Source organism: Ochotona princeps, chromosome 17 (genome assembly GCF_030435755.1).
Source record: "Ochotona princeps isolate mOchPri1 chromosome 17, mOchPri1.hap1, whole genome shotgun sequence".
In the NCBI taxonomy this organism is placed as follows: domain Eukaryota; kingdom Metazoa; phylum Chordata; class Mammalia; order Lagomorpha; family Ochotonidae; genus Ochotona; species Ochotona princeps.
In genome coordinates this window covers 2,880,949-3,016,764 of record NC_080848.1, presented here as the reverse complement: position 1 = coordinate 3,016,764, position 135,816 = coordinate 2,880,949, and the positions used below count along the sequence as shown (strand labels likewise).

Below are 135,816 nucleotides of genomic sequence, written 5' to 3'. Positions count from 1 at the left end.
ATCGAGCGTTGTGGTCACTTGGGGAGTGAATCATCGGACGGAAGATCTTCCTCTCTGTCTCTCCTCCTCTCTGTATATCTGACTTTGTAATAAAAATAAATAAATCTTTTTTTTTTTTAAAGAGTGATGGGCTGACACTGTGCCATAGTGGATAAAACTGCCACCTGCCGGGACCACAATCCCCACACAGCAAGCCAAGCCTCTGCCTGCAGTGTTGGCATCCTATCTGGGGGCTCTTTTGAGTCCTGGCTGCTCCATTTCTGAGCCAATTACCTGCTTGTGACCAAGCAGCAGAGGATGGCCCAAAGCCTCGAACCCCTGCACCCAGAAGCTGCTGGCTCCGGCCTTTGGACCAGCCATTGTAGCCATCTGGGGAGTAGACCAGAGGATAGATCTCTCTTTCTCTCTTCCTAACTCTTTCAAGTAAAATATATAAATCTTCTTTAAAAAAATGGATCTTCTGCCATCAACAGAGGCTTTTTTTCTAATTTATCTATTTGAAAGGTACAGGAACAGAGTAAGGGAGGTTGGGGGGCGAGCAAGGAGGAAGGAGGGAGGGAGGTCGGAGAGAAAGAGGGGTCCTTCCGCTGTTTCACTCCCCAGATGGCCACAACCACTGTGGCTGGGCCAGGCTGAGGCCAGCAGTCCTGAACCCCATGCTGGTCTCCCACATGTCAGCAGAGGCCCAAACACCCAGGTCATCTTCCACCGCCTTCTCAGCTGCATGAGCAGGGAGCTGGAACAGAAGTGGAGCAGCTGGGACTCGAACCAGCATTGTGATGTTGGATGCAGGCATTGTTAGTGGGCTGCAGAATTTTCAAGGCTCGTCCTGGCCAGGCTGCACGGCAGGGAGCCCCACGTCACTGCCTTCATCCACAAACAGGGTACTGCACAACCCTACAGCTCCACGCCGCGCCTGTCACTCTGCAAGGGCCCAGTCCTGGTGTAGGCTGGGCTGCGGCTTCACTGTCAGCAGGGTTGCCACTGTTAACCCCTCCCAGAAGCCTCAGGCTAAAAACCCCAGCCCCGCTCCTGGTGGAGGTGCGGGCACTGATCCCCACCCAGGAAACCTGGCACTTATCAGGTACTCTTGGGGTCACTGCAGTGGCTTCTCAGGCACAGAGACGGTATCATGCCCCCAGCAGGCTGGGCACCTGAGGTTGAGCGGAAGTGTTCCCACCAAGGGTCCGATGTTCCTGAAGGTGCAGGGACTCGGGCTGCTTCTGAAAGGCAGCTCAGAGCCCGAGCGCTAAGGCCGTGGAGGAGACCCAGAGTGGCCACAGCCAGGACCTGTCACCAGCCTCGCAGGCTATAGTTTCACCCTCACCCAGCCCGGGCTCCCGGTCAAACGGGCCACTGCTGAGCCTGCTGCTGCCTCGGCACAGCCACCTGTGACGCTCGCCCCCGTCCAGTGCACTGTGCCCATGCCCCACGCGGGGAGCCCTGTGATGCCTCAGCTTCTATACCTCCTTATATTATGATGACCATACAAGCCAGTCCCAGAGTCATTCCCAAAAGACCCAGCTTGGGAAATGAATTACACGGTCGAGCTATCCAGCATGTGTGCCAGGAGTGGAGCTCAGCAGGGTCCACACAGCTCCAGCGCAAACAGAGGTGTCTGGAAGGTGACAGGCAGGGACTCTCACAGGTGAGGGAGGAATGAACTCTGCTCAGTCCCTCCAACAGTCCCTAAGACTCTGCATGTCCACTCACATGGAGCGGCAGAGAACAGTGCAGGTTGAGCTGGGGACACGCAGGGAGATGGGCTGGATGTCAGCTCCCAAGGCAGGATACACTGGAGACATGGCGGGAGGGTAGGAGAGGGGCCCTGGGTGATACCCTCAGGCAGGACGGACAGGGGCCTGGGAGGTCAGCCCAAGGCACTAAACTGAGCTAGGGGAGACTGGAGGCCTTGTGGAAAAGAAATCCAGGCACACAGAGGCCAGAGACGGTCAACTCCAAACCAATCCAGTTTCAAAAGATGCCAAGAAGCTGTGGCACAACGGGCCAACCCATCACTCGCACTGCCGGTGTGCCATCAGAGCACCCGTCCCAGCCTGCTCCCTACTAGCAATGCCCCAGGAAAAGCGGCAGAAGATGGCCCAGGCTACTGGGCCCCTGCCACCCACGTGCAAGACTAGCCTGGAGCGCCTGGTGCAGCCCCAGCAGCTGCAGCCACCTGGGAGTGAACCAGCAGATGGAGACACTCCTCCCCATGTGTGCCGCTGCCTTCCAAATAAATAAATTTTTTTTAAGTGCACACCACTTTGGCGTGAACCATCACCACACCTACTCCTGCCTTACCAACAGCTTGGGGAAACGCATTTTCACACACGCAGAGATAAGGCCCGCATGGCAGAGTGTTAGCAACTGCTGACTCATCACAGCTGGCAATTAGAGATCATTGGCCCAGTCTTTCAACATTTCTGTATGTCTAAACATTTGTCACACTAAAACCTCGGAGGAAAACAGTCTTAAAAATTCCACACACTGGGGGGGCGGGGATGTGACACCAGGACGGCTGAGGTCAGGGCGGCAGGACGGAGCTGGCCAGCAGGCCCCCAGGGAGGGTGGTGCAGACAGGAAGCCACATCAAGGGGTGGGGAGAGGACGGCTGGGAGGGCACAGGACCGGGGGACAGCCTCACACACGGTGGTACAGGGGACAAGAGAAGAGGAAAAACGAGGGGCGTGCCAGGACTGTCTGATCTAAGGGAAGGCCACGGAAGGCCAACAAATGGACAAGGCCAGAGGAAAGGTCAGAGCTGGTGCCCTGTGACCTTCACAGGAGTCACCCACCACCCAGCGAAGGTGGGATGCAGGCTGACAGGCAGGAGGCAGCCTCCACCAGCGGGGTGGGAGCAGGGCCCCCCAGAGCAGAGCTGGGCAAATGTCTGTCCCCCCCACCCCGAGGAGGAAGTCCTCAGCCCTCAGGACCACCTAAGCAATTCCACAGGAGACACACGGGTGCCTCACAGCGGCGGGCATGTGCGTGCTGGTGCGCCTTCCCCCACTGGGATGCCTGTCCAGCAGCAGCTCCCGAACCGCAACACGAAGGAAGGATGCTCTCTGAGGGAGCTCTCCAGCTGTGCTGGCTTCGCGACTGGCTGGTGGGTAGGCCGGCCTGCCTTTTCGTTTTCCAAGCATGACTCAGTACCTTCATTTTTTTTTTCCAAAGCTTTAAATTGCCACAGACTGTGTCCCAAATATAGCTCTGTTATCAATCTAAACCAAAAAGTGACCAAGCAAGTGTCTCACTCTTTGACCAAGCTGCCAAATAGTGTTTCTTCAGTCCTTCAAAATATGCAAACACACTGAAATTGCCCAAATAGCCAACCAGACTTAGCCCAGAAAGGACATTCATTTCCACACTTGCCAGCGGAACACTTCAGATGGGCGGATCACTCAGGGGCATATAGATGTGCTTTTCACAATACTGCCGCAGAAGAATACAACGTTTGGGGGGGCAGGTTGGGGGGCTCTGGGTGACCCAAGAATTCACTCAACACAGCCTGGGTCGAGGGCGACAAACGACAAACCAAGGTCAAGCAACCTTGAAGCAGAGATTCAGAAAACTAGCCATGAACGTGACCCTATTTTATCCTCGGCTACAGGAAAACAAAAATGCCAGTTAGCACTTGCAGCTCCCTTGTGACCATACACACGTGAGGTGGCTCCCAACAGACCACTGAGGCTGGCCGCCACGCCACGCCACGCCATGCCATGCACACGGCAGTAGCCCTGCACTGGTCGAGCGGAGCCTTAGGAAGCAGCTATGGTTAAACAGCACAGTCCCATTCAGCACACAAGGCCAGAGCCTCCTGCAAACTGCGGGGCACTTCACAAACGCTCCCCGCTGGCTTCACCCCTCCCCTGGGGTCATCCACTTCCGGCAGCATGTGCCAGGTCTACCCCACCCCTGGGAGGGGGGACCGCGAAGGCTGCAGCCTGCACCACAGAGCACAGAGCAGGCCCCCAGCCTGGGGTGGGTGAAGAGCTGCAGAGGGACCTCAAGGCAGCTGATGCGGATAGCAACGTGTGCCCTTTTTCAAGAGTCCCAGCCTGGAGCAGGTGCCATGGTATTCCATGAAGCTCAATAGTGGGTCAAATAATTAAAAAAAAAAAAAAATCCTCTTGACAAAATAGCAAAGTGAAAGAGAAAAGCAGAAGCAGGGCCTAGCGGCTAAAGTCCTCGCTTTGAACACTCTGGGATCCCATATGGGCGCCAGTTCTAATCCCGGCAGCCCCACTTCCCATCCAGCTCCCTGCTTGTGGCCTGGGAAAGCAGTCGAGGACGGCCCAAAGCCTTGGGATCCTGCACCCATGTGGGAGATCCTAGTTTCGGATCGGCTCAGCTCCAGCTGTTGCAGCCACTTGGGGAGTGAACCCATCGGACAGATCTTCCTCTCTGTCTTTCCTCTCTCTGTATATCTGACTTTGCAGTTAAACAAAAAAAAAAAATTCTTAAAAAAAAACCAAAAACCGAGAAAAGCAGAAGTAACCATGAGTGGGGTGACTCAGAGGCCCGTAATGTCCACCTGGAGAACTCCAGTGTGCAGAGCAGGACAGGAGGCTGCCTCCTGAGCCTGTCTCATGACTCAGCACCCAGCAGGAGGTGGGCAGCAGCAGCACAGGGGTCAGGTCAAGGTGGAGCCCCACACACTGGTCCTGGCTAAGATAGCACTAAGTGAGTCAGACAATGGAGGCATACCCCAGAGACATGCCGAGGGGTGTCCCAAGGCTCTCTAGAGATGTGCCCTAACAGGGATTTTGAGAGTGACTGGGGGTGGCCAAAGGGCAGGTGGCTAAAGACAGAAGCACACCGCTGGGTACAAGGGGCGTCTCTCCCTTCCTGGCCACCTCCTCTTCCAGGAAGACCTCCAACTGCAGGCTCCTCAAACATCCTCAGGTGAGAAACGCCTTCCTGGGCTCTAAGGGCTCAGGTTCCTCCACTTAGCAGCAGTGTGACCTTTACCCTCTCAGTTCCTCAATTTCCTCCTCTGAACCAAGCAGCTAATAATAGCACCTAATTGTGTGATTATGTAAAACACGCAATGCCCAGCGTGCCACGCTAAGCAGTGCCCGCGCTCTCTGCTTTCCTTGTTACCTGACAATACATGGGCCGCAGACCACCAGCCTTTCTTGCATAAACCCAACACCTACCTTCTGGGAACTTCAAGGACTCCTTGGGCCCTGGAAAGCCTCCCCACCACACTTCTTTCCACACCAGCCACAGTACCCATGTGCTCTACTGGACTCTCCACGAGTGGACAGAGGGCCCTGCACGAGTGTCGCTGGGCTTTATCCGGTAGGAAATCCACCTGGTCACCTGGTGGCACCATCAACTAGGAATCCCCAACCCTCTTTGTTGGCTTGGGCTTTCCCTGTGTCTTTTTTTTTTTTTTAAAGATTTCTTCATTTTATTACAGCCAGATATACACAGAGGAGGAGAGACAGAGAGGAAGATCTTCCTTCTGTCCGATGTTTCACTCCCCAAGTGAGCCGCAACGGGCCGATGCGCGCCGAACCAAAGCCGGGAACCTGGAACCTCTTCCGGGTCTCCCACGTGTGGTGCAGTGTCCCAATGTCCTCAACTGCTTTCCCAGGCCACAAGCAGGGAGCTGGATGGGAAGTGGAGCTGCCGGGATTAGAACTGGCGCCCATATGGGATCCCGGGGCTTTCAAGGCGAGGACTTCAGCTGCTAGGCCATGCCGCCGGGCCCTGTGTCTTTTTTTTTTTTAGATTTCTATCTTTGTTTACTGGAAAGTCAGATCCACAGGGAGGAGAGACAGTAAGAAAGACCTTCCATTCGCTGGTTCACTCAAGTGGCCGCAGTGGCCACAGCCAAGCTGATCTGAAGCCAGGAGCCAGCTTCTTCTGCGTCTCCCATATGGGTGCAGGGTCCCAAGGCTTTGGGCCTCCTCTGCTGCTTCCCCAGGCCACAGGCAGGGAGCTGGATGGGAAGTGGGACCATTGGGACATGAGCTGGAGCCCACATGGCATCCCGACGAGCAAGGCAAGGACTTCAGGCACTAGGCTATCATGCCAGCATCTCCTTTCCCCCACAGTGTCTGCCTTTATCCCAACACCACACTGTGATCCCAGAGGGGGACAGGATGCTATGAATAACCACAGGGCCACCACGCTACCCTTCTGGCTACCTGCATCTGTGTGGGTTCCTTTCAGGACCAGACAGCCTGCCTTGTCCTGCACTGCAGAGAGGAACATGAGGCAATGGCTCGGCAGAGGTGACATGATGACGAGCTAGGTGCAGCCAAAGAAGACTTACAATCACACTGTGAAACACAACCTCATCTGGCCAAAACGCCCCAGCGCCCTGCCACAGGCACAGAGGGCACTGCGGGCACTGAGGCCCAAATGCTGGCATTCTACATGCACGCAGAACGCACGGAGTCCCGCCTCTCGGGTCACCTTACGTAACTTCTTCCTATGACATCACCAGGGCCCAGCACCTGGACAAGTGAGTCAAACTTCATGTGCTGGGATGCTATGCCTTCACGGCCTTCCCCTGGGAAAAGCTGGCCTAAGGAAGAGCCAAAAATAAACTCAAAAACCAATTCCCGAGGGACCTGCCAGCGCAGCTGCTGCTCACACAGGGTGACCATGACAGCTCAGCTGTGGAAGCTCTGCGTCTGCCACGGGGACAGGCTGAGTGTCGGGGCTGATGCACTGGAGCCGGGAGAAGCAGGGAAGGGGACACGGTCAGACGCTTCCAAGGCAACACTACAGCAGGGATGCTGCAGCAGAACGGATGGGCTGGCGGGTGGGTGGCAGGCCCCTGTCCAAACCGGGCTGGGGAGACCAGAAAAACCCACCAGCTTTGGCTGGTGCTCACGAAGATGAGGGGGTTACAGGCCTCTGGCTTTACTCCAGAACTTTACGCAAAGAAGGACCTGTGGTAGGGAGGGGCGACAGGCAGTGTGAGGTTAGCAGGGCCGGAGCTGCAGGGACCAGGAGGCCACGGAGACAAGGGGCTGTGTTCTAGGCAAAGTCCCCCACTTCCACCCAGTCCCAAAGAAACTCAGTCCCGGCGGCTCTCAGTGCAAGTCTTCACGGAAGAACTCTGCCTCAGCTGCTCATTTTCACAGAGGTAACGAGAAGGGCAGGACTTGCTGCCCAGTCTCTTAGCTCTCCTGGTCAACTTGCTCATGAACAACGCAAATCGCAGGCCTTGACCCACCACCCTCCGCAAGCGAACGTGCAAAGTACAAAACACGCTCCACACTCAATGGACACTATTGAAAAACAGTCCCTGGACTCATGTCAAATGCTGGGCTCGGTCCGAGGGTCTCTGCTGCACACCAGCAGGAGACGAGCAGCCAGGGTCAGCCTGTTCACACTGGTGCAAGGTCCTCCCACCCTGGGGGCAGCCGCACGCTCAGGGAACCAAGGTCATCTGCGCCAAGAGCCACACCTACCCTCAAGCCCTGAGAGAACTGGGTCTTGCCCACTCACCTCTCGGGATGCCTGTGACCTTGGCTTCTGCTAAGCTGGAAGCCACAACAGCCTAAGGAACCCGAACCCCTGCCACTGGGCCGGCAAAACAGTTGAGCAAGTCCCACCTGCAAGGGCAGTTCTTAAATCTAGCTGGTGTCTTCAAATTCAGGTGGCAGTCAGCTCCAAGAAATGGGTCTTTGGAATCCACGGGGCTCCTCATGGCGGATGGAGCAGAACCATCAACATTGCCAACCACCCAAGTCACACTGGACAGCAAGGACAACCGAGGAGCCCGGCAGCACCCAGAGGCTGCGTCCCTGAGGCCCAGGGCGGGAGCACGTTCCGAAAGCCACCAGCCTCCAGAGGCGGCGGCCCTGGCTACACAGGGGAACTCCCAGAGAGACACCGGTCAGCACCTGCTGGGGAGACAATGAGGGCGTGCCCCCACAGCAGCTTCTTTCCCTGACACAAGCAGTCCATTGCTGAAAGGAGTATTCTACAAACACTCCTCCTGCCAATGGACTGATACCCAGCCAGTGGAACTGGCTGCCTGATTTCCGCTTCTGAGGGATGTCCAGTGCATGCACTGCTGTATGTGGGTGCAGGCTTATTAGCAAGAGAAAGACCCTGCTGGTGCCACAGGGCTCTTCTCTGCAGTGGGGTCTTGTCCCGGCCCAGCCATCCTCAGACAACCTCCCCACCACCACTCCCCCATGGAGTGATGCCCGGTTCCTGCACCGCCTTTGTCTCCCAGGGTGAGGGAAGCCCCGAGAACCCCTCTGAAATCAAACCTCTCAACCTCCTGGGACCTCACACCACACCGGGCAGGTCTGACTCTGCACCTGCACCCGAGCTGTTCTGCAGGAGCCCAGGAAGGAGGGGTGTGAGGTGTAGTGGTGTGTGTGTGTGAGATTCACTGACAGGAATTCACACTCGGGAAAACAAGCCACCCAACCCGCCAGCCTCGGGGCACAAGATCTGAGGTCTCTGATGACAAACTTCTTTGTTTTGTAAAACTGAGAGGCACCCCAATACCATATGGAAATCCGATGTTTACTTTGCAGGCTTTAGGCTTTGCAAATCGGGGACCCTCCTCCATCCACAGTCCTGTAACATAAATCTGTTGTCCCCAGAAGTCCGAAAGCACCTGAGCAGCCGTCAACCCCAGAGGCGGCTAGCCCTGTCCACCCCAGTACCATTTGAGACCTTGGGTCCTGACCGGAGAACAGGACAAAGTTCTCTGCAGCCATGAAAATAAGGCTACAAGATAAAACACAAAGGCGCTGTTCACCCACATCTTCCCAACTTCCCGGGCCCTCGGAGCACACTGGGTTCTCAGCCCTGGCTTGCTGCGACCCCTCCCTGCCCGGGGCGGGAGCACAATGCCGCAGCAGGCAGCTGCTCCTGGGGGGGTGGGACAGCCTAGCGCTGCACTGGAGGCCCCCCACCCCACCCTCGGGGAGTCGGTGCACGCCCAGTAGCTGCAGGACGATGGCCGTGCAAGTCCCCTCCCCCTCGAGCCGGGAAGCCCAGGGCCCGGTCCCAGGCCGGCTGGCGTGTGCGCCCTGAGCTGGTACAATGACTTTGCAATGGAGCGCAGCCTCCGCGGCCACTGCAGTGGCACGGCACGGGGCAGGGCCACCCCGAGGTCAGGGCTCTGCTGCCCCCCACACCTCCCCTGGCGCCCCGACCGCGCCCGGCCGCACCTTGGTCTCCTTCACGTGCTGCTTGACGCCCTCCGGGTACCACTGGACGCGCACGTAGCCGCGGCGCAGCGGGCTGGACCGGCCCTCCTCGTGGCCGGCGCCGCCCGCCTCGGAGCAGCCCGAGCTGCCGCGGCCATCGTCCTCGCCCTCCGAGTCCGAGTCCTCGCCGTGGATGAGGCGCACCAGCCCGAAGTGCACCGAGCCGCGGTAACGGCCCGACACCAGGTCGTGAGAGAACAGCAAGCGCTGCGAGCCGGCTTCGGGGCCGGAGTCTGAGGAGGGCCCGGAGGTCGAGTCCGGGCCGGACGTCGGCGCCGTCTCCGGGGCGGGAGCGGGAGCCGGGGCCTGGGCGGGCGCGGCGGGCGCGGCGGGCGCGGGGGCTGCGGGATCCGCCATAACTGCTCTGCGTGAGTCTCGGGCGGCGGCGGCGGACGAGGCGCGGGGAGGCGGGACCTGCGGCGCGGGGGCGGGGCCGCGGCGCGCTGACGTGACCCTGCGTGCGTCCGTCGTCAGGGAGCCGGGATGCGGTTGCTAGGAGCCAGCGCCTCGTCGCTAGGGGACGCTCGAGATGCTGCCGAGGGAGCGGCGTCCGGCGGAGAGGGACGGACGCTGGACAACGCCGAGGCCGAGCCAGGCCCGAGGGGCTCCAGGTCCAGGAGGAGGAAGTTCAGGGTTGCCCCGGGGTCAAGGGGACAGGCCGACGGGGCGGAGGAGACTCAACAACTTTTAATGAGTTGTCCCAGTCTCGGCTTAGGCCATACGAGGTTATACCTGCCTTTCCAGGTGTGTAATTTATGTAGGGAGGCAAATAACACCTTAAATAGCTCCAAAGCAACTCGGAGGTTGCTGCTGAGCCAGGCTGTAATGGGCAAGTGTAGGGCGTTAGGAAGGAAGTGACTCCGTGTGGACTGGTCCACGAGGTGCTGAAGCAGAGTCAAAACAAAACAAAAAGGCAGGAAGAAAGAAAAGCAAACATCATGGCTCCAGGGACTCGGGCCCTGCCTTGTCGTGCATCCAGTAAAGCTGACGCCTGCGGTGCCAGCAGCCCCCATGAGGGACACAAGTCCCCTGACTTTCCATCCAGCTCCCTGCTGCAGCGCCTGGGAAAGCCGTGGAAGGTAGCCTGCGTCTGGGGCCACTGCCACCATCGTGGCTGTTTGGGGAGTGACCCAGTGAATGGAAGATCCTGCTTGCTCTGATCCTCTCTCCCTCAGCCTTTCAAGCAAATAAATGAACCTTTGAAAAAAATTATGTTTACTGGAAAGGCATTCACAGAAAGGAGAACCAAGTCTTCCATCTGCCGGTTCAGTTCCCAAGCGGCTGCAACCACTGGAGCTGAGCTGATCCGAAGCCAGGAGCCAGCAGTTTCTTCTAGGTCTCCCATGTAGATGTAGGGACCCAAGCACTTGAGCCAGTCTCTGCTGTTTTCCCAGACCATTTGGCAGGGAGCCGGGTAGGAAATGGAGCTGCTAGCTCTCCAACCTGTGCCCATAAGGGGTTCCATTGCTGCAGGCAGAGGGTTACCTGTTACACCACTGTGCCAGCCCCAGAATGAGGGACATCTAAACAGTGAGGCTAAATGCCTGACCCTCACCTTGGTTCTCTCACCTGTAAAACTCAGGTGACAACAGCACTACCTGTGGGCCCGGCCCTCTGGCTTAGTGGCTAAATCCTCACTTTGCATGCGCTGAGATCCCATATGGATGCCAGTTGGATACATTTTTTTAAAAAAGGGAAAGAAGGGCCCGGCGGCGTGGCCTAGCGGCTAAAGTCCTTGCCTTGAAAGCCCCGGGATCCCATATGGGCGCCGGTTCTAATCCCGGCAGCTCCACTTCCCATCCAGCTCCCTGCTTGTGGCCTGGGAAAGCAGGAGAGGACGGCCCAAAGCTTTGGGACCCTGTACCCGCGTGGGAGACCCGGAAGAGGTTCCTGGTCCCGGCATCGGATTGGCGCACATCGGCCCGTTGTGGCGCACTTGGGGAGTGAAACATCGGATGGAAGATCTTCCTCTCTGTCTCTCCTCCTCTCTGTATATCCGGCTTTCTAATAATAATTTTTAAAAAATCTAAAAAAAAAAAGAAATCTAAAAAAAAAAAGGGAAAGAAAAGAAAATAGAGAGACAGGCCCAGTGCAGTAGCCTTGCAGCTGAAGTCCTCACTTTGCAAGCTTCGTGACCCCATATGGACGCCAGTTCATATTGCGACTGCTCCACTTCCCATCCAGCTCCCTGCTTGTGGTCTGGGAAAGCAGTAAAGGATGGCCCCAAGCCTTGGGACCCTGCACCTGCATGGGAGATGCAGAGGAAATTCCTGGCTCCTGGCTTCAGATTGGCTCAGCTCCAGCCGTTGCAACAACTTGGGGAGTGAACCAGCCGATGGCATATTTTTTTCTCTCTGCCTCTCCTTCTCTCTGTAAATCTGCCTTTGCAGAAAAAAAAAATAAATAAATCTTTAAAAAAGAAAAAAAAGAGAGAGAGTGAGAGCACTTTCTGTGTCATTTTCAGCAGGGGGCTTAGAGGAAGTGGAACCATGCCTGGCCTAAACTCCCCTGAATGAGCTGGACCGTTATTGTAATATTTCAAAAAGCCCTGCCTGCACTCAACTCCAGATAGCAAGACTGTGGTTGGGCTGGTCTGTTCCACCTTGTCATTTCACAGTATAAAAGGAAATTCTACCAATGCAATGTGTCACCTAGGTTTCAAAAGCTTTAGATGGGTTTTCAGAGGATGGACTCCTAGCTGGAAAGAAAGACTAGCAAAGGGCTAGCTTTTCACTTGCTCGGTCAAATCTGTTCTTCTGCAAGATCATCACTAACAGCTTAGCAAGAAGGTTTGATAATGCAGCACTCAGGAACCTGTGCCTGGACAGTAGGCTAAGCCTCTACCCGCAGTACCAGCAGCCCATGTGGGCACCGGTTCAAATCCAAGCGGCTCTGTAGGAGGACATTGTGACCGTAGAAGGTCAGTGAGCACAGGATTACAGTTGGTTGGATAATATTTGGAGGAGAATAACCAAATGGCTACCTTTTGTGTACCTTATTGGATATCATTTGCATAAGAACAGTGGAGTGGACAGTATGTATATGAGAACACCTGGTGGAATACACAAGACAAAAGAGTTCCAAACAAAAGCATTGATGGTTTGTTGATGAGCTCAATACTTCCTCCCTTATCCTGTATGGCCCTCAGTGTATAAAGTTTGATGCCACTAATAAACTACGGCTTTTGACCATCAGTCAGGGTCCACATGTTATTATCGGCTCCATGCACCAAGTCCATCGCTGCGGGACAGCTACACGGCTCCACTTCTGATCCAATTCCCTGTTAAGAGCTTGGGAAGGCAGCGGAGCATGGTACAGTCCTTGGAACCCTGAACTCACGTGGGAGACCTGGAAGAAGCTCTTGGTTCCTGGTTTGGATTGGCTCAACTCTAGCCCCATTGCAGCCATTCAGGGAGTGAACCATCAGATGGAAGGTCTTTCTCTCCTTTCTATAACTCTGCCTTTCAAATAAAAAATAAAATCTTTTTTAAAAAGAAAATAAGGCCGGGAACAGGAGCCTAGTGGCTAAAATTCTCACCTTGCACACACCGGGATCCCATGTGGGCGCCGGTTCTAATCTTGGCAGCCCTGCTTCCCATCCAGCTCCCTGCTTGTGGTCTGGGAAAGCAGTTGAGGACGGCCCAAAACCTTGGGACCCTGCACCCATGTGGGAGACCCGGATGAAGCTCCTGGCTTTAGATCAGCTCAGTTCCAGCCATTGTGACCGCTTGGGGAGTGAACCAGAGGATGGAAGATCTTTCTCTGTCTTTCCTTCTCTCTTTAGATCTGACTTTCCAATAAAAATAAATCCTTTTTAAGATACGTTTTCTATCTTAGGCCCGTGCTTGTCACTTTGAATTCATTAAATAAATAAGAAGGAAATGTCCTTTCATGCCTAAGCCCTGAGTGAAGTGCTGAGCCTGCGGCTTCTTGTCAGCAGAGCTAACACTAGCCATCCTCCTTGGGCTGGGACATCCTGCCGGCACCAGTTGCTGTGCACAGGTGATGAGGAACCAGCCAGGAAGCCTGATGGCAGAGGCCCCCTCAGCATGGCAGGGGCGGGTTTGCATGTGACCCTTCGCCTGGGACTGTGGCTGCTGCACTGTTGGAACTCACACAGCTGGAGGTCAAAGGTCTGGGGTTCCTCTACCCGACCCCCATTGCCCTGCTGAGGGAGGAAGCAACAGGCCGGCCAGCGCACATGCCCAGATACACTGCTTAGGTCTCAGGGAGAAGTCTTCAGTCCCTCTCCTGCGCCCTCACCCCCCTGTGGCTTGGCTGTGGGCAACAGACTGTTTACAGATGTGCGTGTCAGGCAGCCAGCCAGGCAGCCACTCCCCTGGCTGTATGGGGTGGGCACAGTGCAGGCAGTGGAGCTGATCTAGGGGAAGCAGGCCTGACTCGCCCCTATCTGAGGCACCCAGCGTCACCGCTGCAGCTCCAGCCCAGCCTCCCTGGGCCAGCAAGTCCAGGCTGACCAGCAGAACCCTTTCTGCCCTGGAGTAGGTGTTTGGGGACCCTGTGGTGTTGCCAAAGATGCTAGAGTGACAAAGTCCTGAGCCCTCCTATGGCCTGGTGGGCCAGTGGGATGCTGGAGTAGCAGGTGTTTCTACAGCTAAGAGGCCCCTTCCACTCAGGTGGGATTGGCCCAAGGATGCTGGGGAGCAGTGGTGCTTAGCCATTGAAACTGCTGCTATAGCAGGGGGTCCTAGTCCCTGGGGCCAGACAGGTGGTACCTGGGACCACAGTGCAAGGACTGAGCCATGACTGCTGCCTATTTCCTGTTGCCCAACTCATGGAGATCCAAGGGCGAGGCACCCTGAATACCACCCTCTCGTACCCACTCCCAGGCAGGTCTCCCCAGCACCAACTCCTAGGCACTTCCAGGATGTGACAGCCACGGGAATATTGTTTCTGTGCCCTAAGGTCTCCTGCTGACTGATGGCAGTGTGACCTGCCCTCCCCTACCCTGAGCTTGCTGCCTGTCAGCAGTAACCCTGAGGTAGTCCAAACCCAGATGGTGGCCCGCCCCATCCCTGAGCTCCTTGGCCGCTCTGCTGGTGGCTGTGTGCCCTTCTCCTCCCCGCACCGGCTCTGCCACTTCTGAGGCTTTCCTTTTAGTGGGACTAGTCACGACGCTGCCTTTGTGGGGAATGGCTTCTCATGGCACTTGCCTGGAAGCATTGACTGGGGCACCTGTCCATCAGTCCCTAGCCCCCTAATTTTTTTTTAAGATTTGTTTATTTTTATTGGAAAGTCAGACATACAGAGAGAAAGATCTTCCATCCATTGGTTCACTCTCCAAGCAGCTGCAACGGCCAGAGCTGAGCCAATCTGAAGCCAGAAGCTGGGAGCTTCTTTCATGTCTCCCACGCGGGTGCAGGGTCCCAAGGCTTTGGGCCGTCCTCTCCTGCTTTCTCAGGCCACAAACAGGGAGCTGGATGGGAAGTGGGGACACCGGGATTAGAACTGGAGCCCATATGGGATCCCAGAGTGTGCAAGGCAAGGACCTTAGCCACTAGGCTATTGTGCTGGGACTCTGACCCCTTCCTTCACAGGGACTGGGTGGGCCACCTGATCTACCTGCTACATTGTTTCAGGAATAAATGAAAAAAAAAAACACACAAATGTTCATCAGACATGGGGGTCAGCTGGCTGTGTGGGTCTCTGGGCTCCCCCAGAGAATGGCCCTTTGTGGCCCAATTCCCTCGCCTTCCCGCCTGTTCTTTCTCCATGCAGTAGGCGTGCACCATGCTCTGGCCTCAGGCGCCCGCCGGCACTGGAAGCATCTTCATCCTCCACTTCACCCCTGCATCTGTCCAAACCACTTTTCACTGCAGCAGATCCAGCTCGGGCAGGCCTTCGCATCTGAGCATCCCCCTCCATCCCTGCCAGCGAACCACGTCGTCTTCATCTTGGTAGCCTAGCAGCTAGCACACAGTAGGTACTCAGAACTCTCCCAGAGTCACTGTGGGTCCACTGTGGGCAACGTGTTCCAGTGGAGCCAAGAGTGTAGGCACTCGGACCTGGAGGACTCCGGACATAGTGGTCAGGTGGGAAACCTGGAGAAGGAGAGCTGGTCAATGCGGGAACATTTTCCACATTGCAGGGCTCCAGGGTCCTCCAGGAAGCCTGGAGAAGGCTTCCTGCTTGGGGGGCAGCACTGCAGGGGGTTGAGCCGTTACTGAGGCACTGGCATCCCACAGGGGAGTGCTGGCTGGAGTCCTGGCTGCTCTGTTTCCTGTCCAGCTCCCTGCTCATGCTCCTGGGAAGATAGCAGATGACTTACATGCTAGGGCGTCTGTCACTCAGGTGGGACACCTGGATGGAGCCCCTGGCTCCTGGCTTCAGCCTGGCCCAGTCCTGGCTGTTGTGGCCATCTGGAGAGTGAAGTGGCAGAGGAAGATGTAGCACTCTGTCTTTTTCTCTCCTTCTCTCTGCCTTTCAAATAAAATAAATAGCCGTGCAAGTTTCCACCGGCAGGTGGAGCGGGCACAAGCCACGCCAGGAATGTGACCAGCAAAAGGAGGCAGAGATGGAGGCCTTCAGATGGGGTCTTGTGGGGCCCACATCACCCCTTGCCCTGTGCCTGACAGGTCCCCTGGTGTAACTGAGGGAGTTTTGACTAGTCTTCGCTTGATCTGACATGTGAGGCAAAGATTCCAATTGCAGAAAGTTGCCTGGGTCAAAAAGGCTGTGAATCCCCCCGCGCCCACAGTGGCCAAGGCCCTCTTGGCCCAGGAGAGACAAGGGGGATGGGATGTGCCCCTCCTTTTGGGAGAACAGCAGGGTCACCTGTGGCTTACCTGGGGAACTTCTACACCCCCGGATTCTACCCTAGGACTTGAGGTCTGGATCTCGGGATGGGGAGCAGGGGGCCTGGGTGTTGGCCCCGAAGCAGGAAGGGCTGTGGGACAGATGGGAGGTCCAGGGGCCCAGGCCCCACCCACACTCACAGGTCCCCTCACAGCATGCTAGCCCTCCTGGCTCCCTTCCTGCCCCGTGAGGCCAGTCTATGCTGGCCACTCCCTCTCTGACTGTACAGATAGGGCCGCCAGGCAGCCCCGTGCGACTGGACCCTTGAGTAAACACCGTCCCAGTGAGCTCCAGCTAGTGCACGGGCATGCTGCTATCTTAAGTTGTTTGTTGTTTATTTGAAACACAAATTTCACTGGGTGTCTTCTACATTCGTTTGCTAAATTTGGCAAGACTACTCACTCACACAAGACATCTAAGATTAATTTATTTCTTGAAAAGGCAGAGTTACAACAAGAAGGAGCTCTGCTATCCTCTGGCAGTTAGCTGCAAAGACTGGGCCTGCGTTTGGCTGAAGCCAGGAGCCAGGAGCTTCACCTGGGTCTCCCACGTGGGGGGCAGGGGGCCAGCTGCCCCTGTTTTTACCAGGCACATTACCAGGGAGCTGGATGGGAAGTGGAGCAGCACCCGTATGGGATGCCAGCATCACAGCCAGCAGCTTTACTCACTAGTGCACAGTGTGGCCCCCATCAGAGGCCATTTCCTGAGGCCGCTGTGTTGGGCAGATTTATTTATTTATTTATTTATTTATTTATTTATTTATTTATTTTATTACAAAGTCAGATATACTGAGAGGAGGAGAGATAGAGAGGAAGTGGAGCTGCCGGGATTAGAACCAGCAGCCATATGGGATCAAGGAGAGGACCTTAGCCACTAGGCCACACTGCCGAGCCCGGGCAGATTGATTTGTTTGCAGCTGTCTGAGGGGGAGGATTGCACGAGCTGGGGCAGGTACTCACAGTGCGCTGTCTGTCAGCAGACATGGTCTAGAGACAGATGCTACCAGTCTTACAACACAAAACCCACCACAGACAGGGCTTGCATTGTTGCCCAGTGGGTGAAGCCACCACCTGTGATGCCAGCATTCCAGCAGGCACCAGTTCACGTCCCAGCTGCTTCGTGTCCAATCCTGCTTCCTGCTAATGCCCTGAGAGAAGCAGTGGAAGGTGGTGGCCCCCCATGCCTCTTTCTCTCTCCCCGCCCCCCATAGCTTTTTCAAATAAATTATATTTATTTTTTTAAAGGTTTATTTATTTTATTGGAAAGGCAGATGTACAGCGAGGAGGAGAGACAGAGAGGAAGATCTTCCGTCCAATGGTTCACTCCCCAAGCTACCACAACGGCTGGAGCTGAGCCAATCCAAAGCCAGGAGCCTCTTGCAGGTCTCCCACACGGGTACAGGGTCCCAAGGTTTTGGACTGTCCTCCACTGCCTTCCCAGGCCACAAGCAGGGAGCTGGATGGGAAGTGGAACTGCCAGGACACGAACTAGCGCCCATATGGGATCCCGGTGTGTTCAAGGCGAGGACTTTAACCACTACGCCAGGAGCCAGGAACTCTGCTTCTGCTGGGGGAGGGGCGGGCAGGGGCCAGGAGCATTTAAGCTGCCCCCTAGGGCGCACACCAACGGGAAGCTGGGGGAGGCACCGCAGCCAGGACTTGAGCCGAATTCCAAGATGGCATGGGGGCATCTGAACCCATTGTGCCACCACGCCAGCCCTCCTCTTTCTGCTTCTTACCAGTATTTCTTATTTGAGAGACACAGAGTGAGACAGAGTGAGCCCTCCCACCAGGTCACGTCCCGGATGCCCACAGTGGCAGGGGCTGCGGCTGGGAGCTCTGGTCATTTCTCCCCCATGAGTGGCAGGAATCCAAGTACTGGGGCTGTGTCCCCTGTGCTTCCCAGAGGCCACGCTCGCTGGAAGCTGGCACCGGGAGCCGGGAGGCCAAGCCAGGCACTCCGGGGTGGAACGCAGTCCATCTGCCTGGTCCTGGTCATGAACGTCCTGTCCTGAGTGCCCTGTCTCTGTGCTGTCCTATGTGTCAGTGGGGTATCTGTTACCCTCCCCATCCCCATCCCCTGCTCCGTCCACCAGGAGAGGCGTTCCTTCCATCCCCCACTGAGGACTGGATCTCCAGCCCTGCTCAAGCCTCCGCCTTCCCATGTCCAGCCATGTTTTCCAGGAATATTAGGTCCACTCTGAGTTAGTGACAACAGCTGTCCGAACACAGCGACTGGGCTGGACCACCAGGGGGTGCTCAGGAGCCAGACTGCAAGAAGGGACAGAAGAGGCCTTGCAGGGACCCTGGAAGTTGGAAAAAAGTTCCAGAGGGCCTGGCCTGGTAGCCTCGTGGCTAAAGTCCTCACCTTGCACGCACTGGGATCCCATATGGGTACTGGTTTGTGTCCCAGCAGCCCCACTTCCCATCCAGCTCCCTGCTTGTGGCCTGGGTGCCACAGTTGAGGACAGTCCAAAACCTTGGGACCCTGCACCCATGTGGGAGACCTGGAAGAAATTCCTGGCTCCTGGTCACCTCAGCTCCGGCTGTTGCGGCCTCTTGGAGGAATGAATAAGCAGATGGATCTTTCTCTCTGTCTCTCCTCCTGTCTGTATATCTCCAGTATAAATAAATAAATCTTAAAAAAAAGAGAGAGAGAGAGAGAGGGAGAAGTTCTGGAATACCAACCATTCCCCCTCACCCCACTCCAGGCCCCAACCAGGAGCCGAGGAGCTCCAGTCTCGGGTTTGCATAGGGGCAGAACTGGGACGCGCTGAGTGGCAGGCGAGTGAGGCAGTAGCTGAGCCCAGGGCTTCCGTCTAAGGGTCCTGAAGGCGGAGAAGAAAGGGTGCCTGCAGGGATCATGGGTCAGCCCAAGGTCAGCTACGTAGTCTGTGCTGGCCTCAGCCGAGGGCCAAGGGCAAGAGCGGCGCGCCCTCTGCTGGCGGCTCTCAAGAGTGCGCCTGCAGGGCCAGGGGATCAGGGACTAGGGAGTGGTTAGGGTCTCTGTGCTGGGGCGTGGAGTCAGATGCCTGCATCCTGGAGAAGGCAGGACCAGGCAAGGAGGACAGGGAAGGTCTGTGTGCAAGAGGAGACAGAGAGGCTGAGCTTCCGGAGGGAATGGATAGACAACCTTGGAAATGGCTTGGGAGAGCAATGCTGTGGGGGTATTTAAGCTTAAAGGAGACAACAGCTGAAGTGAATGGTCAGCCAGCTGCGTGCATATCCCCTTCCTCCCCCACTCACAGGGAAGCTGAATGTCCTGTAACCCATGAAGCCCCATCCTGGCCCCGTAGGTGTGAATCGGACCCTCACGGCTGCTCTGGCTTTCTGTCCCCTCACCTGCAAAGTGCAGAGGCTGTTCTGTGGCAGGTCAGTGACATCCTGGTTGTTCCCTGCTTACACGCAGTCCCGGTCTCCTGTGCTCCATTAGGCACAGGGAGCATTGAACTTGTGGCCTGCAGGGTGTGGTGAGCTCCAGTTTCAGGGGGTAGTGCACACTGTCCAGATTGTCTGAGCTGGCAGCCATGCCCTAGAGATCCAGGGGGCTGGGGCTGCAGGCCAGGCGGGTGGGATGGGAGCACATGGCCCCAAGAAGGCTTCCTGGCCGTGCTGGGGTTTGCAGCTGCTAGGACAGTGGCCAGCTGAGCCCCGTGTGATCGTCTCTAACTCCAGGGCCTCAGCTGCTGCTGTGAAATCTGTCTCCTCCCCAAGCTGCCTGGGGCGGGGCGGGGCTGGGTGTCCTGCTAACCTGCTTGGTGCAGCTCGGGATGCAGGGTGCGGGGGAGATTAGACATTGCACAGAACATCACGTGTTGCCAGAGACACCTGCCACCGTCCTGCCAGGCAGCAGGGCTCCCGCACTTGTCACAGCCTCCAGGTGACTGCCTGGCTCTGCGGAGGAAGACAGCCAGGGCTGCTGCTTCCCACGGTCTTGGTAAGTGGGACTCCGCAGCCTTGGTCCCCAGCCTTTAGGACTGAGCTTCTAGACCAGGGGAACAGGCAGAAGCCATGGGGTAAAGTCTGCAGCGGAGGGCAGGGTGACCTTGTTAAGAACTGTGCATCTGGGGTGCCATGGGAGTCTGTGAGGTGCTTGGTGTGCGCCCCGTTCCCTGCCCTCCCACCCCACCCCAGCCAAGTCCTGCGTGTGTGTGTTGTGCATAAATGGGGGGAATTCATGGCCACCCTGATTAAAGGGCTTTTCCCAGCATCTTCCAGCCATAGCATCTGGCACCCCAGGGCAGGGCAGGCTCCTTCCAGAGTCACAACCCCAGGAATGGTGGCATGGGGCCAGGGTATCACAGTTGAATTAGAAGTGGGCCAAGGGAGTTCAGGCGCCTTCCCTCCTTGGGGCAAGCAGCTGCACTGGGGGTTACTCGACTCTGTTGAGCCCCGCCCATCTCCCCCCACTGGCCCCTAGGGCTCACCCAGAAGGGCTGTCCCACACTCCCATCCCTCCAGGATGCAAAGTAGGTGAGGGAGTCTAGGGTTTGCAACTTCCGGTAGCCTCCCTGGGGCACAAGCACCTGGGAAGGACCCCCTACCAGCTCCAACTCTCAGAGACTGGATGATGCACTGCTTCATCAGAAATGGGAACTGGACCGCTGACCCTGGCTGCTCCGACAGGTACAGGAGGTCGGTGCCTCAGCCAGAGTACCCCAGGGAGGCAGCAGCCACCAGGATGTCCACATTCAGCATCTACCCCCCGAGACCCGAGGCCCTGCGCTCGCCCTCCCGGGCCACCCCCGAATCCCCAGGCTGCCAGCGACGCCACACCCTCCCTGCCAGTGAGTTCCGCTGCCTCAGCCCTGAAGACGCGGTCAGCGTGTTCGAGATCGAACGCGAAGGTGGGCAGCCCTGCTCTGGCCCAGTGCTCCCTGGGAGGAGACCCTCGAGGGCCCCAGGGGCTCAGCCCCCAAGTGTGGATTCAGGAAGGCGGGGAGCAGCAGCCCTGATTGCTGGGGACAGGGGGCTTTGCAGGTGAACATTTGGTGGGCACGGGCAGCCCAGTGACCACCCACGCCTGCCCCCTCCCCCCTGCAGCCTTCATCTCTGTGTCAGGCAGCTGCCCCCTGTTCCTGGACGAGATCCGGCACTTCCTGACCCTGTGTCCAGAACTGTCTCTGGGCTGGTTCCAGGAGGGCCGCCTGGTGGCCTTCATCATTGGCTCGCTCTGGGACAAGGAGAGACTCACGCAGGTGAGGGGCAGGGTTCCACAGGAAACAAACTGAACCAGGGAAGGGGTGGGATCTTCTTCCCTTGGAACTGGGGAAGGGGTGGTGGTGGTGTGTTCCTCCCTTGGAATGGAGGAGAGGAGTTCCAGTCCCAGGCCTCTCTCGACCCAGCCTCTTTGGGAGCCCCCACCGGAGGCAGCCTGGCCATCTGCTCTTGGCCGGGCTGAGTGGCCTGGGGGAGCAGGTGCCAGCAGAGGCCCACCCCTGCAGGAGTCACTGACGCTGCACAGGCCTGGCGGCCGCATGGCACACCTGCACGTGCTGGCCGTGCACCGCACCTGCCGGCAGCAGGGCAAGGGCTCGGTGCTGCTGTGGCGCTACCTGCAGCACCTGGGCCGCCAGCCAGCTGTGCGCCGGGCTGTGCTCATGTGTGAGGACGGCCTGGTGCCCTTCTACGAGAGGTTTGGTTTCTGCACCGTGGGCCCGTGTGCGGTCACCGTGGGCTCCCTCGCCTTTACCGAGCTCCAGTGCTCCGTGCGGGGTCATGCCCGCCTGCGCAGGAATAGTGGCTGCTGAGCAGGCAGGTGCCCTGCCCTGCCCCAGCCTGGCTGAGTGTGACAGCACTCCCCAGCCCCAGGAGAGGGGAAGGAGTCCCTAACCAAAGCGGGGCTCCCCCCCTGCTGGCCTGCCTCCTCCTTGCCCTCAGTCAGGCTACCCGTCTCCTGCCAGCCTCATGACCACTCCGCCCTCATTGCCCTTGGCCCTGGTCTCAGGGTGCAGGACTAGGGGTAGCAAGTGTTTGGTTGGGCACCTACTCGTAGCCCACAGCGCCCCACATGTGCCCCAACTCCTGTCTCTCCCAGCAGTCCCTTTGGCCCTGCCCTGGCTCCTCAGAAATAAAACAGCTTTGTCCTCAGTAGCTCCTCAGTGTGATGGGGTGAGGAGGGCTGCAGGTGAGGTGGGGGGCAGCTGGCGGGCAGGCTCCACCTTTGCCCCCCCAGTGTTTGAGCGAAGGTGGGAGCAGGTGCAAGTGGGAGAACTGGCTGGGGGCAGGGAGAGGAGGAAGGACTCAACTCATCCCTCTCAAAGGAGCCCGGGCTCTTCCACGTGACCCAGGCTGGTCTCTGAGAACTCCTGCTTGGTTCCTGCTGTCCCGCGGGCTCCGCTACTTCCACCCCGGAAGTCCCCAGCTTCTGGTTCTAGCCTGAGGTCTCAGGTTAAAAGACATCACTTCCAGAAAGCTCATGTCATACATTAGAGACGTGATCCATACAAAGTCAGTGTTATTCTTACAAATTAGGACTGTGACAGAAACTGGAACAGTAGGCCTGCTCAGGTCTCAGCCACGCCCCAGTGGAAGCAGGTGTTGGGGTGGCTCCTGCCTGGGCCAGGGTGAGGCCGTGGGGGTGGTGGGAGTGGGGAGGTTCACACTGGAGCCGATTCCTGAGTCAGAAAACCCTGTGCTCAACAAGGCGAGGGGAAGGTGGTGAAGCCCCCAGCCTCCGTCCACCCAGGACTGGCCGAGGCCCCAGGGCCCTAGCCCAGCAGGGCCCTGCCCTCCTCTGACCCTGGTCTGTAGCCATGGCCTGCCCTGCCCGAGAGCCTCGACGGGTAAGCTCATGAGTCCGTGCAGGGGTGCAGGGTGGGCTCACAGAGCACGGGAGGAAGGCGGCCAGAAAAGAGGGCTGCCATGGAACTGGTCCTAGGGGCAGCTGAGGGGCAGCCGCAGCCCAAGCAAGGGCCTCTCCCAGTGATGACCTCGAGGAGGCACGGGCAGGGGCAGCTGCTGGGCGCCCTGGGAAGAAAAGCAGCCCACTCCCCCGTCTGCGGGGGTCACAGCTGGGTCATCGAGCCTTGGACGCCTGGGTACCGCCCTCTGGGGGACCCCTGGGTGTCCTTGTCTGCAGCGTGGGGCTCAGAGGGACGGTCAGTGCAGCACCTGGTCCAGCTCATACTTCTCACAGAAGCGGCTGGTGAAGGGCAGGCAGGTGAGGTGCTCAATCCAGGGCCAGTGGATGGGGTAGATGTAGAGCCACAGGACCAGCGAGGAGAAGAGGCCGGCGAAGACCAGCAGCGACACCAGGATGAGTGCCCGCTTGCGGTACTTGTCGCTCGTGCCGAAGGTGATGTAGGGCAGGAAGGCGAAGGCCAGCAGCAGGCCGCTGAGGAAGCCGAAGATGTGCGCGATATTGTCCATCCAGGGCAGCAGGCCGCACACGAACAGGAACAGCACGATGGCCGAGAGGTTGAGGAAGGCCTTCCATGGCCGCTCCAGCAGCTGCCAGCTCTGGAAGAGCTCCACGAAGAGGCAGGCCAGCAGGCCAAACTGCGAGCCGGCAGGGCCCACCTGCAGACACGCGGGTCACCGCCAGGGCCGAAGGGGCCATAGCCCCGCCCCACCTGCCCCATGCAGAGGTGGGATCCCTGCAGCTCCGCAGCTGCTGGACTACAGCCAGCAGCCTCCCAACTCCCACAGCTGGCTCTGTGTCTGTACCCCACACAGGCACCGTGGTGCCTGTCACATCACACGAGAGCTTGCTCCCGGCCACACATGGTGGGGAGGGTGGGCACAGGACTGAGGGCCGGTGGGTGGAATCCCTGTGATGGACAATGTCACAGACAGGTGACAGGTAGGGAGGGTCACAAAGCAGAGGAGGGGAGTGAAGGCTTCCCTTGGGGCTTCCCTGGGGGTGACATCTGAGCAGGGGGGGCGGGGGATGGGGCCTCTGGTGACTCAACAGCCCCTGACAATGGCAGGGGATTAAGGGCTGGGCAATAAGCCGGGGCTTAGCCGCCCACCCGCTGCTGATCCTGGCTCAGAAGGGGCCCCGTGGCCCCTATTCCCAGATGGAGGTGGGGCTGGGATGGAGGTTGGGGAGGGGAGGGCAGCGGAGCTGGCTGCCCCCTGTACACCAGGTGCCACATGGAGTTTTAGGCCTCGAGGGTCCTACCTCTGCCCGGTACGGGAGGAAGATGGCACTGGCGAGGTTGCCCGTGATGCCACTGAGGATGAAGATGATGCAGATGCGGTGCCAGCCAGCCAACTTCTCCAGGTCGCGCAGGATGGTCATTTGGAAGACCACAGACACCAGGCAGTGCACCACGCTGGGGGCAGGACACACCGGGCGTCAGGCTTCCCACACCTGCTCCTGGCCGCCAGGAGAGCTGGGGTCTGACAGGCGGTGGGATGGGGTGGCCCCCAGCCAGAGCCTCACCCAGCATGCAGGAACAGTGACAGCCAGAGCCGGTAGAACTGATCAGGGACTTCGGGGTTCAGGAAGGGCAGCAGCCCGCACACCTTGTCCAGGCAGTGCACCTGTGGGCGGTGGGGTGGGTTGGTCAGGCTATGGGAGGGAGGTGTGGGTGGGTTGTGTGCACACTGCCCGTCGTCCTTGCCCAGCCTCTCCTTACCTGGGAGCAGAGTGTCGCCTCCTCGTGGAAGTAGCCGTGCATGAACTCACAGTATTCCCGGGTGGTGATCTCACAGCTGGGTGGGGTGGGGGAAGGGGAGGTGAGAGGCCACGGCAAGGCCCAAGGCATCCCTCAGCCACCTTGCCTACAACTCAGAGCCTGGATGCTGAGGCAGGGAGGCAGAGCGGGGGATGGACGGGAGTGGGGAGGGGCCTGGCCAGCACACCTGCCCTTGGTGCCGATGCAGCAGGGGCGGCCCTTGATCTCACAGTCCATGTGTGGGAAGCTGGTGTGGTTGCTCTGGGCCTGCTCTGTGCAGATCTGCAGGGGACAGGCAGTGATGGGTGAGGAAGAACCTGAGAGGGGCCGCGCTTCAGCTGTCACAGACGCCCCCTGCCCTGCCCAAGGGTGTTCCCTCACCGGCCACTTGGTGATGTCATCAGGCCAGATGTGGGCACCACTGGAGGCTGGTTCCTCACAGGTTCTGCAGGCAGAGGCCAGAGTGGGCAAGATGAGGTGCCATAGTACCCACAGCCTGCTATGTCCCGCCCTGCCCTGTCTCACTACCCTGGGGGACTGGGGCCACGTGAGCCCCATGCCAAGCAGCTCCACCTGGGGTCCTGGTGGCACACAGCGCCCGATGTCCGCTTCTGGCCCGGGTCAGACTCATCCAGGGCGGGCCCTGCATCTTCTGGCCACTTGATAAAAGTGGCTAAGGTCTCCTGGAGGGAGGGTGGGGGGAGCTGGTCACACGGGGGCAAGGCAGTGGTCTCGGTGACTGGATATCTGCAGGTCTGGTTAGCATGTGCGCCACCACAGTAAAGGGGGCTGGGGAAGACCCAGCCCCCAAGGCCCACCGAGCAGTCCTTCCGCACGGTCTGGATGCAGCCGGAGCGGTCATTCTGGACACAGCAGCCCGAGTCCCGCTCCAGGTCGCGCTCTCGCCGCACCAGCTGCTCGATCTGCTGGTCCTTCCGGATGCAGGGCGAGAACTTGGCGCCCAGGTGGATGAGGTCAATCTGGGCAGAGAAGCCAGAGCACAAGGGTACCGTACCCACCTTGCTCCCCAGGGGAGATGAGCAGTGCTGTGAGCTCAGGCTCCAGACTGCGGGGGCGGGGGGAACCCTATTCCACCTCTCTCCCAGGGCAGAGGACGACCAGGTACAGTGGCTCCCCCAGGCCAACCCTCACCGAGCTGGGGCCGATCCAGAAGTTCTCCTGCTGGATGTACTTGACGCTCTCGTACACACCCTTGTTCCGCAGCACCTGCGCATGGGTGGGGCAAGGGTGGGGTCAGAGGCTCAGGCCACGGGCATGGGGGGCATGGGGGGTGGGGGGCTGGTGAGCCCGTAGTCCCTCCTGCCTGGGGCCAGGTTGCTGTGGCCCTCCGGCTGGTAGCCTCCTGGTGGGGAGTGCCCCACTCACCAGCTGGGTGGTGACATGCTGGGCGAAGCCCACGGGCGCAATGCCGTACGTGCAGATCACCAGCAGCGTGATGATGATGTGGACGAAGGTCAGCCAGTAGGTGAAGTAGGGCCTGCGATGGAGCCAGGGTGGCTCAGCGCTGGCCTGGGCTCCCTGCCCCACCCAGCCACCCCAGGGGGCGCCTCCCACTGCCATTTAAGACCTGGGGATGAAGGCCCAAGTCTCCTTCCTCTCGCTGGCCGCACTGGGCTGTCTCACCCCCTCTGGCCTCTTTGCCCCTTCTCTTGTGGTTCGTGGCCTGCATCTGCAGTCCCAGGACATTGCACCCATCACAGGGGGCTTCCCCTTTCCTCCTGACTTCCTCCCACTCTATTCCTGCCTGCAGATGCTCAAGACACCTGCCACACTGCTTGTGTTGTTTTGTGGTGTGGGTCTGATGTCTACGGAGGTGGCACCAGTGGTGAGACCCACCCCTCCTCAGAGGCCCAGCTTCCAGTAATGTGCTTTAGAGGCAGCGAGACAAGAAAGACAGACAGACAACTCCTCCCCTTGGTTCCTTCTTCAAATGCCCACTGTAGCTGGGCCAAGACCAAATCAGGAGCCAGGGACCCACCGTGGGGAAGTAACAGAGCCCGTGGCCTGTTACTTCGCAGGCACGTACTGGCCAGCAGCTGGGATCAAGCATGTTAAGCCAGGACTCGACCCCAGACACTGACACGGCCACCCCATCCGGCCTTTCAAACAGTCTTAGGTCCGTCTCTCACAGCCCCAGCTTCTGTCTCCCACACTGTCCTCCTGGCTCCCTTTTCCAGGGGCCCCGCTCATGACAGCACTCTGGGCTTTGTGGACAGACAGCCATTAGGGGCCTGGCCAAGGACACAGCAGTAGGCATAGCAATCACCCGAACCCCTTCTTGGTCACAGGTGTGCATCTGAGGACAGGCTACACCTGCATGCTTTTCACAACACCCCTGGCCCATGAGGCCCTCCAGGAGGAGCCGGGGGAGGCCCAGGGTCCCCGCCCCTCACCGGTGGCTGTCGAAGCTCTCCAGTTGCCGTTGCACTGTGCTGCTGATGCTGCGGCGGTAGCTGCGATTCAGCCAGTTGCCCACCACGCCCAGCCCATAGTGCCGCTTCTTGCGGTCAAAGGCAAAGTGTTTCACCGTGGATGCAATACGCCGGCCACGCTTGGTCCCGGGAGCTGACGTTCGGCACGAGTCCCTCCTGATGGGGACAGTGGCTCTCAGCCCCCACACTGGCCAGCTCAAGGCATGGGTTAAGACACAGGGAGGACCCCCACCCAGCACTGGGCCGGGGGCTGGGGGAAGCCGGCCTAGCACTCACAGTGGGATCTGCACCCTGTCTGGGGACACTGGTGAGGCTGAGTGTGGGATGGCGCGGAAGTAGTTGGCAGAGAGTGGTGGAGATTCGAAGACATCATCAGGCATGGAGCTCATTTCTTCCTGGGTGGGGTATACAGGACAGCATGAGGAGGTCACTGCCCCAGACGGTCTCCCCAGGACGCCACCACAGCGTAGGACAAGGCTGAAGGGGGGATCCCAAGCCTAGCAGGCGCCATCCCCACCCTGGGTCCTTGCTCTGCTCGACACAAACACGGGGGGGGGGGGCAGAGTTCCATGCAGGGACACCCCCATGCCACCCATGGGACCCTGGCAGAGTGTGACCGAGGCCAAGGTGCCACCACCCTGGCCCCCCACCCCATGCTTGCCTTACTAAAAAAAGAGGAATCGAAGGTGTCTGCCCCATCCACGGCGTCCTCCTCCAGGGAGCTGGGGTAGGCAAAGCTGCGCTTGACCACCCGGCACCGCTGGCCGGCAGCTTCCAGCACCGAGCGCCCCTGTGCAGGGGCAGAGGCGCGGGCATCAGGACCAGGCTCCAGTAACCAGGTCTCCAGCCCCCCAACACCAATGTCTGAGAGAGGTACAGGGAGAGGCGTCCCAGACCCCTGGGAGCAGAGGGCCAGGTTGTGGGGCTCTGGCTGGCCATGAACATGTTTGACCTTGGGGTCAGCTCCTCGCGGGCAACTTCTAGGCCTTTAGATGTGGGTAGCCGGCCCGAGGCCTGAAGCAGCCCACATCTGCATGCTCTGTGCGGTGGCCTGGGCTGCGGCCTCCTATCTCACGCTCCAGGCCCCTGCCCACCCTCCTGACACCATGACCAGCCCTTACTGAAGCCCTCCACTGCTGCACTCCCCATCTGGGCTTCACACAGGCCATTCCCTCTGCGAGCATGCTGCTCCTGGCTGTCCCTGGGCCCCTGGACCCTCCTCTGCACCTTCCCTGAACTTGGTAGGTGCCCTGACTGCGGACACCTGAAGCTCAAGTTCCGCAGCCACCCACTCCTCCCCAGCACAGAGCAGGGCCCAGTGCACAGGGGCATGGTGGCCAGCACACGGCTCACCCCCTGCTCCCCAGCATGGGAACCAGAGCAGAGAGGTGATGAGGGCCCTCGTGGGGGAACAGGGGCTTGGAAGAATGCGGCCTAGGCTCCCAGCAATGCACTGTGCCTGGGGACTGCTCTGGGCCCAGGCATGGAGTGGCCTGTGGGGTGGGACTCACTTTGAGGAGCGCAGCGGCAGCCTGGAAGCTCATGTGGGCCACGGACATCCTCTTGCGGCGGGATAGGTGGGAGAGGCCGGAGCGGACGCTGGTGAAGGAGGTGAGGGACAGCATGCCCGGGGTGAGCGGTGGGTGCGGGGCGTGCGGCCGGTCCACCTCATCCGGGTGGCGGAAGGCCCGGCCGCGGGCCAGTGGATCCACGATCTGGATGGGAGGGAGGCGGTGAGCAGAGCCGGGAGCCCCTCGGGGCAACTGCTCTCTGCGGCCTCCGCCTGCCCCTCCTGGAACCTACCTTGGGCAACTTGCAGGGCTTGGGGGACTCGGTGCCTTGGAAGGACGGCACCTCCTGGCTGGGCAGCTCCAGGTCCCTGTGGCACGAGGCCTTGAGGCGGCCATAGCGCACGCTGCAGTGGTGCAGGCTGCGGCGCTGCCAGTGCTGCCGCTTGCCCTCCCAGTCGCCGCTCACCCCAAACCACTGGGCAGTGCCCCTGTGGGAGCAGAGACAGTGTTAAAAAGGAGACAGTGTGTGAGGTGCCACGGTGCCGCTGTGAGCGGCGCTCTGTGTGCACCCATGGCCCCTTGGCAGAGATGGGGCGCAGGCCAGCCTTTCACCCCCCGCTGGGACCCAATGGCCCCTGAGGGCAGAGATGGGTGAGATGGCTGGGAAGACCCCTGGGAGCCACTCCTGGGGCCCCTCAGCCACCATCACGGATGCAGGCTGTACCAGGCAGGGGGCTGGCAAGTGCACTGGGCAGGGAGGGGGTGCACTGGGTAGGGAATAGGGGTGCACTGGGCAGGGGATCCAGGGGCGGCAGTGAGGGCAAGCCTTTACTTGCGGATGCTCTGAGACAGGGAGGCCTGGCGGCGGAAGCCGGGTCGCTTCTCCACGCTCTCCTGCCATCGTGCCCGCGGCTCCTGGAGGCTGACACTCTTCAGGTAGGCTGGGTTCTTGGGCCTCTGCAGGCAGGAGGAGGTGGGTGGGGGTGCTGTGTGGAGCCCAAAGTCTGAACTGCCTCCGTATTGGCTCCCAAGCCCCTGGGTGGCTCTCCCTCCCTGCTGCCCAGCTCCCCACCCACAGCCTGTGGCCTTGTGGCTGTGCCCTCTGAGGGACCCCCGGGTAAGTGGGCAGTGTTCACACAGCTCCTCTTTATGTGGCGTACAGCATGGGCAACCCACGCCAGGCCAGGAGCCAGCCTTCAATGGGCTCTCTGTGCGACCCAGGGCTGCAGGATGGACATGAAAACGCTGTTGTCCTCCTGGGGGAGCAGGTGCTGCCTGAGTGACACTGTCCCTGCTCTCCCAGGCCACAGACAACCCAGCCCTCAGCAAGCTGGGAGATGACAGGAAACAGCTCCAGGCTCACCAGCACTTCCTGTCTCCCGCTGCCACAGCTGCCACCACCACCACCGTGACCCAGCTCACAGTTTGGGCCTGGCTCTCTGCCCTATTTTGGGCCCCGGAAGTGGGGACAATGAGGCCTGAGTCTTCCAGGAATGGCACATGGGGTGAGAACCCCTGGGGGAAGTGAAACCACCCACGTGGGGTCACATGTCAGCCCTGTGGCCATGCCCACACCTCGGGGAGCATGCTGTCCTGTTCGCCGGGCAGCTGTGCATCAGGCGGCGGGATGGTGATGGAGAGGTTGGGCGGCTTCCGGCTCTGCAGGCGGCTGCTGGACATGGAGGAGAGGCTTGCCCCATTCTTATCAGCCGACGCCATGCTGGGCAGGGGCTGGAACGAAACAGGGGGAGGGTGGGGGCGTGGGTGGCTCTAGCACAGTCTAAAGTTGCTTTACACCTAACTCCGGGGCTGGGCTAGGCCACCTGGGTCAGATGGAGTGTGGGGAGGGTTATTTCTGTCCTGCGATTTGCATCCTGTCCCTTCCTGCTATCTTGCTTTGTGCAAGGACCAGATCACAAAGGGAACATGAAGGGGCCAACGTTGTGGAACTACAGGCTAAGCCACTGTCTGTAGTGCTGGCATCACAAATGGGTGTCGGTTTGTGTCCTGGCTGCTCCACTTCCTATCCAGCTCCCTGCTGTGGCCTGGGAAGGCAGTGAGGACGACCCAAGCCTTGGGACCCTGCACCCGTGTGGCAGACCCAAGGGCCCCTGCTAATGGCACCAGAGTCACTTTATTCACCCCCCCTTTGGCTAGGCCCTGGGAGTGTCCTTGCCCACACCCTCAGCTGTCTTCTCTCCTCCACTTCCCAAGGTCCCTGGGCAGGTGGCGCTTCTCCCCTTCTTCAAGGCCGGGGACCCATCTTCCTTCGTGCGTGCTGACCCCAGGGTTACAGAGATGGAGGCCGGGGTCAGCCAGAAGTCCTGCCCTGGGGGGGAGGCAAGGGGCAGATGCTGGGGTGGACAGCAGGGCAGGGCAGCAGTCACATTCACTCCATGTCTGTCTGTCAACTGCCTCTCTCTCCTGAGGGACCACACTGACCTCCTGACCCTTCAACCCGCTGGCCTCTGACACTATGGGGCATTCTCATTTTTTTTAAGATTTACTATTTTACTTGAAAGTCAGAGTTACAGAGAAGAGAAAGTAAGGGAAAGAGACAGATCTTCCATCCGCTGGTCACTCCCCAAGAATGGCCACAACAAGCAGAGCTGGGCCAGTCCAAAGCCAGGAGTTTCCTCCAGGTCTCCCATACAGATGCAGCAAACCAAGGCTTTGAGCCATCCTCTGCTTTCTCAGAGCAGGGGGCTGGACTGGAAGAGGAGCAGCTGGGACATGAACCTAGCTGTTCCCTGTGCTCTTGACACTGACCCATTCCGTCCATCACTGAACTCCCCCATCTGTCCATTATTCTCTGCCTGACCCGCTGCTGGACATGCCCCAGAAGTAAGCTGGCCCTGCAGCAGGCACCCGAGGGGCGGGCCTGACCATCCACTGGCCACCTGCAGATCCTAACCCAGTACCGGACACGCACTGGAAGTCAGCTGGCCCTGCAGCAGGCACCTGAGAGGCGGGCCTGGTCACCTGCTGGCCACCTGCAGAGTCGGCTCGCTGTGCCGTTTCCTGGGTCTTGCCTCCCACCAGGTCCCTAAGGCTTGTTCTGTCTGCTGACCGGGTGCAGCTGCCCTGGCGTGGGTTGAACTTCAGCTTGGGGCTGTTGGCACCAGGTCAGCAGGGTGGCCTCCTCGGCGCTCTGCCTGCAACAGAGGAGTGACCCCTACGTCTTCCCACCTCCGTGAGCTCTGTCTCTCCCTTTGTAACCTGTAGCCATCCCACCTCAGAAAGGGGCACTCAAGACTCCCAGGGGCGCTGAGCAGAACACCCCGGGGTGCTGGGCAGCCAGAGGCACTGATCTTGGGGCATTTCCAGTCAATCACTGAAGAATCTGCTCCTGAGGTGGGCACTGGCCTAGCAGCTAAGACCCGCCCCTTGCCCCGTGTCTGTGTTACAGTGCCTCGGCTAGGGCTGCAGCTCTGTCCTCACGCCAGCGCCCTCTGGATGCTGACCCTGGGAGGCAGCGGACATGGCTCAGGACACTGCCACCTATGCGGGGGACCTAGATGGCATTCTTGGCTCAGGCCTGGGGCAGCCCTGTCCACTGGGTGCACCTGAGGAGTGAACCAGCAGACGCAAGCTCGTCTCTCTAGCAAAACAAAGCAATTCAAACTGCCTCTGGGGTCTGGGACCCTGGACAGGGACGGAACACTGAAGTCACGTGCCCCTATTTTGTTTGCTTGTTTCAATATTACTCAACGGAAACATCTAAGAATCCAGAAATTGCTGGCTGTTTTAAGGAGAGGCAGAGAGAGAAAGATCTTCCATCCATTGGTTCAATCCCCAGAGAGTCACAATGGCCAGAGCTGAGCCAGGAGAGTCCTCGGGTCTTCCATGTGGGGGCAGGGCCCCCAAGAACTTGAGCCATCCTCTGCTGCTTTCACAAGCCATTAGCAAGGAGCTGGACTGGAAGTGGAGCCGCCGGGACTCAAACCAGTGCCCGTATGAAATGTTGGGGACACTTGGAATGCCACAACACTGGACCCCTGGTTATCTTCCGATTAACATTTGTTATCGAGAGTCAGTGGCTTGAGGTGATGGCTTTACCCACTACAACATGGCATCTGTTCCAGGTAAGGAATACTGACCCACACCCCAAGGAGACTGTCCAGCCAAGTGCAACAAGTCCCATCAGGATCACAGACCGATGGCTCCTGGTACTGGGCCCGCCTGGCTCCGTGGAGGGTGCCACATGGGGCAGCTCCAAGACGACAGCCTCACCTGGGCCTCTGCTCACCAAGCTCCCTGGCTTAGCCTCCTCGGGGACCGAGCTGCAGAAGAGGGTATCAGGAGGGCATTGCCCTGGGAAACTGTCCCTGTGCGGGTGGAGGGTGGGGGAGTGACAGGAAGCGGGTGGGGACGGCACTGGGCAGACAGGATCCTCCCAGGATGTGCAGCTGACCACAGCCACCTGGAGTGGCGTGGTCGGGTCTGTCCGGCTCACATCACGGCTCCTTCAGGAAGCCTGCCTGTTGTTAACCAACAGTCACTTTGTTCCCGGTTCTTTCTAAGACCCCACTTGACTTTGGGCAGCCCGAGGCTGAGTGTGTGGACAGCCTCCATGGGAGGCCTAGGGGTGTGACAGTGTGTGAGCCAGACAGAGCCATCACCCCTAACCCTGCAGCCAGTCTGGGAAGCAGCCCCCACAGAGGGCTCTGCCCCTGTGCCCACTACAGGGCCTGGGTGGAGGATAATGGGTGCCATCCCGGATGAGCACCCCTGGGTAGCCCAAGCTCCCCACCCAGCTCTTGGACACCCCTTCTGGTCCTGGGGAGCTGCTGGCCAGCCCTCCTCATCCTGAGGCCACATCTCTGAAGCTGGGGCCCCGGAGGACCTGTTGCTGGCATCTGTGCCCATCCCCTGGTGGAAGGGGCAGCAGACAGAGGACACAGAGCAGCCCCAGGCAATCTCGGAGGGGGGGCTCCCAAAGAGGAGCTGGCTGACTCCAGAGGGCCAGAGGCAGGGCTAGGTGGTGGAGTGCCCAAGAAAGCTGGCTGACTCCAGGGAGCCAGAGGCAGGGCTAGGTGGTGGAGTGCCCAAGAGAGTTGGCTGACTCCAGGGGGCCAGAGGCAGGGCTAGGTGGTGCAGTGCCCAGGAGAGTTGGCTGACTCCATGGGGCCAGAGGCAGGGCTAGGTGGTGCAGTGCCCAGGAGAGTTGGCTGACTCCAGGGGGCCAGAGGCAGGGCTAGGTGGTGCAGTGCCCAGGAGAGTTGGCTGACTCCAGGGAGCCAGAGGCAGGGCTAGGTGGTGCAGTGCCCAGGAGAGTTGGCTGACTCCAGGGGGCCAGAGGCAGGGCTAGGTGGTGCAGTGCCCGGGAGAACAGCCTTCACCCCCTTTTAGGGCAGCACAGTCTTGGTGATGGTTTGCAAGCTCCACCCCTCAGGCCTCTTCCCTGCCAACGGAGGTGTCAGACTCATGAAACCACACGCTGAATACAGGGCAGTTCCCCCTCAGCCCTTCTGCCCAGCAGGTGCACAGTGGGCAGGCCAGAAGCCCAGCCCCTTCCTCGGCGCTCAAGGAGAGAAGGGCAGAGCTGGCAGGTGCTCAGAGCACTGGCACACCCACTCTGGGCCCCAGTGCCACCCATGTTCATGGAGTGGCAAAGCACTGTGAGCTCAGGCTGGCAGGAGGTGCCCTGGTTCAGTGTCTGCTCACTGTGGGGGAAATTGTGACATCCTGGCCCCAGCCTTCCTCCCAGCTGGCTGCAGTGGCAGCCAGAGTGGGGGTGGGAGGTCTGGGGGTTGCCCTTGAAGGCACCTGTTTGGCCGGATCCTGGCCTTGGGGGGTCCCATGCCCAGGGTGGCTGCAGCCTCAGCGTGGAGAGGGGCAAGGCTCAGGGTGGGCATTGACTTCACTTCCTCCTCTGGGGGCGGCAGATCCTGGGACACAGTGCAGAGTCAGATGGCCCGAGGTGCCCCCAGCTTTGTCTGCACTCCACTCTGTCCCGCTCTGGCTAGGACGGCATAGCCCAGGCAGTTACATCCAGGGCCCAGCCACAGAATGGATGGAGAATGGTGTGGAACCACAGCACAGCACTGCTGTCGAGAGGATCCAGGAGCTCCTCAGAGCGTGCGGCCAAACACTCCCTGGGTCTGTGAGAGCAACCCAAGGAGGTCCCTGCCCCTCCATGACAGCTGCTTGTGGCCAGCCCAGGTGGTTGCTCGCAACACACAGGTGCAGTTGAACCTGCATCGGGGAGTCTGGCTTGGGGCCCCCAGACAATCTGTCTTCCCAGGGCTCCCACACTGCAGCTCCCAGGAGAGCCTGTGGTCTCACAGAGTGGGGGTGTGGGCTCTGGGGGGGGGAGCCCTCATCCCCAGCTCTGCAGACCTGAACGGCAGGGCAGGGGAACAGCTTAACGTGAGAGCCAGGAGCAGGGCCAGTAAGGACCCCTGTAGGAGGAAGGAGGGAGCCCACCACCAACTGCTGGGTGTGATCAGGAAGACGGGGCCTCCCGCAGGGTGGAGCCGGACACCTGAACGGCGGAGGGAGAAGACCCTGCCACCTGGTCCATGCCTCTCCAGTCTGGTGCGGCTGGCAGCTGTGGGCGTCCAGAGTGGGCAGTGAGCAGGGAAACGGTTGGCTGAATCACAGGACACCAGGGCGAGGGCCGAGGGCAAGGAAACGGCTGTGGCCACCCAAACCGAAACTCACTCTCCCTCCCTGCCGGGGCCTTGCTGGGAACTGGGGCCTTCTGAAAAAGCTGCAAAGCGGAATCTGGGCCCAATGCCCACTGCGCAACCCCTGGCCTGACTCTGGGCTCTGTGACCCAAGGATGAAGGTGAGGACAGCTTGCAGTCAGAGCCCAGGCTCCCTGCATAGCCCCCTGCCAGGGCCTAAGGTGGGAGCATGGGAGCAGAGCTCCAAGGGGCAGTACAGGGAATGACGGCTTGCCCAAAGTGGGGGTCACAGCCATCTGAATGAGCCCAGGGAGGGGGCAGGGCCTCTGATGGTGGAGAAACAGGCTCTACCAAGTCAGCCCCAGAACCCAAAGGGGAGTGGGCTCCTGACCCCCAGTCTCCAAAGCAGGCAGGAGTTTGGGGAGCCCCCATCACCGGCACACAAGCTGCAGCTGACAGGTGCCAAAGAGCAAGCCACTGCCAGCGCTGTCCGGCGTGCCTGGACCCAGAAATCTCCTTGATCTCCTTCAGATCCCCATCGGATAAGACAGCCCCACTGGAAGCAGGGTGGGGGCCTGGCCACTCAGGGGCTCCAGGAAGCCACCCAAGCCAGGGGTGAGGGCATAAGGAGGAGCACAGACCCCAGCAGCCCTCAGTCCGTTTCTTTCCAAGGACTACTCCACAGCAGGGCTGGCTGAGATGTGAGCAGCCCGTTCTAGAATTTCGGGATGCAGCAGCTGCTGGCAGCACACAGCAGTGGGTGCCACAGAAGTCGGGGGTGCAGCCAGCTCACTCCCCTATCCCTGTCACCAGGCACAGAACTGGGTCCCCCCCCGCCGGCACCTGTGACCTCCAGCCAGTAGAGACAGAACTCTGGGTAGCCGTGAGGCAGGCGGCAGGTGCTGGGGACAGAGCCTGGACATTCCAGGCAGGAAAAGGCAGTTCCGAAAGAGAGCAAAGGAAACTAAGTGTCCACAGGGCCTCCGAGGCAAATCCCGGCCGGCACTGCTCAGCGGCTGGGGCAGAACAGGTTCACAGAAGGGCTCTGCCTCAGGCCTGCAGCCAGAGCTCACCCAGTCCCCACCCCTCTCTCTTCCCACAGTCTGGCTCCAGATGCATGCTGCCGACATTGCCTGGCATGGAAGACAAGTCTCAGGGCCAGCCTGGCCGCCACTGTGCACCCCAGGCAGGCCGCTCGGTCTCCGCACCTCGGCTTGTTTCTACCTATGCTGTGTGGAGAGCCTGGTAGCACCACACACCAGGGCTGCTTCCAGCAAGCGCACTCAGGTAAGGGACAAAGTCTTACCCTATCTCCTGGAGCACACGAACCCTGCCCAGCCCCACCCAGACACATACCCGAGACTGGGGAGCTGCCCCTCATGTAGGTAAGCTCACACCGGGGTCAGCTCAGCCGCCCGGCGTCTGCGGAAACCCCTTGGCAGACAGGCCGGAGGAAAAGCCAGGCAGACACTCTTTGGCTTGTAAAGACTCATTAAGGAGCCAATAAACCTGATTTCCCAGAACCCTGCCCTAGGGCCCTGGGCTGCCTAGGAAGAGGCTGGCTGCAGCCCCAGTCGCTGCCAGTACTTCACAGTGCTTGGGCATGGCCCACCCAAGATGCTCATGCCAGCTGGGCTTGCCAAGTCACCTGCTCAGAGATCCCGCCTTCCTGGTACCAGGAATCCAGCAAAGATGGCACGAGGTGGCAAATGTCCAGGGCCTGGCACACAACCTACTTCTGGCTCCTTCCTGGCTGAGTCCTACCACCACCACTGGCTTGCCTGGTGTCTGAGCCACCAGACCAACAGAGGTTCATTTTAATCACCTGTCCATGGCCTCATGGTTAGGGAGGGGGACACTGGCCCCCATCAGGTCCTGAGCTCCATCCAGCTCCCTTCTGCAGTCTCATGACATTCAGGGACCAGACTGGGCAGTGCTGGGCAGCCAAGCTGGGAGTGGTGCAGGTGCACAGGCCTTCGCTCGAGACCTCCCCACCCCCACGCAGACGCGAGCACACCAAGTCTGGGAGCACTTCCCAGCTGATCTCAGGCCTACCAATGCCATCCTACCGGGCTGGCGCTGAGGGCAACAGGTGGCTGCCACCATGTTCCACAAGGGTTCAGGCCCGGGGCTTCCCTCCATGCCCCAAGTTGGACCCCTAGCCTTCTCTCCCAGGCCACACCATCAAACCCCAGTACGAAGAGGAGGGAGGCAGTTCCTACCAGGGACCCACGCCAGGATGCCCTCCCTGAACCACCTTCAGCACTGATGCACAGGCCAGACCGGAGCTGGAGGGCAGAGAAAAAAATCTGAGGCCACCAAAGCCACAGACTAAGGGCCCCTGCCACCTGAATGCCCCTGCCCCAGCATCAACGCCACATGCTGGCTGCCTGGGAAGGCCCTGGGTGGGAGGCATAGTATACGCCTGAGAGGATGCCCACCCTCACCGCTCTTGGCCACCTAGGGACTGGGGACACAGGGCCACTCCATTCACGACAGCCTCCAAGGAGGGGTCCCTGCCTAGGCAGCTTCCTAACCACCCTGCTGGCTGTCTACTGCTGCCCCACAGAGCTGCTGGGGAAACTGAGGTATGGGCCACTGCAGAGACCCCATCCCACCAAGCACTGTAGCACAAACCCCATGCTTGCCACCCTGAGCCTGACACCAGCCCCCCTCGCTCTGGGCCAGTGGCTCTGACTGCACTGGCCACCTGCCTGTGCCACCTGCCCAGAGGGGCTTGGGTAGCAGTGGGGTGGTACTGGACTCACAGCTGGCTCATGTCTGGGCATGGGCCATGGCGCTTGCCTGGAAGAGACGAGACAAGCCTTTCTCCGCCTCCCAGGAGGCAGCCAGGGCGCCCTGACACAGCTGGGGAAGTCCCCATGCTTCCCAGAGACTGTGAGGCAGCGGCCCGTCCCTGTCCGGCCACTATGCAAGGTCAGCCTGCACCAGCTGGGCTCCCCGCCCCAGGCAGGACAGGAAACTGGAGCTGCTTCCAGGACACGGGGCAGACACAGACGTGACGTGTGAGCTCACCCTGGAAACCCCCGCCGGCCTGCCGCACACTGTGGCAGATACCCCGGGGGGCTTCCAGGGGGAGGCACAGCCCGTCTCCCCCCCAGTGCAGGGTTCACTGCATGTACATGTGTGCCCATACAGCCTGACCCCACAAATCCTGTGATAAGCAAGACAGGGCAAGACAGAGAGGCCCGAGCAGGCCCAGAAAAACACCAGCCTGGCCCCCAGCATCCCTGACAAGTGGTGTATCCCTCCTCCTTCAGAAACACAAGTCCCCTCGCTGGACGGGACACTGAGTGTGTGTGTCACCCCAAGGAAGGCCACCTGGGCAGTCAGGGATGGACTTGAGGGTAGACAGCCAAGGTTCAAAACCAGGCGCCATCTCTCACTTCTCAACGACCTTGAGTGAACAGACCCACACACTCTGCCTGTGCCTGGGGACAATGGCCACCAGGGCTGCTGCAGCTGCTGTGTTCAGCTCAGTCTCACTCTAGCCTCTCACAACAAAGCCAGCCAAATTGCCATCCAGAAACTTCCAACTGCCTCCTGCTGCACCTGTCCCTTATCAGAACACCTGTACAGTCCTGGCTGCCCTACTTCCTATCAAGCTCTGGGCTAACACGCCTGGGAAGGCAGCAGCAGATGGCCCCTGCACCCACATGGGAGACCTGGATGAGGCTCCTGGCTCCCGGCTCAGGTGTATCCCAGCTCCAGCCATCAGGAGAGGAAATTAGCAGACGCGGATCCAGCGCGATGGCCTAGCGGCTAAAGTCCTCGCCTTGAATGTGCCGGGATCCCATATGGGTGCCAGTTCTAACCCATGGGGACTCACTTCCCATCCAGCTCCCTGCTTGTGGCCTGAGAAAGCAGTCAATGATGGCCCAAAGCCTTGGGACCCTGCACCCGCGTGGGAGACCTGGAGGAAGTTCTTGGCTCTTGGCTTCGGATCGGCACAGCACCCGCCATTGCACTCACTTGGGGAGTGAATTATTGGACAGAAGGGCTTTCTGTCTCTCCTCTCTGTATATCTGACTTTCATATAAAAAGAAATAAAACAAATCTTTTTTTAAAAAAATTAGCAGATGGATCCACGTTTCCTTATGTCACTGTGTTCCAAATAGACAAAAGCTTTCAAAAGTGACACAGGGACCCAGTGTGACAGTGTAATGGTTAAGGTCCTCGCCTTGCACACACCAGGATCCCATATAGTCGCCGGCAGCTCTAATCCCGGCAGCTCCACTTCCCATCCAGCTCCCTGCTTGTGGCCTGGGAAAACAGTTGGGTATGGCCCAAAGCCTTGGGACCCTGCACCTGCGTGGGAGACCCAGAAGATGTTCCTGGCTCCTGGCTTCGGATTGGCGCAGCACCGGCCGTTGCGGTCACTTGAGGAGTAAATCATCAAACAGAAGATCTTCCTCTCTGTCTCTCCTCCTCTCTGTACATCTGCCTTTCCAATGGAATAATGAAATCTTAAAAAAAGTGACACAGGATGGAGGTAACAGATCCAATAAGGCATAGGGGAGAGCAGGGAAGTGCCATCCCCCCACTCCCTGCGGCTTCCTTGCACCCAGAAAACAGTGGCACATTCCTCAGGCTCAGCTGGCATGACTGTGGGTGATGCCCACGGGGGCCCACCTGGCTTGTGCCTCAGGGTGTGCCCCATAAGCCACCTTCACTCAGCTGAGCCTGGGGCTAGGGGAACCTCACTCCTCCAGCAACTGCCCCTGGCCCCCGGCTACCCCAGGGTCCCCACAGTTATCTCTGTCACTTCTGGACATTGCTTTCCTGGTGTCTGTAGCTGGCACGGCTCAGTGTGAGATCAGAAGGAATGCCCCAGCAGGTCACACGGCCTTGGGTATCCACGCTGGGCTCTGCTGCCTGGCTTTGGGGGGCCAGTCTAGGGGAACAGAGCTGATCCCCGGCCCTCCTCAAACCCCAGGCCGCCCCTGCATGGACAGCTGGCCTTGGAGCCAAGGACTCCCTCCCCCTACTGCACCCAGACCCGCGTCCTGCAGGGATCAGCCTGACCGGGCCTGCAGCGGGGTGGAGGACACGCTGGGGCAGCATCCATCCTCACACATACGCAAGGCTATGCTCTTTGGGGTTGATTCTTAAGTGTCTCCCCAGCTCCTGGGGAGTCCAAGGTAGGGAGGAGCCACGGTGGGAAATTACTTGGTGGCCTGGTTGCTGAGCTAACACATCCGGCTCCGTGGGCTGGCTATTCCCTGGGGGCCTGCCCAGTGCACCTGCTGGGTACGTAGACGTTGCCAAAAACCCTCCCTCTGCACCAACCACTGCTCCAGATTGCCCCACCAAGAGTGACAGTAATTTGGCACAACGTCACCCAGTAAACGCTGGGGAAACCACAGCCGGGGATGGCATGGGGAGCTCTCTTCACACTGCACCCGCCACCTGCTCCCTCTCCGGTTCCCCTGGTTGGCGGCAGGGACCCTGATTTGTAACCCAGTGCCAAGCAGGTCCAGGCCAGCCCCGCGGTCCGGCAGGCAGGGCTTCCGGACCCAGCCCCACAGCGGGGGCCGCTCCCCAACACCCGCACCTGTCGCACCTCCTCCAGGTGCAAGGCTCCCACTTCGGGCCCGACTCTCTGGAGCGCACCGGGGCTCCCAGCACTGGGGGGACGAGGGCGCGCAGGGCGGACCCCCCTCCTCCTCCCGGCACTGGAGCTTCGGTCGTGCCCCACACAGGGCGACCCTGGCCCAAGGGCCCCGACAGCCCCGCTCCAGGGGCCCCGCCGGCGCCGGCTGAGGGCGGCCAGCCCCGGGCTCTGCCCCGGCCCACGTGGGCCCTGGGCGCTCGCAGGGCGGGCACCCTTCCCGGCCGCGCCCCGCGTCCCGGGCGGCCTGGGCCCTCTGCCCCGCGACCCCGCGGCCGCCCGCCGCCCCGCCCCGCCGCCGCCCCGCGCTCACCTCCCGGCGGCCCCACGTCCCGGGACGCCGCTCCGAGCCGCGAGCTCAGCCGGGCGGCGGCTGCTGGGGGCGGGACGCCGGCGCGCCGCCTCTTCCCTACCTGCGCCGCGGGCGCCGGGGCGGGGCCCAACGACGGGGGCGGGGCCGGGGCGGGGCCTGTGGATGCAGGCGGGCCTGGGGGCGGGACCTGGAGGGTGAGGCGGGGCCTGTGGATGGAGGCGGGACCTGCTGGTGGAGGCGGGGCCTGTGGGCGGGACCTCCGGAGGGTGAGGCGGGCCAGGGCGTGGCCAAGTCGCGGGGCGGACCCTGCGGCGGGGAGGGCCCTCTGTGTGAGGCGGGGCCGAGGCGTGATCAGGTCGCGAGGCGGGGCCTGTGGGTAGAGGCGGTCCTGTGGGGCGGCCCCTGTGTGTGAGGCAGGGCCGGGGCGTGGCCAGCTCGCGGGGCGGGGCCGTGGGTGGGACCTCCTGGAGGGCGGGGCGGGGCTCCCGGCGCGCGGCCCCGCCCTCCGCGGGTCCCCGCCCGGCCAGGCCGCGTCTTTCCGCCTCTGTGCTGTGTCCGGGCCGCTTCCTGGCTTCCCGGTTCCGGGCGCGCGAGCTGGGTCCCCGCGGCCGTCAGCACTGTCACTGTCCCCCTCCTGGCGGCCCTCGGCGCGCCCCTGGCTGCTCCTGGGTTACGGCCAGGTGGGATCCGCCCACCCTCATGTGCCCAGCTGCAGGGTTCAGCGTTGCTGCCCTGTGCCCTGCTGCCCAGCTGCTGTGCCCTGGGTGGGGCCCGTGGCAGGACTGCCCTCACACCCGCCCCCGCAGGGCAGAAAGAAGGAGTCCAGCGTGTGACCGGAAGGGTGAAGGCAGCTGGCGTTCCAGCTCCTTCCACGCTGTTTTCATCTGTTGCGCCATTGAATCCCTGGCGTGATTCCAGGACGTGATGCCATTGCTTCCCTATTTTAGGGATGGGAAAATTGAGGCACCCGGTTCCAGCCCGGCTCTGAGCTCCCCCCCACACTGCTGCTGGGCCAGAGCCAGTGCCTCAGCTGTGGAGAGCCAAGGCGAGGACTCCCTGCCCCCAGCCCTGTGGAGGGGTGGAGAAGTGTCCTTGTCCCCTGGGAATGTGGCTGCCCGCCCAGGCGAGCAGGTGCAACGATGCTGATCCCAGCCTTGGGGGCCAGAGGGGCAGCCTGAAGGCTCTGAGGCCACTCTGCTCCGATGGGGGTGACCCCAAGGCCTGCTCAGTAGTGCCATCCCAGCTGCCTGCCTCACACAGCGCATGGGCTCAGCACCTGTTGGTATGTCCACACTTTGGAAGGAGAGAGGTGTATGGGGAGACAGGGGGAGGAGCGTGTGTCTGCTTGCAGGCCGTGTGTGTGTGTGTGTGTGTGTGTGTGGTGTTAGGGCTCCCAGGGGTCTGGGTGGAGGTGCAGTGGGTTAAGCCTCCCTTGCAATGCTAGCATCCCATATCGGAATGGCAGATGAAGTTCTAATTGCTCCACTTTCAATCCAGCTTCCTGTTCATGTGGCTGAAGCCAGGAGCCAGGCGCTTCTTCCGGGTCTCCCACGCGGGTGCAGGGTCCCAAGGCTTTGGGCCATCATTGACTGCTTTCCCGAGGCCACAAGCAGGGAGCTGGATGGGAAGCAGGGCTACTGGGATTAGAACCGACTCCCATATGGGATCCCAGCAATGTACAAGGTGAGGACTTTAGTCACTAGGCTACCACGCCGGTCGCCCCCTTTCCCCTGCCTAGTTTTTAACCTTCACAACAGTCCTGCCCAGTAGGTGACACGGATAAAGAAACCAAGCAGCCACAGTGCTGTGACAGCACGGCCTGGTGGGCAGGTGTCAGGAGGTCTCCCAAGCAAGAACCCCGACACCCACACTCCCTGGGGCCTGGGACCATTGTGAACAAGCATCACCTGCAGCGGGGCCCATATCCCCCACGGGAGACCATGACGGGCCTCTGTACTTGCTCATCTGTCCCTTATGAGCACTGTTCCCGAATGGGAAGGCCCACGCTCGCAGCTGTCACCGCGACCCCACTCCTGGTTCTGCGGGGTCCGTGCCTGGCACGGACTGGATGGGCCCGCAGTGGGGAGGTGGTGGGACCCCAGGGGTCTCGGCCCCCCGCTGCCCGTGTTGATGGAGCAGCGTCTCCCTCTCGTGGCCATAGCTGGGTACTGCATCCAGGAGCCACACCTGCTCAGGGGAACCCCTGAAAGCTGCAACCTTGCTCTCCCACATGCCACAGAAACTGGCAGGGCTGCCTCAGCTCAGGGTCTGAGGGCATGGTGGCTGGTAAGACGCCAAGGCCCACGCAGCTGTTGCCTGCCCCTCTGCCCGCCTTTCGGCACAGGAAAGGCGGTCAGGGACCCTGACAGGCTCCTGCTGATAGCCAGGCCCGTTTTCAGGGAACTGGATCGGAGACAGAGCAGCAGGGACTTAAACCAGTGCTCTGATATGAGACGTGGGCATCCCAAGTGGCAAGCTGCCCCACTGCAGGGCAATGCCCACCTCTTGGCTTTAAGCTACACATCGTAGTTACACTGCTGCATCTTCTCTTCATCTATTAAACGCACGTTGCCTTTTTAAAACTGACAAGCAAGGTTGTAGGAGGTGAAACTGCCGTCTGGGTTACCGGCTTGAGGCCCAGCTGCTCCACTTGCAATCCAGCTCCCTGCTCATGCCCTGGGAAGGCAGCAGAGGACAGTGCTGCACTAGGGCCCCTGCATCCTTGTGGGGGACCTGGAGTAAGCCCCTGGCTTTGGCCTTGCTGGCCTAGGACTGACTGGTGCAGGTACCTGAGTGAGCCAGTGGGTGAAAGATATATCTCTCCCCATCTCTCCCTCTCTCTGTATCTGTTTGTCTTTCAAATAAAAGTTTAAACTTGTATTTAAAAAAAAAAAAAAACAAAAAAACAAAGCCAGCTATCTTTAAGGTTGCATAGCCAGTAACCCTAAAACTTTCCTGCTGGAAGCGAGTCGGGTCTCATCTCACAGATTCTGAGGGGCAGGGGTCCAGGCTGGGCCTAGCTGGGCCCTGGGGCTCTTGGTCACCTGCTTGGATGGCAGTCCAGGAGTTGGCGGAGCCTGGGGCCCCTCAGGGCTTCCGGAGGTAGAGGGGGGCAGTGTGATGCAGGCCCAGCCTCTCCCGTGTAGGGTTGGAACTCAGGCTCTGTGTCCAGACCCAGCGCGTGTGCCCCAAGCAGCAGCTCAGCACCCTGCTGGACTAATGCTTTGCTGTCACGCTCTTGATTTTATCTTTGAACTTGAAGTTGCTGGAGGGCCGTGAGGCGTCCCTGTGGGCAGCAGAGATACATGGACAGCCTCCGCGATCCCTGTGCAGCTCCCGGGAGCCCTCGCGAACGCTGGCTGGGGAATGCCTCCCTCCTCTGCGGAGGTCTGGCCAGAGGGAAGGAGAATGTGAAGCAAGCGGGGTGGAAGGCCGTGGACTTTGGGGCAAAGTGAGCAGAATGCAGAAGGGAAAACAGACCGGTTGAGTTAGGCCGGGGCTGTGTGTTTGCAGTCCTGGTCAGGATGACGCATGCTACTGAGGCACATAGATTGGGTAACTGTGCCGACTGCGCCCGAGGGACACGCCCTTGCACAGGCATGGGGAAACCGGCCTTGCACAACACACAGATGAGCAGTGAAATGTGTGCTGATAGCTTAAACATTTATTACAACACAGAGCATGTGGGGTGCGCCTGGTGGCACAGCACGTTAAATGGTGGCTTGGGATGTCCGTGTCCATAGCAGAGGGCCTGTGTCCAGGAGCTTTCTCCTCCCTCTGCCCTTCTTGCCCAGCTCCCTGCTAGAGCACCGGGGGAGGCAGGCAGCAGGGGATGGCCCAAGTGTTTGGGTACCTGCTGCCCGGAGTGGGAGCCCTGGCTTTGGCACAGCCCAGTCCCAGCTGTTGCAGGCATCTGCGGAGTAAACCAGCAGGTGGAAGCTCTGCTTTTCATGTAAATAGCACTGAATGAAGCCCTGTAGAGCATCCCACACACTGTGTGACTGCGTGCTTGGAGGCATGCCCCCAGAAACGGGTGGCAGAGTGGGGAGTCACTGGTAAGGGAGCAGGTGCTGGCAAGGGGAGGACCCGCCACAGGGTCTGGAGTCCCTTGGCTGTGGACACACACAATGGTGCTGGCCGTGGATCAGCCAGGTGCCACTGAGCGACCCCTTCTGTGACTTCAGCTCCATCGAGGAAACACTGCGGGTCCCCAGCAGCGCCAGGGGCATGTGCCAGGGCTGGAGTTCCCCTTCCCAGATCTCAGGCGCAGATATTTCTTGGAAGTGGAGTCAGCTCAGAGGGAATGAGCTAAGATGAGGTCATCCTGGAACGGGGCGGCTCCCTGTCGTCATCCAAAAGGGAAATGTGGACATGTTGGGTGGGCGGGTGGGCATCCTGGGAGCCCCAGAAGGCTGGGCTGTCGTGGCCACTAAGAGCCCTGAGCAAGGGAGCCCTGCTAGGTCCCCCAGGCACGGATGGGAGGGGAGGTACCAGAAGCAGAGATCTCCAGGGACTGCCTTAGCCGCAACCCCCACCTATCCCAACTGTGGACCGAGGCCGGGGGATGGGGGTCAGGGTTGGGGGAAGCCAGGGAAACAGCATCCGGCTTGGGCCACAGCTATCACAGGTTTGAATCTCAGGGAGCTGTGGGAAGGAGAAGTGGCGAGTCACCGAGTAGTAGGGCAGTCACTGGAGTTTCCACCTGGGTGTTTGCTGGGTGCCCGGGGCAGCCTTGGCGCTCTCAGCTATATTCACAGGGACGCTGGCGGGAACAGGGTGGGAAGTGAGGGTGTGCTGCTGTGGTCCCAGGCGGGTTCACAGAGCCACGATGGCTTCTCCTCACTGCTTCCTGGAACCTGGAGGGGCCAGCCACTCGGCACCCTGCTGCTTTACCTCCACCTGATTATCTCCAGTCGTCGGCGGAAGCTGCCCGGGGCCAGGGCATTGTCCCTGGGGCCTGCGGTCCCTGGGCACTGAGGACAATGGGGTGGCCAATAGATGAGTGTTGAATTAAAACAATTTTTTGTCAGCATCCCATGTGGGCACCGATTTGAGTCCCGGCTGTCCCACTTCCCATTCAGCTCCTTGCCTGTGGCCTGGGAAAGCAGTCGGGGACAGCCCAAAGCCTTGGGACCCTGCACCCGTGTGGGAGACCCGGGAGAAGCTCCTGGTTCCTGGCTTCGGATCAGCTCAGCTCTGGCTATTGCAGCCACTTGGGGAGTGGACCAGTGGACAGAAGATCTTTCTATCTGTCTCTCCTCCTCTCTGTAAATCTTACTTTCCCATAAAAATAAATAAATATTCAAAAAAAAACAAAACCCAGATTGGGGCGGAGGTGCACGGTATGGCCAGTTGGTGGCCAGGATAGTGAGGGTGTCCCTGGCCTTGGATTCTCCCTGCCCCTGGGTAGGCTGCAAGGTCGAGGTGCCCATGTCCCTCACCACATTCGCCGACCGTGAGCCACCTTGAGCCATTCACATGCCTGGTTGGCCTCTGAAGTGATGTGCTGGGCTGGTCAGTGAGGAGGAGGGACAGCCGGGGCTGCCCTAGCAGTCGAACCCCTCCCCAGCCTACACCTGTTCCTGATCTTTTCCAAAACTTCCTCGGAGGTCATGGTCTGACCGTGTCCTCCAAGGTGCTGCGGAGGTCAGCAGGTGCTTGGGCCATGAGCGTGGATCCTTCCTAAAAGGGGCTGGAGGTCTTGTCGGAAACCCCAGAGATCTCAGCCCGGGCTGCCTCATGAGGGCGGAGTGTGGGGTGGGGCGGCTACAGGCCTTCCTGGGAGGCTGACTCGGCCAGCATCTCCATCCTGGACATCTGAGACACTGACACCCACGCAGGTCCCAGGCCTGTCGCCCAGGCAGCGCCCCCTCCAGCTGTGCCCCACTCCTGTCCACTTCACCCGTATCCCACGCCCGCCCTGACCTGGCCTTGACCCTCCTGGGCTCTGCTCCTGCCGCCATCTGTCCTCAGGATCCCGGGCTCCGGGAGTGCAGCCACGGCCACCCAGACATGCTTTCCCGGTTGCCTCCTCCCTTCCTCCCACTTTCGGGGCTCCTCCCTCCAGCCCAGCCCCAGGCCGGGCTTCAGCCCTCACTCCTCCTCCTCAGGGACCTCACTGGATGCCGGCTCTTGCCTAGCCCTGGTCTCCAAGCCGGGCCACAGAGCCCAGTGGCACTGCCCACACACTTGGACAGACCTCCTGCCTTGCCCTGGGGCCTGCCTGGAGTAACGGCTTCTCCATCTTAAGAGGCCCTTAACCCTCCAGTCACTCTCAGTCACCCCCAAATATATCCCATCCACCTGTCAATCATGTTAGGTCCAGCTCAAAGCTGAAGTTTAAACTGTATTGCCTTGGGCCATCCCTGCTGCTGCCCAGGGTCCCAGCCTCAGCCCCCTGCCACCTGCACAGAGGCATCCTGGTATCTCCCTCCTCCACCATGCTTCCCTCCGAGCCCTCCCTGTCACTGGCAGCCAGCGCCCACCCAGCCCCAAGGAGGCACTGCACCAACTTCCTTTTTTGCTTTGATCTCTTCATGAGGTGAGAGGGGGGCACGCATCAGTGAAGACACAGCATGCTCAGAGAGAAGCTACTCGCAGCGGGCCAGGGAGATGGTTGGTCCAGGAAAGGGTCATCAAGGAAGGTTCTGGAAGTTTCTGGAATGTTCCAGCAGCCACTTGAAGACTGGACAGAAGGAGGCAGGGAGATGGTATTGGGGTTTGGCCGGGAGCAGGTACAGGTAGGCACACCAGAGCCTGCTCCTGGGCTCCCAGGGGCAGCTCCCTGGGTACAGCAGGTGGTGCTAAAGTATGTGAGTGCCCGACTCCCCCATGGCAGGCCTGGATGGAGTTAGGGATCTGGCTCTGGCCTCTCCCAGCCCTGGCTATTGAGGACTACAGGGGACTGAACCAGCAGGGAAAGATCTCTTTCTCTCTCTCTGCCTTTCAAATGCAATGGAAAGAAACCACTTTTAAAATTCAACAGTATGAGGAGGCCTGCAGCCGCAGAGTCTGTGAGGAGGGGAAAGGCGGGGGGGGGGCGGAACCCCAGGGCCAGGCGTTGGTACCAGGGGTGCCCAGGCCCCCGGGCCCTCCTTGGCTTGCAGCTGAGTTCTGGCACTCCCTGGTCCCCAAAGATTTCCCTTCCCCTTACTTCTTCTAAGCTGGTTTCCTTGGCTTAGACTCCCACTCCTGGAGCTCAACAAGCTCCTGACCCAAGGGCTGGGGCTAGAAGGGGCTGACATAGTTGTCACTGTTACTCTTCTGTGACTTCCTTCCCCTAAATACCTCCAAGGAACACAGGGAGGCATCCTGCCCCGCCAGTGGGTGTGTGTGTGAAAGGCTGTAGGGGGCATGTGTTGGTGTAAGGGTGTGTGTATGTGAAAGGGTTGTAAGGGTGTGTGTGTGAGGAAGCGGGTGGGGGCCCTTGCTTCAGGTCAGCCAGGACCCCTTAAAAGCACACACAGAGCCAGGCCAGGAATAAAGCGAGACCCTTGTCTGGTACCCCAGAAGCAAGAGAGAGCACTTCCAGAGAAATGACATTTAAACCCAATATTCTTAGAAAACCAGTATTGGCCCAGTGCGGTGGCCTAGTGGCTAAAGTCCTCACCTTCCACGGGCCAGGATTCCTTATGGACACCAGTTCTAATCCGGGCAGCCCCACTTCCCATCTGGCTCCCTGCTGGTGGCCTGGGAAAGCAGCAGAGGACGGCCCAAAGCTTTGGGATCCTGCACCCGTGTGGGAGACCTGGAAGAAGCTCCTGGCTTCAGATTGGCTCAGCTCCAGCTGTTATGGCCATTTGGGGAGTGAATTAGTAATGGAAGATCTTCCTGTCTTTCCTTCTCTTTGTAAATCTGCCTTTTCAACAACAACAAAATAAACAGATACATTTAAACTCTTAAAGAAGTAATTGAGGATGGCGTTTACTGCATTTGGTGTTTGTTTTAACGCCCTTTGCCAGCTGTTCTGCTCGGAGAGCCTTGGCAGGTGGACTAGCAGCGTGTGTGTTCATGTCTTGTTTGGAGGGCGTTATGGGCTGTTTCCGCTGGCTGAGCCCCGGGAGGATGCTCCCATGGTGTCCACCTTGCACTGAAGGGCAGGTGGCCCGGGGAGGGCGCAGCGGCTGCGCTTCCAGGCGCGGCCAGCAGGGGCCGCACGCCGCCTCCCCAACTCCGGGGCCGCTGACTCCTGCCGGGGCTGCTGGGGTCCAGGACAATGCCGGACCCCTCCGTCCACGGGGGAGCCTCCTCCTCGTGCAGAGCCTACAGCGGGAGCCATCCCGCCTAGCCCCGCACACGACGCCAGGCCAGGAGTCTGTGGGTGCGAGCGAAGGGAACCTACCTCTGGACCACTTCTGGGAAGCGCCCCTGTGATGGCCACCCTCTCACGATGCCTGAAGCCAAGCAGTGGCAGGCCTGCCTCTCCTCCCCGCTGACCTCTCCTTCGACCTGGTCCTTTCCCTCCCTGGTCCGGATCCCCAGGGTGCTGGGCCCCGGAGGCCCAGCAGGACCTGGAAAGCCCCAGCACTAACACACACACACACACCCTGTCGTGGTCACCCCAGAGACCCACCAGCACCGCCTTGGGCACGAGAGGTGCTAGTGTTGGATGTTGTCCCAGCCAGCTCCCAGCTGATGCACCTGGAAGAGCAGCGGAAGATGGCTCTGGGCCTCTGCCATCCGCGTGGGGAGACCTGGAAGGCTCTCCTGGCTCCAGCCTGGCCCAGCCCCAGCTACTGCCACTATTTGGGGAATGAGCCAGTAGATGGAAGATCTCTCTCTCTGTGTGTGGAAATAAATTAATGTTGAGGAGAGAGGAGACGGCAGCTCAGAACCGCTGAGGGCCTTGCCCAAGGTCATGCGCATGCATGGAGTGTGGGTCCTGCCCTGTCCTGCAGTGCTGTCCCCCGGGCCCCTGCAGGAGGGTCTGGCTTGTGCCACCTCTGCACCCTGCCCTGGTTCATTTCACACAGCTCCTCCTGGCCCCACAGCGGTACCTGGCTTTCCAAGAACAGCGGATGGGTCAGGCTTGATCCTGCTCCCCGCCTGTGGGCCCAGCACTTCTGCTGCTGTCCACAAAGGCGACTTTTCCTGTGTGTCAGCTGACAGAGCCACACAGCCTGGAGCACCCCCACAGGCCAGGGGCCACTTCCTGCCTCTCTGACAAGGGGGGGGGGTGCCTATCCTCCCTACTCCCAGGAACTTTGGCTGAGGCAGCCTCTAGGCCTGGCCCAGTGGGGGCTGTGGGTGCAGTCTGGGGTCTGGGAGCGAAATCTCAGGGAAGGTGCCGGGGGCTGAAGCTTCCGTTCCCAGGCACTGCGGGCTGGGCGGCGGCGTCCGGCTCCCTGGCTCCCACCACGTCCCCGGGCTCAGGCCCAGCAGGCCAAGGTTCAATCCTGTGAGACATGTGAGAGCACATGGGGGACACACAGGCCCTTCTGTCTGACCACAGCTCCCTGATTCCTTCCTCAATTCCCCTATCCTTGCCAGGAAATTTCTAGAATGGTCTCCAAAGGCTCCTGACTTTGTAAACAAAGGCAGACCTCCCTTCCTCTCCCCTCTCCCCCAGCACAGCTTTTATCACGCAGCCACAGGCTCCCCACTTAAGAAGGCGAGAGACCCCCAGCGGCCCCCAGCCCCCCTTTCTAGTAGGGGCAGCTGGAGCTGGAGGAGAGACTGGGGGAGGGGATGGGAGCTGGCGCAGGGGGTAGCGGGAATGGACGGCATGAGTGGCACTGGTCCAGGAGAACGGTCTGTTTAATGACCCGGGAGTCCGGCTACAAACAAGGCAGACCAGGACAGGGGGACAGGCGGTCACATGGATGACGGCTTCAGGACGGCACGGAGGGACACAGGAACAGTGGTCACAGTGGCAGACATCCCGGGAGACGACACGCGAGACCAGGGGTCACATGGAGACTACAGGGGCAGCGAGGGGTGGCACAGAGGCCTGGCAGGACAGGATGGCCCTGGACCCCAGGCATTGTCCGGGCCTGCGGCTCTGCCACCTGCTGGACAACCTGCAGCGCCCTGGGGTCTCTCAGCAACAAAGTGGGTGATGCTGGCAGTGGAGGTGTGTCTACTGAGGCCCTACCTCAGCCACGTGCTCCCTCTTCTGCCCAGAACTTCAGGGTGCCCCCCATCCGCCCTTGACCGTGCTAAGCCAAGGCAGTGAACCTAATCCTTTGGAGGAGGGACCAATTCGTTTTTTGCTTTAAAGTCAAGAGCAGGGCTGTAGGGGGCTGGGTCCCCCACAAGGAATGACCCTAACGCTGCCCAGCCCCATGCTGTGCTGCCGGCCCCACCGGGAGGTGGGCAGATAGAGGATAAGTATGTCTGTGTGCATATATATTATATATATTTATATAGAGAGGCTGTATATAGAATATCTCTGTATATATGGTGTGTGCGTGATGCGCTAGTGACGGCCGGCAGACGGACATGGGGTAGTTTACTGGTCCCGGTTCCTGCTGGCCGCCAGCCAGATCAGAGCAGAAAAGCGAAGAGCAGGCCTGCCTCTGCAAGATGGAGGGGTCCCCACCCGCCCCGCATTGCGGTTAGCATCTAGGCCGCCACCTCCCCGCAGCTCCGGGTGGGGGTGGGGGTGGGGGACAGCGGCCACAGCGGAGGCCCCCTCCGGCTTCCTTGGCACCCAGAAATGGAGGGTCGAGGAGGATCTTCCGAACTCAGCCTTCTGCTCAAGATGCTGCCAGGAAGGGGGGAGGTGGAGAGGGTCCTAAGGCCCCGAGGAGGGCAGTGTGGCCGGTGGGCTGTGGACGAGACAGGAGATGCAGGGAACAGGTTACCAGGAGCCATCTGCACCTATCAGCACCCACAGACCCAAGTTCTACGGGCCCCCTCGGCAATGGGTTGCAATATGGCCCAGGAGGGGCTGTGGCCAGAGCTCTCGCTGCTGCGTGGGTTGCCCTGGTCCTGGCTGCCTGTGTGGGGATGCTGCGCCAGGCTCAGTGGCAGAAGCATTCGACGAAGCGGACATTTTAGCCCGGTGGTTCCAATGCCTGCCATCCCCCACTGTTCTGCCTGGGTTAGTCCCATTGGCAGGTCCTGGTAACGGGACCCTGGGAGGCAGCAGAGAATGGCTCCAGTAATAGTGGGAGACCTGGAAGCATTTGGGGAGTGAACCAGCGAATGGGTTTCTCAGAAAGTTTCACAAACCGCACAGATATGAGCTCTCTCTCTCTGGCAATGCTAATATGTGGTGCCATCTGTCTGGCCTGGCTCAGACCTCCCTGGCCAGCCATCCACCCTGCCCGTGCAGATGTGTGTGTGTGTCCCTGAATGCTTACTGCCGTGTGCCCAGCCCCACCCTGTCCCTTCGCTCACACAAAGGCACATGCGCCTTGAAGCTGAGACAGTAATACCTAGCCCACAGTACCTAGCCCACCCTGCTAAGAGAAACTGGACCGGGGATGAGGGGGAGCTTTTAGAAGCTTCTCTGTGACTTCATCCCCTACCCTGAGCCCAGTTAGCTTTGGGCAGGCCTGGGTCCAGAGAGCCCACACCCCATGCAGGACCAGGAGTGAGGGGATAGGTGAGAAGATGTGCAAGGACGATCTAAGGATGTGAGAGCTGTGATGTGGGGGAGCCAGGAGCCAGCGAGGGCCCAGCAAGAACCCAGTGGGCCTGGTCCAGGGGCAGATGACGCAAACCAAGCGTTTCCTGCTGCCTGGGGTTTGGCGAGTGAGCGCTGGGTCCCTGCGGGCAGAGGCGGGAGCGGGGAACAGGAGGGGCGATGGCCATGTGTTTCTCATTCATGTGGCCCGCCAGCCAGCTTGCTCTCCCCACCGTCCCTCTAGGCCCCTGGAAAAAAAACCTTTTTTCTCTAGAAGCAGGAAGTCTTGTCTCCTGGCTGTAAACAAACTCATCTTGGGCAGCAGAGCGGTCCTGGGGGAGGGGCTGGGCGGGCAAGTCCCCTCCTCCTCTCCCCTCTGGCCACTGGCTCCTCCCTGGCCCCCGGGGTGCAGGGCTGCGTCTGATGGGGGTCAGGGTGACCCCAAATCCTGGGCTCTGCCACTGCTCTCCAGTGGTGCAGCCAGGTGAAGAAGCTCCCATTTCCCACCTTACTGGCTTCCTGTGCACGCTGGGCTCAGGGGCAAGCCAGGGCCCAGCTGTCTCCATCTGGACCGGGCCTCGCAGCAGCCAGCAATCCCCCAAAACTCCACTGTCCTGGGGGGGAAGCCGATGTGGGGGCATGGAACAGGAGCAAGCTGAGTGCTGGCATGGCCAGTACGGTCAGTGACAGGAAGGGCAACAGGCCTGGCCCCTCCTACCCCTGACTCCGGCTCCAGCTGCACCCCTGCCCAACCTCCTGGGTAGAGCTGAGGCTGTGAGGGTGGGAGAGCCTGTGTGCAGGAGGTCTGGCCCCAGGAGCCTGGACAGGGAACCCGCCTTGGCTTTCAGCATGGGAAACTGTCTTGCGCCACTGGCTGACCCTTCTTGCCGTCCCCGCCTGCAGCTCTCTCCCTACGCTGGACTCCACCTCCGCGCCTCCATTCAGCTCCCAGAGTGGGCCGCCCCTCCATGGGCCCCGGGAGGGAGGCCAGAGCGTTCCCAGCTGCCCCTCGAATTTGTGCAAGTCCCTGAGGCCGGCCACCCTCCTCGAGCCTAGACGTAAACATGGTCCCTGCTGGAGTGCATGTGGGAGTGGCAGGCAGGCTGGGCCCGGGTGGGCTCAGGCACGCTCCCATGCATGTGCGCTGGGCCTCGTGACCCGCCTGGCGCCCTCCTCACGGAGGCAAAGGGCTGAGGGGAGCACTGGTTGGCGTGAGATGGAAAAACAGCTCTGTGTGATTGGCGCCCAGGGAGGAAGCGGACAGTGGAGTTGGCCTGGGCTGCTGCTGAGGCGCAGCTCAAGCCAGCCTGCCTGCCGGGAACCCCAGCAGCCAGCTGTGGCCTTGGATGCACTTGAACGCTCCCTTGCTCTGGGGAGGGCTTGTTCAGGGCCCCAGGGGCTCTAGAAAGGACTGGAGGCCTCGGGGTTGGGGGGGGACAGGAGAGGACACACCAGGGAGGCTGCTGCCCGGCCCACCCTTGCCCGCCTCCTCACGTGCTGGTGTTGGGGACCTGCTGTACCCAGCCCACTTCCTTGTAGGCAGCCGTCACGTGACTGTAGATGAGGCCTCGCAGCTTGGCCCAGGCTCTCTGCGTCTCAGCCGGGAAGTCATTGGCAAACTCCTCCGCGACCACCTCCAGGATAACCCCAGAGAGGATCTGGGGGCAAAGGCAGGGAGGGGCATGAATGCTGGGGGTCCTGCAGCCCACAGCCCCCCAACCCCACCTCCAGGCCCCTTCTATCCTGCATCTGGCCCAGCAGTGGTGGGAGCCAGACTGGCTGGACTGCCTCCTCTGTAGCTGTCCCACTGGGAGGGGCTGGGGGCTCGTGGTCACCTGCTCCACCCCTCCCTGCCCCCGCCGTGCAGGTTGCAGGCAGCTGGGACGTGCAGTGCCCGGGCTTACTTTGAAGTACACAGGCTCCACCTTGTGCTTGAGGGCGTGGGCCTTGCCCACCAGCGCCAGCACCGAGGACACCTTGTCGGGGTCGTGCAGGTTCTCCACGACGGTGTTGAGGGCCCCCATGACCCGGCAGGCATGCTTCCGCAGCTGTGGGCTCCGTTCCATCTCCAGCGGCTCCTCCATGTGCTTGAACTGGCTGAAGTACTGCTTGGCTGAGGGGAAGTTCACGAAGAACCTAGCCAGACCGGGAGAGGGCACTGGAGCGGGGGTCGGGGGAATGCCAGGGATCCGAGGAAGCCACCTGCTGGCTACGTTCTCAAGAATAGTCCCCCCAACACAGTCCCTCCCTCCGGCCAGCTGGCTGGGGTCAGTGTCCACGCCCGTCCAGCCCAGGCTGGCAGAACGTCCTCTTGTGGGCATCTGCCTTGCTCACTCTTTGCTGACCTTGCTCTTGCAGGGGCAGCTGCGGGGCCGCTGGGACAGCTGGCCGGAGCCGCAGCAGCCCATGCACACAATGGGCCCCGTCTCGTGGGCTGTCATGAGTGTTGGATGAGGAGCTGCCCGCTGGGTGCCTGGCTACGCCCAGGACACAGTTCCTGTGTGTCGGCTGCAGCCTCAGTTAAGCAGAGCCCGGTTCGGGTGACCTGGTGAAGGCCACCCGGCTGGCAGTGAGGACTCAGGGTCCTTCCTTCCCGTTTCCCTGCATGAGCACCGTGTGATTCAATTAAAAAGGGAGGGCATGAGATTGGCGAGGTCCTGGGGTGACATGGGGTAGAAGAACATCAGCTTTCCGCACGCATCCTGGTGTGTCCCCAGGCCCCCCAGCTCTGGCCCCTCCACACCCTAGTGCCTGATGTCATCCAGTTCCCTCTGTAAGATACAGCTTTCCTAACGTCACGCTCAAGCTCTAAAACCTTCAATGGCTCCCTACTGTCTACCAGACAAAAGCCAAAACTCCCTAAGCGGGCAGTGCAGGCCTCTCCCAGGTCCAGGAACGCTGTGCCTGGCCATGCCCACAGCAGCTTCCCTCACCCCCCGAGTGCCAGCAACCCTCTCACCCAGCCTGTCTCCCAGGGCACCCGCTTGGCCCGGGACTCCCACTGCCCCCCTTGGGGCTTCCCTGCCACATGTCTGGGTGCTCGGCACGTTCCTGCCTGGGGCCCTGTGAGGTTAACATTCACACCTCCGTTCCCAAGCGGGGCTGTCATGTGACCCACGTGCAAGAACTTACATAACAGCGGAACCCTCGGAACTCCGCCAGGCTGTCTGGGCCTGGGGGCTGGGTGTTTTCACACCTCACTGCATCCCCTTCAGGGCCAAAGGCCAGACATGCTGTTCGGGAGGGGGTGGCAGGAAGGGGACCCACACGCCAGGGACAGCTTTCCACCGTTCACCATTCGGACAACGGAGCTGCCAGTGGCGGGGGGGGGGGGGGTGGGGGGCGGGAGGAGACAAAGTCAGATGGAACCGAACCACTTGCCAACCCACCGCCCTGGGAACATGGGTTAGGACCAGCGGGAGGCGGTGGGTCTTCAGGAGCCCTGGGCAAAATGTAGCAACCAAGGGCAAGCCTGGGAAATCTCACTCTGGCTTCATTAACTGCCTCTGCAGGGACTGTGGCCTTAGCAGCCAGCCAGAGGACTGACCGTCCTCGGGAGGGGCCACGGGCTGCACCCCTGCACCCTGGCTCCTGCTCCTCCAGGCCCTCCCCAGCCACCCTCGGAGAGGTGTCTGGCCGTCCATGGAAGCCTGAAATATCTTCTCTGGGCGTGAGGGGGCAGATGGCCGAGTTACAGCCAGGAGGAGCTAGGGTGGGCGTTCTGCCCCATCCCCCGCTAGCTGCCCACTCCCAGGGGAGGGCGCGTGGAAGCCCTGGCCCACTGCAGAGGAAGGGGCTGAGGGGTCAGGGCTGGTCCGGTGAACGGATGTGTATCAATGTCGGAAGCTGGGGCTGTGACGAGTCTAATGAGTGTAGGTTCTGGGGCTCCTGCCCGAAGCTCCGTCCAGCCCTCCACCACTGGCCAGGCCTAGGGGACTGACAGGGGTGCTGCGACAGTGCCGGCCCCGCTTGCTCCAGGGAGCCACAGAGGTGGGCAGGCGAAGGGCAGCTGGAATGGGTAGCAGCCAGAGCCAACCATGCAGCCGGGCCTTCCCTTGGTGAACGCCTCCCCCCCAGCACTCCGGGAGTCAGCCAGGGGGACGACGGAGTGGGTGCAGAGAGAGAAAGAGAGAAGATGAAGCTTTGCCAAGAACCCAGACTGTCCCAAACAGCACCTCACTGTCAGGTGGTCTCTGTGCCTGCCCCTGGACAAACTCTGCACCTGGCAATGTCACGGCTGGGGGGTGGCGGCCCGAGTGGTGCCAAGGCCCCAGCTGAGTCTGGTGCCTCCATGCCTGCCCAGTGTCTGTGTGGGTGTTCCCACGTGCAGGTCTCCCTGTGCAAGATCCACGCACCCCTGGATCTGGAGCCTGGAGTGGGGGTGCCACGGGCACAGCCCCTTTTTCTCTAACACCTCTGAAGTGTTTCCTGCTCTTTCCCTCCCAAGTCACTATCTTGGAATCAGGGCTGGGTGGATGAGGGGCTGGGGAGGTCCTAGGCTTGTGGGAGGCAGAGGAGGCAGTGAGGGGGAGAAGAGAAGCCCAAGACCGGGCCAGGATGGGGGTGTTCTTGGGGGTGCCCCTCCCATGACCAGGGGGCTGAAGCTGAGTGTGGTCTGGCACCCCCAGGAGACAGTAGGCCTGGGTGTAGAGCAGTGGCCACGGTCGGTCCCTGGGGTCCGCTGCTGGCTTGTGAGGCTAGGGGATCGGCGCTATAGAGGGATGGTACCTGGTCACACTCCACACACAGGTGTGTCCCTAGGTTTCTGGTGGGTGGGAGGCACCAGAAGCCAGAGTGACCCCAGAGCAGGAGATGCTGTCATCCCAGGTGGGGGGTCTGGGGTGGGAGTGGGGGTCTCTGCGTCCCAGAGCTTCCCTCAAACCCTTCAAGGGCTGTGGGCATCTCTACTTACCTGAGCCTCACCTTGCAGCTCCTGCTGGCCCTACCCCAGGCAGCCAGCCGGGATTGCGGGCTGGTCGCCAGCAGCCTCCACAGCCTTACTCTCCCGCTCTGTTCTTGCCAGAGCTGAGCGGAGACAGCAACTTTCTGTCCTCCTCCTTAGCTGAGCCTCAGTTGTTTTGTCTCTGAAATGGGGACCCCCGCTACTGCCCCCAGGAAAAAAAATGCGTGTGGGCCTCCCTGGCTTGTGGGGGAAGTTGGGGGAGGTTGAGGGAGGCTGGCGAGCAAGGCATTGGGCTAAGAGTCTCCGCCAGGAGTTGGGAGGCTGCGGAGAGGCGGGATGCGAGCAGCCCTCTTCCAGCGCCCGGCCCGGTGGCCGGGAGCTCTCCACACCCGGGGCCAGGAAGGGAGCATCCAAGGCTTTGCCGCCACACGTTGTCTGCGCGCTCTGGCCGGCCTGGCCCGAATCGCAGCTGGGGAGGTGACGCCGCCAGAGCTGGGACCCCGGCCGCGGCGGCCCTCCCAGCCCAGGGCCCGGCCAGCCGGCCTGGGGCGACCTACCTCACCAGGATGGCCACCCCCACGTCCTCGCAGTTGGCATACAGCCGGGCCCACGTCGCCTGCACCGCCTTCCTCTCCGCCTCCGACAGCTCCTCGCCGCGCTCCCTGCGCTCCGTCTCCATCTCGCCGGGCACTTTCTCCATGAGCAGCTCCAAGCCCAGCCCGGCTTCGCTCGGCGGCGGCGGCGGCGGGACGCGGGGAGCCGGGGCCGGCTGCGTGCGCGGCGGGCGGGCGAGGGGCAGAACGCCGGAGGGAGGGAGCGCGTGTGTCTGTGCGCGCCGGGTGTGCGCGCAAGTGTGTATGTGTGTGTGAGTGCGGGGGGCGGGGGCCCGCGAGCGGGGGGCGGGGATGTGGTCTGCTGGGAAAAAAAATTGTTTTCTAAAAAAATAAATTAATAAATCCTCTCCAAACCCCGACCCTGCGTCGGCCAGCCAGTTCCGGCAAGGTGAAGACTGGGTGGGGTGGGAGCGAGGCGGCGGGCGCTCGGCCGCCCGCCCACCCGCAAGGCCACGGCGGGGTCGGCGACCTGCGGGGCGGCGCTGGGGTAGGGGTGCGCGGCTTGCTGGTCGGAGGAAGGGGTGGTCTCCATCGGAGCGACGGTCACGCGGCGCCGCAGGCGGCCGAGGAGTGCGCGCTGCGGGTGCGGGTCTCGGGTTCCCGTGTCCCGGCTCCCGCCGCGGGCGCTGTCGGGCGTGTGAGCTGCGGGCACCTTTCGCGCGGCGGGGAACTGACTCAAAGTCACTCCCGCCGCCCGCTTGAGGACGCAGCGCCAGCCCCTCCAGCGCGACCCCGAAGCGGGGCAGCAGCTGTGGGGCGGGGGAGCAGGGAGGCGCGGAGCCACTCGGGGGGCTCCGGACCTCAGAGCTGGGGTCACAGCTGAGCGCCTGCCGTGGGGCTGTCCTCGGAACTTCAACTGATTCCTGCGGGCGCCAAGGCCTGCGCCCCGGTTTCCTTCTGACCGAGAGCCAGGCAAGACCCTGACCTCTGAGCCCTGGAAAAGGTGTTGGAAAAGAAGCAGCCGCGGTGGGCTCAGGGTCGTGCGGGTTAAGAAGTCTGGGGACAGGCACCAGGCCGTCATGTCCTGGTTCTAGAGCTGTGGAAGGCCCTGGTCCTGGAGATGGCCAAGGCCCCCGTCAGAGCCCTGCACAGGTGCCATGTGCCTGTTCTCCCTCAGCCTTCCAAGGCCCTGGTCTTGCTCCAGACGTGGCGTTCGCGGCCTGGGAGCCGTGCCCGGGGTTGGCTTCTCCTCTCTCCAACTTGGGTGCCTGTGTTTATTTTTAAAATCTGGTTTCAAGGTCAAACGCTATGGAAAGCCTGGGCCCTTCCAGGAGCTCCCCGGAAGCGGGGGGTGGTTCAAGTGCCCCATAGGACTCCTGAGCGGCAGGCTGAAGGAGATATTCCAGAACAGCTTTGGGGTTCCTGGTCAGGGAAGCAGGAAGGGCAGGCCCAGGGCTTCCTGTCCTGCTCCAACCTGCATCTCCCTGCCCTGGCCCTACTCTGCACATGTTCACCTGCCCTGTGCTGTTCCCCCCACCCATGCCTGGGCTGCCCAACGGTGCCCCTGGGGTGCAGCAGAACCCATATGTGTGTGTGATCTGGGACGCATCAGGAGTGAGAGGCAGCCCCTGCTCGGCTCAGGCCTGGCTCGCTGACTCCCTTGTTCCTCCACTGAAGGGGCATCCTGGCTGTGCTGTTGCTCAACTTCCAGCTCCTGGCAGCTCTCGCAGCCCCAGCAGAATTTCCTGAGAGCCTGTCCTGTCTTGGGCACCTGCAACTTCAGGCATCCCAGGCTCTTCTTGGAAGCTGCCCCTCTCACCCCCCCTCCCCGAGACTGGCAACTCCTCACGTTTCATAGCTCACTAGTCGGTGAACTGCAGGCATTCATTAGCTTGTTCATCTAGAGTATCGGCCTCTTGATGAAAGGCCTAAGTGTGTGTGTTTAAGGATTTATTTATTTCACAGGCACTGACATGTGAAATGAGAGAGAAAAGGACACAGAGAGATCTTGCATCTGCTGATGCACTCCCCAAATGGTCACACTGGCCACGGCTGGGCGGAGATGAAGCCAGAAGCCCAGCCACTTGGGCCGTCCTCTGCTGCTTTCCCCAGCACATTGGCAGGGAGTTGGATGGGAAGCAGAGCAGATGGAATGCAAATTGATGCTCCCATATGCAATGCCAGTGGTTTAACTTGCTGTGAGCTTAATCAGCCTTCACAAGGACAGAGCTGTGACCCCACTAATCAGCTTGTGCCACCTAATCCATCTCCAGTAGCAGCGTGTGAGAGCTGGCCGGGGCCATCTTGCTGGCCAGCCTGCGCCTTCCCCTGTGGACGCGGCCCGGGAGGGGATGGGGCAGCAGAGCCATGTGTACCACACTCTTTATACTCAGCACCCTGGCCATGCTCTGTCGCCGCTGGCTCGCCAACCGGGTCCAACCGTGAGAAACGGGCCAGGTTATGGGTGGCTGGGGATGGAGGCTGGGGAGGGGGCCGACTGAGCTGGGCTTGCAAGCGTTGCAGAGGGGGAGGGAAGCAAGTGGTCCAGGAAGGCTGAAAGGTACTGGGGTTGCAGCCTCCTGCCCAGAGTCCAGTGTGGCATAACCATGGGGAGGAGTAGGGCAGGGGGCTGGGCATTGCCCACAGTTCTCCTGCCCACCCTTTGCTTTCACAGAGAGCCCAGTGCAGTGGATGGAGCCGTAACCAAGAGCTCAGACGCAGATCTCCAGTGTACCAGCAGGTGAGGTGGGACCGTGGTTGTGGCTGTGTGTGCGCCCGTGTGCGTGAGTGCTGGCTCTCGACCGGGTCATTCCGTCCCCTGTGTGCCTGGTGATCAGGCCAGAGGTCTGCTTCCTGCAGCTGGATCTGGCAGCCCCCACCCCCCTGCGGTGGCCCTGCCAGCCGGTCCCCAGGGCCGGCGACCGATGAGGCTGCAGCGAGCAGAGCTCGGCGCCGCCCTCCCACGCCGGCCCTGCCCTCCCCCTCCGCCGCCGGCCCCACGGCGGGATTGGCCTGCTGCTGTCCACTAGCAGGCGCCGGAGCAACATGACATCATCGGCGCTGAGTGCCATTGGCTGCGGCGCAGGACGCTGTCTCCAGCGGCCAGGAAGTTAACTCTTGCCTGGGCTGAAGCCCTCAGGTCCCTCAGGAGGACAAAGTTACGGGAACCTGCAGCTGTGCCCTTCCCAGCGTCCTGGGATGACAACGGCTGCTAGTCCGGCAAGACCCGCCCAGAGGGAGGGACCCGGGACTGTCACTCCTAGTGACAAGAAAGCACAGAAGTTTCTATGAAAGAGTCTTTGGTGTCTCCAGGGCCACTGGCCGTGGTGTCTTCACATGGGAAGCCAACAGCAGCCCTGCCTGTCTGTTGTCCTCCTCCATGTCCCCTTCAGGCCAGGGCACCTCCCCTCGCGCTCAATGCCCTTACTCCCACCCCCAAGTCTTTCTGGTTCCTGCCCCTGTTCCTGTAGCCAAGTGGGGGCCAACTGGGGAAGCATGATTCTGGGCAGGCTGGCCAGGGTCACCCTTGGGAGTCACACATGCAGACTGACCCTGGTGGGCTGAGGCCTGTCAGTGCTGAGAGCCTGGGTCAGGAGTTGGGCAGCCAGGCCAGCCAAGGGGTCATCTCTGGGGCAGCAGAGGCCTCTGTAGGGGTGGGGTGCTGTGTCGTCAGTGCTGCTTGACTTCTGCCAACATTTAACGCCCTGGGAGGTCCCACCAGGAGCCGTGGCATCCTGATCCTTTCCTTCCTACTGATGGGTGGGGCAGTCAGGGGTCCGACATCCGTGGCTGACTTGCTCCACGTTGTCAGTCTCCTCTGTGGCTTATCAGAGACCTTCAGCCCCGACTTGTGGGGAAGTCCACAGGTCCAGGCCTCCTGGCAGGAGAGGAGAGAACAGAGCAGGGGCCCATCTGTCCAGGTCTGCGCTGGTGTCATTTAACCAGAAGGGCGCAGTTACCTGTTAACTCCTTGGGACCCAGGTAACTGGAAAACTTGGTGTGACATCGAGGAATCAGCTGCTGCTGACGGCTGGCTGGTGGCGTCACTGGGCTGGCTGACCGTCTGCTCCCAGGCCCACAGCACACCTGTTCCTCTGCGGTGTTGCCAGGAACTGCCAGGGGTAAGGGTGGGAGAGGAAAGCCAGAAACATGGGGAAGTTGGTTGCTTTGGTCCTCTGACCAATCTCTTCCATGTAGGGAGGAAGACCCTCAGAAGTAAGCCCTCCTCTCTTCAGAATGAGCTCGGCCCCCAAGACCTGGCTCAGCTGGCCCGTGCAGGTAGGGCTAGGGGCAGGGGTGGGGAGGAGGGAGCTTGAAAGGCCTGGTTTCCGGGAACACAGCAGGTGGTTCTCCGCTTTGCTAGTGCTTGTGGAGAGCAGCAGGGTGGGGTCCTTGGCCTGTTCTGTTCCAAGCCACAGGGCGAGGGTTGATTTGGACGTTGACAGGTAGGGTCCCAACCACACCTTTCCAGGCCAGGAGAGGAGGTGGGTGGCGAGGGTTTGTGGTTATGGAATGCAAGTCTCTCTTCTGGCTTCTGTTTTAGCCCAAGCTCTGCTCTATGCCCCTGCCCGGAGAGGATCCTGCCTGGGAGGAAGCAGCAGCAAGCGGTGGGATGGGAGAGGAGCGGCCACCAGCCCCCCACGCAGGTAGCCTCGGCCCGGCGGGCCCCTTGGCTGCAGCCAGCACAAAGAACAGATATTCTTGTTGTTCTCAGATCCCTCCGAGGGGTCGCTGAGCCCAGGGCCACAGACTTGCCTGCTGGTCAGGGTAACTGGCCAGTCCAGCTGCCGAGGTGAGAGGCCCCGCGTGGAAGACTCCCAGTCACCCAGCAAGGGCTCCTGTTTGTTCCTTGGGGACCCACAGAGACGGGGCTGTGAATGCTCATGGGTTATGCGTGGGGAAGCACGCGGACTTCAGCCGTTTGCCCATTCGCTGCCAAGTGGAGGATGCCAGACCTCCACTGAGGCCATGTCTCCAGCGATTTGGATAAAGGGCTTTTACCGGCCCAACCACCCATCACTGTCAGCTGGACGTCAGACTATGGCCTGTGGGTTGGTGTGCTGTGATGGCTGTGGTGCCGCTTGCTTCCCGTGGGGTTGGCCTGTCCGCGGGCCTCGCCAGCCTGCCTCCCCTGGCAGTCTTGCTGAACGCATCTGTAAGAAAGGCCAGCTGGCTGCGTGACAGGTCTCCCGGCATTGGGTGGGAGCCGCCGCCAGCTTGCCTTCCCAGCATGTGTGAATGAGTGTGTGTGTGTGTGTGTGGCCCGCGTGCCCGCGTGTGCTCCAAATGGCCAGTCGCCTGTGGGAAGCGAGAAGCCTGACGCTTGTTTTGTCACAGCGCCGCCGGCTCCCTGGCCTCCAGCTGCTCTGCCATCTCTGCAGTCCTGCCTGGTCCAGAACAGATCCAGAAGCAGATTTGCACTACTGCTTCCAGATCCTGGCGCTGCCACTGCAGGTGGCTGCTCCCCACAGCCTCTCAGCCATTCATCTTCAAAAGCCCCCTTGGGTCCCACCCCACCCTGTGCGTTCCATCTCTTCTCCCCGCCAGCTCTACCCATCCTCCACCACACACACACACAGAGCCGCAGGCATGTCTGGCTGACCAGCACCCTGTCCTTGACTCTGAGGATGCAGGGGGTGAAGGAGCTGTGTAGACAGCAGCAGTCAAAGGGGAGGGGTGAGCCGAGCCCACTGGGGGAGCTGGGGGAGGAGGAGGGGAGAGGTGGGTGGTACTGATATAGAGAACCTGGCTGGGGGGTGCAAGCCTCACAAAGCAGAGCAGGAAGGAGCCAGGCCAAGGGTGTGCCAGGGGAAGCTCAGCCAAGAACCAGAGCCCCCCTACCCTAACCCAACTCGGGGCCAGGAGCCCGTGACCACCTGTCCGGCACCTGCCAGCCTGTCTTTTCTGATTGGGCCTTCCCAGGGCGAGCACTTGTCAGGCTGACAGTCAGAGGGCGCAGTGCAGGGCGCGGGGGAGGGCCCTGTCTCTGCCCCCTGCCCTGCCCTGCCGACGCGTCCCTTCTCCCCAGCCTGTCTGCCCTGTCCATGTCACCTCATCCTCGCTTCTGCTTTCTCGGCCTGTTGCCAAGTCGCCCGCCTTCTCTCCAGCCCCCACCAGCTCCAGGAGTTGTCAGGCTAAGGTCACAAAGCTGGTGGTCCCTGTGAGCCCAGACACGCATCCACGCAGGAAGGGGCTGCTGGTGTGGTGGGGGTAGGGAGAGGCTGCTGCCTGGCACCAGCAGCTGGGCTGCCATGTGGACCGGGAGGGGGGCTCCCCCTGGAGCAGGCTGGCTTTGGTGGGAGCAGACTGTGTTTACACCTTCCCCGCACACCCGGCCCACGCGCGCCTTATTCCTGGGGCCTCTGCCGCCCCGGGGCTCCCTGCGCCGTCTGCACGTTGGCAGCCTCCTTGTTGCCTTCCTTCTGCCAGCAGCGCCTCTCCAGCAGGCCCCTGCCACCCAGGGTCTTCTTGGCAGCTCCTGCTGCGCTGGTGGGAAGGTGAGGGACGTGGTCCTCCCTGCAGAGGCAGAGTGCTCTCCCTTCCCTTGGTGGGGGCAGTCACAGGATCCACAGGGATTGGCCATGCTGGGTGCCCACACAGCCCCAGGTGCTGCCTCCTGACAGCGGGTTGTATCCTCGTTCTGTGCCTCGGTTTCCTCCTCTGGGCAAGATAGCAGGGCTTGTCTTTGAGTGGTGCCACGAGGGAGAAGGGCACAGTGCCTGGATGGCCAGGGAGCCATGGGTGAAGTCAGTGGTCCTGCCCCCATCTTTCTGTGTGGGCACCCCAGCCAGGGTCCCCGCGGCTTTTCTGAGCTTCACCTCCCTGGGGACAGCCACAGGGGGTGCCTCTCGCTTGGACACCTGCTCCCTGCCCAGCAATGGCTCTGTCCCCTTCTCCGGCCCTTCCCCCCTCCCCGCCACCCACCCATCCTCCTTCTCACCAGGGGATCTCAGCAGCTCGGGACAGCAGGCCGGAGCTTGAGTGACAGGACAGAGGCTGTTGGGAACTGAGGGTGGCCAAGGGTGGCAGCCAGGGGCAGGGAGGTGATGCTGTCTGCTACTTCTGTAGCTGCCACTTGAGCTGGCTGCCAGGCCCTCTTGAGGCTGGGACATGACCAGCGCACTAATGAGGCGGCAGGGGTGGGGGGACAAACAAGGAGCCAGAGCAGCCGCTGCTGCCATCCTGCGTCACCCAAAGGCGCTGTGGGACACGACCTTGAGCTGGCACCCACCCATCTGCGGAGTGCATGCAGCGCAGTTCCTGGCCAGGGCATACGGCATGGGCCCTGGGCCAGGACTGGCTGAGCGAGGCCGGGTGCCCAAGCTGAAGCAGGCACCGTGGTCGGAGGCAGTGAGCGCCATGGATCCTTGCCAGGGCTGTCTGTCAGGAAAAGCCTAAGACCTCGAGCTCCTCTGTGAGCTTCCAAAGGAGGAGAAGGGCCAAGTGGCTCATGCTAATTTCCTGATAATGATCCTAATAGCACTATTCATAACGGGCTAACATGTATCAAGCTCTGATTATATGCCAGGCACTGTGCCAAGAGCCTTATTTATAAGTGCTGCCACCTCACTTAGGAGGCAGGAACTGGTGTGTCCTTCTAGATGGAGTGTGCAAAGGGAAGTTCATGCAACTTGGTCAAGGTCACTGTCAGGTGGCAGTGAAGCCAGGACCTGCCCGGGGCAGAGGGAGCTGGGGGCCGAGTCGGGGGGTGGTGCTTTGAGGAAATCCTGGGTGAGACTCCTCAGCCAGGCAGGCAGGAAGGAGGTGTTGCAGGTGGGTGGGCTTGGGATGGGACCACCGCCCACAGGCCCTCTCTGCCAGCTGAGTGGGGGGCAACAGCTGGGAGGAAGTGGCGCCCCCTGCCCAGCTGGAAGGACAGGTGGTGAGGCCGTCCCAGGGCACTCAGTCACTGCTGCTCTTGCCTCCTTCACGCAGCAGCCAGGGCCTGTGGAGAAGGAAGGCGGTGACCAGCAGCCCAGCTGGAGAAGGGGGGCGCTGAGAGGAAGGGCGGGGCGGGGGGTCATGGAGCAGGTGGCTCCTGGCGGGCTCCACTGACAAGCTGGAAGTAAGCCTTGGACTCTTGGACTCTGGGACCTCGGACCCCCTCTGTGGGGTGCGGGCGCCTCCTAGTGGGCACTGGCTGTGTCCGGCTAGAGGGTGGCCAAGAACATTTTCAAAAGATTTCCTGAAGGATTCAAACAGGGCTATACCACTCCTAGTGCCCTGTGTGGAGGCAGCAGCCGCTGGAATGAAGCCACTTTGGACATTTATTTGCGTATCCAGTAAGCATGTGGCCCGAGCAGAGTGCTAGCTGGGGTGACACAGCCCTAGCCCTGGGAGGCTTGGGCCCTGCCTGCTTAGGTGACGGCTGTTTCTTGAGCTCCCTCTTCAGCAAATGTGTCTTGAGCCGAAGTGGCCGCTGCTGCAAGGCCGACTGGCAGGTGCCACAGTGCAGTAGATGAAGCTACCTTTCACAACAACAGTGTCCCATATGGGCACCGGTTCAAGTCCCATCTGCTCCACTTCCCATCTGGCTCCCTGCTAACGCACCTGGGAAAGCAGCAGAGGAGGTCCCAAGTGCTTGGGTCCATGCACCCACGTGGAAGACCCAGAAGAAGCTCCTGGCTTCAGCCTCGCCCAGCCCTGGCCATCTGGAAAGTGAATTATCAGATGGAAGATTTCTGCCTGTCTCTCTCTTACTCTCTTTCAAAATAAATAAATAAACATTTTAAAATGACAGTGAAGGACATGGACCTGGTGTTCTTGGGGACCCAATGACCATCTCAGTCAAGTGAGGCTGTGAGGGCTTCTTGGGGGCTGAGGAAGACTCTGGCAGGGGGCGGACCTGGAGCTCTGGGGGTGCAGGAACAGATGGCGGCCTCCTGAGCCAGCAGCCAGAGCACGGGATGAACTGGCAGAGGCAGACCTGTGGGGGCGGGCAGCTGGCGGTGGCAGGCCTGTGACCCTGTGACCGGCTGGGCCTCTACCTGCAGACGTGCCTGTGGCCTGGACACGCAAGCCGACCACAGCGGCCTTGGTGAGGGGAGGGTGGGACTCGGAGGTCAGGACACTGTGCCATTTGAAGAACATATCCACCCATCAGACGAATCCTTTTTTTTTTTTAAGAATATTTTTTTAAAGATTTATTTATTTTTATTACAAAGTCAGATATACAGAGAGGAGGAGAGACAGACAGGAAGATCTTCCATCCAATGATTCACTCCCCAAGTGAGCACAACGGCCGGTGCTGCACCAATCCAGGAGCCAAGAATCTCTTCTGGGTCTCCCATGCGGGTCCAGGGTCCCAAAGCTTTGGGCCATCCTAGACTGCCTTCCCAGGCCACAAGCAGGGAGCTGGATGGAAGTGGAGCTGCTGGGATTAGAACCGGCGCCCATATGGGGTCCCGGCGCGTTCAAGGTGAGGACTTTAGCCGCTAGGCTACGCCGGGCCCCATCAGAAGACTCCTAAGACAGAAACCACAACACTATCCTGATAACCAGAGGTGGGTCCTTGTGGAGATGGGGACTGGCCATGGAAGCACATTTCATTCATTGGAGTTCATCGAAATCAAACTTTTGGTACCAGCATTGTGGCAGTCATTTAAGCTGCCACCTGCAATCCTGACATCCCATGTAGGAGCAGGTTCAAGTCCTAACTGCTCCATTGCTGATCCAGCTCCCTGGAATGACGCTTGGGAAAGCAGTACACGAATATGCTGGAACTTGGGCCCCACATGGGAGACCTGGAAGAGGCTCCTGGCTCCTGGCTTCAGATCAGGCCAGCTGCAGCCATGGCGGACCCTTGGGGAGTGAACCAGCACATGGACAATCTGGTGAAAACAGGGTAATGTGATATAGACACAGAGAATGCCCATAGAGCCAATGAACACTGAGTGATGCCCTTTGCCACAGTTCCCAAGGGAAGTGTCCCTTTAGAGTGGAGCACAGCCGCGAGACAGCATTCAGTGAAGGGCCGAGTAGGGACAGTGCGGGGAGTGGCTTCCATGACACCTGCTGGCAGTGGGCCCAGGGTCACGGACATGTGGTTCTGCAGTCATCCAAGACAACTGCAGAACCCTACTCTGGCCCAACCAGAAGCAGCCCAAGCAGCCCTGGACAGGGGAGTGGGAGCAAAGGAAGACGTGTTCAGTGGTTACAGAGGAAGTGTGGGACTGAAGGAGGTGGCGTCCACCTGCCTTTGCTGCGGGGAAGGACACCAGAGAACCTACTGTGGGACGGTGTGCGTTTGAAACCCAAGAACAGACAAAACTGTTACTGATGAGAGCAGCAAGTGTGGGGCGCGGATTTGGGAACTGGGACATGGATGTGGGTCCTGGGGTGTAAGTGTGGGTCCTGCCTGCAGGAGGGCGGCTGGCGCTGGAGGGGGGAAGGAGGGAGCGGGGAGTAGGGAAACAGCCCGTCCAGGTCCTGTCTGGGGGAATAGGCTGTGGCCATGTCAGGCACACGCCAACTAGGAAATCAGTGCATTTGATTATATGTATCCCATACTCCCAAATAGAGGCCTGCCAGCCTTCCAAGAGAAACCCACTGGAATGCAGGCCTGATCATTGCTTGGCTTGTGGTCAAGCACTGGATGGCAGTGGGGGGAGCAGTTGTTAAGTGTGGGGAGAGCAGTTTCCCGAATCAGGGGAGTCCCGCTGCTGATGGTTGGCCGTGCCTGCCACTGTTCAAAGCCCTGCTGAGGTACAGTCTGAACCGGTCCTGTGAGCTGTGTATGACCCTTCTCGTCCTCACTGTGAGCTTGGGTCAGGGGTACAGTCCTTTGTTGAATCAGGACCCTAAACCTAACCCAAATCCAACTCTAACCCTAACTTGGTGGCAGCAGTGCAGTCTAGTCCCCACAGGGGGCGCTGTTCAGGTGTGAGCTGGGGCCCGCCAAGCAAACGGGATGAAGGTGAAGATGAAGATTAAGGCATTGGGCCGCATATGCCCTGAGCTGGGGAGGACGTAGGCTTCCTGGGCATTGGAACCCATCCTGGGAGAAGCAGAGGACGTCCTGAGCACCTAAACTCTCTCCAAGTTCATTCCTGTTTTATTTTGTTAAAGGATAATGATGGTTAGCTGATGATTGACACTGAGTAGCTTGTTGGTATTTTCATTGGTTTATTTGAAATCAGAATTAGGGCCCAGTACAGTAGCCTAGTGGCTAAGTCCTTGCCTTGCATGTGCTGGGATCCCACAGAGGTGCCAGTTTGTATCCTGGCTGCTCCACTTCCCTTCCAGTTCCCTGCCTGTGGCCTGGGAAGGCAGTAAGGACAGCCCCAGCCTGGTGTATGTCCAAATCCAAACTAGAGGTCTGGGGCAGGCATTGCCGCATGGCAGGTTTGAGTCCCAGCTGCTCCATTTCCCATCCAGCTCCCTGCTTGTGGCCTGGGAAAGCAGTCGAGGACGGCCCAAAAGCCTTACGACCCTGGACCCGTGTGGGAGACCCGGAGTAAGCTCCTGGCTCCTGGCTTCTACCTGGCCCAGGCCTGGCTGTTGTAGCTATTCTGGAAGTGAGTCAATGAATGAAAACCTCTCTTTTGCTTTGTAATTCTTTCAAGTACTTAAAAAGTCCCAGGGAGTCTGAAAGCTGCAGCCCAACAGCTCATCAACTCCTGGCACTCTGTCTTCTCACTGTGCCACTGCAGGCCTTCAACTCCGGCTGGGAAGCAGGTCCCCAGGGCCCGCGATGACCAGTGAGCTGACACATCGCCACGTCAGAAAGTCCCCAAGCCCGGAGAGCAGCTGCTGTGCTTCAAAGTGGTTAAAAATTCCTGAACTTGGTCAGAGTCACCTTGAGGCCAAGGCTGGCTAAGGCAGCAGGTGTTCCACGTCTGGGGCTGGGGGAGGCCCTGTGCCCGCTGCCCACCTGCTGGAGGGAGAGTCGCTCGGAGACCGTCCACCAGCAGTGCCCGCCAGCAGCTACATGGCTTTCCGTGCTGGGCCAGGGCCCCAGATGGGAGCAGCCACCCATGTGGGACCCTGCTCGCCCTCCTCTAACCTCACTAACAAAACAGGCGACTCCTTTCCAGGTTAAGAAAACAACCTACAAATGTATCCTGAAGACCCTGGTGTCTGTCGCCATGGGATTCAGAGGCTGGCTGCCAGGGAGCAGCACACACAGCTGCCTGGCTGACTTGATGACCCTTTATCCTGAACAGCCCCGGGGACTCCTGCCCCACTAAGCTTGTGCTTTGTTAGGCCACAGTACTAGCCTGGGGTAACCTACTGGTGTAAGAAACCACTCCCCCAAGAGCAGAGGAGACACAGCGATACCAACCCTCCCAGCAGCTCCCGCCTTCTGCTGCTCCTGTGGGAGTTCTAGCGCATTCTCTCATGTTGCCCTAGTTTTTTGGAATCGCCTAGGCACCTTGTCCTTCCTGGGTACTAAGGTCCTGGGGTGTTCATTATATTTTACTTTCATTGCTTTAAAAATATGTATTTATTTTTACTTGAAAGGTAGATTTGGGCCCAGCATGATCACCTAGTGGTTAAATCCTCACTTTGCATGTGCCACAATCCCATATGGGCGCTGGTTCATTCCCAGCTACTCCACCTTCCATGCAGCTCCCTGTTTGTGGTCTGAGAACCTTTCTTTCTTTTTTAAGATTTGTTTATTATTTTTATTAGAAAGGCAGATATACAGAGAGAAGAAGAGACAGAGAGGGAGAGAAAGGGAGAGAGAGAGAGAGAGATTGATAGAGAAGTCTTCCATCTGCTGGCTCACTTCCCAAATGGCTCCAATGGCCAGAGCTGGGACAGTCCAAAGTCGGTTCGAACCCAGAAACTTCTTCCAGGTCTCCCCCATGGGTGCAGAGGCCCAAGTACTGAGCCCTCCTCCACTGCTTTCTCAGGACCCAATCAGGGGCACTGCAGTGGCTCAACAACCCACTCCTTCACCTCCAAGTGCTGGCATCCCATATGGGAACCAGCTTATGTCTCAGCTGCTCCACTTCCTACTTCCTGCTCCACTTCCTGCTCCAGCTTCCTACTTGTGCCCCAGGAAAGGAGTAGAAGATGGCCCAGAGCCTTGGAATCCTGCCACCCACATGGGAGACCCAGAGGAAGCTCCTGGCTCTTGGCTTTTCATTGGATTGCTTAGCTCTGGCTATTGCGCCCATTTGGGGAGTGAACCAGTGGATGGAAGATATTTCTGTCTCTCCCTGACTCCCTCTGTAACTGACTTTCCAAGTAAAATAAATAAATCCTTGAAAAAATGTACTACCTTATTTTTTCAAAAGATTTATTTATTTTTATTACAAAGTCAGATATACAGAGAGGAGGAGAGACAGAGAGGAAGATCTTCCATCTGATAATTCACTCCCAAGTGACCGCAACGGCCGGTGCACTGATCCAAAGCCGGGAACCAGGAACCTCCTCCAGGTCTCCCAAACGGGTGCAGGGTCCCAATGCATTGGGCCGTACCCGACTGCTTTCCCAGGCCACAAGCAGGGAGCTGGATGGGAAGTGGAGCTGCCGGGATTAGAACCGGCGTCCATATGGGATCCTGGTGCGTTTAAGGCGAGGACTTTAGCCGCTAGGCCATGCTGCCGGGCCCTGTACTACCTTATTGATGTGCAAGGCAGAGCAAGAGAAAGAGAGAGAGACAGAGATCCTCTGTCCTTCAGCTAAGAGGCTGCAACATCAGGTCTAGGCCAGGGTGAGCTAAGAGCCAGGCGCTCTCTCCTGGTCTCCCATGTGGGTGGCAGGCTGCCTTCCCAGGCACATTAGTGGGGAGCTGGGTAGGAAGTGGAGCAGCCAGGAACTGAGCAAGGCTCCCCACCCGTGTCCCCATCACGCCACCACACCAGCTCCCTTTCGCTGTGTTTTGCTCCAGCCTCTGGGCCACTGCCCAGCTGCCCTGGGTGCTGCCAGGGACGGGGAGCCTGCTCCCGCTCCACAAACACACTGGAGGTCCCCAGGGTACCCAGGCAGGGGCAAAAGCGGACTTGGTGACAGCTGGTCTGGAGCTGCCAAGTGGGTCCAAGCGGAACAGCAGGTGCCAGAGCTGCGCGGTCTGCCCTTTCTGATCCTTGTCCTCAATCAACCCTGCAAACGTCCTTCTCTGCCCCTTCTGCCCAGCTTTTTCCCACCCTCACCAGGTACAAGCCCACAAAAGCCCTTGCGTGCAAGATCGACCTGGCTCTGCCAGCTGCTGCTTGCTGTGTGGTCTTGGTGGAGTAGGCCAGGCGAATGTGTAAATAGTTTCAGAACCCGGAAGTTGGCCCCCGGCCACCACGGCTTGAACTACATTTCCCATGAGCCTTTTCTCCACATCGCGATAGCTCCAGCGAGACTGCAGCGAAAGACTCCCGCGCAGGCGCGGTCCTTCGTTCTTTTCAAAGCCGGCCTCGTGGCTGAGGTCATGGCCGCTTCCTCGGGTGTGCAAGCCGGGGTCCCGGTTCAGGCCTTTGCTGATGGCAAGGCTGCAGGGGCGGGCGGACGGGCCTTTGCCACAGTGCTGCAACACCTCGGAGGCGGAGGTGCTGCGTTGCGCGCCATCGTCGGGGGATGTAGGGTGGACGTGGGGTTCCTAGAGAACTGGCCGAGGAGACGCCGTGGGGTCCACGGGGGTCTTTGCAGGCATGAGGTGCGGCTTGGGGGAACGTGTGTGTGTGTGTTGGGGGGTCCCCCGCGGCCGCAGCGGGGACGTGGGATTGCGGGAGGGCTCCCCCACTGGAGGGGCATGCGTGGGGTCCGGGCTGTACCTCCAGGTTTTAACGCTGAACGTTCTCTCTCCATCCCCCAAGGCGTTTCTGTGGCGTCGGCGGCGCAGGTGCCAAGGCGCGCTTCGGGGAGTGGACGGACCCCTGGCCTGAGTAAGGACGGAGCCCAGGGTGCAGCATGGCGTGGGGGCGTGGGGTGCGCGCCCCTCGGGGTCAGTGTGGGAAACCCACGCACCTGCTGGTGAGCTGAGGATGAAGTGAAGTTATCCCTGTCTGAAACGACCTATCATGAGGAGTGCTGTCTAGCTGAAGCTCAACTGTGAATCCAGCTGCGAAGTGCGTGGCGCGAGGCCGCCTGCGGTCCCAGCATGTCACGCGTGATTCCCTTGCAGCATAGGGGAGCTGGCCGGAAGGCGGGTGAAACCCTCAGACGAGGAGAAGGAAGAAGCTCCGCGTGACGGATTTCCTTAGCCAGGTAAGGGTCAGGCTGGGCTGGCAGCAGTGGGTGCACGTGGTGTGACCCAGGCACGGGGAACTGACCCGCTGTTGGCTCTAGGGCTTAATTCCAGCACGGGGACGCGAGCCCAGCTTGTTATTTTTAGCTAGCCGGGGGCAGACCTGTAATCTGCTGTGTTGGAAAGCTGCAGGTTGCAGGCTTGTCCTGCCGGGGAGCTGCGCACACACAGGTGGCCAGCGAAGTGGCCTCTGGTGTCACCAAGAGTGGTGCGCACTTGGGGGGTGGTTGTCCTGGGCTCTGGTGGCGCCTGAGTCCATGATGATGTCAAGTTATCCCTGGCTGAAGGCAGAGAAAGGCCTTCCTGTGTGGAATGTGTCATCTGAAACTCGGCGTTCCGTTAGCCCCCTGGAACCCTCGGGTGCTTGCGACCTCCTGTGCCTGGAGGTCGCCTGAGCGGATTGCTGTGGTTCCCCTTCCTGGCCAGGTGTGGCTTGGCCTCACGTCCTGAGGCTGAACAGGGACCTTCTGGCCGCTGTCCTGAGCTCCTGGGACCTGGCCCCAGGGTGTAAGTAGAGGGGTGCCCCCAGCGGGCTGGGCTGGGGTCCTGTTTTGCTCCCGGCGGCAGGCTGTGCCACAGCAGGCTGACTTCATTTTGTTCTGCCAGGTGTTGCAGCTGGACAGGATGGATGGCTCTGCCTGAGGTGGGTGAGGGGTTCCCTGATGCCACCTGTGTGTTCTGCGCTGGCCGCTTGTGTCCTTCAGAAGCTGGGAGCTGGTGACACCTGGTTACCCTGTTAGAGAGCTGTGAGGGACCAGAATGTGCCCTGGGGCTCATGGGGCTGGCTCCTGCTGGGGACCCACTCCAGGGCACTGGCCCTTGGTGTTGGGAGAGCCTGGGTGTGGCGGCTGACCCTGGGTGCTCCAGTCTGTAGGAGTGACTGCAGTGGGCAGGTAGCCAGGGCTGCTGCTTGCTGCCAGTGTGGTTGGCATAGTTCTAGGGAGTGAATGCATTCTGAGATAGAAGGCAGGTTGTTTGCCAGTTTGTGAGCAGTGGGGACGTGGTGATGCTGACCACACCTCTGCCGCTGTGATAACATTTGGGAAAGAAGGGCACCTGGGACAGCCCTCCTGGTTCACGCCAGGCAGCTTGGCTCTCCTAAACTTGACCTCAGATCTGTCTAGGTGCCATGGCTTGCACGTGGCTGCTGTTTGGACAGCAGGGGCTGGTCTCAGGAGAGCAGAGTGGGGTGAGGGCAGGATGCCAGGGTTAGGGTGTGCACAGTGAGGCCTCCTGTAGAAATGAGGGGGTGTTCCACTCAGGAACCAGGGAAGCAGGATTCAGGGTGAGGCTGAACAGCCTAAAGCCCCCCGGCCTGGTGGGGGAGGGCTGTGATCCCCAGTGTTCTAAGTGGCCACTGTTCCTCCAGCCTGCAGGCACAGCCGTTCCTCCTGGGTTGGCGTTTTCCCTGGTTGGGGTTTGAAGTTGTGGTTGCCTCTCATTCCAACATTGGTCTGTTGCTTGTACAGGTGCCTTCGGCGATGCCCAGTGGGAGCCGCAAGTCCTACCTCTGCTGGGTGAGCTCAGTGGGACATTTCATGATTGCACAGCTGGATCAGAGTCCCGTGTCGGTCCTCTGGGTGCTGGTGGACCCACAGTGATTGCAACTGGATTAAGAACATGGACTTACTCCCTGAGCCCCAGGAGCATCTCCGTGGGTGTGTGCCTGCTGGGGCTTGGCACAAATAAAGTGTTTTTACTTTTAATATTGTTTACCTAGTTGATAAAGGTGTATGCCTATTTGGACTGCTGATGAGGGTCAGGTTGGGTCGAGGTGTGGGGAAAAATGGATGAGACAATTACATGCAGTTTGTTTCTGGTCTCTTGTCTGGGTGGGGATTCCCTGATGTGGAGCTTGATTGAGGAAGTCTTTCCAAGGGTACAGTCCACCTTGGCCCAGATACTTGCTGCCGAAGCTTGGTCAAGGGAGGTGTCCATCCTTTGTGGTGCTCAGCATCCTCTGAGCTGGTTGTTCATGTCCCCAGTGTGCGTCTGGGCGTGCTGTCCACTGCACAGGGGTCAACAACTTAGGAGGCCCAGTCCCAGTACATGTATCCCAGGGTAAAGCTACAAATCCTGATTATCTGGTCGGAGTCCAGCCCTCAGACCTGACCTACACATATGCCAAATGCCCAGGCTGGTTTGGGCTGCTCTCAGCCTTGGTTCTCACCAGTAGGGATTGCATCCTGACAAAGGAGTTTCCCAAACTCCCAGCTATGAGACCACTTCCTGTCCTGCCATTCACCGGCAGGTGCAGTGGCCTTGTCTAACCACCCAACACCCATGCAAGCTTTTATGGGTGGAAAAGTACCTGCAGAGAGAGAACATTTCCTTACTCCAACCTTGTCCCTGAGAGGTCTTGGCTCCATTGCTTCGCTCCCCAGGTGGCGTAGGTGGCAGTAGCCGAATACTGGGCCCTCTTGCCTTTCCACGCACACTAGGAGGGAGCTGGGTGGGAAGTGAAGTGGATGGAGCAAGACTTGCGCAGGCAGATGACTTGTCCTTCTGGGCTGATACTCACCCACACTTGGATCTGATGAGGGACTGGTCAAGTCCTTCCTGACCTTAGGGGGAAATGAGGCATTGTGGATCAAGGGGCGTTTGCAGTGGTGAGTTCCAGGGCAGCATGCTCCTCTGTGATGCTGGAACAGAGCTGTCAGCAGTGGTGGGGGTGCACTGTCCCCCACTCCTATCGGGCACCAGGAGGGTCAGCCCTCTAAGGCCATTGCCGGAGGCTTGAACTTGGGCCTAGCTCCCCTGGTTAGGTCCAGTTGGAACCACCTCTGTGGTCATGCATCTGTGACATCAGTCTGGCCAAAGAGAACATGACCAAGGCTTAGGTGCGTCTAAAAACCACTTTTTTTTTTTTTACAAAGTCAGATGTACAGAGAGGAGAGACAGAGAGAAAGATCTTCCATCCGATGATTCACTCCCCAAGTGAGCCCCAACGGCCGGTGCTGCGCCGATCTGAAGCTGGGAACCGGGAATTTCTTCCGGTTCTCCCACGTGGGTGCAGGGTCCCAAAGCCTTGGGCCGTCCCTGACTACTTCCCCAGGCCACAGGCAGGGAGCTGGACGGTAAGTGGAGCTGCCGGGATTAGAACCAGCGCCCATATGGGATCCTGGTGCATTCAAGGTGAAGACTTTAGCCGCTAGGCCACGCTGCAGGGCCCTAAAAACCACTTTTTAATGTCACTTTAGTGATGGCATTGCCTACATAGGGGGAGTTTAGATCAACTGGGAAACAGTGGGACTCACCGTCATTACAAACCCCTGTCCCTGGACGCCACACTGTACATGCTCACCAGCAGACAAAATGATTATCTATGCTTTATTAAACGCCTCAGATAACGCTCTGCCTCTGCTTAGCCCACTGTATCTGGTTTCAAGGAGCAGAAATAAAGTCGTTGAAGGTTCTTAAGGTTTCCTCAAAGTTGGTGAGCTGCCTGGGGGCGCTGGTGTGGGGAGTGTGTACTTCACAATGGTGGCCCACAGGCCGGGTTGTCCCACTGACATTCCTGAAGGCATCAGTGCTGCCTGGACGATGCCCTGTTCTAAGGCTCACCTGCCCCTCGCTGGCCAGGTGTTCCTCATGGGAGGGAGAGTAGAAAGATCAAACAGGGCAGTCCCCCTCTTCCTTGGCCAAGGCCGAGGTGTCTCATCCACAAATTTTCCTTGGATGAATTGGCAATCAGATTGGGTGTCCTGCACAGCACGGGTGAACATGTGTGCCTTCCAACAGGAGATGGTCGAGGGAGCTAAAGGTTGCACTCTGGGGTTGAAGGGCGCAGCGAAGGGCTTGTGGCCACGCTGCATGCTGTGGGGTCAGCGCTGGTACAGCCACAGGATGCCCGCCTTGTGCAGGTCCCTCCATAGGGAGGCTTCCAGCAGCAGGTCATGGTTTGCGTAGAATTTCAGGGGCTGCTTCTTCCGGTCGTAATAGTGGTCTGAGTATTTCCAGTAGTTGTGTGTGATGAACCCATAGGCGCTGACCTGGACACAGAGCCAGTCATTGGATTAGTAGTTATTGAGCTGCGAGGAAGTGCAAGCAGACTGGGGAGGGGAGTCCAGGAAGGTAGGGTACCCCCATCCCCTCCCTGCCCTCCAGGGAGGTGGTCCCTGTGTGAACCATTAACAACACACAGGCTCCACACACTGCCTCACTGGCCTCTCCAACTTTAGGTCTGATCCCACGGAACAAATGGGGAGAACGGCTTACGGGGCGATAAGGCCTGTCCCTGAGCCAGGGCTAAGGTGGGTGGCAGAGCTGAGATGCAAGTCTAGAACAACAGTCTCCAGGCTCAAGGGTGAAGATGTGAACCCCTTAGCTCATGATCCTAAGACATTGAGCTGAGAGACCACATTAAATCTGGGAGGAGGGGGTCCCATCACCCACCCCACCCCCAGCATCATGGGGTATCAGGCTAAACCTCCACCTGTGGTGCCGACATCCCATTTGGATGCTGGTTCAAGTCCCAGCTGCTCCAGTCCCCATCCAGCTCCCTGCTTATAGCCTGGGAAGGCAGCAGGGAATGGCTTAAGTCCTTGGACCCTGCACCCACATGGGTCTCCCACACGGGAGAAGCACCTAGCTCCTGGCTTCAGACCATCCCAGCTCTGGCTGTTGCAGCCATTTGGGGAGTGATAAAGACTTGTCTCCCTCCCTCTCTGTAGTTCTTTCAAGTAAAATAAATCTTGCAAAACTGAAAAGCAACAAACTGGGAGAAGGCAAAAGGCCAGTGTGGTGTTTGCCCTGCAGCCCTGCTCCTGGCTTCAGGGCAGGTGCACAGCCCAAACTTGAGCCCTGCTATTCAATGCCTGTCTCCACAGCTTGCACGGGCAACATCCCGTGGCAGATGTCTCCTCTCCTTTCTGGAAGATTCTGCTTCAGGAAGAGCCTCAGTTAAGGCAGGAAGGGGCAAGCCCTAGGCTGGTGGCCATGGGAGCCAAGGCCGGGTGGTCCCAGCAGCAGCCTGGGGAAGGCAGGCTTGGTTCCCTTAGTGTGTGGGCAAGAAGCCCTCTCACCTTGTCACAGGTGTGCAGTGCTGTCATTAGCATGATGGCTCCGGTCGAAGGCATATATATGTTACTAAATTGCGTGTTGATCAATTGTGATTTCAAAAACCTGCAAGAGACAGCAAACAAGAGGCATGGGAGACCCAGAGAAAAAGCTCCTGGCTGCTTACTGGCCCAGCTCTGGATGCTGGGGAGAGTGAGCCAGCAGGGGAAGATCTCTCCCTTTCTTTCACATAAAATCTATAAAGAGAAAAGCATGCATGAAGAGCAGAGCTCCCTGGCTAGAGGAGGCTGTGCCCCTCCCGTTCCTGCAGGCCCGCGTCCCTCAGTGACCACAGTGTGCAGGGCAGCGGTATGGGCATGTGCTGCCTGGCCCAGCAGGATGGTGTGTGGGGGACAGCGAGTGGAGAGCCTGGGTTCTGACCCCAGGCCTGGGGTCACGTGGTGGCTCAGCCCTCAACCTCTGAGCTGTGACCTCCACTCCAGCATCATGAAGTAAGGGGGAGGGGTGGCCCTGTGGTGTAAGCAGCCACTGGAATCCCAGGGGTTCCACCTCCGGTTAAGCTCCCTCTAACGCATCTGGGAAAGCGCGGTGGGAGACTGGGCTGGAGTTCCAGGTTCGTGGCTTTGGCCTGGCCCAGCTTGGGCCGTTTGGGGAGTGAAGCAGTGGCTGGAACTTAGTGTGTGTAAAACTCTGCCTTTCAAATAAACTAAATCTTAGAGTGTGAGAGGAGGAAGGCAGGGAGGGAGATGGACTCCCCTGGGCTGGCGGACAGCTCCCGTGTGCCCGCCCACCCAACACCTGTGGCTCCCCACACCTGGCCGACTCCAGGTGAACAGTCCCCAGTAAGTAAGTTAACAAACTACCTTGGGGGTTTCCTGTGCATTTGCTGTTGACCGTGCCCCAAGGTATTAGGCCTAACAGGGAATGCTTTGGCCTCAGCACAGGGTGGGTAGGGCTACCCCTACTGCTCAGGCTGGGGACCAGGACTCTGCCCCTAGGCCCCTACTGACCCTAGCTGCCTGGGGCGCTGGGGGCAGCCACCCACCAGCCCCCTACCTCTCCTTCACGTAGCTGATGAAGGCTGGATGAAGCAGCTTGAACTTCCTGGCAGAGGTTTCGGGTCCAAAATAGATGTCAGGCCTAGGAGCCACGGTAGAAATGGACAGAGCGTCCAGGGCTGTCGTAGGACAGGTTGGGCAGCGCGGGCAGGGGGAAGGCGCTGGGGCGGCGGCGCATCAGGGTGCGGCGTGGCCGCGGCTGCGAGTAGTAGCGCGAGAAGGGCGTGTAGAAGGTGGCGGGCAGCACCGAGGGCACTACGTGCGGCTTCCCGCGCAGCAGCACCTCCACGGGTGGGCAGTAGGACAGCGACGAGGGCGGGGTGAAGAGGGCCGGCGGCGTCTGGAAGGAGCAGGTGGACTGCGGGTCGTGTGGCGGCGGGGGCAGCAGCGGGAAGTAGAGCGAGGCCGGGGGCGGCGGCGGCTCCGGGCGCGGGCAGGGGAAGGCGCACGGGAAGCAGCGGTTCTGGGGCAGGGGCGCAGTGGGCGGCTCGAAAAAGGGCGGCTCCTTCAGGAAGCGAGGCACGTAGGGGGCGATGTAGGACGGGATGCCCCGCACCGGGCCGATGTAGGAGGCCGAGGTCGCGGGGCTCTGCGAGAGCGACCTGCCGGCGAAGGGCGCCGGGGGCGTGAGCGACGGGTTGCGGGACAGCGCCTTCAGGCCCGACTGCGAGGGGGACTTGGAGGGCGGCGGGGTGGACAGCTGGCCGCCGCCGCTGCCGCCTCGTGGCACATGCTGGATGTGGGGGCTGGGGGTGAGGGAGGATGCCCGCGAGGAGGGCTGCGAGGTGGTGGGTGTGGGCGGGTGGGAGGGGGGCCGGGAGGAGGTGCCCCCGCGGGTGGGCGACGGGGAGGGGTTCGAGCCTCCCGAGCTCCCGTAGGGCTGCTGGGCTGAAGGGGCTACGATGTTGTTGGAGCGGGACTGGGAGGGGGACTGGGTGGGGGACGGACTGGGGGTGTGGGAGGGGGAGCTCATTGGTGTTGGGGAGGCGTCGTCCCACCCAAGGGCGCGGAGGGGTGCCTCCCGGAGAGCCGAGACCCACCCCTGTCACAAAGCCCGCCCTGGTGACAGCAGCGCCTGGCAGCAGCAATTGTTGGATCATCATCTGCGGGTGGGGGCAGGGTGGGGGTGGGGCGCTGCACAGGTACCCCCACCCCCTCCCCCCTACCCAGCCCTGGGGGGCGGTGGCGGCCAGAAGTGGGCCTGGCTTTTGGGGCGCTGGGGAGCGGGACACTGGAGAGGTGGCTGTTTCCTCTTAGTGGCCTGGACAGAGGATGTTGGGATTGTCCCAAATCCACAGGGAGGAGGCCCAGATGCCAGACAGGGTTCAAAGGAGTTGGGCCCAGGCCCGCCCACTGACCACTGCCTAGGAGAGTGGGACGGAGAAGATAAAGTGTCCTTTGTTCCTGGCACATGGGTCCCAGGGCTTGGGCCCCGCCTGGGCAGGAGGTGCGGTCTGGGGGGGAGGAGGGAACGGAGGCTGGGACATGGCAGTGGGACACTGGCCTTGCTCTGTGAGCTGGGCACCCAGCACAGAAGGCCCAGCTTGGGCGCCTGGCTGTGTCCTGGGGCAGCTGGCACCTGGGTTGGTCACAGATAGGAGCCAGTCCTGCTCACCCCACCAGGAGGCTTCCTGGGACCAGAGGGCAAGGCAGACAGCAGAATTCCCTAACACCGAGGATACTAACTGGAGGACGAGGCTGCACAGGAACCTGTCAGCCTCCAAGGCCTCCCACCGGGTCCTGCTCACCTGTCCGCTTTATCCCGGCCTTCAGGTACAGGCACACCCAGGATAGCCGACCTCAGCATCAAGTAGTCGCGCATGTCGGAGGGGATGAAAATATAGCGGAGGTCCTGTCGGGGTGGTAGAGACGCTGAGCTACGGGGCGGGGGGAGGCAACAAGGCCACAGGGGCGCTCCTGCTCAGAGGGGACAGCCCTGCCCCAAAGGGTACATCCCCTGTGTGCCACAGGTCCTTAGAATCCTGCCCTCTGAGACGGGGTGCCCAGCTGCCGTACCCTTGTCGGTGGCCTGGACTTGGCGACCCATGCATGGGATTTCTCTAATGAACAGTAAGTGCAGAGTGGCTGGGTGACTGCCCAGCATGGAAGGAGCTGGGCCTGGGTGAGGTCAGCTGCCACACTGGTGGAAGGGACCTGCTGTTGGCCACCTGGCTTCTGAGGAAGCCTGCCCATGCAGCTCACCACCGTCTGGGAGACCCCAAGCCCTGAGCTGCTCCTGTGTCCGTCTCGCATTGGAATTCTGAGGTTTGTGCCCTCAGCAGCTGCGAGAGGCTCGAGAGACTCGACTCTGGGTCCGGAGAACAGAGCTCGTGGCCAGGACCCCGCTGAGTGCTCAGGTCGAACGAGGAGGTAGGTGCTGGCAGTCCCACCCAGCCCAGGTAGATACCCGTCTCTGGAGGGGAGAGGCATGGGGGTACCAAGAGCCCCTAGGGCAGTCTCGACTCACCATCCTCTCTGTGATGCTTGGTTTCCTAACAGGGCACAAAAGGCCCCCAAGGCCTTTCTGGTGGGCAGTGCAGGCACATGCGAACTCTCCGGGCCTTGGTCAAGGGCAGAGTAAGGGGGTGGGGGAGGACTGTGGATCTAGCTGGGTGGCTGTGGCCAGCTACATTTCTGATCTTGCTTGGGTCTCTGCTTGTCCATCCAGACACAGGCATGCTGTGACAACCCTGTCCGTGGGCAGTACTAAGCTGCAGCCAGCAGGGGCAATGTGTAGCCTCCCCAGTGCTGGCTACATCACGCTGATGGCGCAGGAGAGCAGGAGCTGTGAGCGGGGCTGTCTGGGTGGGATCCTGGCCTTGATGCTGATTTGAAGGACGAAGGGGCGCCAGGGCTCATGTTATGCTGCATGAGATTAGCACAGCATCCCACATGGGCACCAGTTCAAGTCCTGGCAGCTCTACTTCCTATCCAGCTTCCTGCTAATGTGCCTGGGAAAGCAGTGGAGGCTGACCCTGAGCGCTTGGGGCTTTGCACCTGTTGTCGCCTTTTGGGGAATGAACTAATGGGTGCAAAATCTTTTTTTTTCCTGTCCTTCCCTCTCTCTAACCCTGCCTTTCAAATAAACAAAGAAAAATAGTGACTAGAAACTGTTCATCTCCTGTACTACCCAAGAGTCTGAGGAGGGGATCCCGGGCTCCGGCTGGCACAGTTGAGACCCTGACACACCTGCTGTGTCCACTCACCCAGGACCCACCCCAGTGAAGGGATCCCAGACGCTGCCAGGCAGGGGCCCACCTGTCCTTGGGGTATTGAAGTGAAGCCCAGTCTCGAGTAGGTGATGAGCGAGTTCTTCATGGTGTTCACAGTGAAGCCATAGAAGGAGATCTTGCTACCCACATCCTTCTCGAAGCCTTCGATCACAGCACCGTTGAGTCTGGCACAACAGCGGTCCTGCCAGGCTGCTTGGTTCCATCTCTGGGACCTCGCCCTAGCACCTGCACCCCCCATGGCCTGCCCGAGCCTCACACGTGCAGCCTTTGGGGGGCTGCTCTGTGGACGGCTCAGCCTGTGTGGGCATCTGCCTGTGTGGGCACCTGTGCCCCTTTCTCAGGGTCTACCGCTGTTGTCAGCCCTGCCATGCCCTCGCAGACAGCCCCGCCCTGCATACCTGAACACATAGTCGTGTGCATCAATGTTTCGGCCCTGGCGGGACCCATTCAGGATGCCCCCGTTTCCTACCACGGCGCAGCGGATGCAGGACCGGGGGCGCTTCTTGAAGGCAGCCAACAGCTCTGCGCTCTCAGAACTGTTCAGGAGCTGCAGGGTGGAGGTGATGGCTGTGGTGGGGAGGGGCAGGGGTGCTGTAAGAAGGAGCGCACCTTGCACTCCGGGCCACCCACCTGAATCCTCAATGCTTGTCTGGGCCTCACCTGGCCCCACCCAAGTGCAGTAGTGGCTGGGCAGAGTCCTGTGTCCTGGTCACTGTAGTCCCTCTGCCCAAGGGATGGCCCCAGAATGGCCAGAGCCACTGGGCACCTTCCCTGAGCCCCTGGCGCTTGGCAGGAGGCTTGGCCTACACACCCATCCTGTCCCCAGGGTCAAGAGCAGGAGGAAGGGACCTGCTGACCTTGGCGGGAGAGGCCCTGCCAGCCATAGGGCGCTCTGTGCTGGCTCAGTCGGTCCCAGAGCGTGGGGCTGAGGAGGCCTCCCCATAGCAGCATGGGAACCGAGAGGTTGAACTGGTGACTGAAATGCTCATGTCGCTGGATGGCCTGGCGGAGTGAACGCTGGCAGGTCTGGCTCTGTGGGTAAAAAGATCAGAGGGCTGAGCCCAGTGGGTAGTCTCTGTGGAGACCGCGGTGGGGTTGAACGCTATCCTCCTCCTGTCCCCCAGAAGGGTGCCACCTCTACCCCACCCCCAAATCTGCAAGCCATGTTGAAGTGGCCCAGTAGCCGGTGGCATGCCCAGAGTGTCCTCCATGTAGCCTTGTGCATTCTTTTCTGTCCTAGGTGCCATGTGCACATGGCCTAGAGGTTCTGGCTGTGCCCTCCCCAGCCTCATGCTTGGGCCAACTTTGGGGCATTCTCCAGGGATGGGGGCATGGACCATGGGGCCCCTGTAATGGAGACATGGGGGCCTAAGCCCTCACCCCAGCTCTGCCAGCTGCCCACTGCAGGGGCTGTTGTGGGGAGGTTCGGCAAGGCTGGTGCCCCCTCAGGATCCTCCCACCCCTACTCTGTGCCATGTCCCTATTGCAGTCTGTGACCTTGTCCAGAAATAGGATCTGAGGACCTAGGGGGTAAGGCTGGGCCTTAACTCCAGGCGCTGGCATCCTTGCAAGGCAGGCAGAGACCAGAATGAGGTGGCTCCAACCCCAGGAGCCTGGGGAGCTCTGAGAAGCTGGGACAAGGCCATGATGGGGGAGGGGGCACAGGTGCCACAGTCCACCCCAGGGGCTCTCAGCTGCCCTGGTCTCTGGTCACTTGCTCTAGCTGCCACAGGGAAAGGAGTGCCTGCCCCAGACCCCTGGCTTGTCTGCCCGTTATCCCACAATGCCAGATCTCACACAGCTTGTTTGCAGCATCACCAGGATAAAGCAGAATATGCTATGTGGCCATTGCTGCTGTAAGGAGAGACATGAGAGTCCAGAAAAGTGACAGGCAGGGCAGAAGGATGCAGTCAGAACCGCGGGGCTTATAGGAAGCTGGGCTGAGCGGCAGATGCTTGGAAGCGCTGTCCAGGGCTGCGGGTGTGTGGCCTGGTGGCTAAGACACCTGCAGTTCCCATCTAGCACCTGGTGCTCAGGTGTGCAGCAGGTGTGTCCGGCGAACATGCAGCTTGCTCAGTGCTGCACTCGTCTGCTACCCACAAGCCAAGGCGACATAGTGTGACGTCACATTTCACCAGAAGTTCACATTGGCAAAGTTGGCATGATGGCAGAGCCGGCTGAGTTTGACACAGGGAGGTTCATCATTTCCCTCTCCTTAATGGCATGCTATTCCTGCCTGTTTCATTCTGTTGCTGGTTTTGCCTGGTGGTTTGTGGTGTGTCCAAAGCCACTGTTTTTACACGATGGAGGCTGAAGGGACCATAGGAGTCCTAGGGACGACTGAGGTCCAGGCACTCGAGATGCTCCAGATGGCCCTGTCACCTGTCCCAAGCCACCTGTCATCATCACAGCTTGACTCTCACTCTCATACACAGTGTGTGCTGAAGCCTCCAAGGACGTGTGTAACTGGAAAGCTTTTGTTTGGTGTCAGATTAATTTGAAAGGCAGAGCTGACAGAGAAGTAAGGGCAGAGAGAGAAAATGAGAGATCATCCATCTGCTGGTTCGTTTCTCAAATGCCTGCAAAGCTGGGAAGTCTGCTGGGTCTCCCACCGAGGGGTAGGAACCCAAGCACTTGCACCTGCCGCTGCCCTCCCAGGGCACACGTGAGCAGAAAGCTGGACCCGGAGCACTGTAGCCAGGACTCTGACGCCCTACACAGCAGCTTCTTACCTCACCATGCGCAATGCCTGCCCCTTAAGCTCTTCCTAATCCAGCACACCCAGCCGGGCATGGGGAGGGTGTTGCACACAGGGACTCAGAGCCAAGCTCAAGGTCAGCTTAGAGGCTGCTCTCCCAGTATGCCCTCTCAAACCTGAGCTACCCTGAAGGTGGTACCTGCCTTCTTAGTACCTCCATTGGCTCCTCTCTAAGAACTAAGCCGCCTCGTGTGGCTGCCGTGAGCCTCCAGGATGGGATGCAGGCCAGGAGTTCGGGGTCTGGGGTTGGGGCTGGTGTCATGGCATAGCAGATTAAACCTCTGCTTGTGGGCCCGGTGCAATAGCATAGAGGCTAAAGCCCTTGCTTGAATGAGCCAGAATCCCATATGGTCGCCAGTTCTAATCCTGGCAGCCCTGCTTCCCATCCAGCTCCCTGCTTGTGACCTGGGGAAGTAGTTGAGGATGACCCAAAGCCTTGGGACTCTGTACCTGCATTGGGACCTGGAAGAAGCTCCTGGCTCCTGGTTTCAGATTGGATTAGCTCCAGCTGTTGTGACCTCTTGGGGAGTGAATCAGTAGATGGAATATCTTCCTCTCTGTCTTTCCTCCTCCTCTGTATATTTGACTTTTCAATAAAAATAAATCTTAGAACCAACACCTCTGCTTGTGACACTGCCTGCATTCCAAACCACAGTGTAGCATAGGTGCCACCTGCTCTGCTTCTGAGCCGACTCCCTGGATGCGCCTGGGAAGGCGGCAGAGGACGGCGCAAGGGCTCTGTCACCCACACGGGAGACTTGGATGGAGCTCTGGGGTCCTGGCTTCAGCCTGAGCCATCCCTGGCTGTTATAGCCATTTGGGGAGTGAACCAGTGATGATTCTCTCTCTCTCTCTCTCTCTCTCTCTCTCTCTCTCTCCCTCTCTCTCTCTCTCTCTCATTCATGTCATTCACCCTTTCAAAAATATGAAAAGTAAATCTTGGGGGGAAAAACCCACAAATAAAAGATAAACTTACAAAAAAGAAAAAGATCCCTGGGAGTGCCTGGGGTCCCTCCCCCTGCCCGGGACTGCTGACTGTCGCTCAGGGATCTGTTCTGATGCAGGGCCAGGCATGCTCTCTGGCACCTATCCGCTCCTCCCGGAGCTTGAGTTCACCCGGCCGTGAGCAGTGTGAGTGTGGCTTTTAGAGGAAGCAGGTGTGGGATCGTAAGATTCCCCTAGGGCACGTCATGTACTGTTTCACCCTACAGGGTTTCCACAGGGTCGGCTGTTGGAGGTCTGCCCAGCTCTGCACCCAGGGGCCTGCGAATCTCGCAGGAACATCCCCCGCCCTCATCCACTCCCCTCACTAGCATACGCAAGTTCTGAAGTGCCACACAGTGGCCAGCCACCATACCTTTCTGGTTCCAAAAACCAGTGCCTTGAGTCCAAAGAGTCCTCGGGGTGAGGTGGTGTTCCTGGGAAAGAAGGCAGGAGTGAAGTGGGGCTCTCACGGCTGCCCCACCCTCCTCCAGCAGGTCCTTCCACGTTCCAGCTTGTGTCCTTCCAGACACACAAAGGAGTCACCCCACTACATTCAGGCCTGCTCTGCGAAAACAGAAATCAAGACAGCCCTCAGCCAAGGGCACAACAATGCGACTCTATGCTGTCCCGTACAGGAAGCACCCCCGCCCCACAATGCTAGCTGCTGGACACGGGTGAAGGGGTTGATGTCATTGCCCTCTCCCAATTCCCTGGTACGACCTGGCCCAGTCCCCAGGAGCAGGTAGGCCTTGGTGGGACTGGCAGTTGCAAGGGCTGGACTTGGTGGGGGTGGGGCGCGTGGTGTCCAGGTTTGTCCTCCTCCTGGTTGCCTATAATATCCTGGGAGGAGCAGGCAGTGGGAACAGCAGGGTGTCCGTTTTGGCCTTCTCCCCTTCAGATGGGTCACCTATGCATCCACGTAATCTGGTGCATAAAAAGAATCGAAGCGCTCAGCTCTGGCTGCCGGAGACCTGGGCTGCCCGTCCCTCTGCCCAGTGCAGACACGAGGGCGTGGTGAGGGGTTGGGGCTCCTTCCCCCCAGTTTGCTCGGTGGTGTCAGGGCTTGCGGCGTGGGGACCTGTAGGTACCTGCTGACTTCTCCCAGCCTCGCCCTCTCAGCTCCCTGCCCTGCCTGGCCATGCCTGGAACCCACCCACGCCCCTGTGGGAAGTTGGCTCCACCTGGGAGAAACTAAAGCACTGCCTTTTTCATACAACTACACTTACTCAGTTTGGAGTCTTACTAACGGTTAGTCCCCTACCAGGAGCCTCATGCGTTCCTTTCTAGAACATTCCAGAACTTTCTTTTACAGGTGCAGCAGTCTGCGAACCACTCAGTGAGGGACTCCTCCCTGACCCGCAGGAAGATCCTCCCCCTTCGGCAAGACCCGCCCCTGGTGCTGGGCTAGGCCTCTGCGGTCCAGCTCAGGGCCGGTCCCACGGCCTGCACCCCCCACCCCCCACCCCCCCTCCGCTCGGGACAGGCGCCCTGCTTCTCTCCAGGACCACACACATGTGCCTCCCACCGCCTTCCCGGGCTCCAGGCTGCAGCACAAATATCCTCGAGTTCTCTTTATAAAAGATGAAAAATCCACGTTAAAACAATAACAAACAACAAAACAAAACAAACTATTGGGGCCAGTGCAGTGCTAAGGTTCCCACCTGCGACACTGACATTCTATCCCGGCAGCCCCACTTCCCATCCAGCTCCCTGCTGTGGCCTGGGAAAGCAGTGGAGGATGCCCCAAAGCCTTGGGACCCTGCTGTCCACGTGGGAGACCCCAGAAGAAGCGCCTGGCTTTGGCCACTGCTACCTTTAGGGGAATGAGCCAATAAATGGAAGATCTGTTTCTCCCTCAATCTCTAGAACTGTAACTCTGCTATTCAAATTAGTATTTTTCCCCCCAAAAATATCTACGTAGAGCTCACAAGGACATTCCTTTCTAAATGCCTTCCACCCCTACCGGGCTCCTTTCTTGTGCAATTTTTGGCCACTAAGAGATTTGGCAACCTGGGGTGTCGCCACCAGCTCCTTCCCTCAGGACCACAATCGCTGACCTGCGGGGCTGCTGCTCTGCAGCTGGGCCTGTGACCTTCCACCATCGTGGGGTATACCGAGTTTGTTCTCAGCGTGTCAGGTCTGGAGCCAGGCTGGGTGAGGGGTACGCAGATGGGGAAGTTAGAACGGGAAGGAATGGGCCTTCTGGCCTCCCTGAGCAGTGCATCACAGAGCAAGCTCCTCGCTCCAGATCCGAGCCATCCAGCGCCAAAGGCAGGCTCGCAGGTGTGTCTCCTGGCGGCCCACAAAGGAAAGGAAGGCTCCCGGGAGAGGCCGGGCACAGGAGGCTCTGGGCGGCAGGGGAACTCGGATCCAGACCGACCTCTGGAGCTGGGCCCGGCAGTTGGCGCCCAGCTCGAAAACTGGGGGTGGGGCGGGAGATGCTGACCCCGCCAAGGGTCCCACAGCAAGGCTGGAAACCGAGGGACTTGGGTACCTGCCCAAATTAGAGCGTCTAAAAAGTGCGACGCAGGAAACAAACAAACAAAACCTGTCAGATCAGACGCAGAAGGCACAGCCACGGAAGAAAACGGGGTGGGGAGGACAGCTTGGGCACAGCGTGGGGTCCTTTTTGACCCCCGGGCGCCTGGCGAGAGCCACCCCCACGGGGTTCGCGCGCGTGCACGCCGGCTCCGTCCGGGTGGGCGCACGGCCGCCCCTACCTGGCTGGGGCCCCGGGTCCCGCGTGCCACTTGGGCGCCGAGGAGTACACGATGAGGAGGATCCCCGAGCAGATGGCCGAGAGCAGCAGTAGCCGCCACCAGAGGCGATAGTGGCGCGGGGGTTTCATGGCGCCCTGGCTCAAGGGCTCCCGTGCGATGCCCGGCTTGGGAGGAGAGGAGAGGCGCCGGGTGGGCCCTGAGCTCCACCCTCGGAGCCGTCCGGTGCCCTGGGTACTTCGAAGGCGGCGTCCTCCGCCGCCGAGTTCCTGCCCATGCACGGGACAGCGCCGCCGCCAGCCCAGACGGTTCCGGGGAGACGCCACCTGCCGCGCTGGCTGTGCGTTGCGCGCTGCGGAGCGGCTCCGTGTTTCTCCACCACGCCAGAGGCAGGTCGCCGGCGGCCGCTGCCCTGCTGCCCCGGGAAGTGCTTTCAGATACCCTATTGCAGCGCCGGGGAGCCGGGCCGCGGGGGTGGTGTGCCGGGGGAGGGCAGAGGCTGTCATCCTCTTATTTGGTGACTATGGGGGAGGTCGGGCCTCACATTGCCTCTGTTACAAAAGAGGCCGGCCTAGGGCCCGGGGCTGCAGAGAGCACCCCAGAGGGGCCGGTGGTAAGGACGGGGCCTCCCGGATGAGCGCATTGGGCGATTGCTCCGTAGTGGGCAGAGGCCAGGGTGGTAGAGAACCCATGAACTTGCGAAATACCCCAGACCCTCAGCTGGCGGGGTCCCTGGCCCCTCTCAGGCTGGGAGCAGCAGCAGGTATGTGCCCAGTCACAGGGTCCTGGAGGTTCAGTTCTCCTTTCTTCTGTGCTGTGGACCGACTCAGACGCCCCTGGCTTCCCCACTGACCAGTGCTGCTGGCAGTCTGTGCAATTCAGGTCTTCCATGTGTTTTTTGTTTGTTTGTTTGTTTGTTTGTTTAATTTCATGTTCCTCAAGAATGTCCAACATGTGCTACTCCATCATAGAAAATACTCATGGATTTTAAGATTTTTAAAAATTAATATTTCGGGCCCGGCGGCGTGGCCTAGTGGCTAAAGTCCTCGCCTTGAACACGCCCCAGGATCCCATATGGGCACCGGTTCTAATCCCGGCAGCTCCACTTCCCATCCAGCTCCCTGCTTGTGGCCTGGGAAGGCAGTCGAGGACGGCCCAAAGCCTTGGGACCCTGCACCCGTGTGGGAGACCTGGAGGAGGTTCTTGGCTGCCCAGCTTCGAATTGGCGCAGCACCGACCCGTTACGGCTCACTTGGGGAGTGAATCATCGGATGGAAGATCTTCCTGTCTGTCTCTCCTCCTCTCTGTATATCTGACTTTATAATAAAATGAATAAATCTTTTAAAAAATTATTATTTCTGATTATTTTTAAAGATTTATTTATTTTTATTACAAAGTCAGATATACAGAGAGGAGGAGAGACAGAGAGGAAGATCTTCCATCCGATGATTCACTCCCCAAGTGAGCCGCAACGGGTCGGTGCTGCGCCGATCCAAAACCGGGAACCCGGAACCTCTTCCAAGTCTCCCACGTGGGTGCAGGATCCCAAAACTTTGGGCCATCCTCGACTGCTTTCCCAGGCCACAAGCAGCGAGCTGGATGGGAAATGGAGCTGCCGGGATTAGCACCGGCGCCCATATGGGATTCTGGCATGTTCAAGGCAAGGACCTTAGCCGCTAGGCCACGCCGCCGGGCCCCTAAAATTATTTTTTTAACATGGAAGCTTTTGAGACAGAGAAAAGATGTTCCATATGCTGGTTCAGTTCCCAAATGGTTTCAAAGGCAAAGACTGGGCCAGGCCGAAACCAGGAGCCAGGAGCCTCTTCCAGGTCTCCTATGTAGGTGCAGGGTTCCAAGGTTTTGGGCCATCCTCTGCTGCTTTTTCCAGACAATAAGCATGGAACTGGATAGGAAGTGGAGCAGCTGGGATAGGAACTGGCGCAAGGCGAGGATTAGCCAATTGAGCCATTGCACCAGGTTCATCTCTCAAGTTTTCTTTTTTAATTTTATTGGAAAGACAGATCAGATTTACAGAGAGAAGGAGAGATAAATCTTCCATCCACTGATTCACTCCCCAAGTGGCCACAATGGTCGGAGCTGAGCCATTCCGAGGCCAGGAGCTTCTTCTAGGTGTCCGAAACAGGTGCAGGGTCCCAAGGCTTTGGGCCGTCCTCAACTACTTTCCCAGGCCACAAGCAGGGAGCTGCATGGGAAGTGGAGCTGTCGGGATTAGAACAGGCACCCATATGGGATCCTGGCGCATGGAAGGAGAGGACTTTAACCACTACGCTATCGCGCCGAGTCCTCCCAATTGATTTTTTTTTTCCGATTGATTTTTAAAGAAATATTTATTTTATTTATTTGAAAGGCAGAGTTCAGAATGAAAGAGAGAGAACTTCCATCCCTTGTTTTAGTACTCAAATGGCTGCCATACCTGGGGCTGGGCCAGAACAAAGCCAGGAGCCAAGGACTTTTTCCCAATTTCCCACGTGGGTGCAGGGCCCCGTGCGCTGGGGCCATCTTCTTCTGCTTTCCCTGACGTATTAGTTGGGAGCTGAATGGGAAGTGAAGTGGAGCAGCTGGGACTCGAACCAGTGTCTATACAGGATGCCAGGATACACTGCAGGTAGCGGTGTCTCATGTGTGCTTTCTGCCCCACTCTATGAGCTGCAGAATCTGTGAGCTGCTGGCTGTGTGAGCTGTGAGCGTGCCCATCTCCAGTTGCTTCAGTATCATCTGTTGGAAAGGGTGTGACGTTTGTTGAAAAAGAATCACCCCTCGGCTACAGCTCTGCCCCACCTCCCTCCCTTGTGGGGTGATTGGCAGATATCAGTGGTGGAAGCCGAGTCGTTAGGAATGCTGGGGAGAGGGCTGTGAGGGTCCTGTGGGAAGGGGCAGCTCGTGGGTGCTGGGGAGGTGTGGATGCCCAGCCTCTTCCTCCCAGCAGCACTGGGAGCAATTGTTGGGTCATCATCAGGCAGGCACTGAGCATTTGGCAGGGTCTGGAGGTCGGTCTGGCCTTTGTGACCCTTAAGGATCACTCACTCAAAGCCACACAGTGGGGAGCAGGCACAACATGACCCAGAGCCCCTTAGGTGGTCCCAGAGGTATAGGCAGGAGGCTCAGAGGCCAGGTGAGGGGGCAGGTGAGCTGGACCCAGGCCGCTGCCCAGGAGGGCGGGACAGGGAACCCTTTGTTTCCTCTCTGAGGACACTGGGCCTATGGAGCCAGCCCTGCATGTCATGGACCCGGCCCGGGGGAGGAGTAGTGGACACTGTCTCCGCTCCGCGTTCAGTGCCGTGTGCTCAGGCAGAGCCACGTATGCCCATCACACAGCCTCAGTGGCAGGTGCCGGGGACCTGCCCCTCCCAGTGAGAAAGCCAAGGGGTGGGACTGGTGTCATGGTATAAGAGGTTGAGCCTCCGTCTGTGGCACCAACCTCCCGTATGCACACTGGTTTGTGTCCTGGATTCTCCACTTCCAATCCAGCTTCCTGGGAAAGCAGTAGAGGGTGGTCTAAGTCCTTGGGCCCCTGCACCCATGTGGGAGACCTGGAAGCAGCTCCTGCTTCTTTGGGCAATCGCCTGCTGCCTTCCCGGGTACACTAGCAGACAGCTGCAAGTGACATGAGGCAACTGAAGCTAAATCAGCTCTCCAATATAGGATGTCTGGCCCGTTTCTGGTGCAACCCTTTGTTAACGGATCTGCCAAACAGTGAAAGATGGCCCAAGCGTTGAGCCCCTATGATCCATGTGGGCAACCTGGCCTCAGCCATGTGGAGAGTGAATTAGCATTCAGAAGATTCCTCCCTCTCTCTCTTCCGCACTGTAATTCTATAACTGTAATTTGTAATAATCTATGTTTATAATAATTATAAACAAATAAATCATTAAATATTTATTTTTATTAGAAAGGCAGATTTACAGAGATACGGAGAGACAGAGAGATTTTCCGTCTGCTGTTTACTCCCCAAATGGCTGCAACAGCTGGAGTTGAACCAATCCAAAGCCAGGAATTTGGAGCTTCTTCTAGGTCTCCCATGTGGGTGCAGGGTCCTAAGGCTTTGGGCCGTCCTGCCAGGCCACAAGCAGGGAGCTGGATAGGCAGTGGAGTAGCAGGGACACCAGCCAGGGTCCATATGGGTTGCCAACACTTGCAGGTAGAGGATTAGCCTGTTGGAGCTACCTCACTGGCTCCATAAACAAATAATCTTAAAAAAAAAAAAAAAGCCATAATGTTGATGTGACCAAGGTCGACTGCCAGATCAGGTGTGTGGGAGAGAAGACAAGTCTATGTATCTGGCTCTGGCATGCAGTGCTCTGTACATCACCAAAGAGCATTAGCCACCCCGAGTGCGGCTCCCAGCTGCGTTCTTACCGTCGGAAAAGCCATCAGGACACCATCAGCTTGAATTAAAAATCAAACGTGGATAAGCACATCCATTTGGGATTTTTGCTGAAGATGAAAGATGCAATATGGCTTTTCAAAGCCAAGAGAAAGATATGCCAGTCCTCCAGCGGCAGGCATGGTGCCACGGTGGGCGAAGCCACTGCCTGGGAGGCCCTACACGGTATCCGTGGCCCAGGCTGTGGAATCAAGTGTCCCCCGTCCAGCTCCTTGCTAACGCCCCTGGGAGGCAGGTGATGGTCCAGTCCTTTGGAGCCCTGGCACCCACGTGGGGGGCCCAGATGGAGTCCTGAGCTCCTAACGTTGGCCAGGTCGTGGCCACTTAGGGGATGAACCCAGGGATGGAAGATCTCTCTGTACTTTTGCCCTTTTAAATAATGAAATAAAACATTGGAAAAAAAAAAAAAAGGCCTTCAAGTTCTCTGTGTTCTCAGATAGCAAGGCGTAAGCACTTCTGTAACAGGTTTCCGTGAAGTCCCATGGCTCTGAGATGAGGCTTTCACAGCGGCGCCTCCCGCAGGCTCTTCTATGCGCTGATTACATCCCCAGCGCAGGGTGTCATTTCAATCAGAACCATTTGGGGATGATCAGTTATTTTATGAAAAAGGCAATGATGAAAATTGTCCCGGTCTTATTTCCAGAATTTATAAAAAGGCGGGTGTGTGTGCCGAAGTGAAGCTGAGCCGAAATAGAGCTTGCAGAAAGGAATGTGGTGAGGGATTGGAAGTGAGCTGGGCTGCTGTGATGTGAGCAGATTAGGGTTTGTGAGCCACACAATCGGCCCCAATAGTGCTCCCAGGGTTTCAAAAGTTCCTTTCTGCTCTTCCTCTATAGACCTATTAATGGGGAGATGTTCTTAACTGCTCAGAAAGACTAAACATATATATTTTTTTCATAGCTGGGCAAGTAGCTGACAAAAGAGAACTGATTTGTGTATTCATTCACACAAAGCAAGAAACAAAATGCTGGTTATTTAATTGGTCTTGGGAGCAATAAGAACAATGTTAAATTATGAAACTTAAAAAAGTTATTTTGTCATTAATCTCGATAGTGCTGGTGTAACATTGACATGATTCATCATGTCAAAATAAATGGAACTGGTTGCTTTGTGATTTTCCTAAGTTTTTTTTTTTAAGTTTGAAATTCAAACTGAATCCATTTCTCCCTGGATCCTAAATATTTTCCAGGTCTGTGCTGTGTGCCCAGCATGCCAGTGCCAATTCATGTCCCTGCCCCCTCCTCCTCCCTCTGGGTGAACTGCCTGGGTCATGGACACGCAGCAGCAAGCCTGACCGGCTCTCCTGCCTGTTCCCACGGGCCCACAGCATTGACAGCCATTACCCGATGGTGCGTAGGATGTCGCAAGATGCTACATCAAGTCAGGCGAGCCTGAACTTGAACCATGCTGAGCCACTGAAATCATGACCACTTTTGTTTAAGGTCAGACTGCTGCTAGCCACTCATGACCTGTGCCGCCGCTCTGTGGGCTTGTGGCATCCACACGTGGGCCTGTGTTTAGTGGCTCCACACCATGGGCATCCTATATTCCTCCTTAACACGTTTCCGTTTCTCTTTTCAAGATTTCTTTATTTATTTGAAAGAGTTACAGAGAAAAAGGTAGAGAGAGAGAGAGCTTTCATCCACTGATTCACTCCCCAAATGGGCACAACAGCAGGGGCTGAGCCCGGCTGGGGCAGGTTGAGGCCAGGAGCTCTCTGAGGGTCTCCCACGTGGGGGGCAGAGTTTAAAGCACCTGGGCCATCCTCTGCTGCTTTTCCAGGAGCATTGTCAGGGAGCTAGACCTGCAGTACAGCAGCCGGCAGTCAAAGCAGCGCTCAGAAGGGAGGCTGGCATCGTACCTCGATGCTGGGCCTGGCTCCTGGACTCCCACTTGGGCATAGGCGCCCACTCACATGGGCCATCCTCTGCTTTCCCAGGCATGTTAACAGGGAGCTGGATCGGAAATGGAGCAGCCAGGCCTTGAGCCAGTACTCCAGTATGGGATTCAACATCGCAAGCAGCAACTCTACCTGTTTTTGTTGCTGTTGTTGTTTTGAGACAGAAACACAGAGATGGTGGGACAGGCAGAGCCCCCAGTGCCCGCCATGGCTGGGGATGGGCCACGCCCAAGCCTTCTGGGAGCTGAGAACTCAATTAGGATCCCCACATGGGTGGTAGGAGGCCAGCTGTGACTGCTGCTTCCCAAAGCACTGGCAAGTGTAGGAATCAGGAGGCAAAACTAGAACTTCAACCAGCTCCTCCACTAGGGACGAGTTATCCCAGGCAGCATCTTCACCATGGTACCAACCGCCCGCACCTGACCCATTCTGGAAGGTTTGTTTTTTGGAGACATTCATTCATTTTTTTCACTCTCATGCATTGCGCTGTGCAGGTGCCAGAAGCTGTTGCTGTACATAGATGTGTGACTATCCCAGCTGTCACTGCCCTCCTTGGCCAAGAAGGAGCCTCCCAACACGGAAGGGTGACCCGGACTGGCACCCCACAATCTCACCTGGAGTGGCACTTACAAATCAGTGCCTCTGTTAAAGGTTCTCCTTATTTCCCAGGGAGATAACAGGTTATTGCATTTTTAAAAAAAGATTTATTTATTTTTATTGCAAAGTCAGATATACAGAGAGGAGGAGAGACAGAGAGGAAGATCTTCTGTCCGATGATTCACTCCCCAAGTGACCGCAACGGCCGGTGCTACACTGATCCGAAGCCGGGAAACAGGAACCTCCTCCGGGTCTCCCACGCAGGAGCGGGGTCCCAAGGCATTGGGCTGTCCTCGACTGCTTTCTCAGGCCACAAGCAGGGAGCTGGATGGGAAGTGGAGCTGCCGGGCTTAGAACCTGGGTCCATATGGGATCCCGGCGCGCCCAAGGTGAGGACTTTAGCCGCTAGGCCACGCTGTCAGGCCCCAGGTTATTGCATTTTAAAATGTGTACTCAGCGGATTGTTGGGGAAGCCATAACTACTTTCTTCTTGCTATAAATGTTCATAGCTCAGTTATAACATTCTGCATACCCCAGTTTAGCTACTTAGCTGGCAAACTCCCAGGGCAGGCACAGCCAGTCTTGTCCTATGGCTCTGGGCATTTCACCCAGATTGGCTGCCAGCAATATGGGTGGGTAAGAGTTTTCTGAGTGAATAACAGAAGCTATGGAAGAGCAGATGTTGGGGCTGTTGGTGCGTTGTAGGACTCCACACATGGCAGGAACCCAAGCACTTGGGCTAGCATCTGCTCCCTCCTGGGCCTTCAGATACAGGGCTGGGGGCCCCAAGGAGCAGCTTAACCTGCAGTGCCAAAATGCAGGGCCCCAGCTACGCCTTTACATTGCACTTTCCCTCTGGAACACGGCTTCTGTTGTTAGAGTCCGTTGGGGCTGGCACAGTGGCACAGCAGACCTGCAGTACCAGTCTCCCGTATGGGCACCAGTCCATGTCCCAGCTGCCTCACTTCTGATCCAGCTCCCTGCCTGTGGCCTGAGAAAGTAGCAGAGGTCCAAGTCCCACATGGCAGACCTAGAAGACGTTTCTGCTTCCTGGCTTCAGATTGTTTGGGACGTGAACCAGTGAATGGAAGACCTCTCCCTGTCTCCTTCTCTCTCTAAATCTGCCGCCGGGAACCAGGAACCTGTTCCGGGTCTCCCATGCGGTTACAGGGTCCCAAAGCTTTGGGCCATCCTCGACTGCTTTCCCAGGCCACAAGCAGGGAGCTGGATGGGAAGTGGAGCTGCGCCCATATGAGATCCCGGGGCGCCCAAGGCGAGGACTTTAGCCACTAGGCCACGCCTCCGGGCCATAAAAATAAATCTTAAAAAATAAGTTCATCTTTAACCATCATGAATTTCTGCCTGGGCTGGCCCTCTTGCCACAGGAGAACACACAGGAAGTACATCAACACACACTCGTCATGTCCACCCCAGATACAGGCAGACCAGGAGGTAGTGATGGCAGGCACAAAGGCCCATCCCTGGAGTGGCACTGAGGAGGCAGCCTGGCATGGGGTAGCTGAGGGGACAGTGTTACGGGCTGCTCTCTGGAAGTAGTGCCCAGAGCTTTCTTGGGGGCCCCAAGGAACAGCTTAACGTGCAGCACAATACTCGCACAGGCCCTGGCTGAGTCTCCCTGGGTTCCCTGGCACCCCCAGCCTTTATCCTACTCCCAATGATGGCATGTGACAAGTTCCTCCAGCTATGTGATCAACTCCAACCCATAAAGGCCACAGGGGTGTGCACATGAGTTAGGCTGGAAGTCACTTCTCCGGCAGGCGTAACCCTGGACTGCCTTTCCACGCCAAAGAGTCATTCAGGTAGAGGATTTGGGGAAGGATAGAAGGGAGAGAAAACATGTGTGACCTTGGTCTTCAACGGACTGAAAATTCACCAAGACTGGGCCAAACATCAGACGCAGGGATCCGCTGAGTTAACGAGAAACAACCTGCATGCTTCATGTCAAATTCAGCAATAAAAATATAATATAAATTGAGATTCATCACAGGTATCTAAGGTTGTTGGACACTTGAAAAATAACTCACTGTAATCCAGATGTCCTCCGTGGTTGGGGCTGGACCACGGCCAGAGCCAGGAGCCACGGCCAGAGCTTGACTCCCAGGGAGCTGGCCAGGACTGAACCCAGGGCCTATGATGTGAGAAGTGGACATCGTAACAGCCAAGCAGAATGCCCACCCATGCCCTAGCATTTCGGTAAGAGAATGGGCCAGTAGGATGGTCCTCATCTTGGATCTGCCTGGCTTTCCATTAGGATTCAACTGGAGTGGGGTTCCGTTTCAGGGTGTGTACCACACAGCGAAGCGGCTGTGCCCCATGGCTGGTGACGTAACTGGTCATTTGGGTAAGCCAGTGTGTATCTGGTCCCCCGCTGACAAGCTCCTGGCTTGTACCCAAGGTTGGTCAGCATTTGCAGGGATAGTTCGAGACTGGCTTTTTCTCAGTTCCAGCTGCCACCAAGCAGTCAGCTTGATGTTTGTCAAATATGGATTTTATAACTTCTTTATTCAGTCTATGCTCCTGTTCTTATTCGTTTGTTCTGCCTGGGTTTACAGGCTGTCGTCTTCTCCAATGTGTCCAGTCTCCTTACTATTATTAGTGGCATTCTTCTATTCACTGACATTTAGCCAGAGGGAGTCTCTCTACCCCTGGCTTCTGGGATAGATAGATAGTAAAAGATTTATTTATTTTTATGGAAAAACGTGGCACAGAGAGAAGACGGGTGTGGAGAGAGAGAGATCTTCCATCTGCTGATTCATTCCCCAAATGGCTGCAATAGCCAGAGCTGAGCAAATCCGAAGCCAGGAACCAGGAGCCTCCTCTGGGTTTCCCATATGGGTGCAGGGTCCCATCGGCTTGGGCCATCCTCACTATTTTTCCAGGCCACAAACAGAGTTGGATAGGAAGTGGAGTGGCCAGGTCGGCAGGAAGTGAGCCCCTCTCCAGCCTCTCGTCCAGTCCACCCTGTCCTTAGGTGCCCTCTCGGTCTCAACAGGCCGCCAGCCCCACAAGGTGTTACACACCTCCGTGCTTCCTTGCAGAGGTAGTCAGACACATGTGTGTTTTGTATTCTCTCCCATGTAAAAAGCAGAAGTTGGCCCCCTACCCTGTTGTCTAATCTTTAATTTAGCAATGTGTCTTGCTGACCACCCTGTGTCATAAAATGAGGTCTGTCCCTGCCGTCTCCGCTGCACAGGGCTCCAGGCTGTGGATTCTTTAGGCCTGCAGCTCCCTGGGTTTCACTATTTTGAAAGTTTCCTTTGTTGATTAAAAAAATATATTTATTTTTACTGGAAAGGCAGATCAGATTTGCAGAGAAAAGGAAAGACAGAAAGATCTTCCATCTGCTGGTTCACTCCCCAAGTGGCCACAATGGCCGAAGCTACGCTGATCCATAAGCCAGGAGCCTGGAGCCTCTTTCGGGTTTCCCATGCGGATGCAGGGTCCCAAGGCTTGGGGCTATCCCCAACTGCTTTCCCAGGCCACAAGCAGGGAGCCGGAAGGGAAGCAGGGCTGCCGGGATTAGAACCGGTGCCCATATGGGATCCCGGGGCGTTCAAGGCGAGGACTTTAGCTGCTAGACCACGCTGCCGGGCCCTCGCCTGTTTTTCTATTGGATTTTTTTTCCCTTTCTCTCAAAGTCCTTTTAACGAACAGTTGTTAATCCATGACTCATGACATACATAACAAATATTTTCTCCAGGTGTTTAATTTGCTTTTCAATTTTATGGTGTTTTTTTATTTGATTACCTGTGCATGGTACAGTTTACTCATCTTGAATTGCACTTGGCATTCCAGCTGGATAAGCTTACACCCGGACAGAGGGGCACATACCCAGGAGTTCCTTGTATGCTTCTCCTACTTCTCTGTTGGCCTCCGCGCTGCTGGGGATTGGTTTGCGTCAGGTCACGGAGCCAGAGCCAGGGACAGACTCAGTTTGATCTCTTTCCAGACGGCTGTTGGCGTTTCTGGGCACCACTGCCCACAAAGGCTGTCTTGGCCCAGTGGCTTCCCTTTGTAGTTGGGTCTCTTTCCGGACTTTCTACTCCATTGCACTGGTCTGGGTAGCCATGCCTCAGTACCCCCATTGTTTTAGGAAGAAGTTTTATTGAGTCAGAGAGACAATTTTCCATCCACTGGTTTACCTTCTAAATGGCTGCAACAGTCAGGGCTGAGCCAGACCAACCAGGTCTCCCACGTGGCTGCAGCTGGCCAAGCACTAGGGCCAACTTCTGCTGTTTTCCCAGGCCATACGCAGGGGACTGGGTCAGAGCGAGACGCAAAAGGGCGCTGTGACATGGGACACGGGGACGGAGTCGGAGTTGGAAGCCGTGACTTAACCTCCAGACAGGCCCCTTTCCAACTTCTCACAACTCTCATTAACGTCTCTTGCTTGGCTCTTCTACTGCTTAGTTGTTTCAGAATGAGCTTTAACCAAGAGCTGATGCCACTTCGGACCCGGAGTAGCACGGTTGAGGACGGCTCAATGGGCTTTGGGCGTCCCACGAGGGCAAAAGGAGTGGTGTGTCGGCGACTATGCACGTCCCTCAGGCAAAAGTTTATTATCCCTCTCCCATCAGACCCCAAAAGTCTGCGGGCGCCCTCTCCCGGCGGCGCCAGCGCGGTCCCCAGTGCGCCCTCCTGTCGGGCCGCGCGGGGCTGGTGGGGACGGTCGGGGCGGGTCCCCTCAAGTCGGTGCCCTTGGCGTCCCCCAGCTTCCTGACCCGGCGGGCTCCGCGCTCGGACGATGGGCTCAGCTCAGCCGCCCTCTGGCATGCCCGGGGATCCGGCTGCGGCTGCCGGGGCGCCTGGTGTGCCCCTCCGCGTCCTTTTGCTCGGCTCCCCGCACCGGCTGCGGGGCCGGGAGGGAGCGATTCCGGGCACCTAGATTGGTTCGGCCTGGAACCCTGCACGCAGCAGAGCCCTCCGCCCTGGAGCCAACGCACCGCAGCCGGTCCCACGCGCAGAGCCGGGGGCGCGGAGCAGGGCCCGGGCGCCCGGGGCTGCCGCCTGCCGCGCGCAGCCGCTACTGCACCGCTGGCACACACGAAGTCCCAGAGTCCGACTCATGGAGAGGGAGGCCTCGCAGAGTTCTGTGATGGGTCTTGTCCTTTTCTGGTTCGAATCCTCCCCGTGGGCTGGGAAGGGAGGCAGGCAGGCCGGTGGTAGGAGAGAAAAGTCAAAGGGTAGCTGGTGGATCACATTTGTTCTACGGTCATTTAAAACATCGCGGGGGTGGGGTGCGACTCGGTGGCCTAGTGGCTAAATCCTCACCTTGCATTTGCTGGAGTGGATGCCGGCTCAGGTCTGGCTGTTCCACTTCCCATCTAGCTCCCTGCTTGTGGCCTGAGAAAGCAGCAGAAGTTGGCTCAAAGCTTTGAGACCCTGCACCCACATGGGAGACCCAGAAGAAGCTCCTGGCTCCTGGCTTCAGATAGGCTCAGCTCTGGCCCTTGTGGTCACTTGGGGAGTGAATCAGCAGACGGATGATCTTTCTATCTCTCAGTCTCTGTGGATTTACCTTTTCAATAAAAATAAACAAAACAAAACCCCCAAAACATCCCTATGAAATGGACACCTGAAAATCCTTTTACAGCTTAAAAATTTGATCTTGCAGAAAATATTGAAGGATTTTTAAGCACCAATGTTTACCTAGTTTTTTTTTTAATTGAGTATTTATTTGGAAGGCAGAATAAGAGAAAGAGAGAGCTCTTCCATCCACCGGTTCGCTCCCACATGAGCACAGCCGATGGAGTTGGACCCGGCCCAGGTCAGGAGCGGGGTACTTCCTCTGGGTTTCCCACGTGGGCGGTGGTCGCAGGGTCCCACGTGGACCCTCCTCCACTGCTTTCCCAGTTGCATTAGCAAAGCACCGGATGGGAAGTGGAGAAATCAGAGCCTCAACAGGCACTCCAAGATGAGCTGAAACGCCACCGCTCCGTTTCTGCAGGTGTCCAGGTCACCCGTTGCCTTCAGTGTCACTGCCCTGCTGTACAGGGCCACCGCCTAGGAGCCTGTGTGTGCCCTGGGCCACAGCACCGGGGGGTGCACCCTGTTCTCTGGTGTCCACACTGCAACCGAATCCCCTATGATGCATCTCTCGGCAATTCTGTCGTTAAGTGGGACGGGACTGGGAGCAGTGATGATGTTTCGGGATTTTACTGATTTAACGGGCTCATGAAAGGAGCCAGTCAGAGAATCCAGAGGACAGACACGCGGCTGGAAACGCTGAAATGAGTGTGCTGGCAGGTGCAAAGCCAGTGCTAGCCGTGGGGGCGCATTGGTGGCAGCTCTGTTGTACAAAGTTTATTTGTGTTTCTGTGGATAATTTAATCCATGTTAGTGATGGGTTTTTCTACAACACAGAGTTAGTTGTCAGGGAGCTCTAAGACAAAGGAGAGTGCAGACCCTTGTAGAATCAGCCACTCATTGCCCTGTGGAATAAAGTTATGCCTTTGAGACATCATAGCTGTCAAGGAGATATGGAATTCAGACCAAGCCCGCGTGTCCCTGTGTGCTATGGAGCTTCCAGACAGCTGACATTCGGGTCACAGGCTCCGCTTCATCCCATGTAGTAAAACCCCCCTGGTCTCCACACAAGCTCCAACAACTTCCCCGGCCATTCCATTCCTGTCAGTCACAGGAGTGTCCAGAGGAGATGGGCACTCGGCTCTCGAGGCTCCTCCCCCTGCCTGCTGCCCCGCCATGCCCGGGGGCATGGGCTGGCAGAGGACAGGGGAGAGGCCGCTGCAGGCCCCCATCAGCTCTTGGCTTTGACCTTGTCGGGGCGCTGGAAGAGCCGGATGATGCCTTCATTGTGGAGCCGTTTCCAGACCTCCCTCTCCAACATGAAGTCGTGGTTTATGTAGAAAACAAGTTTCTTCCAGGTCTTGTCATAGTAGTGTTCGGAGAAGCGCTCGTGTCCCTCTGTGATGAAACCATAGGCACTCACCTGTGTGGACAGTTGACGTTGGAAGTGGCCTGCAGACACTGCCCCTGGGGCTGAGTCTGTGGGTGGGGGACCCCCCATCCTGGCTCTGGCTCCACCCCCTTAGGCGTCTGGGGAGCAGGTCCCCATGGCGCTTGCACTGTTGTGCCAGAGGCGAGCACCCAACCCAGCCATCGTCCCATTAACAGCAGGCCTGGGGTAACCCAGTACCCCTTTCCTGCTTACACCTGCTCCCTGGGCGGGGCCGTACCTTGTCACAGAGGTGCAGGGCAGTAAGCAGCAGCAGGGCCCCCGTGGTGGGGCGGTATATTCTCCAGTGGGCGGTGTCCAAGGTCTTAGACCTCAGGAACCTGTGATGGGCATCCATCCCCATACTCAGCTGTCCATTGGCAGGGACCGGACACGAAGCCTTGGCCCCTCCATCTGCTCTACCCACTCTCACCTGTTCTTCATGTACCGCAGAAAGTCTGGGTGCAGCAGCAGGTATTTGTCCAGTTGCAAGGCTCCCTTGAAAGCCTCCTGGGGCCTGCGTCTGTGTCCGGAGTGGGTCATCCAGGCTCAGTCAGGCCCATGGGCATGGCCACCTCGGGAGGTCACTCAGGCTGTCTGCCCCTACCGCCACCCATCCAGCCCTTGACCATTGCTCATGCACTGCCTGAGCTGGGGACCTGGGCGGGGGGTGCAGGGTGGTGGATACCTGAACCAGGAAAGGTTCTTTCTGTCCAGGGTCCGATTTTGCAGCAGAGCTTCCAGCCATTCAAAGTCCCGTGTGCCTTCCAGGAAGTGCAGGTAGCGGATGTCCTAAGGACCAGGGGTGGTGTGTGGTCTGAAGGTGTCATCCTGGGGTCTCCAGGCTAGGCAGCCCCATCAAAGTCCCTACCTGCTCTTCTCAGAGCAGCTGCTGTTCCCCGCCTCAGCTGTCAGACCCTGGGGCATGAGTGGAGTCTGCCCTGGCCGCACTTCAGCGAGACCCCTATGCAGGTGCCCTGTGCTCACCTTCCCCACAGGCACGTTCCGGAAACCCCGTCCGCCCAGGATGAGGAGGGATTGGGTCAAGGAGAAGGCCGTGAAGCCGTAGAATGAGGTGTGCGTCCCCACGTCCTGTTCGTAGCCTTGGATGACAGCCCCACTCAGTCTGTAGAAAGACCAACTCGCATAGGCCATGCAGGGGTGAGGCGCGTACGGAGGAGGGACCCACAGGAGGAGGTGAGGGAGAAGGTGGGGCCTCACCGGAACACGTAGTCATGGCTGTCAATTTCCTGGCCCATCCGCGAGTTGTTCAGGATGCCCCCATTGCCCACCACAGCACATGTGATGCATGGGGCGCTCCCGGAGGGCTTGTTGGCCAGGAGCAGCTGCTGTTGGAGCACTGGGGGGAAGCGAGTCACCACTTTCTGCACCACTGTGGGGGGGAGGGACAGGGATGGGAGGGTCACCTGTCATTTCTCCAGGGTCTGGCGGCCCTGCCCTCCACCCTTGCCCGGGCACACTCACAGGAGTGGTTGAGCTCCATGAAGCCAAAGGGCGGGCCGAAGTGCTCCAAGCGCTCCCACTCGCTCTGGTTGAAGTGCCGGGAGTCCAGGAAGAGGGTGAGGTTGGGCAGGAAGAGACTTTGCAGCCATGGCGACTTGGAAGCTTTCACCTTAATTGAGTCAGGGCAGGTCTGCAGGCAGGAGGGCTAGGTCAGGCTCCAGAGGCCGGGGCTGGGCTGGGCACAGTGGGCACGGTTTGGGTTTCTCAGCTGGTACCACACTGAGCCCTGTCACCTCTGTGTCCTCCTTAGCCCGGGGGCGTGCTGTGGTCTCCAGGGGCAGGTGCGCCCAGGGAGTATGAGGAGTATGAGTGTGAGGTGGTCTGGACATTCCCCGTTGCCCATGCATGGGGAGGACCAGGTGAGAGGGGCTGCGGGGGTGCCCATGCCCAGCTTCAGCTTGCTTCCCTAGCAGGAAGTAAAGTGGGGCTGACTTTGCAGGGAGCGCAAAGCTTTCTAGGGGGTTCGGGCCAGTACCAGGGTTGGTTTGCTTTTGGTGAGTCACTGCCAGGGGCTGGGGTTCAGGGGTTGCAGAGTGGGTGGTTCAGCTCACCCCACTGACAGCCAGCCCTCCATCCCCCATCCCAGGCAGGCCCACAGGGCTGGGCTGGGCTGCCTCTGGTGGGACGTGTGGGGGACAAGTTCACGGTTGAAACTCACCGTCTTGAGACCCCCCACGTCCATACTGTATTTTTCCTCAAACTCCCACTGAGGCTCGGACTTGAAGTTGGCAGCCTTCAGCTCTGGGCTTCTCTGGGTGCTGGGGCCCCGGGAAGAGCTGGGGGCTGGGGTCACAGGGGCCTTCTTCTCCTTGGGGGCCACAGCGGCCATGGGCCTTCCATTCTTTTCTGTCTTGGCTGGCACTGCAGTGGCCACACCGGCTGGTTTGCCCTGACTTGCTGGTGCGAGTCTCTTGGCTGTGGTTCCTGGTCTGCCCTGGGACTTCACTGGGCCTGGCCTGGAGGTTGTGGACTGTTGCCTGGGGTCCCCGTCCCCCTTGACCATCTCCATGTCCTGACCCCTGTGTGGCGCAGCCTCTGTTCTGTTGGAGGCCAAGTCCTGACTTCGTGGCGACAGGGCATCCTTCTTACTTTTCTCTTTCTCCTGGCTCTTGGCTTCTGTGGTATCCACTGGGCTGGGCCCAGGGCCCCATTTCTGTGGGGATGCTGTGACAGCCTCTGTCCTCACACTGTCTCCAGCCATGTGCTGTGTGTCTGTGGCATTGTCCACTGGTACCATCTGTACTCGGAGTCTGGTGGGTGACTGTACCATGGCATTTTCTAGAAACTCCGGAGCCCTCTCTTTAATGTCCTGTTGGTATTGATACCTGGGGACAGAGACGACCTCTGATGAAGGTTGCAGAAGCATAGCAGGTGTTGGGACAGTGCCCACTGAGGTACCCCTTGGGACACCCACATGCCAGTCTGCTGTGCCTGCTTGGCATTCTGGCTCCACTTCCGATTCAGAAACCTGTTACTGCAAATCCTTTGTGGGGTGTGGGGGAGGATGGTGGTGACGGCTCTGTGTCCCCACTGTGGGAGCACCAGATGGACCAGGCTCCTGTGGTAGGCCTGGTCCAGCCTCTGGCCATTACAAGCATTTGGAGAAGAGATGAGCAGGTGAGAACTCTCTGTCTCTGCCTTTCAAATATGTACAACTGAATTGAAACATGAAACCTAACTAGGGGCTAGAGTGGAGGTGCAGTGGGTTAAGCCACAGCCTTTAACGCCAGCATCCTGTATCACAGTGCCTGTTCCAGCCCCAGCTGCTCCATCTTTGATCCAGCTTGCTGCACCTATGCCAGGCAAAGCAATGGTTGATGGCCCAGACACTTGGGCCCCTGTCACCCACACGGGAGACCTGGATGGAGTACCAAGCTCCTGACTTTGGCCTGGCCCAGCCTCCAACTGTTGTGGCCATTTGGAGAGCGAACCAGTGGGTGGAAGAGCTTTCCATCTCTCCCTATGTCTATGCCATTCTTTTAAATATGTGAAATTAAACCTTTACAAAAGAAAAGCTGGGCCCGGGGCAATGGCTCAATGGCTAAATCCTCATCTCATAAGCGCCAGGATCCCATATGGGCACCGGTTCATGTCCTGGCTGCTCCACTTCCCATTCAGCTTTCTGTTGGTGGCCTGGGAAAGCAGTGGAGGACAGCCCAAAACCTTGGGACCCTGTGCCTGTGAGGGAGACCAGGAAGAAGCTCCTGCCTTCGGATTGGCTCAGTTCTGGCCGTGGTGGTCATTTGGAGAATGAATCAGCAGATGGAAGATCTTTCTCTCTGTCCCTCCTTCCCTCTGTGAACCTGATTTGCCTTTCCAATCAAAATAAATAAATCTTAAAAAACAAACAAAGGAAATTCTGGCTAGGATATATGCCCATGCTTAGGCAGGCTTCAAAGTAGGTGGAGGGATGGGGCCTATCTGTTCCCACAGTTACCCTTCACCCGGAGGCATCACTTCTGGGCATGGACCTTGGCCAGCAGGGCTCAGGCAGCCCTGGGGGTGGAGTGCTGGGCCTGGAGGCCTTGACCAGAGCTGAAATGCTTCCTGGGTAGGACCAAGCCCACCCTCCCACCCCGTTCCTCCCGGTCTTCCCCGCCCTCTCACCAACTGCATCTGAAACAATGACCTTGGTGAATCAGGCACCTCTCAGCACCTATAGGTGCCATGGACTTTTTTTCTTTCTTTCCTTTCTTTCTCTCCTTTTTTTCTTTTTTCAAGATCTCACTGGACTAGCTGTTCTAGAATTGGGCAACACTTGTTGTTATGGCTGCCCAGGTCATCCAGTTGGGTGACTCCCTTTACAGGGAAGTGGGAAGTTGGCAATCTTAATCCCCCAAAGACCCGCCTCAAAGGTTTACTATAAGCACCATCATGACCCTGGTCCGGCTGGGTGACGCACACTCACAGGCTGGCTGAAAACAAACAAACCCTTAACCAGAATGAGTCCAGAACCCCTGGCCTCCACTAGTGCTAGCTGGGGACAACAGCCAAGGGGCTTTGGCCAGGCACTGGCAGGACAGCCTACCTGGGGTGGCAGGAGCTTGGAGTAGTGGTGGGAAGCTGGGCTGCCCACGCAGTGAGGAAGGCTCCCCGGAGGAGGATCCCCTGTAAGGCAGCTGTGGAGTGGACTGAGGTGGTCTCCAGCAGTGGGCAGGGCCCATTACGATGCACATTGCATGTGAACTAATGAGTTCAGAATTGAGCACCAGCCCCCTTGCTTGGGGCGAGCCAGTAGAGAATGTTAAGGGGCCAGTGTCATGGCATACCAGGCTAGGCCTCTGTCTGCACTGTGAGCATCTCATATGAGCACTGACTGATTCATGTCCCAGCTGCTCTGTTTCCCATCCAGCTCCCTGCTTACGGCTTGGGAAAGCAGCAGAGGACGGCCCAAGTCCTTGGCCCCTGCACCCATCTGGGAGACCCAGAAGAAGCTGCTGGCTCCTGGCTCCAGGCTTCAGATCAGCGGCCTTTTAGGGAGTGAACCAGTGGATGGAGGATTCTCTCTCTTTTCTTCTCTCTATAATTCTGCCTTTCAAACACAATAAATAAATCTTTAAAAAAAATAAATTTAAAATGAGAGCGTTCTCCTCAGGGTATGTTCCATATCGAGGACCCTGGGATGACCTGTGGTGGCCATCCCAGGGTACCAAGCAGTTGGGAGGCTGGGTGCAGCTTCTCCCCTTATCTCCCCATCTCCGCCTTCCCCTAGACACAGGAAGGAGAAAAAGATTTGAAAACAATGGTCTCACTCACTTTCCCTAAACTTCAACACTTCCCACCCTAATCAACTATGCAACCATCGTCAAAAATAAAATTTAAAAACAGAGAGAGTATGTTCAGTGGGGAGAGACAGGTGTGGCGGGAAGGTTGTGGTCATGGGGGGAACCCATCTAACTTCCTTCTAGAATGTTCTTCCAGCGGTACAAGATAGGTTCTTTCTGGCCTCAAGGCTTTTTGGCTACAGAGATTGTATCTATTTTGTTTTCCTCCTTTATTTTAAAGATTAACCTGATTTGTTTGCAAGACAGAATGTCAGTGAGATCTTCCATCCACTGGTTCACTCCCCAAATGGCTGGGCCAGGCTGAAGCCAGGAGCCAACAGCTTCATCCAGATCTCCCGTATGGATACAGGGTCCCAAGCACTTGGGCTGCCCTCTGCTGCTTTCCCACTGCATTAGGAGGGAGCTGGGTCGGAAGTGGAGCAGCCGGGACTGGAACTGGGACTTCTGTGGGATGTTGAACTTGCTGTGCTACAGTCCCACTGTGTTCTGCTTCTCTAAGGGGACTTCCCTATGTGTGTTGTGGATGGGGGTGGGAAATCAGGGTGGTGGGATGCCCCGGGAGCTGCAGGCCTCCCCAGACCCCTCAGCCACACTGGCCCTGAGCGCCATTCTGTTCTCAGCTGTGTGTGCCTAGCTTGCTGACGTCACACGCAGGAAACAAGACAGAACACACCACGCGTGGCCCACAGCCAGTGAGATTAAAACCTGTCACCCTCTCGGATCTCAGCGGAGCAGGCTGCCACCTCTCGTGGCTGCGCAAGCCCTTCGGGGAGCACTGGCTTGCCACATGGCCCAGGGCAGGTTTGGTGCACGGAAACGTCCCCTCTTCCCCTTCCCCTCCCACGCCCACACAAGGAGGTCCGGCATCCTCCCTGGATCCCAGTGGACCCGCCCAGCCCCACATCTGCTGCTGCCTTGGCTTTCTCACCCCTGCCCCGACTCATTCATTTCTGTACTCAGCAAATACTGACTTCATCTCCGTGAGCGGCCTTGTAACTCCCCTGGGGCCTCTGACACGAGCTAAGTCCATCCATCCCCCTGCAGTGCCGCGAAGGAGAGGAGAGGTAACCTGCAGAAAAATGCCACCAGAGGCTCTGGGGACAGCTTTACAGGAAGGGACGCTGCAGGGACGGGCAGCTTGACCTAAGCTCTGGCTCCGAGGGAGTGTCTGTCAGTGCTAAAACCGCACAAGGTGCTCTCTGCGTCACATTCCAGGGGCCGTGTTTGTTCAGGGCGATGCCGACTCATCCCTGCGTCACCTGCTCCTCTGAGGAGACAGACTGCTGACTGTCACCCCATCACAGGGCCACGTTAAGTCAGAGCTTTGGAACGGGACGTCAGAGCCCAGGGTGGAAATGGACTTGAACCACAGTGACCCAGGACCAGATGTACTCAGTCCCCACAAAAGGGCACATGTTGACCGAGCGTCTCTGCTGTGCAGCATTCTGGGCCTGTGGATTCAGGCTGAGACCTTGGACCTGTGGGGTGCACAGTAGTTTTCGCTGGAGGTTGGAGTGACGGGGCGCTCATTCACTGCAGAAGTAGGGGCGCACCTTATGACAGCGTGTGGAGGGGACAATTTACCTGTGCGAATCCTTCCAACCCTTGCCTTCTGGCCAATGCCCTTTTACCCCAGGAGCACTCTCTGCTTGACCATGACCCTTAATGAAGACCCAACTTTTTGGAGCAAAGGCTGGCAGGTGGTATCCTTGCTTCTTCCCTCCCCAGCCGTCCTTTCCATCCCCAACCGGAGAGCACGCACAGGTGCGTAACTCCTTGCATCATGATTTGATGTCCCAAAGTTATCAGCTGGTGGTGCCGAGGGGGTGGGAGTGCAACCCAGTTATGATGTGTGGGAGGTAAGTCTTGTGAGAGGGCCCATGGGAGGGGCGTGGCCAGCTGGGTCCAGCTGCTCACTGTGGGAGCTGTCCTCTGCCCACCCTCCCATCTACCACCCCCTGCTCCAGAGGCCAGCCCCAGTGTTGTACTTGATCTTCTAAAATTGTGAGCTACAGTGACAGGATGCTAACACCTTGGCCTCGCATAGAGACGTCTCCTACCTGTTTCTTACCTGTTTGAAAGGCAGAGCAGCATACAGGAATGAATGTGCACTTTTATCCACTGGTTCACTCCCCAAATGGCTGCAACAACCAGGTCTGTGCCTGGCTGAAGCCAGGAGCCAGGAGCTCCATTCTGGAGTCCCACATGGGCAGCAGGGCCCAGACACTCAGGTCACCTTTCACTGACTTTCCAGCACATGAGCAGGGAGTGGGATTGGAAGTGGAGCAGCCAGGATGGGAACCAGCACTCAGATACAGGCTGCTGGCTTTATGGAGGAGGCTCAAACCACTTTGCTGCAAGGCCATCCCAGGACTGTTTTTTCTCTTCCTCTTACTCTCTGCCCCACCCCTAGCTTCCTCCCCATTTGAGCCCATGTGGGGCTGGAGGTGGGCAGCTGTGAGACCTGCTCCAGAGCTTGCTGGACCTCTTAGCTCCCCACTTTTCACCATCAGGGGAAATACACTTCTCGTAGCTCCCTCCTGATGCAGGGGCCTGACTCAAATCTGGGCCTCACTGTGTCCACTGGGGGGAGGACAGCTTCATGGGGGCAGATAGACACTACCCAGCACCCGTAAGGACAATGTACCACAGGCTGGTCTTTCCCATAATCACAGCCAGACCAACCCGGGCAGCTGAGCGATCGCCTAGGCCCTGCAGGAGTGCTCCTCCCTGGACCCCATTTGAAGGCCAGATCAGCCAGGGGACTCCCAGGAAGGCTGTTCTGTCTGTGAAGGCTGCAATGGATTGGTGATTCACTCCTGGGAGTTTTATAAGAAGTTGCAGCAATGACCCAGCTGGTGGCCAAGTGATGCCATGAGGTTCCACTTAATTCCTCATCATTAAATTCACCTGTGGGTGCCAGGGAACTCACGAGCATTTCCTGAGTTTTACACGTGGCATGTCCTGGGGGGGGGGGGTTGAATTGAGTCCATAGCCTAGGTGGCCCCAGTCCATCTGGTTCAGACCCTGAGTGGTCTTGACCTCATGCACAGGGGCTGGGTTGGGGTTGGGGGTAAGCGAAGGCTTTTCTTTGCTAAGGCCCTCTCTTCTCCACAGCTTCAGGCCCATCACTCAGGGGTCCCATCGGATTACAATGCAATTTAATTTAATTGCATATTTCCCATCTACTTTGGGATGCAAAAAAATATGTTGCAATTAAAAATAAATTTATCCTAACAGGAGTCATGCAGCTGTATTCAATGAAAGTAATAAATAACAATTACTGATAATAATAATAATAATTGATTATCTGGCAATCTCCTCCCTCTATGGTTGTGGGTACAGATTATCCAGGGAGACCTGGAAGAAAAGAGGTAGAGGGGCCGGCACTGCAGCATAGTGCGTCACGCTGCCGCCTGTGACACCGGGATCCCACATGGGCACCTGTTCATGTCCCAGGGCCCTACTTCTGATTCAGCTCCCTGCTATGAGCTGCCAAAGCAGTGGCAGCTGGCCCCTGCCCCTCGTGGGGGAACTCAGACGGAGCTCCTGGTTCCTGGCTTTGGCCTCTTCTGACGCTGGCTGTCATGGCTATCTGGTGAGTGAACCAGTTGATAGAAGCTCTCTCTCTCTCTCTCTCTCTCTCTCTCTCTCTCTCTCTCTCTATTTCTTTGCAAATTTGTCTAGCACATAGACAAATATTTTAAAAACCTTTTTAAAAAGAAAAGAAGTCTCAACGTTTATATATGCTTGCAGCAGCTGCTGGCAAGAGAGCGGAATACAAGCCTGGGGAGAAGACAGGGCTGCCGAAGGCGGGTGGCCAAGCCAGTGCAGGGGACTGCCCGCTAACGCAGATGGGACAACAGTGGTTTTCCGGGGAAGAGCAGAAAGCTCTGGAGACTCCTGTAGTGCCCTGAGCAATCAGCATGTGCACTTCCCCATGCTGTGGTCAAGGTCCTGGTCAGTTGTACCTGCCCACCATGTTCTGTGTGCCTGGTCACACCCCTAAGTGCTGGGCTCTGACCTGGAATCCTCCTCAGTCATCTTGGCCATGCCCTCTCTGGCTTTATCTCTGCCTGAGTGGTCAGGGCCTGCCTTCCTCTTCCCAACTCCACTTCTGCTGTCCCCAGCTCCTCCTTAAGGGGAGCAAGAGGCTGGTGCTGTGGCATAGCAGTTAAGGTCACTGCTCACAGGACCAGCAACCCCTATGGGTGCTGGCTTGAGTCTCAGCTGCTCCACTTTCCATCTAGCTCCCTGCATGTAGCCTGGGAAAGCATTGGAGGATGGCCCAAAGCCTTAGGATCCTGTACTCGCATCAAAGACCCTGAAGAAGATCCTGGCTAAAGTCCTCACCTTGCATGTGCCAGGATCCCATATGGGCCCTGGTTCATATCCCAGCTGCTCCATTTCCCATCCAGCTCCCTGCTTGTGGCCTGGGAAAACAATCGAGGACAGCCAAAGCCTTGGGACCCTGCACCTGCGTGGGAGACCAGGAAGAAGCTCCTGGCTCCTGACTTCGGATCGGCTTAGTTCTGGCTGTTGCGGCTACTTGGGGAGTGAATCAGTGGACAGAAGGTCTTTTTTCTTTTTCTAAATCTGACTTTCCAATTAAAAAAAAATGGGAAGTAGCTAAATAGAGACAGAAAATATTCAAAAGAAAAATGAGGGCATTGCTTCATGTCCTAATCCAGTGGCTAGCTCCTGCACCCAGAGCCCACCCCCCTGAAAGACAGACATCTGGAACATTCTGTAACATTCCAGAACATTCTGGTGTTGATTGAGATGACCCCCTTCAATGGAGGAAAAGTGCATTTCTGTCCTTCCCCTACGCTGTACTTCTGCCCGCACTCTGAGTCTTCTGCTGGGAGGGAGGGCAGTGGGGTGGGGCAGGAGCTGCCCTTTGCCCTTCACTCTTGGGCATCATCCTACGGCAGACGACAGCATTCAGTAAGCTCAGGATAGGGCACTGAGAGGGACTGGGGCAGCAAGGACCGTCCCATGAAATCACCGGGGCTTGGAGAGCGAGGACTGGCCCATGGAATCACTCTGGCTGGCCCTTCCCAGGGCACCACAGGTAGAACTGCAAACTCAGTACATCCACAGCAAGCTGGGTTTTTTTAAAGTGGCTCGTTTTGGGCCCAGCGGCGTGGCCTAGCGGCTAAAGTCCTCGCCTTGAAAGCCCCGGGATCCCATATGGGCGCCGGTTCTAATCCCGGCAGCTCCACTTCCCATCCAGCTCCCTGCTTGTGGCCTGGGAAAGCAGTCGAGGACGGCCCAATGCCTTGGGACACTGCACCCGCGTGGGAGACCCGGAAGAGGTTCCAGGTTCCCGGCTTTGGATCGGCGCGCATCGGCCCGTTGCGGCTCACTTGGGGAGTGGATCATCGGACGGAAGATCTTCCTCTCTGTCTCTCCTCCTCTGTGTATATCTGGCTGTAATAAAAAATGAATAAATCTTTAAAAAAAAAATAAAATAAAGTGGCTCGTTTTGTCTGGCCTGTGAATTGACACAGCAAATCCCTTGTGGTCCTTGGCAGGAGAAAGGTTTCCCAGTCCCAGCTGTGCTTCCTGATGACATGAGGAAGGGACTGTCCGCACCCCCGGAGCCAGGGCACGGGGCGAGGGGACACGCAGACAGCCACCTGGACTGTGGTTGTCACCTGCCCATGGCGTAACCTCCCGGACTCCATATCCAAGTGATGAACCATATTGCACGGGAGACTGAGGGACATCTGCGCTTTTGGTGCTGCCAGAACGGAGGTTGCCCAGACCTGTCCCGCATTAGCCCTTGGCAAGACAAAGAAGTCCTTGACTCTCTCTTCCCTCACCCATGAACTGGGTGGCTTACTGCCTGGCTCCACATACGAGGATTTTACAAGCCACAGTACCTGGAGCTGCCAGCCTGTGCGAATGCAAGGCGGGTCAGCTTGGATCGCTTTCTAACCCTTTATGACACGCAGTAACACCCCTGGAGCACAATCTAATAAAAGCTGTGGGCAAATAATATTTTCTTTCCAGTACTTAACGACCGCATGTGGAGAACTTGGGAACCTGCGACACAGCACCATGTTATTTGGAAAGGATGTGATAAGGACCGAAGGGTGACAGCTGGAGGGGTGAAAGAACCCGGAGCAGGAGGCCACACTCACCCAACTGTTTGACAAAAGAAGTGTGCATGTTACCCTCATGACAACAGGCTACTCAAGAGGAGAGCTGAAAACTAAATGAGCCACCTTGTCGGGAATGGTCTGAGAGAGAAAGGTCGAAGCGACCTTTGTCCCACAGGGGAGTGACGAAGTGGCCTGTCGGCGCCAAGCTGCGGGGACTGGAGACAAAGGGGCCGAGGTCGGTGGATGATGGCAGGGAGTCCGGGTCCAGTGGGTGACAGTGACGAGAGAGTGCTGACCGGGAACCACAACGTGACTACACAGACCAAGACACCTCAGAAAGCTTAAGGGAAATGGAATCAAGCTGTAAGCCTTCTTGGGGCTAGCGTCATGGTGTAGCAAGATAAGCTTCCACCTGCAGTACCAGCATCCCATATGGGCACCGGTTGTAGTCTTGGCTGCTCAACTTCTGCTTTAGCTCCCTGCCTATGGCCTGGGAAAGCAGCTGAGGATGGCCCAAGTGCTTAGGTCCCTGCACCCACGTGGGAGGCCTGGAAGAAGCTGCTGGCTCCCAGAACTGGATTGGCCCAGCTCTGGCCATTGCGGCCGTTTGGGGAGTAGAGAGCAGATGGAAGATCTCTTTCTGTCTCTGTGTCTCTCTTCTCTCTTTAACTCTTTTAAATAAAAATGAAATAAATCCTTATCTGTCTATCAGCTCTTTCGGACGCAGAAAGAACCAGAAACTCAGGACTCATCAGACATAACTGCTGTGCATGTTTGGACAGTAGGTTGGTTCTGGGTGGGGTGGGGGCCCTGGGCCTTGGGTGCCATGACTTTGGTCTCTTCAGCCAACAGGAGACACCTACACTGGTAGACTTCCCCTGTCTCAGAAATGAATTTCCAGTGAATTAAATGCCTCTCGATAAAAGCAGTGTGTACCTGTTACAGAAAACACAGAAGCGTCATTCCCATATAGGAAGGCAACAGTTTCCTATAACTCCATCTCCTTGAGGGCATGTGAGCGGGCACCTCTCCCTTCTCTGTGCCCCGTGCAGTGCCACTGTTGCCACTTCTTCCCCGCAACCACAGTGGTCAGAGTCCGTTCCATGGCCAAGATTTGGTGATATTAGGCAAACAGAGGGCTTGGCCACCCCACCATTGCCCCTCGGCTGCAAGGTTTACTCTGCTGGGGAGCTGGGTGAGAGGAGGAGGGAGGCAGGGTGGGGAGGACAGAGTTCCCGGCTCTTCAGGGCTGAGGGCTGCTCCACCCTCCTTCCCGCAGCAGTCCCCAGGTCCTGCTGTCCTGGAGCCCTCGATGTCGTGCTGGGGGAGGGACAGAGGGGGTCAGAGAGGACACTTGCTCATCGCGAGATCTGGATGCTATGTAAACTTGAGTTGTACTTCTGGGAGCCCAGAACAGGAAGTGAGAAGCAGAATTCTTGGGCTGGCTCACTCTGAACAACACACAGGGCCCTGCCACAACATACAGCCAACTGTGCCAACTCAGCGGGTGGCAGGGGCTGGCAAACCAGAGGCCGGCATCAAGAAACAAGTGCCAGGATTGAGACACTTGCGTTCGTTTTACACTGACTTGATAGAAGGCTTGTTAATTCAGGCTGCAAGTCACAGGCCTGTCCTTAAACTCTTCCTCGCTGCTCCTCCCTTGGCTAGCTGCCAAGTCCTGCTGCCCCAGCTGACGCTGCCGGCCAGGGACCTCACTACCTCCACCCTAAACCATTGCCAGGGCTTCCGCATTATCCTCTGATCCACCCCCCCCCCCATCCCTTTCTGCCTCGTGGGATCCCAGCATCTACTGAGAGAACCAATTGCATAAGTTTTATGACTCTTACTCTAACGTTGTAGCCAGCTACCAAGTTTACGTTTTTTCATGGGTTCTTTAAGACCACAAATGCCTTCTTCAATGATTATTTACAAGTATCTGCACTCTGGGCCCGGCGGCGTGGCCTAGCGGCTAAAGTCCTCACCTTGAACGCACCAGGATCCCATATGGACCCAGGTTCTAATCCCAGCTGCTCCACTTCCCATCCAGCTCCCTGCTTGTGGCCTGGGAAAGCAGCTGAGGACGGCACAATGCTTTGGGATTCTGCACCCATGTGGGAGACCTGGAAGAGATTCCTGGTTCCCGGCTTTGGATCGGCGCAGCACCGGCCGTTGCGGTCACTTGGGGAGTGAATCATCAGACAGAAGATCTTCCTCTCTGTCTCTCCTCTCTGTATATCTGACTTTGCAATAAAAATAAATAAATCTTAAAACAAAAACAAGTACTTGCACTCTGGCCGGGCCAGGTTCAAGGTACTGAGGATATGGATTCAAATATGACCATGCTCAGCCACAGGAAAATCCTAGTCCGATAAGAAACAGGTGTGTTTGGATCTCTACCCTCTCTTGCAATGACCATCAGGGTCTCTCCGGAGCACCCCCCATCCCAAACACACACACACACACACACGCACACACACACACACTAGAATAGATAGACAGAGAACAAGGAAAGCTTAGAACCAGACAGGAAACGGTCAGCATGGACTCACATATTCCTTACTAGGTAGGACACAAAGATTAGTTACTCCTCACTAAGGTATTGAAGACTTCTCTGCACACCCCTCCTAAAACTGTTCTGCACCTCAACTGTTGACATATGCCTTGTTAGAGTTATAAGCCAGTTTAGACTATTCTAAAATCTGCCAAGTTCAGCAAAATTATGCTTCAACACTATAAACTGCTAAATACTAAAATGAAAATAGACACGAGACAGCTGAATAGTATCCTATAGCCATTTTAAGGTGTCTAGAAGCCGGTTGTATATAAACTAAAATTGAAATGTCAATGAAGCAGTCACAGGATATAGTTAAGAACTTGCATTTTTAGGCCCGGCAGCGTGGCCTAGCGGCTAAAGTCATCGCCTTGAACGCCCCGGGATCCCAGACGGGCACCGGTTCTAATCCCGGCTGCTCCACTTCCCATCCAGCTCCCTGCTTGTGGCCTGGGAAAGCAGTCGAGGACGGCCCAATGCTTTGGGACCCTGCACCCGTGTGGGAGACCTGGAAGAGGTTCCTGGTTTCCGGCTTCGGATCGGCACAGCACCGGCCCGTTGCGGCTCACTTGGGGAGTGAATCATTGGATGGAAGATCTTCCTGTCTGTCTCTCCTTCTCTCTGTATATCTGACTGTAATAAAATAAATAAATCTTTAAAAAAAAAAAGAACTTGCATTTTTTTAACATATTGGTTACTCAATACCATGTCAATTAATTCCATAATGTTGTAAATTGTCGTTGATGTTATGTTGTGGCTTTAAATTGATCAGGATGATATTCTGCCAGCTCTGCCTTCAGACCAGAGATGGTCTCCCCAAGAAACTGTTGAATTTACCTGGACAGTAAGGTGCTGGACTCTATGCTTGGTATGCGCTTGCAATGAAAGAATCTTGACTGAATTTGAAATGTAATACAACAACAAGGTGGAGGAATCCACCATGGGAGGAGGGTACGGGTACAGGTTGGGGGAATCCCAGAGCCTGTGAAACTGTGTCACATAATGCAATGTAATTAATAATAATAAAAAAAGCAGGCGTGTCGTGATATGGGGGTTGTGATAACATAGAGGTGAGGACGTGAAGGGGGATAGGGTGAGAGGTTGGATCCGCGGTGTTTGCTTGGGCATGCACAGTCCTTTGGCGCTTGCTGTATCTGTGAGGGATTGATGGTGATGGAGTACTTGGCTCCTGGCTTTGGCCCAGCCCAGCCAATGCAGCCGCTTGGGACATGGACCAATGCATGGGTGATGGCTTTGGTCTTCTCTCTCTCTAACTCGGCCTTTCAAATAAACAGGAACTTTTAAAAGGAGTGACAATAGGAACAGCAGCTATCTGCAAGACGTGAGCCACAATGACTGAACTGGCTCTGTGAGAGCCGGATTGATGGCGGTGAACTCAGTTTCACAGCGTTGCACACACCCCAGCTGCCTGTTTCCAGGTCACTGCTCAAGCTGTTTTCCTTAGTTTGCCATGTTCCTGCTTTAGAAAGTGTCACTCTGCCCAGGGCGTTGTGCAAATGCTGCCGCTGCCACCACCTGCCCGGTCCCTCGGGTCGCACTGGGTCTCCCCAGCTTTAGTCTTTGTTTTTAGAAAAGCCAGAATTGGGCCCAGCGGCGTGGCCTAGCGGCTAAAGTCCTCGCCTTGAATGCACCAGGATCCCATATGGGCCCAGGTTCTAATCCCAGCTGCTCCACTTCCCATCCAGCTCTCTGCCTGTGGCCTGGGAAAGCAGCTGAGGACGGCACAATGCTTTGGGATTCTGCACCCGCGTGGGAGACCTGGAGGAAGTTCCTGGCTCCTGGCTTTGGATCGGCATAGCACCGGCCATTGCGGTCACTTGGGGAGTGAATCATCGGATGGAAGATCTTCCTCTCTGACTCTCTTCCTCTCTGTATATCTGACTTTGTAATAAAAACAAAGAAATCTAAAAAAAAAAGCCAGAATTACAGACAAAGGGAAAGCAGGGGTTAAAGAGAGAGAGAGGTCTTCCATGTTCTGGCTCACTCTACATGACCACAACAGCTGGGACTGGGCCAGGCAGAAACCTGGAACGCCTTCTGGATCTCCCAGAAGGGTGGTGAGGGCCCGAGGACTTGGGCCATCCTCCACTGCCTTCACAGGCACATTAGCAGGGAGCTGCGTTGGAAAAATAGAAGGGACTGGAGCTGGTGCCTGTGGGATGCTGGTGTTGCACGCAACAGCTTAACCCACTGTTATTATGGCTGACCCTCTTGCAACCCGGCCCGTGTGACACAGTGGAAGCAGCTAACCCCAGCTACACAGGTGCTCCACTGTTCCCGGGTGGGAGGAACTGCATCCACCTGTCTCGGGCCTCCCATGTGATGCTTTTGAAGAAGATCTTGGGCAGTTGTTGCAAAGGCCATGCCTCTCCCTAGGAGCCCCGCCACCTGCCATCCTTTATGCTTCTCTCCTAAGTCCTGCTGAGCTGGGTTTGTGTTCATGGCAATCAAAAGGGTTCTGACAAATAGAAAAATGCACATTTTAATGCATGAATTTTTGGAATTTCAAGGACGAAAGTACAGAAATTTATATAACTTTGGAATGTGACCATCCTTCCTAAAAATTGCACCAAGATAAATCATCATAAATGGAAAAATGGATTTTTTAAAAAGATTTGTTTATTTTTATTGGAAGGTCAAATATACAGAGAGGAGGAGAGACAGAGAGGAAGATCTTCCATCTGTTGATTCATTCCAAACGGCCACAATGGCCAGGGCTGATCCGAAGCCAGAAGCCTGGGGCTTCTTCCAGGTCTCTCATATGGGTTTAGGGTCCCAAGGCTTTGGGTTGTCCTCGACTGCTTTCCCAGGCCACAAGCAAGGAGCTGGATGGGAAGTGGGGCTGCAGGGATTAGAACTGGCACACATACAGGATCCTGTTGTGTGCAAGGCGAGGACTTTAGCTGCTAGGCTGCTGCACTGGGCCCAATGGACTGATTTTTACAACCTAGAAGTTACTTCTGAGTGGATGGCACCACAGTGTAGCCTATTAAGCTGCCACTTGCAGTGCCAGCAGCCCATGTTAGAGTACCAGTGTGAGTCCTGGCTGCTTCGCTTCTCATCCAGCTCCCTGCCAGTGCACCTGGGAAGCCAGTAGAGGATGGCCCAAACGTTGAGTCCCTGCCACTCACAGGGGAGACAAGGATGCAGTTCCTGGATCCTGGCTTCACCTTGGCTCAGCACGGGCTGCTGTAGCCATGTGGGGGACTAAACCAGCAAATGGAAGATCTGTCTTTTCCTTCTCTCTCTGTTGCTTTGTCTCTCAAAAAAAAAAAAAAAAATCAGATAAAGACAACAACAGAAAACTTGTATATGACAGAAGTTGCATGACAAGTATCAGCCAAAGAAAATGTTGAGGTATGATTGGAAAGGGTTAATATCCCTAATACACAAAAACACCTGAAAACAAGAAAAAAGAAAAACAAGCTAAGAATGTGTGAAGACATGGGACTAGATCATTCATGGGAAAATGCAAGTGATGAATAACCCCAGGCGACACTCCGGAGCCCGCACTGTAGTGTGAGTGCTTAAGCTGCCGCCTTGGCACCAGCATCCCTCTGGGCGCCAGGTCCTGTCCCAGCGGCTCCACTTCGGACCCAGCTCCCTGCTTCTCGGCTGGAAAAAGCCGTGGGAGAAGACCTGAGTGTCTGGGCCCCAGCACCCACGGAGGAGACCCGGGTGATGCTCCCGTGGCCACTGGAAGGGGAGCTGCAGAGGGAAGACCTCTGTCTTCTTAAGAAACTGGTAAGATTTACTCAGAAGGTGGAACGTGGGCCATGTTCAGGAAGAATGGAATGGGAGAGGGATTGCTACCTCCCATCTGTGGGGAGCAAGAAGCGCTGTAATTCTGAATTTCCAACAAATAAGCAAATCTTTTTTAAAAAGAAGAAGACGTGGTCCAAGACATTAAAGAGAGAACTAAACATTGACTAATCAGCTCATCAGACCATAAAGTACTGTGATATCCAGGTGTGACCTTTGGAAAGAACAATTGACATCAATATATAAATCAAACACGTGCATCACAATTCTCCTTTGAGAAATCTGCCTACAGGGCCTGGCCTGGTTGTGCAGTGGGTTAAACATTAAAGGGTTGCTCTTGATGCTGCCAACCCTGATGGGTACTGCTCCAAGTTCCAGCTGTTCATTTTCCATCCAGCTCCCTGCGAATGTTCCAGGGAAAGCAGGAGAAGATACCCCGAGTGTGTGGGCACCTGTCACCTATGGGGGAGCCCTGGATGGAGTTCTGGACTCCTGGCTTTAGCCTGACACTTGGGGCTATGTAGGAGAGTAAATATCTCCAAATTTACCTTCCTCCCTGTAGTTCCAGCTTTCAGAGAAATAGATAAATCTTAAAAAAAAAAAAAAAAAAAAAAGGATCATTGACAAAAATCTTAAAAAGAAAAGAAACCCACGTACATGAAGGTATAAAAGTAGATGTGACATAGGTAGCGGCCCAACATGGATCCCAAGTTCCAGCAAAGAGGATTGGTTAGGTAGGTAACCGTACGAGGCAGATGTCTCACTGAGGAGCAGAGCCGCATGTGCGATTCAGGAGAAGCCTGTGATGAACACAGCCGCCAGCCTCCGCGAGCTGTACACTCAATGCAGCTTGGGGATCACCGAGATAACCAGCTCACACAGCAGAACACCATGCTGTGAACTCCGACTTTTGGGTCTCACAGTAAGACAACCTGGGACTGACTCACCCTTGGTCCTGTAGATCTTCCTATTTAAAACAGGGCCCGGAGACAGTATGATGGCTCAACTGGATAATCCTTCCCTTGCATTTGCCAGCATTCCATATGGATGCTGGTTCCAATCCCGGCAGCTCCACTTCCCATCCAGCTCCCTGCCTGTGGCCTGGGAAAGCAGTCGAGGACGGCCCAAAGGCTTGGGACCCTGCACCTGCATAGGAGACCGGGAAGAAGATCCTGGTTCCTAGCTTTGGATCAGCTCAGCTCCAGCCATTGCAGCCGCTTGGGGAATGAATCATCAGACGCAAGATCTTCCTCTCTGTCTCGCCTCCTCTCAGTATATCTCACTTTCTGATAAAAATCAATCTTTAAAATAAATAATCTTTTTATTTTTTCAAGTTACTGTTTTTTTAAAAGTATTTATTTATTTTTATTGGAAAGTTAGATTTACAGAGAGAAGGAGAGATACAGAGAAAATTCTTCTGTCCACTGATTCACTCCCCAAGTGGTCAGAATAGCCGGAGCCAAGCCAATATGAAGCCAGGAGCTTCTTCCAGGTCTCCCACGTGGGTGCAGGGTCCCAAGGCTTTGGGCCGTGATCAACTGCTTTCCCAGGCCACAAGCAGGGAGCTGGATGGGAAGCAGAGCAGTCGGGACATGAGACAGTGACCATATGGGATCCTGGCAGGTTCAAGACAAGGATTAGCCACTTGGGCCATTGTGCTGGACCCTCTTCTGTACTTTTCAACTCCACGAGATTTTTAACAGGAGTAGCACAACATTCTTTGTTTTTAAAAAATGGAATTTGGGAAGAAAAGAGTCTCTCACTATTATACATAAGTATATTTTCTAAGAAAGCTGGTGAAGAAAGTTGTTTGTTTGTTTGTTTTTAAGGATAAAGTTGGAGCCCAGAGTTGGGGCTTCCTCCTTCAGTGGGATGAGTGCCCCCTGGCCATGTTACTGAGTACCCTCATGGAGAAAATAACCGGTACACAGGGCCCCAACAGAAGCAGGGTGCATGGGCAAGCCATTGGCTCAGGGCACAAGAACCATGCCCAAGTGGGAAACAGCACAGCTCCTCTCCCTGGGCTTCTGAATACCCAGCCCATCAGACTCACGTCCTCCTGAGCCCCAGGGGCCCTGAGCCGCCTCCATCTTCACCCTCCAACCCCTCGTCCTGCCTGTGCCCTCCCTGCCCGGCGGTTCTGGACAATACACTGACCTGGACAGACAGGCACTGGCAGTCACCCTGGGGCTCCTCAGGGCTCTTACCTGGAAGGCTTTGTGCTGGGTTCCTTCAGAAAGGACAAGTACAAGAGGAAGAAGATGAGCACGGCCAAGGCCAGGGGCCACCGGAGTCCCGGGCCTGGGCGCCCGAGCTTCCACACACAGGACAGCATGGTGGTGCTGGCGAGGACCATGCAGGCAATTTCTGTATGGCCTGGGGCTCGATGGGCACAGCAGATAGTCCTCAGGTAGCCTGCCTGCCCGGGCGGGCACCTGGCGCTTAGTAGCACGCTGCTCTGCCAAGTACCAAATCTATTGGTCTTTGCCAGGGAGACGAGGGCCCGCCTCGGCCGCTTATGAAGGCACAGGGGCTGGCGTGGCTTGGAGGAAGAGAAACTCCTTTTGTTCAAACAAGTTCACCCTCTTTTGTTCCACAGGCCAATTTCTGAATGGGGAACTCGATGAGGTATGCGCGCACACATACACACACATACCTTGTTTTACACCACCTCCCGGGGCGGGGCAGGTGGGCACCCTTGGACAGGCAGAGGCCACCGCCTCCTTAAATGACACAACAGACAGAACTGCACCTGTGGGTTCACGGGATCGTACCTGTCCTCTTGCATCTAGTTCTGCAACGCAGCTCTGCCACCACCTTCTCAGCGGACACCGTGTCCCGTGGGCAGCAGGTGCAAGGGGGGAGGTGCTGAAGTGCCCCTCAGTTTCTCACTTGGGGACCACCGCCTGCTGCCAGCTCAGGAGTCAGAGGCCCCGGGGGGCCAGAGAGCACCCTCCTGTCTCCCCACGGCAGCACTCCGCCTAGCTTGACAGGAATAGAATCTCCCCCCCACACACACACCTCCATGTCCTTCCTAGGAGAAGCATCTGACAGGGAGCTGAGGCAGCTGCAGACACCTGCCCCAGCTCTGAGGGGCCCCGCCATAACCCACGGCAGGTGTGTACACGGCAGTTGGTGCACCAAGCAGCTGTGCTGGAGAGGGGGCTACTGGGCAGGACAGGATGTGGCTCCTCTGGGAGCCTGGCTCACAGCTCACTCCAGGGCACAGCTGCTGCTTTTATGCCTGCAGGGGTAAAAGCTCAAACTACCGACCCTCCCCCGACAGCAAGCATAAGGCAGTGCTCTGAGCAGCCACACCACACGCTCCAGCAGGCACTTCAGGATGCTGGCGTGGCAGCGGGGGCTGAGCACGCTGTACCCCAACATACATGCACACCTCGGTTTCAAACTCGGACACTAATCCTGGGTGTGGCTGGCAGCCTCCTGGAACTGCACAACCTCATCAGCCTCTCTCACTGTGCTTAATCCACTACATGCGCTCAGATTCACTCCACAAGTGCTTTCCAAGTAGGTTCTGGTCAAGTCATGACTCTTGGCCCTGGCATGCCCTTCAGCTTCAGTGTTACACCCTCAGCCCTAGTGCAGGTGGATCGCTCCATCCCGGGAGCGGTCTGCGGTGCTGGGCGGACGCTGGCACGGCTTTGGACTGCCAGGAGCTTCTCCTTCTCTTGGGAAGAAGGCCCGGGGTTGTAGGAACACTCCAGCTCTCACCCTGGGTGGGCAGCTCCCGGAATCAACAACGGAGCTGCAGTGAACAGCCTGTACCTTGCACCAGACTGAGGACAGGCCAAACGTGGCAGTGACTGAGGGCAGCTGGCATGGGGGCAGAACCACCTGGAATTCTAGTTTGCTGGTCCCACAACTCCCAGCCTGATGTTGCTGTTTGCAGCATGTGCCAGGGCAGAACTGGGAACCAAACAGAAAACGGACAGTTCTGTTGCTGGCAAACAGCTCAATTCCTTTGTGTTTTTAAAGATTTATTTTTTTAAAAGATTTATTTATTTTTATTACAAAGTCAGATATACAGAGAAGAGAATCAAGATGGCGGAATAGGCTAAGGACACGTTTAAACGTACAGAAAACATTTAATCAGGATGAAGCAGACAGGACATATTCCAGGAAATAGGAAAGGACAGAACAGCAGCAGAGGAGTAGCTGGAGACTGACTGACACAGGAAAGCAGCGGACACCACAATGTGGTGTTGCGATGACTGATACTCCAGCGGCATTCAGCTAATGGAGATCTGAACTCCACCAGCAGCCAGAACTCCACCAGCAACCAGGTGGGAAGGGACTTTCACTGGGAGCTTGGGAGGTAAACCCAGACAAAGAACTGTCCGTCAGCTGGTCCGTTTGATTTGACCAGGAGCAGAGACAGAGCAGAGATCCCAGATGGACAGTGTGAGAACAGGGTGGATTTCACAGCCCAGTCAGCCCCCTAGAGCCGAATTGGGCACCATTTTGCATAAGGAGGCAAAGGCAAGGGAAAGGACTGAGCATGAGCTGAGTTGGGGGTGAACTTATTTCTGACTCAGTGAACTGCAGCAACGTGGCATTCTACAGGTTCCACCCAAGACAGGTCTGGGTAGCCCTCAGATCTGATGGCCAGCAGATCAAGAACTCTAGTAGTGGTATGTCAGGCGCCATTTTGTACACTGTGGCAATAGCTTTAGGACTGCAGGGGACAACAGTGAACTGCGCATGTGCTGAGCTCATGAGCACTCACTGAGCTCAGTGGATTGCACTGGTCCCACAGGAAAATAATACCAACTGTGGCATCGTACGGGTCAAAATAGGTCCGTGTGGCACCCAGACCTAACAGCCAACAGGTTCCAACAAGATCAGCACCACCAACAACCTAACTATATAGGACACCTGGTGTCTCCCTAATCCTGGGACCTGCTCCAATCAGAAGTGGGAGGAAGGTTGCAGAGACAACAGTGCAGCCTCAGCACAGTATCACAGGAGGTGGAGAGTGGTGAGCCAGGAGCTGGGGTTTTGGAGGCTACGGTGGAAATCTAACATAAGAACCCAGACCTGGAACTCGCTGGAGGTTGTGGCACAAGTGGCTGCAAGCAAAGTGTTGTGTACCAACTGCAATAAATAAAATCGCATTGTAGACCTGTGGGTGACACAGCTTAGAAACTTGCCCCAGGGCCCGGCGGCGTGGCCTAGCGGCTAAAGTCCTCGCTTTGAACGCCCCAGGATCCCAGATGGGCCCAGGTTCTAATCCCAGCAGCCCCACTTCCCATCCAGCTCCCTGCTTGTGACCTGGGAAAGCAGTCGAGGACGGCCCAATGCAATGGGACCCTGCACCCGTGTGGGAGACCTGGAGGAAGTTCCTGGTTCCCGGTATCGGATTGGCGCATACCGGCCCGTTGTGGCTCACTTGGGGAGTGAATCATTGGATGGAAGATCTTCCTGTCTGTCTTTCCTCCTCTCTGTATATCTGACTTTGTAATAAAAATAAATCTTTAAAAAAAAAAAAACTTGCCCCAAGGAGAAGACTCTGCTAACCAGAAGCGCAATGACCAAGAGCAAAAGAAGAGAAAACAGCACAAGGAATATTACCAAAAACTCCCCTGCAAAGGAGCAAAACCCTATGCCAACCTCAGAGTTAACTGAGGAAGACATCGAGAAAATGGGGCATACAGAATTCATAAAACTAATTTTAAAGCTTCTGATCTAAAATGAGAAACACACACAAGAGTTCAAAGAATTTAAGGGAGCAATAAAGCAAATCAAGGCTGCTATAGCAGAAATTAAAAACACAGTAGAGCAAATTGAAAGTACAATAGAGAGTCTCCAAAATAGAATGAAGCAAGCAGAAGAAAGAATCTCAGAATTGGAAGATATTTCCTGTCATCAGGGGGAAGCAACCAAAGCTGGAAGCAGAGCTGGGTCAGCCCAAAAAAAGTATTCAAGAATTGAAAGACACTATTAACAGACCAAATATAAGAGTTATGGGAGTCCCAGAAGGTGCAGAAAGAGAAGCTGAGTTTACAAATGTATTCAATGAAATAATAAAGGAAAATTTCCCTAATCTAGAGGAAGAATTGGGAAACAACATCCAGGAGGGGCACAGAACTCCCAACAGGCCTGATCAAAAGTGATCTTCACCAAGACACATGATCATCAAGCTCTCTTCAATTAAACATAAAGAGAAAATCCTTAAATGTGCACGTGAAAAAATCAACTGACATATAAAGGAATACCAATGAAACTCACAGGAGATCTCTCACAGGAAACTCTACAGGCAACAAGAGAATGGAGCGATACATTCCAGATTCTAAAAGCAAAAAATTGTCAGCTCAGGATAACGTACCCAGCAAAACTTTCCTTTGTCTTTGAAAATGAAATAAAATGCTTCCACGGTAAAGTTGAAAGGATATGCCTCTATTAAACCTGACCTGCAATGTGAGGATTTAGTCATTGAGCTATTGTGTCAGGCTCACCTCAATTTTTGTGCCAAGAAAAAGAAATCTAGTTTGTTTCCCCTTTTATTATTGATTTAACTATTTGAGAGACAAAGACACACTGAGAGAAACAGAAAGAATCTCCCACCTGGTTGCTCACTCCCCAGATGCTCCCAGCAGCTGAGAGGGCTCAGGCCAGCCCGAAGCCCAGAACTTGGTCCGAGTCTCCCACATGAGACAGGGAACCCAGGGAGCTGGACACAGAACCTACAAAACCTTGAAAACAGGGGTTATAAGTCATCTAGAGGTGACTTAAAGTATAAGGGCAGATTCTGTAGGTTCTACACAAACACTGTTGCCATGTTACAAATCGGAGAGGCAAACAGACAGGGCTTCCATTGGCTGGGTCACCCCCAAATGCTCCCAAGACCAAGGGGCTGAAGCCAGGAGCCGGGGACTCTGTCCGAGACTGCCCCCCTTGGGTGGCGGGGACCCAACTCCTCGGGCCATCACCTGCTGCCTCCCAGGGGTGCATTAGCAGGGAGCTGGCATCAGTGGCTGTACCCGAGGATGCCAGTGTGGGACTCGAGGGTTCTAACCACCTTAGCGGTGAAGCGCAAAGCCTGCAGAGTCTACCATGCTGCGCCTGAGAATGTGGGTGTCCACGGGGGTGTAGAGCTGAAAACTCAATGGCATGAACATGGCTCTGTGCTAACCGCAACACTTTTTATTTTTGCAACTTCTGCTTTGCCTGCTGGGCTAAGGAACTGTGTGAGCTGGCAGACTGCAGGCCAAACAGCCTGTGTGACCTTTCACACCGATGGGCCTCAGCTCTCATGAATCAAGGCTCAAGCCTGGCTATCCCACAGATGGCTCCAAGGCCGGAGTCTGGTCACCTTAATTACTGGACCAGACAAGAGCAGGCACCGGATCTTCCCTCCCTGTGTGGGCTTTCCTCCCTCATCTTACAAGCTATTGTCAATTGCCCCTTTGAAGCTGTTGTAAAGTGCCCCTATAAAAACCCTGCCCTTGGGCTCGGCAGCGTGGCCTAGTGGCTAAGGTCCTTGCCTTGATCCCATATGGCTGCTGGTTCTAATCCCAGCAGCTCTACTTCCTCTCTGTCTCTCCTCCTCTCAGTATATCTGACTTTGTAATAAAAATAAAATAAATCTTTAAAAAAAAAACAAAAAAAACAAAAAAAAACCCTGCCCATGTGCTGTTCAGGGCCACTACCTGGTAAGGGAGTGGGTGCCAGCCGGTCGCTCGGTTGCCTTGTCTCTCATTGTAATAAAGCTTGTGGTGACTGTCACTGGTGTGTCTAACGTTCTGCTTTAGCGGGCCAGTGGACGCCACACAGGCTGTAGGCGGAGGGCTTGAACAACTCCTGGTGGGCACGAGCAATAAGCCTCTTCTCCCAGCCTGTGAGGCGGCTTTGCACATCCTTGCTGCATTCTTCTGAGGTAGAACATATCAATTTTTTTAAGATTTATTTACTTTTACTGCAAAGTCAGATATACAAAGAGGAGGAAAGACAGAGAGGAAGATCTTCCCTGCGATGATTCACTCCCCAAGAGACCGCAATGGCTGCAGCTGAACCAATCTGAAGCCAGGAGCCAGGAGCTTCTTCCAGATCTCCCACACAGGTGCAGAATCCCAAGGCTCTGGGCCGTCCTCGACTGCTTTCCCAGGCCACAAGCAGAGAGCTGGATGGGAAGTGGAGCCGCCGGGACACAAACCAGTGCTTACATGGGATCCTGGTGCGTTCAAGGTAAGGACTTCAGCCACTAGGCTATTGCACCAAGGCCAGAACATATTAATGTCTTAAAAATGATTTATTTAAAGATGTACTGATTTATTTGAAAAGCAGAGTTATAGAGAAAGAGGAGAGGCAGAGAGAGCTCTTCCACCTGCTGGTTCACTCCCCAGAGAAGAATTGGCAGGTTGATAATAAAAGCGTGTGTTGAAGACACTCTGGGCCAGCACTGGAGATCTAATCCCAGCAGCGGAGCCCGTGCCCTTGGATGCTGCTGATGGTGTAAGTTTGGGAGGTAGGAGGCCCCTCCCCGAAGTGTGTGGGGCTCAGGGCAGGGGCTCTTCCTCCCCAGCCAAAAAGGTGACTGTTGCACACACCCCCAGGGGCCAGTGCCCCTCTCCTGGCTGGATGACTCCCCTTGTTTTCCAGAATTCTCAGTATTCGTCCTTGAAGCAGACTTGACTAGTCAGCCTATTTCTTAGGAGTTTCTCAGAGACTGGTGCTGTGGCACAGCTCGTCAAGCTGCAGCCTGAAGCATTGTCATTCCAATTGAGCACCAGTTTGAGTCCCGGCCATTCCACATCTGATCCAGCTTCCTGGTAATGTGCCTGAGAAAGCAGTGGAAGATGGCCCATTGGATCCCTGCACCCACATGGAAGACCCAGAGAAGCTCCTGGCCCCGGCCCCCAGCCCCTGGCCCCCGGCCCCCTGCTTTGGCTTGGCCCAACACGGGCTGTTACAGTCATCTGGGGAGTGAATTGGCAGATGAAGATCTCTCTGTGACTCTGCCTTTAAAAAAACAAAGTTTTTGCAGGCATCAGCATAACATATGAGCACTGATTTGTGTTTCCGGCTGCTCCACTTGCCATCCAGCTCCCTGCTTGTGGCCTGGGAAAGCAGTTGGGGAAGGTCCAAAGCCTTGGGACCCTGCACCCCATGTGGGAGACCTGGAAGAAAACTGCTGGTTCCTGGCTGCGGAATGGCTCAGCTCCTGCCGTCGTGGGGATTCGGGGAGTGAACCAGCAGATAGAAGATCTTTCTGTCTCTCCTTCTCTCTGTAACTCTGCCTTTCCAATAAAAATAAATAAATCTTTTTAAAAGAAGTTTCTCACAGTGACACGGAGGCAAAAATAATGCCATAAGGTGAAAATAAAGAAGTCAGGACTCCTGACTCCCGGTCACCTGATGAGGGGGTAGATGATTAAGGGTGCCCCAGGCAAGGACGCGGGATCAAGTTGCCTTTTCTGCTATTTCCTCTGCCTGGGCGGAACGTTCTACCTCCTGGACGTTGGTCACGGGCAGCAGGTGCAGCCGCCTTGGGCGGCGGGGTCAGCATGTGGCCCAAGCAGCACCCCTCGGCTGCAGCAGCTCCTCCTCAGGCCGGCCACAGTCAGCTGACTTCTTCCATCTCTGGACACAACTGTGGGAATCCTGTTCTCGAAAGACAAGGGTTGGTGCCGTGGTGGAGCTGGATAACCCTCCACCCATGGCACCAGCATCCCATCTGGGTGCTGGTTTGAGTTCCAGCTGCTCTACTTCCGATCCGACTCCCTGCTAATGGACTGGGAAAGCAGCTGAGGATGACCCAAGCGCTTGGGCCCCTGCTCTCACTTGGGAGACTTGCAAGAAGCTCCTGGCTTTGGGGCCACTTGGGATGCGAACCAGCAGATGGAAGATGTCTGTCTCTGTAACTCTGCTTTTCAAATAAATGATTAAAAAAAAAAAGACTCAAAGTAAGAAACCTTGGTGAATTTTCTAAAATGAGTGTCAGGAGTTGTTCGCGTAGCCCAACCTGGACCCGGCGCCATTTCCTCTTCCTCACAGCTCGCGAAATTCGTGCCAGTCCAGCCATCCACGAACCAGCCATTTCACTTGAGAATCCCACACCTTAATCCCCCAGCCCCTTCCCCAGCCCCACCCACTTACCAATCAGTCTTAGGCGATCCCCTGGGGCCTGCCCTCAATCCCTCCCAATCCCTGCCCCCACACCTTGCAGGCTCACCTGAGTGGCAAACAAGCCCCCAGGTGCGGCTCTCTCTCCTCCCTCCGGTCTGTCCCCATCTCCTCCTCCCCCTTTCCCCTCGCCTCCCCACCACCCTTCCGGTTCCTGCCCCGCTGGAATAAACCTCCTAAGATACCTCGTTGCGTCTGGTGTTTTCGGCTCACGGTAAAGAACCGGGCTGCGGGAATTAGCTGCACGTAATAATATCATAACAATATCGTAATAATGTATGAACTAGAACTCCAACTTTTTAAAAATAACTAACAATGAGAGCTTAGCATTCCTGAGTACATGGGCCATCACTTGGCCTTCTCGCTCCTCTCCTTTCCGAGGAATTTGTTTGAAGGAAAGGCAGGTGCCGGGCAGGCACTTGGCAGAGCGGTGAGTCCCCACCCAGGACTCCTGCACCCCATGTTAGAGTTCCCCAGGCTGGAGCCCCAGCTCTGTTCCTGCTCCAGCTTTCTTTTATAAGCACCCTGCGAGGCAGCAGGTGAGGACCCACGCAGCTGGGCCCCTGCCACTTGTTATGGGGTGCAGCCAGTAATAGCCAGCACCCATTGACAGTGGGCAAATGGAATGTGGCTGTGTCTCCACCCTCTGTCTGGGACTGTTAATTCCATCCTCAGACACTCTCCCCACCACCACCTAGGTATTCGCTCCTGCCCACCTGTGACTCACCTATCAACTGAGAGGGGATGGTATTGCATTGTCGTGTAACCACTCCCCTCACAAGCCGCTTTTCAAAGGTTTGTGAAGCAGGGGGTAGCTCTTTCTGGTCATGTGCTTCCGTTACTCTGACACCTCGACTCTTGGCTGACCCAGGACAGGTAATCCCCTGAGCATGGTCCCTGTGTGCTGCTTAGATGGGACAATGGATATAGTAATGTTGTTTCTGGTTTGTGTGCTATCAGGAGTTCCAGGAGAGGTGAGGCCTGGCAGAGGTGGAATGTGGGCAGAGAAGCCAGGGACAGGTGACTGTCTGCAGCTTTGTGTGTCCAGGTTATTCGATGCATGTCTCTTAGGATAACCTATATTGTTGGGGAAGCTGGGACATAGGTCTTCAGCTTAATGGATGGACTTAAGGGTAATGACCATTCGTTCCCCTTGGGGTTATGTTTGGTTGCATTACGTTTGGTTGGATTGCCGTACGGACTTGAGATTTGCTATTTCTAGTGTGTTCTGTTATCACCAAGCCTGGTTAATAAAGACTCCTTAATAAACCTTAGACATGTCTGGTGTGATCTCGCTCACACCCCATAACACCATTCACGTGGGAGACCTAGATGGAGCTCCTGCCCCTGGTTCAGCCTGGCCCAGCCCCAGGTGCTGCGGGTATTTCAGAGTGAGCCAGGGTAGAAGTTTTCTTCCTCTGCACAGCTGCCTCTTTCTGACCCTCTTTCAAATAAAATGAACACAGAATAAACTAAATGATGTTCCTATTTAAAAGCAGAGGTGGTGGGGAGTAGGTGTCCTTTTAGCCCAGGGTCCTCGTCACAGATGCCATGCCAAAGCAGTATGACATGAAATCCAAGCTGTGGCTTGAGAATCCACTCATTGAATGGAGTCTCCCCTTTGCTGGATCCTGAGATCACCTCTGCACGCTGGGGGCCCATGAGGGATTAGACCCCCTCAGGGCCACGAGGGCCACATGGGCGAGGCAGCTGTGTCTCCATTCAGGTTTCCAACACAGCCAGTGAGGGCTCCGGGATGATCAGAACGCAGTGGGAGAAGGGCTCAGGCGCCAGACCACCCGGGCCCCCCTAGCACCTAGGGAACTCCAGGGCTGCCCTGCCATCTGCTCACGCTGCCGCCACCCCCAGGAAAGGGGTTTTGTGGGTGGCAGGAAGATTACTTTGCCTGTGCTTGCCTGACACCCCAAGAGGTGACCAGGATCGGGAAGGCAGCTGACCAGCAGACACAGAGGGGAATAGACGCAGTGCCTCCCAAGACCAAGGGCACCTGCAGGGCTGGGCAGACAGGAAGAGGGCGGGCAGCTGTACACCGCAAGCTGCAGCCGCCGCCCTTCCCAGAGAGCCCCTGGCAGGTTAATTACTGATGGAACATTTGCTGGAATGTGACCCCACCCCCCCCAGGAGGCCAAAGGCAGCGAGCAGTGACCGTCCCACACAGCAAACCTGTGTCAGCCAACTGACTTTTCCCTAGGAAAAAACAGACAAGAAACCTTCTGGTTTCTTCAAAGCCTGCGGCAGCTTTGCACCATGGAGTGCGAGGTGCCTGTCCTCCCTGAGGCTCCCAGAGCGAGGCCACCGCAGGCTCCGGTGACACTCTGCCTCTCTGCTTTTCAAATAAAAACGAATAAATACAATATAATGACTTAAGCTCCTAAGTTAAAGCCCTCCAGCACGGGCTCTCTGGGTGGGGGCCAGGCCGTGCACCGCATTGTGTCTGGCACTTTCTTGCAGCAGCCAGAGGGGAGTGAGCCACCAGCTCTCCACTGAGTACCCCAGGCCCGGAGGGGACCCCCCGACACCCAGGGAAGCCCTGGGACCAGAAATTGGGATATTGCCTATGAGCCACCACAAGAAACTCAAGCCAACATAACCCAGGATGGCAAAGATGTGTCTGAATGCTGCCCCTCCCCCCACTGTGTGTGGCCCAGGACCTGGATCTTTCCAGAAGCCAGCTTTCTCAGGTGCCTGCCCTGTCACCCCCTGGACCTGGTGGCCTGCTTGCTGGTGGTGTCCAGGGAGAAGCAGGTGACCTGGCATGTTTTGACAGTATGCTGACCCATCCCACCTCTCTGTCACCCTGGTCAGTGTCCCCTGAGGTATGAGCAGGGGCTGAAGGCTCCTGGGTGTCATAGTGACAGTGGAGAAGGGTGTGCCACTATGGGGTGCCATCAGGGAGGTCGTGTCCACCCAGACCACACAGGATGTAAGATCTGTTTATTTGAAAGAGAGAGAAGGAGACCCAGAGAGTGTGATCTAGCCGCCAGCTCACTCTCCAAATGGCTGTGCCAGCGGGGGCTGGGCCAGGCCAGACCCAGACCCAAGGATTCCATCTGTTCTCCTGCGTGGACAGCAGAGCCCAAGTCCGTATCCTACACCTTGCTTTGTGTAACTATTTACCAACAGAATACTCCCAGGGCTGGGGCCATGGTGTAGTGCGGTAAGCTTCCGCCTATGGCAACATATGGGTGCTGGTAGGAATCCCAACTGCTCCACTTCCAGCACAGCTCCCTGCTAGTGCACCTGGGAAACTAGCAGAGAATGGCCCAGGTACTTGGGCCCCTGCACTTACATGGAAGACCCAGAAGAAGCTCTTTGCTCCTGGCTTCAGCCTGGTCCAACCCTGATAGTTCAGCAGTTCTGATGCTGTCAATCTCGCCGCTCCAAGCAAGGTAAAATCCCTCCAGGGTCCATTGGATGACATAGTTCTCCTTAGAGTCTCTTCCATTTGCCTAAATAATCTCTGTCAACACTTGGCTGTGGTAGTTGATTGATTTGTTCCGTCCTCTGTCCTCTGCTGTGGTACCAGATGTCTTCTGCAGACTCCAGTCTGCATATGGTTATGCGGTCCACTGCTCTGTCTCAGCCACTGGGGAGGCTCAGCTTTGACACATGCGCTCCATGGTGTCAGACCATGGAAACTGCAACTCTCCTCATGATTGGAGTTCTGAGTCCAGAAGTTCAGTTGAGGGGATCCCCAAATAAACCTCATCTGAGGCCATTCCATTCCTGACTCATGTGTGTGCTTGCCAATACGGAGTCTGGCACATTCTGTCACCCAAATCGGCCTGCAGGCACACATGGTTGCAAATGCTGGGTCAGTTCTGTCTCCAGCCCTGTCTTCTATGCAAACTAACGGTGCTGCAGCTCAGCCCGATCCTGCCCACCACACACTTGACCTGCATGTAAACCAGTGGGAGCTGTAGCCTCATCAGAGTGATGCCCAATAACCCCCACCAGGCCCGCCCCTGCCCTGGTACCTGTGCTAGCCAGTATGTACAGCAGACTGGTCCGGTTTGTTCCACATCCCATTCATCTCTCGTATATGTCAATGGGCATTGAAGCCTAGTTCAACCCAACCAGCCCCACTATTGAGCCCACACTAGTGCCTGTGGGTGTCACTCTTTGCCCCCAGTTTTGTGGGCCCTTCTTAACCAACTCTATTAGCAAAAGCATTTAACAGAGGCAAAAGCAAGGCAAGTCAAGTCACATGGTTCCTGTTAGTAAACGGCCTCGAAACAATGGTGAACTTGGACAATAGCTCTTCTGCTGTTTTCGCTTGTGCCGCTGTATACCTTTAACAATAATGTCACGTAATCTTCACTTTTACATCTACCCCTCCCTTTCCTGACTGCATCCACTTCCTCCCTCGGAGTGGCTAGGGAGCTGACAGGAGCGGGGCTGTGGGCACCACAAGGCCAAACCATTGATGCCCTTCCACTGACCCAGCACCCAGGGTGGGCTCCCCAGAGGTGGTGGACAGAGGTGAGTCAGGTGGCAGACAGCCGACTGATGCCTCGGTGAACCTGGGCAAGAGGCAACCAAGGGCTAGTGGAGTTGGCCTGCACAGCTAGCAAGTGGCAACTGGAGCACACAGGACTGCTGGGTCCACCAGTCAGCCACACGCTTGCTCTGAGATGCCTGGCTGGACCATACTGCCCCCAGTCCTCCTCCTCCTCCAGGACTTACAGCTGGGTCCCTAAGCCCTCCTCTCAGCATTTGGTGTGTTTGGACACCGGCGCCCTGCTCTGCCTTCCCGTGCAGGCTCATGTTCCCGGGGAGTCTTCCAGGCCCCAGTCCCAGGATACAGTCATGGTGAGAATTCAGACCCCAAGAAGATTCCTGAAGTCAGGGGGACA

General features: G+C 57.7%; 8 protein-coding genes, 3 long non-coding RNA genes and 2 other non-coding genes across 15 annotated transcripts in view; 6 read left to right on the top strand and 7 right to left on the bottom strand.

The window, feature by feature from the left end:
- Positions 1-9,607, bottom strand: part of UBE2O (ubiquitin conjugating enzyme E2 O) — a 44,679-nt gene extending 35,072 nt beyond the window's left edge. Inside the window, exon 1 of the mRNA XM_058676560.1 lies at positions 9,165-9,607. Coding sequence (XP_058532543.1) covers positions 9,165-9,560 — 396 coding nt within the window. The 5' untranslated portion in view covers positions 9,561-9,607. The remainder of the gene's footprint in view (positions 1-9,164) is intronic.
- QRICH2 (glutamine rich 2) overlaps positions 1-42,898 on the bottom strand; it is a 159,731-nt gene extending 116,833 nt beyond the window's left edge. Inside the window, exon 1 of the mRNA XM_058676559.1 lies at positions 42,895-42,898. The gene's annotated coding sequence lies outside the window, so the exon portion shown is untranslated. The remainder of the gene's footprint in view (positions 1-42,894) is intronic.
- On the top strand, positions 20,653-21,768 carry AANAT (aralkylamine N-acetyltransferase). Its single transcript, XM_004592883.2, has 3 exons — positions 20,653-20,865; positions 21,062-21,216; positions 21,463-21,768. The coding sequence occupies exons 1-3, from the start codon at positions 20,700-20,702 to the stop codon at positions 21,766-21,768; spliced, it is 627 nt and encodes a 208-aa protein (XP_004592940.1). The 5' UTR covers positions 20,653-20,699.
- On the bottom strand, positions 22,459-41,301 carry RHBDF2 (rhomboid 5 homolog 2). Its single transcript, XM_058676561.1, has 18 exons — positions 41,184-41,301; positions 30,182-30,337; positions 29,439-29,563; positions 28,899-29,094; positions 28,607-28,810; positions 27,762-27,885; positions 27,372-27,486; positions 27,057-27,251; positions 26,029-26,140; positions 25,795-25,869; positions 25,461-25,622; positions 25,216-25,325; positions 25,024-25,087; positions 24,830-24,924; positions 24,604-24,679; positions 24,408-24,508; positions 24,144-24,297; positions 22,459-23,539 (listed from the first exon to the last, which is right to left on the bottom strand). Exons 2-18 carry the CDS (start codon positions 30,323-30,325, stop codon positions 23,120-23,122), a joined length of 2,472 nt encoding a protein of 823 aa, XP_058532544.1. The 5' UTR covers positions 30,326-30,337; positions 41,184-41,301; the 3' UTR covers positions 22,459-23,119.
- An 8,619-nt stretch (positions 42,899-51,517) lies between the features above and the next one.
- Positions 51,518-58,534, bottom strand: CYGB (cytoglobin). 2 transcript variants are annotated; one of them, XM_058676574.1, is made up of 4 exons: positions 58,216-58,534; positions 54,660-54,891; positions 54,276-54,413; positions 51,518-51,952 (listed from the first exon to the last, which is right to left on the bottom strand). In XM_058676574.1, exons 1-4 carry the CDS (start codon positions 58,356-58,358, stop codon positions 51,881-51,883), a joined length of 585 nt encoding a protein of 194 aa, XP_058532557.1. In that variant the 5' UTR covers positions 58,359-58,534; the 3' UTR covers positions 51,518-51,880. The 2 variants fall into 2 exon arrangements, with proteins under 2 accessions (XP_058532557.1, XP_004592937.1); XM_004592880.3 differs by having other exon boundaries at positions 54,250-54,413; positions 58,216-58,527.
- Positions 58,535-60,417: 1,883 nt separating this feature from the next.
- On the top strand, positions 60,418-62,851 carry LOC131482445 (uncharacterized). Its single transcript, XR_009246996.1, has 3 exons — positions 60,418-60,952; positions 62,410-62,490; positions 62,756-62,851. It is a non-coding gene; the product is annotated as an uncharacterized LOC131482445 (long non-coding RNA).
- A 9,703-nt stretch (positions 62,852-72,554) lies between these two features.
- LOC131482442 (uncharacterized) lies at positions 72,555-73,324 on the top strand. The gene is made up of 3 exons (XR_009246992.1): positions 72,555-72,698; positions 72,966-73,034; positions 73,274-73,324. It is a non-coding gene; the product is annotated as an uncharacterized LOC131482442 (long non-coding RNA).
- Positions 73,123-73,198, top strand: LOC118759710 (small nucleolar RNA R38). The gene has a single exon (XR_004996363.1). It is a non-coding gene; the product is annotated as a small nucleolar RNA R38 (small nucleolar RNA).
- LOC131482444 (uncharacterized) lies at positions 73,314-75,098 on the top strand. Of its 2 annotated transcripts, none has more exons than XR_009246995.1 (3): positions 73,314-73,356; positions 74,003-74,039; positions 74,866-75,098. It is a non-coding gene; the product is annotated as an uncharacterized LOC131482444 (long non-coding RNA). The 2 variants fall into 2 exon arrangements; XR_009246994.1 differs by lacking the exon at positions 73,314-73,356 and adding an exon at positions 73,827-73,903.
- Positions 73,646-73,728, top strand: LOC118759711 (small nucleolar RNA R38). Its single transcript, XR_004996364.1, has one exon. It is a non-coding gene; the product is annotated as a small nucleolar RNA R38 (small nucleolar RNA).
- Positions 75,099-76,890: 1,792 nt separating the features above from the next.
- ST6GALNAC2 (ST6 N-acetylgalactosaminide alpha-2,6-sialyltransferase 2) lies at positions 76,891-89,668 on the bottom strand. Its single transcript, XM_058676572.1, has 9 exons — positions 89,169-89,668; positions 86,822-86,882; positions 83,564-83,738; positions 83,105-83,273; positions 82,732-82,870; positions 81,222-81,325; positions 79,472-79,555; positions 78,421-78,520; positions 76,891-77,388 (listed from the first exon to the last, which is right to left on the bottom strand). The coding sequence occupies exons 1-9, from the start codon at positions 89,294-89,296 to the stop codon at positions 77,221-77,223; spliced, it is 1,128 nt and encodes a 375-aa protein (XP_058532555.1). The 5' UTR covers positions 89,297-89,668; the 3' UTR covers positions 76,891-77,220.
- On the bottom strand, positions 78,457-80,461 carry LOC131482441 (uncharacterized). Its single transcript, XM_058676573.1, has 2 exons — positions 79,472-80,461; positions 78,457-78,520 (listed from the first exon to the last, which is right to left on the bottom strand). The coding sequence occupies exon 1, from the start codon at positions 80,444-80,446 to the stop codon at positions 79,556-79,558; it is 891 nt and encodes a 296-aa protein (XP_058532556.1). The 5' UTR covers positions 80,447-80,461; the 3' UTR covers positions 78,457-78,520; positions 79,472-79,555.
- A 12,932-nt stretch (positions 89,669-102,600) lies between the features above and the next one.
- On the bottom strand, positions 102,601-123,423 carry ST6GALNAC1 (ST6 N-acetylgalactosaminide alpha-2,6-sialyltransferase 1). Its single transcript, XM_058676565.1, has 9 exons — positions 123,004-123,423; positions 105,226-105,892; positions 104,529-104,697; positions 104,265-104,436; positions 104,031-104,169; positions 103,732-103,835; positions 103,477-103,566; positions 103,285-103,384; positions 102,601-103,037 (listed from the first exon to the last, which is right to left on the bottom strand). The coding sequence occupies exons 1-9, from the start codon at positions 123,150-123,152 to the stop codon at positions 102,846-102,848; spliced, it is 1,782 nt and encodes a 593-aa protein (XP_058532548.1). The 5' UTR covers positions 123,153-123,423; the 3' UTR covers positions 102,601-102,845.
- Between the last annotated feature and the right edge of the window lie 12,393 nt (positions 123,424-135,816).

What these genes read in the sequence shown, in the direction of transcription:
- AANAT (XM_004592883.2), top strand. Translation starts at nt 20,700, where the DNA reads ATGTCCACATTCAGCATCTACCCCCCGAGACCCGAGGCCCTGCGCTCG. An exon ending in GTTCGAGATCGAACGCGAAG is followed by an intron (nt 20,866 to 21,061) that starts GTGGGCAGCCCT and finishes TCCCCCCTGCAG; the next exon opens with CCTTCATCTCTGTGTCAGGC. An exon ending in ACAAGGAGAGACTCACGCAG is followed by an intron (nt 21,217 to 21,462) that starts GTGAGGGGCAGG and finishes CCACCCCTGCAG; the next exon opens with GAGTCACTGACGCTGCACAG.
- RHBDF2 (XM_058676561.1), bottom strand. Translation starts at nt 30,325, where the DNA reads ATGGCGTCGGCTGATAAGAATGGGGCAAGCCTCTCCTCCATGTCCAGC. An exon ending in CCGTGCGGAAGGACTGCTCG is followed by an intron (nt 25,326 to 25,460) that starts GTGGGCCTTGGG and finishes CCCTCCCTCCAG; the next exon opens with GAGACCTTAGCCACTTTTAT. An exon ending in AGGCGACACTCTGCTCCCAG is followed by an intron (nt 24,509 to 24,603) that starts GTAAGGAGAGGC and finishes CACCGCCCACAG; the next exon opens with GTGCACTGCCTGGACAAGGT.
- CYGB (XM_058676574.1), bottom strand. Translation starts at nt 58,358, where the DNA reads ATGGAGAAAGTGCCCGGCGAGATGGAGACGGAGCGCAGGGAGCGCGGC. An exon ending in GGGGTGGCCATCCTGGTGAG is followed by an intron (nt 54,892 to 58,215) that starts GTAGGTCGCCCC and finishes CGGTCTGGCTAG; the next exon opens with GTTCTTCGTGAACTTCCCCT. An exon ending in CCTACAAGGAAGTGGGCTGG is followed by an intron (nt 51,953 to 54,275) that starts GTACAGCAGGTC and finishes TCTCGTCCACAG; the next exon opens with CCCACCGGCCACACTGCCCT.
- LOC131482441 (XM_058676573.1), bottom strand. Translation starts at nt 80,446, where the DNA reads ATGAGCTCCCCCTCCCACACCCCCAGTCCGTCCCCCACCCAGTCCCCC.
- ST6GALNAC2 (XM_058676572.1), bottom strand. Translation starts at nt 89,296, where the DNA reads ATGAAACCCCCGCGCCACTATCGCCTCTGGTGGCGGCTACTGCTGCTC. An exon ending in GGACCCGGGGCCCCAGCCAG is followed by an intron (nt 86,883 to 89,168) that starts GTAGGGGCGGCC and finishes CTTCTTTCCCAG; the next exon opens with GAACACCACCTCACCCCGAG. An exon ending in GGCCGGGATAAAGCGGACAG is followed by an intron (nt 79,556 to 81,221) that starts GTGAGCAGGACC and finishes CGTGGCTCCTAG; the next exon opens with GCCTGACATCTATTTTGGAC.
- ST6GALNAC1 (XM_058676565.1), bottom strand. Translation starts at nt 123,152, where the DNA reads ATGGTCCTCGCCAGCACCACCATGCTGTCCTGTGTGTGGAAGCTCGGG. An exon ending in ACGTGGGGGGTCTCAAGACG is followed by an intron (nt 104,698 to 105,225) that starts GTGAGTTTCAAC and finishes TCCTGCCTGCAG; the next exon opens with ACCTGCCCTGACTCAATTAA. An exon ending in CATGGAGCTCAACCACTCCT is followed by an intron (nt 104,437 to 104,528) that starts GTGAGTGTGCCC and finishes TCCCCCCCACAG; the next exon opens with TGGTGCAGAAAGTGGTGACT.